The sequence below is a fragment of the Schistocerca americana genome, chromosome 2 (genome assembly GCF_021461395.2).
Source record: "Schistocerca americana isolate TAMUIC-IGC-003095 chromosome 2, iqSchAmer2.1, whole genome shotgun sequence".
NCBI classification, from domain to species: Eukaryota; Metazoa; Arthropoda; class Insecta; order Orthoptera; family Acrididae; genus Schistocerca; species Schistocerca americana.
The window spans coordinates 412,138,063-412,269,219 of NC_060120.1; the positions used below are offsets into that span (position 1 = coordinate 412,138,063).

The 131,157-nt window shown below is 41.6% G+C and overlaps 1 protein-coding gene across 2 annotated transcripts; it reads left to right on the forward strand.

Annotated features, from left to right (window-relative positions):
* The first annotated feature begins 42,905 nt into the window (after nt 1–42,905).
* Nucleotides 42,906–97,244, forward strand: LOC124595817. 2 transcript variants are annotated; one of them, XM_047134711.1, is made up of 5 exons: nt 42,906–42,999; nt 69,003–69,176; nt 76,672–76,795; nt 84,099–84,353; nt 96,905–97,244. In XM_047134711.1, the coding sequence occupies exons 2-5, from the start codon at nt 69,036–69,038 to the stop codon at nt 97,051–97,053; spliced, it is 669 nt and encodes a 222-aa protein (XP_046990667.1). In that variant the 5' UTR covers nt 42,906–42,999; nt 69,003–69,035; the 3' UTR covers nt 97,054–97,244. The 2 variants fall into 2 exon arrangements, with proteins under 2 accessions (XP_046990667.1, XP_046990666.1); XM_047134710.1 differs by lacking the exon at nt 42,906–42,999 and adding an exon at nt 55,910–56,002.
* The last annotated feature ends 33,913 nt before the right edge of the window (nt 97,245–131,157 follow it).

Genomic DNA, 131,157 nt, shown 5'->3' on the forward strand with positions numbered 1-131,157 from the left:
ACCTTATAACCCAGTATGTGATTTCAGAATCTCTGTCTGATCATGATGTAATCTAACTGAAATATTCCCGTATCACCCTTGTCTTTTCCAAGTATACTTCCTGCTGTTGTAGTTTTTGAACAGAGTAATCGCTACTACTCGTCTCTCATTTCTTGTACTAAGCTCATATTATTCTGTAACCTTTTCTTCTAATCCTTCCCCTACAAGTGCATTCCAGTCCCCAGTGACTTTTAGATTTTCACCTCTCTTTACGTATTGTATTACCTTTCAGTATCCTTATATACTTTCTCCACCTCTTCATCTCCAGCTTGCGACGTCGGCATGTGTACCTGAACTACTGTTGTCGATGTTGGTTTGCTGTCGACTCTGATAAGAACCATCCTACCACTGAACTGTTCACAGTAACACGCTCTTTCTCCTACCCTCCTGTTCGTAACGAATCCAGTTATACCATTTTCTATTGCTGTTGGTGTTATCCTTGCTCATCTGACGATAAATTCTCATCTTGTTTCAATTTCACTTCACTGACCCCTACTGTATCTAGACAGAGTCTTTGTATTTGCCGGGCAATGTTGCCGAGCGGTTCTAGGCTCTTCACTCTGGAACTGCGCGACCGCTACTGTCGCAGGTTCGAATCCAGCCTCGGGCATGGGTGTGTGTGATGCCCTTAGGTTAGTTTGGTTTAAGTAGTTCTAAGTTCTAGGGGATTGATGAAATGGCTCTGAGCACTACGGGACATAGCATCCGTCATCAGTCTCCTAGAACTTAGCACTACTTAAAACTAGCTAACCTAAGGACATCACACACATCCATGCCCGAGGCAGGATTCGAACCTGCGGCTGTTGCGGTTGCGCGGTTCCAGACTGAAGCGCCTAGAACCGCTCGGACACACCGGCCGGCGGGACTGATGACCTCAGATGTTAAGTCCCATAAAACTCAGAGCCATTTGAACCATTTGAAATTATTTCACAAGAACCAGATTATTTCCTAAAAGGAGTTAATATATACTGGCCATTAAAATTGCTACACCAAGAAGAATAATCGGGTATTCATTGGAGAAACATGTTATACTAGAACTGACATGTGATTACATTTTCACGCAAGTTAGGTGCGTAGATTCAGAGAAATCAGTACCCACAGCAACCACCTCTGGCCGTAATAATGGTCATTATACGCCTGGGCATTGAGTCAAACATATCTTGGATGGCATGTACAGGTACAGCTGCCCATGCAGCTTCAACACGATACGAGAGTTCATCAAGTGTAGTGACTGGCGTATTGTGATGAGCCAGTTGCTCGGCCACCATTGACCAGACGTTTCTGGAGAATGTGCTGGCCAGGGCAGCAGTCGAACATTTTCTGTATCCAGAAAGGCCCGTACAGGGTAAAGGCCCGTACAGGACCTGCAATATGCGGTCGTGCATTATCCTACTGAAATGTAGGGTTTCGCAGGGATCGAATGAAGCGTACAGCCACGGGTCGTAACACATCTGAAATGCAGCGTCCACTGTTCAAAGTGCCGTCAATGCGAACAAGAGGTGGCCGAGACGTGTAACCAATGGCAACCCATAGCATCACGTCGGGTGATACGCCACTATGGCGATGACGAATACACGCTTCCAATGTGCGTTCAGCACGATGTCGCTAAACACGGATGCGACCATCATGAAGCTGTAAACATAACCTGGATTCTTCCGAAAAAATGACGTTTTGCCATTCGTGCGCTCACGTTCCTCGTTGAGTACACCATCGCAGACACTCTTGTCTGTGATGCAGCGTCAAGGGTAACCGCAGCCATGGTCTCCGAGCTGATAGTCCATGCTGCTGCAAAAGTCGTCGAACTGTTCGTGCAGATGGTTGTTGTCTTGCAAACGTCCCCATCTGTTGACTCAGTCATCGAGACGTGGCTGCACGATCCGTTACAGCCATGCGGATAATATTCCTGTCATCTCGACTGCTAGTGATACGAGGCCGTTGGCATCCAGCACGGCGTTCCGTATTACCCTCCTGATCCCACTGATTCCGTATTCTGCTTACAGTCATTGGATCTCGACGAACGCGAGCAGCGATGTTGCGATACGATAAACCGCAATCGCGATAGGCTACAATCAAAGTCGGAAACGTGACGGTATGCATTTCTCCTCCTTACACGAGGCATCACAACAACGTTTCACCAGGCAGTGCCGGTCAACTGCTGTTTGTGTATGAGACATCGGTTGGAAACTTTCCTAATTTCAGCACGTTGTAGGTGTCGCCACCGGCGCCAACCTTGTGTGAATGCTCTGAAAAGCTAATCATTTGCATATCACAGCATCTTCTTCCTGTCGGTTAAATTTCGCGTCTTTAGCACGTCATCTTCATGCCGTAGCAATTTTAATGGCCAGTAGTGTATATTTATGTCAAGAAGTAAACTTTTTAGCGTATGGTCAGTTTGACTTAATCTAATGATATGGGAAAGAGAGAGATCTTTTGGACAGGAAATACGTAACAACTGTTGCTCTCAACATCTACGAGGACACTTTGGCATCACTACTTTGTAATCTGTAGGAGGGAGTCCAGATTTCACAAGAATGTAGAACCACGTATGAACAAAGTACATTCACACCCACGTAACTGAAACGCGTGCGCTCGCTGTCAATCCTATGAAAACAGAACAAAAACATTCTGGGTAGCCGGGATTGTCCCTCCTCCATAGCTTATCACTTGCATCTGCACTACGCTGTCAGGCTCGAAACAACCACCAGAAGTCAGAGTTTACAGTCGGCATGAAGTCCGCCGGACAAAATACACGTGTACAGTGGCAGCGGCACACATCATACACATATTACATCGCTTTTGTGAATGTTGAATGTAATGCCATGCCGTTCGTTAAGGCTTGCAGTGCAACTAGCCACTAGAAAGGGCGAACAGCTGTTATATATGTGAGGAGAAGACTGGCAACATAGAGCATATTCACCAGTCATTCCATGCGAACAACCGATGCGTGTCTGAGGCCCGTGCGTTACACGTCACGTTTAATACATTTTGTAGGTCGTTTCAGGAAGGGTTGAACCGAAAACCTGCAACAATTAGTCAATACACTCCTCTTTTTAAGAATTAACGAGTGCCGTTGGAACCGCTACCGTCCTATGTGAACAGCTGACGTTTCTTCAGGAACTTAATAGTCGCGAGAGTTATTCATAAATTAACCTCCGATTATCTACTAAACAAGAAATAATAGATTTTTTATACATGTACTCACATATCGAAATTGCTTCTTCACATACTCGCCACCAGGATTCAAACATTTATCGTACCATGGCACCAGCTTCTTTATCCCATTATCAATTGTAATTAGGCTGTTTATGTTTTTATGCGAAATAATGTAAGAGGTTTATCAGCACAATAATTCATTAATTTTTCTAAGGGGACGTTTCATAATGAATGGCGTCCTTTCGGACACGAGCCAGTTGTTGACAGCAGCCGGCCGGAATGGCCGAGCGGTTAAAGGAGCTACAGTCTGAAACCGCACGACCGCTACGGTCGCAGGTTCGATTCCTGCCTCGGGCATGGCTGTGTGTGATGTCCTTAGGTTAGTTAGGTTTAAGTAGCTCTAAGTTCTAGGGGACATGACCACAGCAGTTGAGTCCCATAGTGCTCAGAGCCATTTGAACCATTTGAACCAGTTGTTGACAGCATACTTGAGCTTAGCGTCGATCGTGAAGTGCTGACGGCCAGTGAGACTTCCATCTTGAGAAAGAGATAAAAGTCAAATCCAGACTACAGGGTGGCTGTTGAAAATCTTCCAGCCGGAAAGTCTGAGTTTCTCCTTCAGTTCGTCATGTAGGGTCGCGCAATGTCCTGCGCCGTTCGTTTTGGACTGTTCTTCGGAGTTTCTTAGGAGTCTCACAATAAACCTGTGTTGTCATAATTTTCTCACGCGTTATTCTTATGAAATTTGGTGTAAAAATTTATTTGCGTTTTCAAACAACTATAACAATTATTTTGCGCTTTTACAGCGTCTGGCTGAATTTTTGGGCTTATTGGAAGAACATTAGTTTCAGATTTCGACACGCTGCACCCGCATCTCGTCCTCTGTTACGATTTTGTTCGGACATTCCAGCCTCTCTTTATGGTACCGCTGCAGTAATCTCAACGACGAGCCCAGTATTTCAGTTTTGTTAACACCAGTTACGTATTTTGGTACCAACCATGCACGAAACTTATGGTAATCTTAGCTCTCTTTAACAGTGTTAAAATGGTTGGCCTTGACATGTGAGGAGCATTATAAAGTTTCGTAATCGTGAAATGATGTCACAGAGGCACATTTCGTCAACCTGCTGCACAAGTTCCCAGTCACAACAGAGGGTCTTCCTCGGCCACTTTCATCACGCACATCTGAGCGGGCAGCTATCAGTTTCTGCACCGCTCTCTTAAAACGCCATCACTTTTAACCCCAGCCCATACGACACAACCTACGATGACTCTCGGCCGTATTGACTCCTTATGGTTGCACAAAGCGAATGACAGAACCTACCTCGCAGCTGGCATGAGAGGAGGTGACAGCGTCTATTTCACTCGCTTGTTACGTATCCAACGCAACAGAGTTGACTGATGTAACTGGTCTACAAAGTATCCTTTCATAGCCACGCAAGTACTACGAAACTCCAAGAACTTGCTTATTTTAAATAACCAATCAAAGGTTAATTTATGAATGGGCCTCGTAGAAATTTAACACACCTTAAATTACAGTAAATAATCACCCTTCCACGTGTAGCTAGCCACAAAATTAAGGATGCTTACATAAGTTGGGAAACCTTAAATACTGCCAAGTTATGAAAGTTAGGTTCTGTATGGCTCGAATCTATAAATCCAATTCTGTTGAATCACCTTCTCACCGTCCCCTAAATGCCTTCAACAAATGACATTCTTTAATGGTCCAAACAAGTGGAAGTAGAGGGGGGCTGTGTCATGGTTGTCAGGTGTGATAGCCGTGGATTGTCTCCCCGACTGCTGCAAATCGTGAAGCTCCGCATAACCGCCTACTGATGACCTCAACCTCCGTGCCCAGCGACTAACTGTACTTCTGTCAACAACAAATGCTCCATAGACTTCGCACAAGCGTCTGTGAATATTCCCCAAAGTTTCTTTCTATGCAGTGAAAAATTCAATGACGGCACGTTGCTCGTAACGTGTATCACCTACAAACACCATTTTGAAACTGTCCTGCAGCTACGCTACCTGTAGCTAGTGACGGAAACTTGTCGCACACACTCAGAAGACTTAAGATAATACGAGTACATAAGTAACGATTCGTATTTGTAGCATTATTTTCTGCTGAGAAAAAGAAAGCGGTGGGCTACTTTCTGGAAACTCCTCTTAGATATCAGGTTCTAATACAGGTACCAGAATTTTTTTTTTCCTACAGTGGGAGCAGTTTGCTGCAGTGGCATAGCTTTCTGTATCATCAGACGCTGTGAGGACAAGCCAGTGAACTGTTCTTAAACCTTGATCTTCGCCTTGTTACTACATGCAGGCATTTGCCTCATTGTGCACCAACCGACGCAGGTAACAGTCGCTGAAAGGTAATGAAAAATCATATCTACTAGGAGTTTGAGTAAGTCAACACGGCTTCACAACCTCATTAGAAATCATTCACCAGGTTAATCCAACAAATGAAACAAATTATTCAAAGTCTTTGGTGTTCTTTTGGATCGGAAGGAGACCTAAACCTCAGATCTTCTCATCGTCTTAGGTCTGCAACTTCGGCCTTATGAAGCACATTATGGAGATAAAAATTTTAAAAGGCGACTCAGTTTTCATACCTTCATTGACTAATGCGTTATGGTATCATATTCTGGGGTAATTCGCCATTGAGGAAAAAAGTGTTTGTTGCACAGAAGTACGACGTCTGTTCAAAAAATTCCGAAACTTTGTCCACAAAATTTTTTTGCCCTTGCCGTTTACTTACTGTGCATGGTCTCCTTCGAGATGCTCTCCTCCACAAGTGATACACCACTGCCAACACCGTTTGCACTTCCGGAAGCAGTTTTGGCACGCCTCTTGCTGGATCGCGCGAAGCGTCGCATGCAAATTTTCTTTTGTCTCGTCCATTGTTACAAATCTTTGTCCTTTCAACGGGGTTTTCAACTTTGGGAATAAAGAGAAGTCCGTATTGGTCGTATTATTCTCTTAAGGAGTATCTCGTTCTGATTTGCACTATCCAAAAGCTTTTCACAGATTGCGAGGCGAAGGCCCCCTGGTGTTCACTCATGACCCGCGGGACGAACTTGGCGGCAATACGATGCACTCAAAGACGCTATGTCAGGATTTCATGACATGATCAAATTGAAATTCTTTCGCAATCTCTCAGACAGTCAGTCTTCAATTGGCACACACAGCCTCGTTAATGTTCGTGACATGAGCTTCGTCGGTAGACGTTGAAGGGCGTCCTGAACGAGAGTCAGCTTTAACTTCTGTTCAGCCGTTTTTAAACAATGTGGAGCATTAGTAACACCGACTACGGTTCAGCCCTCATCACCATAGACTTCCTAAACCATTTAGTGTGTCTCTGTAAAGGTTTTCTTGAGTTTCACCCAAAATTTAACGCAGACGCGTTACTCCTGTAACTCTACCACCTCTAAATTCGCAGACTGCGCGACACAACGTTCTACTCAATACAGAATTGAACAGTAACTAACATATAACAACGAAACATCCGATAGTTACACATTAAACATAGACGTGTGCAGGGATGCCTACCGTAATTCACTCCAACAAACCACCAGCGCGAAATTACGAACGATGCGAATTTTTTTGAGCAGACCTAGTATGGTGAGCACTCTGGAATCTCTTGTAGAGGGCTCTTTAGAAGGTCGGGTGTACTGACAAAAGCCTCGCAGTACATTAACTCAGTTATGAAGTTGGGAACAATAAATCACAGTTTGAAAACAACAGTAACATTAATGGTATACTTTCGTTTATTCCTCCGAGTTGTTGTTTACATGGAAACACCTGTGATACGTAACACCCGGAAGCATACCATCACTCAGTCGCTCCCAGAAGACCTGAGAGACCAGAACATGACATTCATAAATATATAGTTGAAGAAGAAATGATTTACACTATTCAGCACGCAGCCTTAATGTTACACAGAAAGGAGTGAAAGTTCTTCTTTCTTTACTGCATCCCTGTTGCGACAGGTTTCAACTGGAAGCTTTCAATCATATTCTTCTCTGAGCATCTTCCTCCATCCGTTTTTATGTTCGTCCATCCCTAACGTTGTCTATCATTCGAATTTGCTTCTTACCTCCTCCTCTCATGCCTTCCACTTTGGCCTCTATAAGTCTTTGTTGCAGACAATTCCTACCCACTGTGTGTACAAGAAACGTTTTTTCCTCTTTCTGATCCCTTCCGATAATCCCTCTCTCTCTCTCTCTCTCTCCCTCTCTCTCTCTCTCCCTCTCTCTCTATCTCTCTCTCTCTGTATTTTCTTCATTAGTTCTGCATTCTTAATTCTGTCAGTCGAATTTACCTTAATTTTCCCCATACTTACATTTCAAGACACTCTAAATTTACGAAATAGACACAATGCCGCATTGGTACCCAATGTCCCTTCATGTTCTTGGTACCAATATTGCTGATACAGCAAAATCTTTATAGTGAGAATGGCATGACCTCGTTTCAATCATGGGAGTTCCAGTAATATCTCTACCGCCTCAGTCCGGACACATCTCACGCCTTCATCATTCGAATGCGGCACTGAGACAAATGTTAATCACACTTCTTCGGCTGCCACAAAAGCAATCAACAAACTACGAAATTTTTACGGCATCTGGTGGCCTCTGCAAATGCTTTACCACAAAACATTAAAATCATTTTATGTACGGAGTAAATAGAAGTGGATAAGGAAGTATGTGATTTCATAACAGAAGATCAAATAAGAATGTAGGAAATGTAACTTCCTTTACATTATAGTATAGTAAATATAATTGACAGATAATTTCCGTAGGTTCAGTTTAAATGAATGTAGCAGATAATTATATTTCCTTTCTTTATTTGTGTGAGGGTGGGGTCTGAGGCTGGCTGTATGGGTGATGCCAAAAAGCCATCAAAAAATTAAAAATAAAACTTTCTAAGCATATTTCTTATTTCTTTTTAACTGTTCATGATTGACTGCTGTTTAACACTACACTCGGCGCTTAACATTTAGCAGATGTTTTGCTCAGCTGCATGGAAATTATTCTAGCACTTCTGCTTCACATTTAAAATGCTCTTTCTCACAGATATCCTCCAACCTATTTCTTCTGCACAGCTTCCGTGCCATGTCTTTAAACTTAACAGGTACAGTAGAGATTTTACTTGTTTCGTCTTTTACGTGACGCTTCATTTTTACTTACTCTCATTACGTATGACTTCACTGTATCTATCTTCATTTCATACTTCTTGCCCCTTCTTGCTATACTCTTCAACATTTGCTGTGCAGAGTAAGAGTGAGATATCAGCCATAGACATCTTTGACTTACCCAATGATATAAAGAATGTAATCGATGATGAAGTTAACTTCCAACACAAATTGAAATCGTATCTGCTCAACAACTCTTTCTACACCACAGAAGAGTTTTGAATGGATAATAGTATTACTGTGTGTGTGTGTGTTTGTGTGTGTTTGTGAGAGAAAGTTAAGCATGAATCACTACAAAAATTATTCAATGCGATATCGACGGCATCTTCACCGACGCGCCCGGAACACTGCATGCAGCTGAAAGATACACAGGAGACGGCACATTATTTAAATCTCCCATCAACGTCCTGCCGTGCTAACTGTATTTTCTATCCCTCGTTGGAGCTGAAGGGGGAAGGGATAGGAGGGGGCCGGAGAAGCGTCACATACGCGCCACCACAGGACGCTAAATGCACATGACTTCACTGCTTCCACTGTGACAGGTCGATGTAGACTAATTATCCAAAACATCATGACCACATGTTTAATAGCTTTTTTGTCCGTCTTCAGAACGAAATACATTACACATTCAGCGTATCAGGGAGCCTTTCAGAGTATGCTGATACAGTAGGTCCATATTTAGCAATTATATACAACTGCTCGCTCACAGAAAATTCCGTACCTAAAGACTGGAAAATTGCTCAAGTCACACCAGTACCCATAGAAGGAAATAAGAGTAATTCACAGAATTACAGGCCCATATCGCTAACGTCGATTTACAGTAGGGTTTTGGAACATATACTGTGTTCGAACATTATGAAGTATCTCGAAGAAAACGATTTATTGACACATAGTCAGCACGGATTCAGTAAACATCGTTCTTGTCAAACACAACTAGCTCTTAATACTCTTGAACTAATGAGTGCTATCGACAGGGGAAGTCAAATTGGTTCCATATTTTTAGATTTTCAGAAGGTTTTCGACACTGTTGCTCACAAGCGTCTTCTAATCAAACTGTGTGCCTATGGAACATCGCCTCAGTTGTGTGACTGGATTCATGGTTTCCTGTCAGAAAGGTGACAGTTCGTAGTAATAGACGGAAGGTCATCGAGTAAAACAGAAGTAATATCCCGCGTTCCCCAAGTAAGCGTTATAGGCCCTCTATTGTTCCTGATCTATGTTAATGACATAGGAGACAATCTGAGTAGCCTTATTAAATTGTTTGCAGATGATGCTGTCATTTACCGTCTTGTAAAGTCGTCAGATGACCAAAACGAATTGCCAAATGATATAGATAAGATATCTGTATGGCGCGAAAAGTGGCAGTTGACTCTGAATAAAGAAAAGTGTGAAGTTATTCACGTGAGTACTGAAAGAATCCGCTAAATTTCGATTACGCGATAAGTCACACAAATCTGAGGGCTGTAAATTCAACTACATACTTAGAGATTACAATTACAAAAAACCTAAATTGGAACGATCACGTAGATAATGTTGTGGGCAGAGCAAACCAAAGACAGCGATTCGTTGGCAGAACACTTAGAAGGTGCTACAGGTCAACTAAAGAGACTGCTTACACCACGCTTGTTCGCCATATTCTGGAGTACTGCTGTGCGCCTCGTTTTGTACTATCGCGAAATAGGGGAGAGAGTGCCACAGTCATGATACGTAAATTGGAGTGACAATCATCAAAACAAAGGCGTTTTTCGTCGCGACGGGATCTTCTCACGAAATTTCAGTCTCAAGTTTTCCCCTCCGATTGCGAAAACATTCTGTTGGCACCCACCTACATAGGGAGAAATGATCATCACGATAAAATATGAGAAATCAGGGCTCGCACAGAAAAATTTAAGTGCTGGTTTTTGCCGCACGCCGTTCAAGAATGGATCGGTAGACCAACAGCCTGAAGGTGGTTCATTCAACCTTCTGCCTGGCACTTTATTGCGAATAGCAGACTAATTACCTAGATTTATATGTAGATGTATGTCTACGAACAGGTCATGTATTGGCGTAAATAACGGGCCGCTGGTTTGCGCACGTGGTGATGGTGGCCGGTAGAAAAACCAGATGGGTTCCATAGGATCTGCATCAGGTGAATGTGGTAGCCGAGACATCAAAGTGAGTTCACTAGACTGGTCCTCAAAGCACTGTAGCACGGTTCGGACTCAGAGACATGGACAGATGTACTGCTGAAAGACGACATCGCCGTCGGGGAAGACTTCAAGGCACGTTTCGATCCCACGTTCACGTCGATAACGGCGTTTGTGGAGACGATCATCGACCTAGTGTAGCAAAAATGTGATTCAGACGAAGAGGCGATACGTTTCCATTGACCGACGGGCGAATCCCGATGGTCCCCTGCCCACTGTAATCGTAACTGACGATGTCGTTGGGTTAACATGTGAAAAACATAGGGGTGGGCAGCTGCGGAACTCCATATTCAACAATGTACGATAAACGGCTAAAGAAAAATCAAGACACTTTCATAGGATTTGTCGACCTGGAAAAAGCGTTCGACAATGTAAAATGGTGCAAGCTGTTCGAGATTCTGAAAAAAGTAGGGGTAAGCTATAGGGAGAGACGGTCATATACAATATGTACAACAACCAAGAGGGAATAATAAGAGTGGACGATCAAGAACGAAGTGCTTGTATTTAGAAGGGTGTAAGACAAGGCTGTAGCCTTTCGCCCCTACTCTTCAATCTGTACATCGAGGAAGCAATGATGGAAATAAAAGAAAGGTTCAGGAGCGGAATTAAAATACAAGGTGAAATGATATCAATGATACGATTCGCTGATGACATTGCTATCCTGAGTGAAAGTGAAGAAGAATTAAATGATCTGCTGAACGGAATGAACAGTCTAATGAGTACACAGTATGGTTGGAGAGTAAATCGTAGAAAGACGAAGGTAATGAGAAGTAGTAGAAATGAGAACAGCGAGAAACTTAACATCAGTATTGATGGTCACGAAGTCAATGAAGTTAAGTTATTCTGCTACCTAGGCAGTAAAATAACCAATGACGGACGGAGCAAAGAGGACATGAAAGGCAGACTCGCTATGGAAAAAAAGGCATTTCTGGCCAAGAGAAGTGTACTAATATCAAATACCGGCCTTAATTTGAGGAAGAAATTTCTGAGGATGTACGTCTGGAGTACAGCATTCTATGGTAGTGAAACATGGACTGTGGGAAAACCGGAACAGAAGAGAATCGAAGCATTTGAGATGTAGTGCTATAGACGAATGTTGAAAATTGGGCGGACTGATAAGGTAAGGAATGAGGAGGTTCTACGCAGAATCGGAGAGGAAAGGAATATGTGGAAAACACTGATAAGGAGAAGGGACAGGATGATAGGACATCTGCTAAGGCATGAGGGAATGACTTCCATGGTACTAGAGGGAGCTGTAGAGGGTAAAAACTGTAGAGGAAGACAGAGATTGGAATACGTCAAGCAATTAATTGAGGACGTAGGTTGCAAGTGCTACTCTGAGATGAAGAGGTTAGCACAGGAAAGGAAATCATGGCGGGCCGCATCAAACCAGTCAGTAGACTGATGACCAAAAAAAAAAAAAAAAAAAATGTTCCTTCAGCCGAGACGTCACAGATCATCATCTATCTTGTTTTATAGAGCAGAAAAGCCTCCACGTTCAGTGGAGAGTCGTGGACCTACGACCATTTAGTGCCTACTCTCCTTCTACCTCTTTCCGTGGACGTTTACGACAGTAACAAGTGAACATTTACATGCTTCGCCGTTTTTGAGAAACTCGTTCACAGGCCCTGCGTAACAATAATCTGCTCTTTGACAACGTCGCTTACCTCAATGGATTTCCCCAGTTGCAGCCCTTTTCTTCGCTAGGATGAGCCCTCCGTCCGTATGTGTTCCGCTTATAGACAGTTACTGCATCAGGTGCCCGCACGTTACCAGGCGGTATCCAACGTCGCAGTGCGCAGTGATCACAGTATTTTGGCTGATCAGTGTATATTTTCAAGTAGCCACTCTCAGAGCTCCACCCCAGATTAAGTTTCAGAGTCATATCAACCTCAATACGAAGACTGCAGTGAGGACACTATCGGCCTGGCACGACGTGAGTAAGCATTACTAGTTACCCATGACTTATCTGATTGTCTCTGCATACAACACTATGTGTTTCTGTCAAAAACATTACTCACCGCTGTTCATAGCTCAGAACGACAGAAGGATCTCACGAAATTTCAGAAGTATGTGTATCTCAGTTAGTAAGAGTACATGTTGTAAATAAACTTAATAATGTGGTACGTTTTTGAAGATGTCTAAGCATCTTTATTAACGACCTCAAATGAGGACATATCAGGCGCGGTTCGCACTGAGGCGACTCTACAATAAAGCGCCTAAGAATCTGGTATAGGCATGCGTATTCAAATATAGAGATATGTAGACAGGCAGAATAAAGCACTGCGGTTTGCAACGCCTATATAGGACAAAAAGTGTCTGCCGCAGTTGTTAGACCGGTAGCCGGCCGAAGTGGCCGTGCGGTTAAAGGCGCTGCAGTCTGGAACCGCAAGCCCGCTGCGGTCGCAGGTTCGAATCCTGCCTCGGGCATGGATGTTTGTGATGTCCTTAGGTTAGTTAGGTTTAACTAGTTCTAAGTTCTAGGGACTAATGACCTCAGCAGTTGAGTCCCATAGTGCTCAGAGCCATTTTTTTGTTAGATCGGTTTTTGCTGCTACAATGGCAAGTTATCAAGATTTAATTGACTTTGAGCACGGTGCTATAGTTGGCGCAGGAGCGATGGGACACAGCATATCCGAGGAAGTGATGAAGTGGGGCCGGTTGGAGTGGCCGAGCGGTTCTAGGCACGACAGCCTGGAACAGCGCTACCTCTACGGTCGCAGGTTCGAATCCTGCCTCGGGCGTGGATGAGTGTGATGTCCTTAGTTTAGTTAGGTTTAAACAGTTCTAAGTTCTAGGGGACTGATGGCCTCAGAAGTTAAGTCCCATAGTGCTCAGAGCCATTTGACCCATTTGATGAATTTGGGATTTTCCTGTACGACCATTTCACGAGTATACCCTGAACATAAGGAATCCGGTAAAACTTCAAATCTCCGACATCGCTGCTCCCGGAAGAAGGTCCTGCAAGAACGGGACCATCAACAAGTGCCAGCGTGCTAACTATTCAACGAAATATGATCGATATGGGTTTTCGGAACCAAAGGCCCTCTCGTGTATCCTTGATGACTACACGACGCAGAGCTTTCCGTCTCGCCTAAGTCCGTCAACACCGACCTTGAACTATTGCTGACTGGAAACATGTTGCCTGTTCGGACGAGTCTCGTTTCCAGTTTATCGAGCGGATAGCCGTGTACAGGTATGGAGACAACCTCATGAGTCCATGAACCCTGCATGTCAGCAGGGAATTGCTCAAGATGGTAGAGGCTCTGCAGTGGCGTGGGGCGCGTGCAGTTGGAGTGATATGGGACCCTTGATAGGTCGAGATATGACTCTGACAGATGACAAGTACGTAAGGATCCTCTCTCATCACCTGCATCCATTCATGTCCACTGTGCACTCCCACGAACTTGGGCAATTTCAGCAGGACAATGCGACACACCACGCGTCCAGAATTGCTACAGAGTGGCTTCAGGAATACTATTACGAGTTTAAACACTTCCGTTGGCTACCAAACTCCCCAGACATGAACATTATTTAACATATCTGGGAAAAACTTGCAACGTGCTGTTCTAAGAAGATCACCACACGCTCGTACTCTTAAGGATGTATGGGCAGCCATGCAGGATTCATGGAGTCAATTACCTCCAGCTCTGCTTCAGACATTAGTCGAGTACATGCCTGCATTTCTCACGGGGGCCCTACACGGCAGTAGGCAGGTGTAGCAGTTTCTTTGGCTCTTCAGTGTATGTGCGATACAATTCGTTGTAATAAATATAACACGAGATGACGCTCATTAGTGCGACGCTCGCTTTCCCACTGAAGCGATGCGATATGTGCTACGATTCGTGACGCGCCGTGCGCTACGACAAGCAACAAGACACCGAATCACTTTTGCCGCTTAGTTGCAATCGTGAACTCATCTGAAGATGATATCACTGTGGGTTATCAATACTTAAAGCACAGACAACTGAAAAGGAAAAGGATATTGGGTGAACCTGCAGTTTTTGGAGCTATTTGTATCAGTCACTCTGTCAGAGCGGGACACAAATTTTCGAACAGCTATTTCTCGTGCTGAGCGGCTGCTTATTACAATAAGGTAAGTTGGCGAAAGTGTGTGATTTACGTTAAAAATGCCACCTCTGAAAGATTAATTTAATGAGACCAGATAATGTGACTCTTTATTCAGTGAAATACATATATAAACAAAGAATGCAGTTTGTATAATTGCAATTAATATCCAGAACCTTAAATAGGGGTTCCTCCATTCCAGTTTCGAGTGGAGTAATTTTCAGAAAACGCTTAACATTTTACAGCGATCGACTAAAGCCGCAGCCGGCCGCGGTGGTCTAGCGGTTCTAGGCGCTCAGTCCGGAACCGCGGGACTGCTACGGTCGCAGGTTCGAATCCTGCCTCGGGCATAGATGTGTGTGATGTCCTTAGGTTAGTTAGGTTTAAGTAGTTCTAAGTTCTAGGGGACTGATGACCACATATGTTAAGTCCCATAGTGCTCAGAGCCATTTGAACCATTTTTTGACTAAAGCCGCAGGTTTATTATCTGAATAAGAAAATGCATCAACGAAGATAAAGAGTTAAAAACGAAGGCACAAATTCCACAGCAAATTCTTACCTTTCTCTCTCATTTCCGTTGCTATCATCGTCCACTCCAAGCTGGTCACATTTGCCCTTTATTACGATCATCCTGCAGTCTCACAGTCAAGGGCTTTTCTCAAAAAGCCAGGCGAAAAATATCACTTTCGAACAGTCACCTTGTGTGATGTTGGCAGCACAGAAAGAAATGCACTAGTCCAAACGCCTTTCCAGCCGGACAGCACACTTACCAGTGAGTGCCTTGGCTTATTTCGGCTGCGGTTCCATAAACCGCGAAGCGCGGTCGTAGCCTCAAGTGCAGCACGTCGTAGCTCGTCGCGGCAAAACGCCAAAACGTGTCACGCATTTATTCAGACTGGAAAGAGGTATGGCTTACTGACGAGCGTTAAAAACATTTTTAGACATGTTAACTACATTTCTTACCCAACGATATATGCCGTGAAATGCACGCGCATATAGGTATGTACACTACTGGCCATTAGCATTGCTACAACACGAAGATGACGTGCTAGAGACGGGAAATTTAACCGACTCGAAGAAGATGCTCTGATATGCAAATTACTACCTTTTCAGAGCATTCACACAAGGTTGGCGCCGGTGGCGACACCTACAAAGTGCTGACATGAGGAAAGTTTCCAACCGATTTCTCATACACAAACAGCAGTTGATCTGCGGTGCCTGGTGAAACGTTGTTGTGATGCCTCGTGTAAGGAGGAGAAACGCGTACCATCACGTTTCCGACTTTGATAAAGGTCGATGTAGCCTATCGCGATTGCGGTTTATCGTATCGCGATATTGCTGCTCGCGTTGGTCGAGATCCAATGACTGTTGCAGAATATGGAAATGGTGGGTCCAGGAGGGTAATACGGAACGCCGTGCTGGATCCCAACGGCCTCGTATCACTAGCAGTCGAGATGACAGGCATCTTATCCGCATAGCTGTAACGGATCGTGCAGCCACGTCTAGATCCCTGAGTCAACAGATGGGGACGTTTGCATAACAACAACCATCTGCACGAACAGTTCGACGAAGTTTTAGCAGCATGGGCTATCAGCTCGGAGACCATGGCTGCGGCTATCCTTGACAGCACCACAGACAGGAGCGGCTGTGATGGTATACTCAACGAGGAACCTGGGTGCACGAATGGCAAAACGTCATTTTTTCGGATGAATCCAGGTTCTGTTTACAGTATCACGATGGTCGTATACGTGTTTGGCGACATCGCAGTGAATGCACATTGGAAGCTTATATTCGTCATCGCCATACTGGCGTATCAACCGGCGTGATGGTATGGGGTGTCATTGGTTACACGTCTCGGTCACCTCTTGTTCGCATTGACGGCACTTTGAACAGTGGACGTTACCTTTCAGATGTGTTACGACCCGTGGCACTACCCTTCACTCGATCCCTGCGAAACCCTACATCTCAGTAGGATAATGCACGACCGCATGTTGCAGGTCCTGTACGGGCCTTTCTGGATTCAGAAAATGGTCGACTACGGCCCTGGCCAGCACATTCTCCAGAAAACGTCTGGTCAATGGCTCGTCACAATACGCCAGTCACTACTCATGATGAACTGTGGTATCGTGTTGAAGCTGCATGGGCAGCTGTACCTGTACACGCCACTCAATGCCCAGGCGTATGAAGGCCGTTATTAGGGTCAGAGGTGGTTGTTCTGGGTACTGATTTCTCAGGATCTATGCATCCAAATTCCGTGAAAATGTAATCACATGTCAGTTCTAGTATAATATATTTGTGCAATGAATACCCGTTTATCATTTTTTATTTCTTCTTGGTGTAGCAATTTTAATGGCCAGTAGTGTATATACTGCGTATTTTTCTCGGGATCGAATGCGAAAGACAGTGTAGCGGAAAAGACGCTCGAATCGCAAAAATAGTTGTTTTTTACATAAAAAATAAAATTTTCCTGAAAAACTAACAACAGAAACGGTCGTAGTTAGCTGCATCTATATAAAACAATTTTTTTTAAAGCAAATTGAGTAACTTTAAATTTCATTCTACACGTATCGTACGACAGGAGTTGCGTGAAAAGAGCAGCACACCGTTTTGCGCAGGACAGTACGGTGGAGATGCATGTCTGTGTCATACCACTATCATCTCAGTGTGAACCAGTTAAGTCTCTACCATGATGTTTCTATGCGCTCCGCCGATGCGGGTTGCTTCTGCATCATAACGCATATTATATCGCCTCGGAGTGAACTGGTACCATGTACTGTGATGCTAAAACTGAGACGTTCCATACCACACAGAAAGGTCGCAATACTTATCAACGGAACATGAGAGTAACCAACTCAGCAACCAATGTGTGCTGACCGAACTCCAGATCTGACTACATTAAAAGCTCTGTGAATGATAAAGCCATTAAGAAATAAAACCACTTCAACTGACTGCTAAATCAAGGCTGGCAAAGTGACGTGATACGAGAAATGAAACTGAAAGTTAGGCGAACGAGGAGACGGGAAGGCGGCGTCGTGTGACGTCACCCGGCGCGGCGGCAGGTGGTTGGCGACGTGGAGCCGGCCGGCCAGTCGTTAGCGCCGCCGCCTGCCCTCCTCTGCTCTGCTCTGCTCTTGTGCCCCGGAGCGGCCGACGGTAGGCAAGGCCAGCAGCCACAGCACGCCGCGAGCTGCTCGTTAACAGAATCGACCCGCTGCTGATCAGACGCCACGCCACGGCACGGCACGGCGCGCGAGACGCAGACGCAGACGGGTCGCGCCGCTAATGAAGTCGCGCCCCCTTCCCACCCCCCACCCCCCTCTCATCGCCTTTTTCGCTCACCCCCATCCTATCCCGCGCCAGACTTAATTAACTGACTGCCTCCTCTCGGCCTCTTACTTAAAATTTCGCATCACACCTTTCTTCTCCGACGATTCTCTTCCGCATTGTTCTACGTCTTTGGGGTCATCACAGACAACACTTTCGTTGTTTCCTAACAGCTACCAAGATTTTTCTCTTGCAAGCTTGTCTGAATTTAGTTTCAATATTATAGTGCAGAAAAGCAGCAGCATGTGCATAGAGATCAATTCACTGCACTTACCTGTAATTAAGAAATGTAGGAAGTGGAAAGAAAGAGACTGGGTGGTTGGGAAATCGTGACAACTAACCGCATGTATTGAAATATTCTGCGGACCGGGAATCAAACCTGGATTTACCGCTTTCAACGTGAGCGGTTGCCTTAACCGCTTCGGCCCTCTGGACACGATCCCTGACCGACTGAAATTTCAAACTTATGGCACTCTGCAAAGCAGTGTCCCTCGCCCACTAAACTCACTACTCACAAATCCTGATTCCTGCACTGAAACAAACGTTGAAGAGCTGTCTTCCTTTTCTCCAGAAATCTGTATACGAGGGTTCGAACTTAAATAGTGGCAACGATTTATTCACAACCGAAGTTATGGTGATTCTCGTGTACGACTGTGATGGTGTTATCCTAACGCATTGCGTTCCTCCACGGAAGACCGTCAATGCACAGTATTACTGTACGTTTTTGGAGCAACACCTGCGACCAGCGCGGGCGCATACAGCGCAAGCTGTGGCTGCTCTGTTCTGTCTATGGGAATAGGAAGTATTATACCATCCACCTACTCCCTGAAGTTCAGTCCTTCTGACTTTGATTTGATTCCGGAGATGAAGGAACCAATTCGTGGCATTCGCTTCAGAACTGTTCCCGAAGTTCGACAGGCGGTGGACCGTTCCATTCGCACCATCAATAGAAGACTCTGCTAATGGTATACTGCGCCTTCCACATCGCTGGAAACGGTTCTTCACTACGCTGGTGACTACTTTGAATGACAGTAACTAGTGCAAACCCGTAACTCTTTTGTATCGGTTGGGAATAAATAGTTGTCACTATTTAAGTTCCAACCCTCGTATTCCAGTGGTATCTGCTCCTTCGGGCATGACCGACTCAATTACTTTCATCTACACATATAGTCGCCAAAACCTCGATAAATTTTTTCTGAAAAATGTACCACCCCGCTTAGCTCTTCACGAAGAATAACCGTAAAATTAATTTGAAACTACGAGGACGTACCGAAAAGTAATGCCTCAGAACTTTTTATATTGTTCCCAATATCGCATATTACACGGTCGATTGTCCTGCTTTGCTGACACAAGTTGCAACCCTTTGCCACTGGGGGCCTCCGAATTGTGGCCGCGTGTAACGTAAGTATTGAACATTTTCTTTGGGCAGTTGTCAAGAGCAGAAATCTGTCACAATATTTATGACACAAAACTGTATGTGGTTCTTTTATTTTACAACCAGTTCCGGTTACAAACCGTCATCTGTTACGTGTATCATCGTAATTGGAACACAAAGCTACAAATGTAACTAAAACCACAAAAATAAATAGAATGTCAATGACAAGAGTATTAAACTGTAGTGCTTCCGAAAATCGAGTAAGAACACGTTAAATATTACGAAAATGCAAACGTAAGAATGAAGCTATTGACACATTCATTGACAAAAAGTACGTCAAAGAGTTTCAAGTTGAAAAATAACCTTACATGCTACTAGAAAACGACAAGAAGAGCTGCATATGTATAGATGATGTATTGTATAAGCTGGTCACTTGCATAGTAGCGTGAGCAAAGCACACGGAATACAAGGAGCAATCAGTGGAACGCAGAGATCAATATTAACAAGAGATTTCACCTGGAATTCAATACAAAACAGTTCCACCATAGCGATGAACAAGCCAAAATTTAGTAAAAATGGAATGTTACTGACCAGAATTTTTAAGATATATTCATAAAATATGGTACAAAACAAACTCCTTTAGTCAACCATGAGCGTTCGAATGTCACTAGCATTAAGACCTGTATCCAGGGTAGCTAAATGTAACTCACAAGTAGGAAAAAAATTGAGATGCCAGTAGGTACCTATTCGATACGAAACTGCCAAAGAGTCTTCTTAGGTAAAGCAGAGAAGAGAAATAACAGTTATTGTTGCCATCTTAGCTGAGTCCATCATCATAGATCATTTCGTCGTAAATGTTGCTGCATGAAAGGCAAACAGAAAACTAAAACCACGAATTCGAAGATTTCGTCCACTCTTGGAACACCCTCTCCTTCAGAATAACAACCCCAGACCACATACGAGCGTTGCGACATTTTCCATCGATCATCCCACATACGAAGTAGCCACATCTGATTTTCATCTGCTTCCAAAACTTCGAGGACTTTAATACTGATGAAGCGGTGCAAGCAGAGGTGAGGTTGTGGCTCCATCATCAAAGTCAAATATTCTTCAGTGACCGTGTAAACAACTCGTCTCTTGTTGAGAGATAGGTGTTCATCCCCAGGGTGACTATGTAGAGAAATAAATATGTACACATGTGGAATAAAGGTGCAGAATGGTAATAAAGTTTTTTATTTAAAAATCTTTTACAGTTTTCACATAAAAAATTCGGAGGTATTACTTTGCAGCACGCCTAGTAATGTGCATTAGTAACGGCCTTGCATGTTATGCAACATTCAGTTAATTATTTAGCCACTGTACACAACGAAAACATCATCCGACTGGTTTTAGTTGTTAAATAAGGGTCACTTAATCAAGAGAAAACTTGTAAGAAGTACTGTTCTCAAATGTAGGCCGATATCACAGCAATAATTATTTAAACTCAATAGCAACGTGGAATCTCATTGCATCGTGACTCTTGTCAGAGAAACACAGAAAACTAACACGAAACACTGAAGATAATTTTATGGATTTCGTTAGGAAGCCTGATAAAAGAACAAAGTCAGAGTTCTTCATCAGAGCAGATGGCGTTTCAAATAAACTAGAGATATAAACCAATGAACTCCGCATCCAGTATACACTAACAACGATGCAAATGGGGACTGTTCAGAGTACCGACTCTGTGATGTGGATCTGACATCTCATACTACAGAAAAAGCGACACTAACATCTTCAAACAGCACATTCACAATGGGATGACTGCCGTAAAGTAAATGATAATTGGCACAGAGTTGAATGATGAGAATGCCAAGTTCTCTGTACTCGGGCCACACTCTCTGTGGACGGGTTGCAGCATGCTTGTAGGTAACGTGAGAAATCTAAATATGCCTAGAGCATTAGAATAGAGTGGAACACTACTAAGGTGTCTCTGATATGGTGTACAAATACACATTCGAGGTTGGTACTGAGTTTGAACGGTGTTTCGCTGTTGGTAGAGAATCATACAAAGCGTCTGCAAGGGATGCAAGGGAAAGCAAACAGTTAATAATGCTGAGAAGTTGCTAAATTTCTCACATCTCATCGGAATGTAAACGCATGTTTCTTGTCGACATACATGTTGAGTAGATACTTGAGACTACTCTTGTGATGAGGTGGGGTGGGGGGGGGGGCGGGGGGGGGGGGGGGGCTAAGGCGCCGATGTGGCTATGCTTCAGTGATTAGCTATCACAAACCGCAACTTCGGAGACCGCCTAGTAGGACCTGGGTACCACCCCAGCATGCCACCCAGCTCTTGAGCAAAACTTTCTTGCTACAACTCCAAAACAAAAAACTGTGAAAATATTTTGTTGACACATACTTAGCCGTCCGAGCGGTTCTAGGCACTTCAGTCTGGAACCGCGCGACTGCTACGGTCGCAGATTCGAATCCTGCCTTGGTCATGGGTGTGTGTGATGTCCTTAGGTTAGTTAGGTTTAAGTAGTTCTAAGTTCTAGGGGACTGATGACCTCAGAAGTTAAGTCCCATAGTGCTCAGAGCCATTTGAACCATTTGACACATACATAGGGTGAAATTATCATCTTAATGTGGTAATTCTCATACTTCCTACGACCATAATTTCAGTTTCACTGAGGCATTTATGAAGCCGAGTGAGAGAAGAAGGGAACTATATTCTCTAAGAAATTTGTTCATTTCTCCTTCACATTCTTCTAAGTCTGTCGCGTCATCTCAGAAGACTTCATTGCTAAGAGACAGCAATCTCAACTGGACTTTCTTCCGGTATTATAGTGCAGTGAAACTGTCAGTATCCTTAGCACAGTCGTCAGCTGGCAATGAAAAACAAATACGGTACACGTAGTAATCACGGATTACTACATTTTTCATGTGAAAAAACGTGACAACCACGCTCGGAAAAAATGCTTGTATGGATAGTTTTACAACAGATCTCGGATGACAAAACGATTTATTAAGGACAACTCAGTAAACAGTATGTCAGCGAGCCTTTCCTTAAGAACTTCAATATCGTAAAGAAGCGAAAGCACTTTTTCAGGACATAAAAAAAATCATACGGATTGACGGGAGAACTTTCTTAATGGACAAAAAATTGTCGTTCCAGCTCCAAACAATTTCAGCAAAATAATAACAAATTACCTCAAACTGAGAATATATAAAAAACTGATAGAAAATTTATTTGGTACTAAACGGATTAAAACGGCCATCCCCCTTACACCTTACTGGAAACCTACATCGACTACAATCGGCCCTAACTGAGCTCCAGAACTGGTGTAAAAAAGATAAGATTAAAAAATTCATACAAAGCCATAGAGAGTACAATGAAGACACCGAGGTAAGTTATCGAATAATGCTGAGACCAAAATCCTAGGAATGTGTCTACGTTTCTCTCTTCCATTACCCTTCCATAGCACTTGTATTGATTACATATCTTCCCTTCACTGTATCTCCAAGTATTTAAACGATGTGATAGGCTCTAAGGAAATGTTACCACATATGAGACCAAATGTAATCCAAGCCATGGTCATTATCGTTTAATATCCTTGCATCAGGAATTCAGTATCGCTGACGCACCTACAAAGAGGTATTAAAGACTTTTGAGAACCATATGTTGCGATGCATACGTTTCCTCTGCCTAATCCTCGTGTGTGTGACATGTCTGTCATAATACACAAATAGAGAAACGGAAGAGTAAACAAGAAAACTGGCATCATCGATCTAAAAGATTTGAAATCATTTATTACACTAAATCTATTTCAGTCATTGTCTGACCGTCTTCAGTGCATACATTAATGTTCTGCAGACACATGAAAGTATATATATTATAACTTCAGCATGGCGTCAGTACAGATGAAACATAGCAGCTTACGAACAAACTTTGAATAAGAGCAAGATAACAGAAGGAAACTCTATCCAATCTCAGTGGTTCATGAAAGAGCTCTGAAAGGAATGTTACGTACAGCGCAGTCATATTGCATTGATAAAGTTCATGCAGACAACAGTGGGACGGTAATGTACAAAGAGATTAAAAGCATTTTTATAGACCCTGTGGGTATGATTGATGTGACTGATTTAAGAATTTCTCTAGCAAATAACAAGATGAATTAGTGGATACGTAGCCGGCCGCGGTGGTCTCGCGGTTCTAGGCGCGCAGTCCGGAACCGTGCGACTGCTACGGTCGCAGGTTCGAATCCTGCCTCGGGCATGGATGTGTGTGATGTCCTTAGGTTAGTTAGGTTTAAGTAGCTCTAAGTTATAGGGGACTTATGACCACAGCAGTTGAGTCCCATAGTGCTCAGAGCCATTTGAACCATTTTTTTAGTGGATACGTATTCAGTAAACATCGATATGTACAACAATGCTCCGAAAGTCACCAGTAGGCATTTTGTGGCTTGCTGAACCAAACAAAGTATACTACCAACCTTGAAAACAAATCCCTAAAGGCCTGCGTTGCCTACCTGCAGAGACAGAGCTGCCAAGGATGGCCTAGAAACTCCACAGCCCTACTATGCATGATGTCACGAGCTATGCCTCCGTAACTATGACGTCAACAATCAAGCCCCTTTTTCAACGACTTCAACATGAAGACAAAAGGCTGGAAATTAAAAAATTACAGATAATGGATGGCGTTAAATTTAAAAATTAAAGATAACGGATGGTAGAGGATAAAATTTTTTTTTAAGAATGTGCAAGACAGCGAAACTAGCCAAGTTGTGCTTTGTAACACTTTCCTATCCCCTCCCATCACTAGTCCTCCAAACAGAGCCTAGCAGTTTACACCCCGATACAATCAAACAGCCAATCATAATACAGTCGTCTTTGGCTGCGAAGAAAGGAATCCCAGCATTATGATCATGTTGGCGCCATTTTCAAAAGCATTTATTTAAAAAATTACTTGAAGTGTGAAACTTTCAGTATTTTTAAAGTACTTACGAACCATGCGAAAGCACTTTTCTGTGCCCCACTGATAAAAAATTACGTAATGGATGCAACTTGCAGTGCTACAAATCACTTAACTAGATTTTTCTAAGGTGTCGCAAGGTAGGCAGGCGGGCGTCGGTGAGACTGAAATCCGGGCATTTTGCTTATCCCGATAAGTGTTTTCTTGTTGTCTTCCAATGCATTTGACCCTATTCTCTTAGTTCAGCGTAATACACACGCCACATTGCAAAAGACTTGAGGATAGTACTGCTGAACTAAGTTAAGGCTTCAGGAGAACTTGTCGACGAGGGATACAGAAGTAAACAACGATTTTCCCATTTCATCAACATATGCCTATTATTTATAATCATTCATAACTAGATTCGGCTAAAACAGCTAACTAGCCTCGGATCTGAAATTAATAGAAAACTGCAAGTGAGGGAGAGTAGTGAAATACAAACTGTCATTGGGAAAAAGGTTACGCAAATTTCATACATCTGCGTAGTTAAATCTGTTACGTTTTCTCGACTAAATCGCTGGACTGATGTTGAACCAACTTGGTATGGAGATAACTGGAATACTGACAAGGAGCATAAGGAATATAGGCTACATTACAAAGAAAAAAAGACCCATAAGACAGGTAAATGAAGAATAGAACCTCATTTTTTACATCAGCGAACATGAACTACATTAAAAAACTATTAAACTGTTGTATAATGTATAGCTACTTCAGCAGGACAATACATGGATGCATGCTCCTGCCTCTGTCCTTCTGCATGCACTGCTCGGCAGTATGACTGCGCATGCTGCTGCGTCATGAAGTGTAGGAGGAATGGGGGCACATCACAAGGTTGGTTCCCAAACAGATAGACACCACTTTTTTATTCAGGAAAAGATGAGCTGTAGAAACTCAGGTCTGACTATACCAACTGAAAAGCTTTGTGTGGGATTGATGATAACAAACTGTAAAGTTGAATTCAGAACAGAAAGGTCAAGGAACACAAGAATCACGTTACTGAGTGTTAATACCTCGACTTTGTTCCAGATACGTGGCAAGAACAGTGGCCCCCAGAGAGTTATGCACCATTTTCTGAATTAACTGATATCTTTCTTGCTGAAGCACAAGTTCGTGCTCTAGGGGCTATCCATCATTCAAGATAGACAGCAAAATTTATTAACTGCTCGAAACCGTATATGTTCTGTGATGAATTTCAGTTATCATTAAAAGGATATAGCAAAGTTCGTTACTTTTATTTCACTTATATGAGAATGTGTATAAAACGTATCCCCTACCATAAATAGTTAAAAATTAACGTTCTTTATGCAATGTAGCATGACGCTCTCCAATCTTTCTTAGTTGTGTTTCTCAAAAGTAAAGTAGTTTTCCTCTGGAGATTTCTGTTTGAGTTCATGGAGCATTACCGTAGAGCTCGCGTGTTGATCGAACCTACCACTAACACATCTAGCAGTTTCCTTAATCTGACCTGTTAAGTACTTTCAAAGACTGCAGGCTACATTCTTTTTTGTGCGAATACGACGCAAAAAAAGAGTGCCGGATACTTTTGCGCAACCTGTAAAGTATTTTGATATATTGCACGTTACATCCACTACACAATTTTCGGTTCAGTGTGGCACAAAGAAAAATTCAGAGCTTTTAATTATTTTGAGCAATCTGTGAAGTACTTTGAAATATTGCATGTTACGCCCTTTATGTAATTTTCTGCTTGAATATGTGTTCAAAATTGTGCTTCCTCTAGTGGCATTTTATCTCTTTGAAATATGAATATACGTTACGCTGTTTGTTGTTATCTGGAATATAGTTGATAGATTATAATTATTACTTTCATTATTGTTATTACGTTCTGTGTATATCACATATTACTTGGCACAATTATTCTTCTGTTTTATCTAGTAGATTGTAACAGCAATGCCAGCCGGTGGCAAATAGTTTTCCCATAATACGCAGAACGTAACGTCAGTCAGTGTTCGGCCTATCCTGACACGGCATGTTACTCTGTCGTTCACTGGTGTGAAGTGACAGGGGTTATGTGTCCGATAATTGTGACAAGTGCACATCAGTGGATAGTAAGAGATACAATGCTATTTTGCACAGCTCACCACAGTTCCACATATGTGGGTAAGAATGATGTGGTTTCAAACTTAGCAATCAGATTGGGATTTTTGGGCGATACTTACGTAAATGTTCATCGAACGGTATATATACAAAAGGTTTGGGCTATGAATTCTGCTATGCAGAACTACGTATTTTATTGATGACAGACAGTCTTCTACCGTCCTGGCGAGACACAGTAGTGTTTGTGGTTTTTGGTGCTGGCAGTTATCAGCATTTATGTTCGCGTATCAGTATTTCGTAATGATGAGTGATAGTGGGTAAGTAAGCTATTGTACATGCAATAACGTCGGCTGCCCTCAAGTGTCTGCCTGTTTGAGCGCATAGCTCGTGATGTGCCCGCAACCCCTCCTACATCAAACGATGCGGTGGCATGCACAGTCGCACTGCCCAGAAGTGTTACGGCGTAAAATTAAGCGCCTGCAAGCCAGTCGGGAACGATAGAGAAGAGATGTCTGTGAGATGTCAGCCAATCGCACGCTGAACGATCCCTCTCCAGGACGACAACGCGACAGCAGCGGCCACTGTGTGAAGAGGAGAAAAGCGCCACGCCCGACTGCTCTCGGCCTAGCTGAATAGTGGCTTCAACATTGGGCACTTGTATAGTTACGTCATTGGATTGTTTACAGTGAAGAACATTGATTATCTCGTATGTCACCCTTTGCTTGCGACACATCTGTCTAATCGCAAAGTTAAGTATTGTCATCTTTTCCTTTTTGTAATAAAACTCATTAATACGATTTGTTTGAATTGTTTGTCTAGCGAACCGATAAGACAGTGCATGCAGAAAGACAGAGGCAGGAGCATGCATCCATGTACTGTGCACCTCATACATACATTATGCAGTATACATATGGTAATTAAAGCGAAAACATTAGCTGCCGACAGATGTTATTGATATACATCAATGGGGAGACCTGAAAACGTGTGCGCTGACCGGGACTCGAACCCGGGATCTTCTGATTACATGAGAGACGCTCTATCCGTCTGAGCCACCAAGGGCACAGAGGATAGTGCGACTGCAGGGACTTTACCCCTTGCACGCTTCCCGCGAGACCCACATTCCCAACTGTCCACAACCTACATTCGTAGTACTCCTAATAGATATTTGCCCATTCACTCATTAGTCGCACCGGACTAAGCTGACGAGTCCCTTAAGAGTTCGGGCAAAGCATGTGCATTCGCACAGAAGAAGGTCAATGGCTGGGTACCCTTTAACTATATGAAGATGGTATCTGTTCCCAAAAGAAAAGATACCATTGATAACCATGCAGCTTCTCTAGAATGAAATGATAATTAAATCGAAACCCTTACCTACCGACTGGTTGTGGACAGTTGGGAATGTGGGGCTCAGCGGGAGGCATCCCTGCAGTCACACTATCCTCTGTACCCTAGGTGGCTCAGATGGATAGAGCGTCTGCCAGGTTAGCAGGAGTTCCCGGGTTAGAATTCCGGTCGGGGCACACATTTTCAGCTCTCCTCATTCATGTATATCACCAACATCTGTCGGCAGTTAAGGGTTTCAATTTAATTATCACATCATTCTAAAGAAGCTTCACGGTCATCAATGGTATCTGTTCTTTCGGGAACAGATACCATCTTCATACAGTATACATATATTTTTCAACAAATTTAATATATTTTTTTAACATGGATCATGTTCACTGATGTAAAAATGATGTTCCACTCCCATTTCCCCCTCGTATGGATATTTTTTTCTTTGTAAGGTAGCCTACATTCCATATGTCCCTAGTCAGTGTTGCAGTTATCTCCCTACCAAGATTCATGGACACCAATCTGGCGATTTAGTCGTGAAAACATAACAGATTTAACTTCGCAATTATAACATAATACACGAGACTGAAATTTGCCTATTACTTTTCACAATGACAGTTTCTGTTTCACTACTCTCCCTCATATGCAGTTTTCTATAAAACTTCAGATCGGAAGCTGGTTAGATGTTTTAGCCGGATCTGTGCGTGAAATCTTATGGGACTTAACTGCCAAGGTCATCAGTCCCTAAGCTTACACACTACTTAACCTAATTTATCCTAAGGACAAACACACACATCCATGCCCGAGGGAGAACTGGAACCTCCGCCGGGACCAGCCGCACAGTCCATGACTGCAGCGCCTGAGACCGCTCGGCTAATCCCGCGCGGCTTTAGCCAAATCTAGTTATCAATAATTATAAATAATATTTTCGATCTTGACCAATAAATGTTTATTTATAAGAATCCATTGCAGTTGAAAAGGAGCAATGATGTCCATAACTGCAGCACCAGGAGAAAAAAATTACATTCATTACTCCTCATAGACCACTCTCCATACAGCACATGACTATAACAAAAATTTTTTACCACGTACTCAGTGATATAAAGCGTCTGACAGACGGAAAAATAAAATTTTAACAAAAACTGAAAGAGTTCCTCCCTGACCTTCGTTTCAGTGGAAGAATTTGTATTATTGTAATGTGTATACCGCGGTGGGTTCGAGTCACTAACTCGTATTTGTATACTTAAAACATAAAAAAATAAAAATATCCCTTGTACAAGAGCCGACAAAAAAGTTTCAATTCGGAGGCTGTACAATCCAGAATCGGTATGCCAATCAGACAAAATCGCCGTGAGCATTGAAACAATCATCCTACCGACGCCCCAGGTTGAAGATATCCATTTGGTAAAACACCGAGTCCTGTTGTCGGAAGCCCGTAACTGCTTGCTGCACGTCCTCGACCGACGGAAATCGTCGACGCTCCAAAGCCTTTTGTATGGGATTGAAGAAGTGGTGATCGCACGGGGAGAGATGAGGACTATAGGGCGCTGCTCGAGTATCCCTTCTTGATGTAACTTAATGAGGTTGGCCTCCCAGATCGACCGGCGTGTTGAGTTGAATCGCGACTAATACGGAATTTGGTGCACCTTTCAATAACGTTGGTTTCCGACAGACATGCTGCTCAATAGACATTTTTACTCTCCAGTGGATGTCTACCAGTGCTTATTCAGATGGTTCAAATGGCTCTGAGCATATGGGACTTAACTTCAGAGGCCATCAGTCCTCTAAAACTTAGAAATACTTAAACCTGACTAACCTAAGGACATCACGCACATCCATGCCCGAGGCAGGAGTCGAACCAGCGTCCGTAGCGGTCGCACGGTTCCAGACTGCAGCGCCTAGAATCTCTCGGCCTTGGCCACCCCGGCCGGCGGTGCTTCTTCCTCCGCAGCTAATAAAAGTATAACGGCCTGTTTATCCTGTTTGGACGCACTTGGTAATAACTGCGCCATAGTTCAGGCTTCCGCATTTACCGCATGCACGTGGCGCACGAGTGCCACACAGATCCCTTGCCTACATGTCGGTACTTTTACACGCGCATCGAGGTCGTGCTACGTTGCATATACGCTGCAGCAACGCTCTCAGAGGGAAAATTATTTACCGCCACTCATAAATGTCCAGCATGTAGCCATATTTACAAATGAATTACTCTTGCCACAAAATTACGAGTTATAAGGAAAACGATCCATGGAATAAGGGACTAATTACCTCTGTAACTCTCCTTACATTAAGAGCAACGTACAGAATTCTATCTGTAGGATGTCCTGAATCCAGTCACACATAAGGTCCGATGCGCAGTGAGCATGACCTTTTTTCGCCAAACAACACTACGGAACTTGTGAATTATAGATTGCAGCAATCAGTCGTCCTGGCTTGAATTTTATTATGCAGATCTAGATTACAGTTAGAAGCTAGCCATTCTCAAAGCACTATTATTTTCGCTCAAAGCATGTAAGTCCCATTTGATCGGGCTTCACCCACAGTTCATTGAATACTACTCAACTACGTAACTTCGTTGCATGTTTGAATTACCAGGAGATCCCAAAGGACAGTCTGGTAGCCAAGTTTGTAGACTATTTAGCCGCGATATAATCACGTTGCCCGGGGTGCACCACGTGGAGGCTAGTCTACTACGCCCCTCTTCTGTTTAACCTCTATATAGCAGATCTCCCAAACACAAAGTCAAGAAAATTTTGCTATGCGGATGACATAGCACTGGCTACCAGAGACAAGTATCTCTTCAATACAGAGGAAGTCCTTAATAATGACGTTGAAATACTATACAATTATTTCAAGAAATGGAGACTCAAGCCAAACCCTAACAAAACTGAAGTATCTACATTCCATCTTAACAACAAAATGGCAAATGAAATTATTAACATAAAACTCGGAAACACCAACCTCAAACATAATAAGTTTCCAAAGTACTTAGGTATAACATTGGATCGCACTCTGTCTTACCGAAAACATCTGGAGAACACCACCGCAAAAATTGGAACACGGAATAACATCATCCAAAAACTTAGCGGTACTACTTGGGGAGCTAACGCAAAAACCTCATCTATCGCCTTAGTGTTCTCTGTGGCTGAGTACTGCGCTCCAGTCTGGATTAACAGCTGTCACACCAAACGAATTGACAGGCAGTTAAATAACACAATGAGGTTGGTTTCTGGAACTGTTAAATCAACGCCCACGTACTGGTTACCGGTGCTATGTAATATTCTGCCCCCGGACCTGCGTAGAAAAGCGGCCCTACTGCACGAATTCAGAAAGATTGAGACAAAACCAGAACTACCAATTGAAGAAGAATTCTCACAACTGCGACACACTCGATTGAAATCAAGAAAGCCACCCACACGCACAGCTGAACAGCTTCAAAATAATAACTATGACGACATGAAACAATGAAGACTAGATTGGAACCAAAAGACAAATGACCAACTACAGACCTGGTTTGAGAGCTATAACTGCAACATCTCTGGAATGGAACTAACACGGAAAACATGGTCCGCATTAAATCGAATACGTACTGGACATGGCAGGTGTGCGGATTCACTACACAAACGGGGAAGAGCGATGTCACCAGAATGCGACTGCGGTGCCCCTAGACAGACGATCCAACACATCCATGGTGAATGCTCCTTGCGAGCATATGCAGGGAACTGGTCCGGCCCCATCGGCGCTAGAATGGATCTCAAACCTCGATATAACCTTTTAACTGACCAATATAAACATAAATTATATTTATGATTGTTATAATATTTTAATGTCTAACACTTGATGTATTAATGTTGTATGTATAGCCATACGCTAAATAAATAAATAAACTACGTAACTTCATCGAATGCCTTCAGGAAATTAGAGCACCGACCAGTAGCACTCGTGTCGTTGTTTGCAGAGCTCTAGATCTCAAAGAAGGACAGAGCGAGCTGTTTTGCAAGACCTTTGTCGAATCCTTGTGACTGACGACCCTTCTTGCAAACTCAAATGATCTGCGCTCTTTTGCAACGCCTATATTTCTTTGTTCTTCCAACTGTAAATACTGCTGCAAGGGGAGCAACTTCTTTCCTGTAATCTCTGTAGACTCTCACAGTTCCAGATAACTTACCACAGCTTGACAGTATTAGTTGAGTTTCCATTTCTTTTGCACTTTCCTCAATGTCTTCAGTTTCGGCAAGTGAGCAACCGCATTACGATCTTTGGTGGTTAAACAGTTTCAGCTGATCGAATCAGTATTTACGCCTTCTATCTGTCTCAACTTCCGTTTCTGTGGCAGTGCCGTCATTTAGCGCCCGAGTAGATGATAATGATCCGCTTACTTACTTTAGGTTAGAGCTAAACGTGAGTGAGATCGGTTGACAAAATTTTACTTTCCAATTTATTACACACTTCTGGCATTGCTTTTCTCGTACTCATTTTGGCTTCAGTTTTTGTTTGTAAACTACGCTTTGAATTTGCTTAATCCTGTGACATAGCCCTCTTCACTTTTCTAACAATTTTGTAACACGGCTCTTGAGTAATGGTATGTCTTTCCTCATCCCCACAACTTTACTCAGCACATACCCGCGTGAGATACTAAAACAATTGTAAAACCCAAATCAAAATGAACAACGTTGATAATTATCAAGCTGCATAAGGCCAGTAGTTACTGACTGGAGTAGTTAGTTTTATTTGTTTTTATTCAAAAAAATGGCTCTGAGCACTATGGGACTCAACTGCTGAGGTCATTAGTCCCCTAGAACTTAGAACTAGTTAAACCTAACTAACCTAAGGACATCACAAACATCCATGCCCGAGGCAGGATTCGAACCTGCGACCGTAGCGGTCTTGCGGTTCCAGACTGCAGCGCCTTTAACCGCACGGCCATGTTTTTACTCAGTAGAACCTTCTGTCTGCTAGTTCTAAAGACAGTAAAGAGCTTCACAGATATATGTTGGAATATTTCTTTCACACAGATAGGTCATACAAAAAATGGTGCTGCTCTCTTGCATTTGTATTCCACAAGGCAAAAATTTAGCAAGAAAAAGAGAAATTAGGCTTTATGTATGAGTTCTTTTTTAAGTATGCTATCGAAACGTGAACTCGTGAACAAATACTGGATGCATTTTTCCAGAATGCTGACCTACGAATCTGAATGTTATATCTGTTAAATGACTGACTTAAATAAATCCATAAATCGTAGTAACACAGCTTCCACTGCCTGCCGAACACTACCTCGGAAGTGACCCACTTTTTCACGCAAAACTGCTGCTGCATCGACAGTTTGCTTGCGTTTCTCTACAACACATGACCTACCAATATCTTCTCCATATAACACCTCTAATGTGGTGGTTACCAAGCCCTTCTACAGACTAACCTTAAGCATGCTGAAGCTGACCGAGTTTGCAGGAAACCTAAATTCGCCATTAATAGTACTTTCGCGCGCTATCCTTTTTGCGCCAAGCAATGCATTTTGTCTGTTTCTTCACTTTCCCTTGATGGATCCACCACATATAATGCTTCATGTGGTATGTCGGTATCCACACTACCTTCCCCGTACCTGTTGGTATTTTACCATGGTAACCAATCTTTAGTATATATGTTCGCCCCAGTCTCCTCCTGACTAAGCGGTCCAGACTCGTGCGGACCTATATCGACCAGAAATTTTTATTACTTACTTCGGACAAAGACTGACAAGCAGCGTTCCGTCTGTGCATATATCTATGCGACGTTGCGTCGTACTGGGAATGCTTTATTTGCATTTAACGGAAGCTTCTGCTGACGCTGTTTTCCCTCCCTTCGCTTCCCACAATTTTGTGCTCTGTGCCCATCTTGGCCACGCTTGCTACATTCAGGCTGCTGACATTACTTCAGTAGGTGACCTTTACGCTCAAACCTATTGTAAGTAGGCTGTTTTGGTTTATATGTTGGTAACGCCACGTAGCGCTCTGTCTGAAAATCACTGACTGCGCTGTGTGCAGTCTGTGGCAGGTTGGACTCATTGTTGAAATATTAACTAGTGTGGTGTTGGGCAGTTGGATGGGAACAGCGGTTAGCGTTGGGCAGTGGGAGGTGAGCTGCCAGCAGTGGTGGATGTGGAGAGAGAGATGCCAGAGTTTTGAGACGTTGCTATAAGCGGACGATCTGGACGTGTGTCCTCCAGAAAAAGGTAATTTGTAAAGATGGATGTCATGAATTGGCATATGTATGATGACTTTAGAACACTATTAAGGTAAATACAATGTTTGTTCTCTATCAAAATCTTTCTTTTGCTAAGTATGCCTATCCGTAGTTAGTGCCTTCAGTAGTTAGAATCTTTTATTTAGCTGGCAGTACTGGAGTTCGCTGTATTGCAGTAGTTCGTGTAACGAAGACTTTTGTGAGGTAAGTGATTCATGAAAGATTTAGGTTATTGTTAGTCAGAGTCATTCTTTTGTAGGGATTTTTGAAACTCAGATTGCGTTGTACAAAAAATATTGTGTGTCAGTTTAGTGATGATCAGAATAAGTAAAGTGAGAACTGTCTGAGTACGTTCAGTTTTACTCAGCTGTCTTTGTATCAAATAACGTAGAAGTTTACTAACACAGTCATTCACAAATTTTGTAAGGGGACGTTTCACTATGTAACACTTTCATTCTGCAGAAAGAACATAGAGGTCCTTACGTATATTTGTTGCGATTTCAATCTCCACCATTTGCCTCGCTACCCTAAGTGCTGCAGCCAAGACCCCAGTAATTATTATTCTTACGCTACGTGACATCTCGGCGGGTATACCAGACAGAAAAGCATCCAAAGCCTTATTATCGGCTTCCCACAGCAAGAGCCAATCCGCTTCTGCGTTTTGCATCAGCTGCAGTGACTGCGCATGGATCCTCAAGATCCTATCTGAAAAGGTTTCCACTGATAACGCTTCCTCTTCTCAGAAAAAAAAACCCTCGTGCTATTTGATTTCCGATAACGTTTTCGTAAACCGTCAATAAAGTGGAATGTTTTCGCCTATTATGGCGGTACAAGAGGTATGTCTACTTTGCCTGTCAATCGTACATTAGCCGCACGGAGAGTGATCTCGTCTGATCAACCATGCATTGCGATGGTAGCTTTAACATGGTCACTGATCGCAGTTACGTGCTCTGTTGATTTGCCAGAAGAAGGCGTTATTAAATTGCTGAAGCACAGCTTGTAAAATTTCTACCTGCGCACGTAGCTCCTCTTTCCTCCTGCTGTTGCTGGGAATTTAACCGTGACAGTACTTGTACCTGCTTCGTCAAAGTGGCAGCGGTCTCAACCGTAGTACTAGACCGTAAGCCACGGCCACGTTCTGTGATGTAGGCAGCTTGGGGATGAGAAGGTGCCGCCTGCCCAGAAATTCTGTGGTACAGTGCGACAACCGCCTCAGCGCTCTCAAAGACAACCTGTCGCGCATTCCGATGAGGACAGCTAACTGGGGTCCAGGGTGTTGCTTGTCTCGAAGACTGGTCTTTGTCATCCACCACTGATCGATAGAGACTGCAGCAGATGTTCACGGGTCGGCCAGGGTGCTGTGCGAGCGAGCCACGCCTGGTCGGTACGGAGATCATACGCGCTACTCGATGCTGGCAGCTCGTCGCCTTCTACCCGACCGGTATTTCCTGGTATACGGCAGCAGCAGACAACGGTTTGCGATGTGCTTCAGTTTGGCTGTGTTTCGATGTCAGCAAGCAGATAGAACATAGGCCATCATCGATCAGCTTGCCGTGGCTTCGCTGAAACTCAATATACTGCCATTCTCACTGGCTCTAGCGACGCAGAGTGGCAGTACGATTGAACGTATGTTTGGTCTCCGAAAGCCTCGGTATTTAAAGGCCAAGCCGCGCCTGTGACCTAGTGGCTCTGGCTGTGTGAGCGCATTTGCCCTTGTTTGGCCGTCCCTCCAGTGCTCCTGGCCTCTGTGCGGCAATACAGTAACAATTTGGGTCGCCGAGCTTGGGACTTTCGGTCTACGTTTCTCTTTGCGGTGGCGCTCTGACGCTGAAGTTACGAAGTGCTACGTGACACTGCTCTGTTATGCACCACTGCGACGTTTGAGTTTCTGCTTTCCTCACTCGCCTTGGGCTCTGACTTCAGTTACATAGGCGGTACGTCTTGTTGACATTCCGATCGGCACACCAGCCCAGAGCTATCATTTCTACCTGGTAAAACTTTAAAACATTTGAACATGTAGGTTAAAGATTAGAATAAAATTATTCTTCTGCACAACAACGTATCATTTAAAAGCAATTCGTCCAAGAATCGTAAAGCCAACACAAATACGAAAGACTGTATACCAGTTGAAACCAGGTTGGTCATCACCCTTCGCTGCCACTGATCCATACATAAAGTGATGCGTATATAAACTATTCTTCTCGTAGATATGGCTCTTTTAACAGCTATCTGACACCTTCGGTGGAAGGTTTCAAAGGATTTATGAAAGTAATTTCAGACAAAAATCAAATATTTATATTTATACTTCATTGCAGATCACCAGCACAATGCGAGAACACATAAATGCGGACTTATGGGAATTGAAAAGTACTGTATACAATAACTGTAATAAAAAGATGTATTTGGAAAGTTGCTGCAGATGAACGCAGAAACATATGTGGCGAAGATTAAAAACGTTTAGAAGTCTTAAGTAAACATTAGTCTAAGAATAAAAATGTGGCTCACTGCTTCAGACGGTGGTAGCAGCGAAAATCTTGTTCAAGCAGGATGGACCATTTTAGTCCATAATGGGCAATAACTCGGGACAGAGATGAGATACAGCAAAATGTTTAAGATAAAAGTTATTGCTGGCAAAGTGGATCACGCATTGCTACTAATGGTCGTGACCTTTAACATGATTTTCAAGGTGGTTCCTAGGTTAAAGTGATCTTTTCGTAATGGGGACCCTAATATTCGATCCAAGAGTGCAGTCGAGAACTGTCATGATGAAGCAAATGCGAAACAGTTATGTGATGAGGGGTGCTTGCAATCAGGCGAAATTTCTCACCAGGCCTTGTACTTGGCGGGAGACACTATTTTCTCGGCGTCTCGTTGTGTGCTCAGAACTGGAAAGAGCGAGGTGACGCAATCGATGGGCATACTACAGACACTGCCCAACACATCTGTGCAAAGCTTCATCAGATTTTCACCGCGGTTTCCGTTTCGAAACCCGATCAGCACTTATTTTCTGAATAGGCCCGGTATTAGTTTCTGTGGTCTATGACCCTAGTCGTGCACGTATCCCATTTATGGAAATTATAGGTGTCTCATTAGCCCACATCTATGTTCCTGTGGATAAAAGAAATCAATCGAGTGTCTGTACATACGCTCTCCATCTTTCGAACTGAAGCGAATCAGTATTGTTTCACCGCTCACATTACATGACTTGGCACTGCAGGGCTGCGGGCGTGGGAAAGAGCAAACAAGGCTGAGAGTGAGAATGATGGATTTAAAAGTAAGGGCAGAGGTAGATACGAAATATTCTTCAACCTTGTTGAACAACACCACGAACACATCGGTAATCACCTGCAACTAGCTGCTTCATCAGGAATATTAACCGGTAACATTACCATTTATTGAAACTGCATTGCAGCACTGTGGAACTTCTCCTTAGAAAATTAATACTGATAGTGCTGGAAAAACTCTTACGTTACTTGATACTGAAACAACTGAGTAAAACTGAACGTACTGAGACTGTTTTCTCTTTACTTATTCTGATCATTTCTAAATTGACACACAATATTTTAGCGCAACGCAATCTGATTTTCAATAATACCGACAAAAGAATGGCCCTGACTAACAATAACTTACACCTTTCATGAATCACTTACCTCACAAAACACTTTGTTACTCGAACTACTGCAATACAGTGAGCGCCAATACTGTCAGCTAAATAAAAGATTCTAGCTAATGAAGGCATTAACTACTGATAAGAATAGTTAACAAATGAAAGATTTTGATAACAAATAATGTATTTACCTCACTAGTGTTCAAAAGTATATATATATATATATATATATATATATATATATATATATATATAAACAAATTTCCTTTTTCTGACGGACACACATCCAGATCGTCCGCTCATAGTGACCTCTCAAAACTCTGGCATCACTCTCCCCACATCCACCACTGCTGGTGGCTCACCTCCAACTGCCCAGCGCTACGCGCTCTTCACATCCAACTGCCCAACAGAACACAAGCGAACATTCCAACAAAGAGTCCAGCGCTGTCAGCGATTTTCATATAGAGCATTACGTGGCGTTACCAACATAAAAACGTAAACAACCTACTTACAACTGTTGGCAGAATCACTATTGCAGCCAAATATTGTCTTGAAAAATGGCCACATGTAAACTCACGTTTAGGAATGATCCGGTTATAGTAAGCTTTTCCTACGTTACACAATGTAAGGATGATGCAACAATTTATTTTGCACAGACTGGCACGAAACAACATTTAATGACAGTAACCGTCTATTAAAGTATAAAGAGACGTCCCTATTAACTATGTTTATTCAAACCATATATCAGTTTGTCTTTATATTGTGATTACCAACTTTACCGCATGTATATAACCAGTCCTAATGTGAAATTGCCAGTTGTATCGCAACATGAACAACATTTGTGAGCTAATCGACGCCATGTATCGCACATAGTTGCAGTAATGCATCAGTCGTAACGTCCAAATCGTGGTACGTGTGGGCGCGATATTATTAATCGGTGAACTAAGACTGCGCCAAACGTTAATGAACGGTGTGTAGATATCCGAGTGATAGCCGGTCAGCTTAATGTGTTTTTCACATTTTCGTTTATTGCAGATTCAATGGGTGATAACCGCATTCCTAATCTTTCAATTAATTTTTAACATCCTTCTGCACCACCAAACATTTTGATTCTTTTTTCATCCGGTTTTCATACTGTCCATAACTGACTTTCATACAATGTTTTGATCTAAACGTACATCCTGAGACATTTATTTCTGAAATTAACGCTGATGTTTAGTACTAGTAGATACGTTTTGGAGCACTTCGTCTCTTGCAGCAGTCTTTTCAGCTTCAGCTAACTACATGAAACAAATTCACAATTGCGAATATGAACAACCGCTAGCTGCGTAATGGAATGACGACACTGAAAAGTTTTACTCAACCGGGACTCGAACCCGGATTACCCGCTTATCGCGAGCTGTCGTCATACCATTTGTGTATTCGCATGCATTTCCGAATGAACATTGCATCGTGATTCAGACTAACGTAGATACTGTAATATCGTATCTCCTAACTTCATCAGTTAACAGTTATTTTTCTTCCAAGTAGCATAATTCGGTCGTTGCTGCACCTCGTTACATTCCTCTTTCTTCGGCTCACGCTGAATGCAGATCACGTATTCATGACACTGTTTATTCCACTCGACAGGTGTTTCAATTCGTCCTTATTCATCCTGACAACAGTAACGTCACTAGTGAATCTCGTCATCGATAATCTTTCACCCTGAATTTTAATTCCACTCCTCATACTCCTTTCGCTACCATTTTATAAAGTGTAATGTCGGAACTACCGCTCTCATGACTTTACCTTCCATAAAGCCAATCTGATCGTCATGTAACAGATCCTCAGTTTTCCTTTCCATTCTTTCGTATATTATTCCGTACTAGCATGAGATTTTTCGTCAGTTGTGCAATAGTTATTGTACCTACTTACCAATACTATTTTCGTGATTGCATGGAAGATATTTTTCCTAAACTCTTATGGCATATCTCCAGTCTCATAGATTCTACATACTAGTTTGATTAAGCCTTTAAATTTTAGACTTTCCAAAGGTATACTGTGCTTCTGTCTTATTTTATCACAAGGCTTCCGAAACTCTGACTAGTTCTCACTGTATCCTCTCTGTCTTCTACAACGAATCCCATTTTTTTTGTACCACGTCATCAGACGTGTCCTTCCACTGATGAAGACTTTCACTGTACTCTTCCCACATCGGGGTGGGTTTTACACTGGAGATCTTTCCGTACTTTTAAGGCTGACGCATTTGCTTCTAATTTCAACAACTACTAGTTTGATTTTCCTGTGTGCTGAATAAACCGTTCTGAGATCATTAATTATTCGATTTTTTCGCGTTTTTGCTGGTATCAGTTTCGTTATAGCTTCGTTACTTTTTTCGTCCCTAAGTGGTATTATATTGATGTATTGATTATATTGACAACGCATACTAATATTTAAAATTACGACGCCCATGATCTGAAACTAAACTGCTTAACTGTAACTATTCAATAATAAGAACAAAGACAAATTTCTCAGTAAATTAGAGTATGTCGTGATTTCAGATGGTATCCCTGCAAAGACAGTCTAGGGAAATACAAGGCTATTATAACTGTTTCATTCGTCTACAAAGCCCTATGTATTCCAATGTGTTACATACACAAAATTTGATTGATGGATGAATAGATCCGTGACTCATTAAGTTTGCATTTTTCACGCTACAAATGGTCTATGAATGTCGCTCTCTTTTAACGAGAAACATTTAAGCGGTAACCAGGTTCGTTCCTTAGTAGCAACAGCTTGTCAATGGTCATTACAGCAACGTTAATACGTAGTCTGAGCTTTTGCAGTGTTTTCGGCGGTAGGGTACGGAAAGATGGGCCTTTATCTACCCACAAAGGAAAAGTCTTGAGGCATTAGGTCAGGCATCAAGAGAACACAGTCATATCAACTTCATCACTACGCCCAATCCAGAGAAGCGGAAGTTCGTCGTTAAGCTTACAACTAACGTCGATCCTCCAATGAGAGGGTGCACAGTCTTGTTGGAAGATGGTATTCTCGAAACCAGCAGTCAGGTGCAGAAACAACCACAACTGCAAGACAATGTAGGAGGCACTCGTCACAGTATTCTCATAAAACTTTGTCTATGACACTGCACAGAAGGTACGCATTAACCTTCGGCGAATCTCGTTCATTCGCCATAATTTCGTGAGGATGTTCGGTGCTCCACACTTGCATATTGTGGCGATCGCCCATTTTGCATAAATGGAAAGTTGCTTCGTAACTGAATATCGGGTTGGTAGCGAAATCTTCAGCCCCAAGTGCTTCCTGCATTGTTATGCAAAATGAAAGGCACCGGCCGTTCTCTGCATGCTTTACATTGTTGCACGGGCTAGAGACGATACGGTTTTAAATATAAGCGTTGTCAACAAAGCCTTCGTGACTTGCGTGGAGTGTTGCTTTTTGTTGGACAGCATACGAAACTTAACCTCAGTCTCTCCACGCTTGCATCTGGCACACTGGGTCGTCCGGGACGATTTTGTGTTTTTGTTTCAAGAGACACCAGAATCCATAAACGCCGAAATAAACGCACAATACTCTGTTTACATGGCGTTTCTTCTTCCTAATGCCTTCTGAGGGCACGCTGCACTGTTGTAACGGATAAACATTTCGCATGTTCCGACAAATGAAAGCTCTTATCTTCCTTTGACGCCACTTTGTTAAGGCCCTCCACTCGTATTGTCAACTGACAGGATCAAGCAAACTCCGTGAGTTATGCAGCAATCGTATTTTTATATGTAGTATCTTGGAAAACAAAGAACTACTAATTGAAATAATCGTATCGTATTGTTGGCCGTGATACCCCTTAAGGGATATTCAGCCAGCTGATGCAAGTTTTTTAAAAGGAATAAATCGTTTCTGGTAGGTGTGTACATTGTTGAGACTTATTTATAAGCCTGAAAATATCTGGTTACATTCCTATGTAAGTGTGTAACACTTGCAACGAACGTTTAATACTACAAATTACGAAATGCCTTTCGGTTAAGCAACAGCGTAAAGTTAATTACACACTATATGGCGACGCGCTGAACAGTAAATATTCCGAATTTTTATATGAAAGCTCTTAAATATTTTTAAATAAAACGAACTTTATTCACATTCTACATCTTTATTCCTGATGGCTGTATATTTGCAGCCTTCTCCCGCTAGACTCTAGCCGGCTGCGAACTGTAACGTGTAACATGGCGGTGTGTAATGAAGCTGCGTCGTTGCGTGGGACACGGTTGTGGCAATCGAGCTTCGAATTCGATTTCGAATTCTTAAGCATGACAATGCCAGACAACACACGAGGGCTGCGATATCTGCAACAAACTGACGCCTTGGCTTCGTTGTACTCTATCATCCTCCAGTCCCAACGGGGCCCCGTCCGATTTTCATTTGTTTCTAAAACTTAAACTCCTTCGAAAACTTTGGTTGTGGCTCCGTCAACAAAGTCAAACATTCTTCGGTGACGTTATCTAGAAACTGATCTCTTGTTGGGTTGGTTGGTTGGTTTGGGGGAGGGGACCAAATAGCGAGGTCATCGGTCCCATCGGATTTGGGAAGGATGGGGAAGGAAATCGGCCGTGTCCTTTCAAAGGAACCATCCCACAATTTGCCTGAAGCGATTTAGGGAAATCATGGGAAACCTAAATCAGGATGGCTGGACGCGGGATTGAACTGTCGACCTGTCAAATGCGAGTCCAGTGTGCTAACTACTGCACCACCTCGCTCGGAATACAGTTTTGGGAGAAATGCGTTCGTCGCCAGGGTGACTATGTTGGGAAATAAGTATGTAGACATGGAGAATAAGGTTGCATAACGAATGTTTTATTTAAAACGCTTCAACATTTTTCACACAAAAAGATCAGAGGCATTACTTTTGAGCACACGCTCGTGTATTCGCTGATGGACCGCCGTTGGTAATTTGCCCGAAGGCCTGAAATTTGGCAAAATTAAAGGCAGACAAAGTGGTGTTACACGCCATTCTACCTTTTCTTCTCGTTTTGCCTCGCAAGTTAACAACTCAGTGACAGAAGCTGTTGTGTCTGGAATGAGTTAGAGCGGGTCCATGTAGTTTTGGAGGGCAGCTACATGGAGCGAATATACTTTTATACATCAGGGGGATGCTTGTAGTTGGGACATTCCGCCGCTTTCGAAGTGTCGGAGCAGACGCGTCAGCCGTGTGGCGGCCCATGGGATGGCCGCGAGCATCGCTCTGTTGTTTGCTGGTTTCGGCGCGTTGTGGGACTTGGCGGACAACAGTGTGGTTGGTACCCCTGGGAACGCGGCGGCCGCGCTGCGGTCTGCCGCGGATGCGGTATTCCTACCGGCCGCTCCCAGCCGCTGCTGCCAACATCCACTCACTGATATACGTACACTGTACACCGGTAAAGCGGCGTACGTGCACCAACATTTTGACGATTCTATCACTACCGAAAGGTATTTACTAATCTATTCTTTCAATTGATGTGAAGGATGAGGAAGTGAATCGCATTTGCATCTTCTGAAAAGAGAAATTTCTCACTGTAAGACAACGGTTCATCAGGATTTGCCTCTTTCTCTGTTTTCCCTTTCGTCAAATCAAGGGCTTTCCGTAAAATTATTTCGATTTTTCTTCTACAGCTCTTCTTGTAATGCAACCTTGCCGTAACAATTATTTATGTTTGGTTGTCATCTTGAAAAATCAAGCTATAAGTATGAAACGTGGTTATGGGGTTTTCCTTTTCTTCATATTCAAAAACCAAAGTGAAAAAAAATCTCTGTGCGATGAATGACCATTTTATTTCTTTTTATTTATTGTGTTTCGGTTTTTATAGCCGTATAGACAGCCGTAAGCTATAAATATTAGCAACAACTCTGAGTTTTGACTGTTATGTAAGTACGAAATTTAAATCCATTTACAGTGGAAGAGGTAAGATTTTTTATGAAATTTATATGAATGCACTATCATTTACTATGTACACAAAATTAGGTTCTCTTACAATTAAGGGAGTATTATTTAAAAAATAAAATAAAATATATACTTAAAGTTAATATTTATTTTATACGAGACAAGTACTGTTTCTTTTTTGTACTGTTAGTCAGTACTTACATTTTTGTATAAAAAAATTTCCCAGACTATTGTACTTATGTTATGGGCCAATTTGAATGTAGTTTCCGATGAAGGCACTCATAGAAGTGTCGAAACCAGGTCAAAAGACTTAATTTTTGCGACCAGGGCTGTAATTGCTTTAACTTACAATACATACATTAAACATTATGCGTGCGTTTTTTCATCTCGAGTGCTGTGTAATTTGCGTCCGTCCTTCATGCCCTCGGAGTGGCCACCCACGCGTATGATCTCGTGTTGCTGGCATTTCTGCTGAAGAAAGAAAGCCACCTGCCATACTCGCAGGGTCTAAACTTTTCCGTGGCTGATTATACGGACAGTCCCAGTTCATTGACAGCTGTGTAGTTAAGTTAATACAGCCTCTCACTTGTTGTTTCCAAAGTAGTACCCACACAGTGAGTAAAAATGAGCAAAAATTAGGCAAAGTTTGGAAATTTTTCTTTTGAGACGACGATCAAACGTACAAGGGGTCTGTTTGGTTATTATGACTGAACATACTTTGAACGATTTTAGATTTTCAGTAAAAAAAAGTTTTGCTTGTAATTGTGATTTGTTTAAGGGACTGCGCGTTTGAAGTACGCAAATTGCGTGCTGCAATGTATCCCTCAGGATTTACCTGGAATCAAAAATGGATTACGTCAGTCGATATTACACTCAATTTATGGGAGCTTATACCTAATCACAATGAAATAACAATAAATTTAGCGATATGGTGCTAATTCGAACTTCGAGTTCGATTTTTGGGGATTTTTCACTCTTTATAACTTTAGAAGAGATAGTTAATATTAACAAATTACATGTGTTGTACGTGTAAGCTCCCAAGCTTCTTTTCATTAGCAGACAGACAAGTATTTAGTTTCTTCGGTGAAGAAACTTCCAAAATATCAGGTTTGTGAATCAGAATGTAGACTACTTGACTATTACGTGAAGAATCCATTTACTTAAGGTAGCAAGAAAATGAGATTTTCTATTAAGAGCACGGACGAAGAGTTGGTTAACGTTGTTTCTGTTCTTCGTGAAAATCAGCCCTCGGTTCACCTGAAGTTTCAGGCTGTGTGCTAGAAAATGTGATTTAAAATAAAGAAAACGAAAACAATGTAGTTACAAGAAATTAAACTGAGAAGTGAGAGGAATACAACCAGTTACAGCAGCCATAAGAACTTTCAAGTAAAACTACATTGAATGTCAACGCAAAAAATGAATGAAAGCTACCTAAGAGAAGCAAACTTTTGCTCATGCAAAATATCTGTTTGCATCTCAATAGAGCCATAATAATGGCATTTAACGTTTAACGAAATTGTGTGAACAAGGATTCTTTCGGTGGCCGCTGCAGTGCGAGCAACTATCTCGGTCGCATTAGATGGACCGTACTGTGCAGATTGGAGTTGCTAACGAAATTATTCGTACTTCTCATTTAACAGTAGAGATAAAACGCATTTTCTTGCAATAGGAACCTGTATCTATTAAAGACTTACTTCAGCCTTTTCATGGCAAGAACATGATCAGTGTTTCGAAACTATTATTCACTGACGGAAAAAATCACTACACGAAGAAGGAGTTGTGCGACATAAACCGAAGCTGGTGGGCGTGTTTCCGCGTCTGACAGATCAAATTTCGCGCCAGTCGTATAAGAGTGGCGCTAGTAGCGCCACTATGAGGATCCAAACCAAATTTGTTTTAAATACACGTGTTAGTTACCTTCGATACCGGACGTGGTAACGAGATGTTAATCAAGAACGCCTTTAAGGCGGCAGAGATACCACTGTCAACACGTCACTGAGATTCAGTGGGGTCGTGTTAATAGGACGACGACAAGCTGGATGTTCCTTCTGCAGTACTGTGGGAAGACTTGGCAGGAATGTAGCCATCGCACATAACTGTCGGCAGCGGTGGTGACGAGGATGTACGGACCCAAAAAGACCAGGCTTCGGATAGCCAGGTGGCTCTACCGAATGGAAAGATCACCATGTTTGGCGTCAGGCTCGTACTGATACGCAGCAGCAATTTGAGCAGCAATTTGGATCACAGCGACACATCGAACTGTTACAAATTAGTTACCTCAATAGGAGCTCCGAGCCAGACGCCCTGTAGCGTACATTCCACGAACCCCAAAGCCACCACCATTTACGGCTTCAGCGGTGCCAAGCGAGAACTCATTGGAGGGCAGGGGCGAGGTCTGTTGTGTATTCTGGAATTATGGTCTGGGGTGCGGTTTCGTATGAGACAAGGAGCAATGTTGTGATTATGCCACGCACATTGATTGTAAATATATACGTCAATCTGGTGATTCGACCAGTTGGGATGCCATTTATGAACAGCATTCCGGGGGCTGGTCCTCAGCTCGTGGTCGTGCGGTAGCGTTCTCGCTTCCCACGCCCGGGTTCGATTCCCTGCGGGGTCAGGGATATTCTCTGCCTCGTGATGACTGGGTGTTGTGTGCTGTCCTTAGGTTAGTTAGGTTTAAGTAGTTCTAAGTTCTAGGGGACTGATGGCCATAGATGTTAAGTCCCATAGTGCTCAGAGCCATTTGAACCATTTGAACCATCCAGGGGCTGTTTTCCAACAAACTAACGCCCGCCCACATACTGCTGTTGTATCCCAACATGCTAATCGATCGACAGGCCTTGGCCTGCTAGATCAACAGATATGCCTCCAGTCGCGCGTATATGGGACATCATCGGACAAGTCCAGCGTTATCCAAAAAAGCATTAACCGTTCCTATACTGACCGACCAAGTGCATCAGGAATGGAACTCCATCCCACAAACTGACATCCGAGACCTGCACAACATAATGCAAGCACGTTTGCACGCTTGTATTCAACATTATGGCGCTTATGACGGTTATTAATGTACTAGCTTTTCACATTTGCAATGGGTTATCTCGCACTTGCAGCACCACGTGATGTTACAGTGTTAATCTCGACAAATTTATTTCCGAAATTTCGTTACTCTACATTAATTATTTTTTCGCCTTGCGATTTTTCCCCATCAGTGTATTTTTCGAGTGCTGAATATCTTCCCCTAGTTATTCTCTGTGGTTATTACTGAGAGAAACTATATTCAGTGTTTCACTGAATTATAGTTATAGATTTACAATTAACTGGCATTCGCAGGTACTAAACTTGAATTGTAACTTGTATTGCGGTCACCTGGTGGTTCAGTGACGCATTTTCGGGATTTATATCCTTGTATCTCGTGTTCTTTGTTCGTATCTTATATTTTTCCTCATTTAATTTTCTCAGAGCGTTTTCAATAATTATTAATATACCACATTTTCTAGTTTGTACTTCAGTGCCATGTTGTCACACGCTGTGTGCCTGTTGACGACGTATGCTTATTAACATTTGTGACTGAAACCTCGTTGTTTTTACTATTTTTTTCAACTTAATACTTGCGTTTAATTATAGTAGTTGGTATGTTTTCGCACACACAGACGTAGCATGATTGTACTTAGTTCCCAACCTATCGTTCCCAAAGTCGCCATCTCATCTTTCTACTGTATAACATGTGAATCTTTGTATAATCCACATGGAATGCCTGGGCTAGCAGGTCAGAGCGGTTTAGGTTGTGGAAAGGGGCCAACATAAGTTGCTATCAGTTGCACTCAACACACAAACTTTATTTATCAACACACAATATTCCAACAAGGATTCAAATCACTCAAAGCTCTAATCGACCTCCTTTGATTAACTACAGCCACACTCAAAATCCAAGACAAAAGGCCTAAGCAAGAAATTGAAATACAAGATTCTTATGGAGGTTTCACCCAAAAAAGTTTCTAAATCTTCAATCTAAACAGGCTGAAGGCCTTAGCAATTTAATTTTAATGGAACTTGGCTGGAGGACGCATATTAAGCAATAAATAGAGCTTCAATCAAAAGGCAGAAGGCCTTATCTTAAAACATTTCATGCAAAATTCGGCTGCAAGCCCCATACAAAAGCTTAAAATCTTATGCCTGAAGGGCGAGACAAGAACATTAAGAGATATTAAAACTCCGCGGAAGACCACACATCAGCAAATAATTTAACGGCTTAAGCCCTAGGAAGAAGAGTTTCAATCCCAAAGGCAGAAGGCCGTATCTTAAAACATTTCATATAAAATTCGGCTGAAGGCCCCTATAAAGAATAAAAATCTCATGCCTTAAGAGCAAGACGAGAACATTAAGAGATATTAATACTTGGCTGAAGGCCACTATCAACAATATATGTTTAACGGCTTAAAACCTACAAAAAGTGTTTCAATTTAAAAGGCAGAAGGCCTTATCTTAAAACATTCCATGTAAAGTTCGGCTCAAGGGCCGATATAAGAGAATAACAGTATAATGCCTGAAGGGCAGGACAAAAAAGAACATTAATTTAAGAGATATTGATACTCGGCTGAAGGCCACACATTATCCAAATAACCCCACATAGGGAAATTACTATGTAACAGACAAGGAACGGCGCTCAGAAGTTTCCAAGGGTCGGACTGAGATTGTAACTCTAACCCCAGTTTAGGTGAGACAGGCAGCCTGTCCAACGACTTCTTAATCTGAAGGCAACCCAACCGACAGACAGCCGACTGACTAACCAACAAGATCAGTTCCATTCCACGCAATCAGCAAAACGACCACAAGATTTCAATACAACGACAGACAGAATATTGGCGCCCACAACGACCAACAACACCTCAGCTGTCGAACTACACGCCGCACTGGACAGCAACAACACGACCAGGAAAATTGTTGTTGTTGTGGTCTTCAGTCCTGAGACTGGTTTGATGCAGCTCTCCATGCTACCCTATTCTGTGCAAGCTTCTTCATCTCCCAGTACTTACTGCAACCCACATCCTTCTGAATCTACTTAGTGTATTCATCTCTTGGTCTCCCTCTACGATTTTTACCCTCCACGCTGCCCTCCAATGCGAAATTGGTGATCCCTTGATGCCTCAGAACATGTCCTACTAACCGGTCCCTTCTTTTTGTCAAGTTGTGCCACATACTCCTCCCCAATTTTATTCAATACTTCATCATTAGTTAAGTGATCTACCCATCTAACCTTCAGCATTCTTCTGTAGCACCACATTTCGAAAGCTTCTATTCTCTTCTTGTCCAAACTATTTATCGTCCACGTTTCACTTCCATACATGGCTACACTCCATACAAATACTTTCAGAAACGACTTCCTGACACTTAAATCTACACTCGATGTTAACAAATTTCTCTTCTTCAGAAACGCTTTCCTTGCCATTGCCAGTCTACATTTAAATCTTCTCTACCTTGACCATCATCAGTTATTTTGCTCCCCAAATAGCAAAACTCCTTTACTACTATAAGTGCCTCATTTCCTAATCTAATTCCCTCAGCATCAACCGACTTAATTCGACTACATTCCATTATCTTCGTTTTGCTGTTGTTGATGTTCATCTTATATCCTCCTTTCAAGACCATTGCGTTCAACTGCTCTTCCAAGTCCTTTGCTGTCTCTGATAGAATTACAATGTCATCGGCGAACCTCAAAGCTTTTATTTCTTCTCCATGGATTTTAATACCTACTCCGAATTTTTCTTTTGTTTCCTTTACTGCTTGCTCAATATACAGATTGAATAACGTAGGGGAGAGGCTACAACCCTGTCTCACTCCCTTCCCAACCACTGCTTCCATTTCATGTCCCTCGACTCTTATGACTGCCATCTGGTTTCTGCACAAATTGTAAATAGCCTTTCGCTCCCTGTATTTTACCCCTGCCACCTTCAGAATTTGAAAGGGAGTATTCCAGTCAACATTGTCAAAAGCTTTCTCTTAGTCTACAAATACTAGAAACGTAGGTTTGCCTTTCCTTAACCTAACTTCTAAAATAAGTCATAGGGTCAGTATTGCCTCACGTGTTCCAATATTTCTACGGAATTCAAACTGATCTTCCTCGAGGTCGGCTTCTACTAGTTTTTCCATTCGTCTGTGAAGAATTCGCATTAGTATTTTGCAGCTGTGAATTATTAAGCTGATAGTTCGGTAATTTTCACATCTGTCAACACCTGCTTTCTTTGGGATTGGAATTATATATTCTTCTTGAAGTCTGAGGGTATTTCGCCTGTCTCATACATCTTCCACACCAGATGGTAGAGTTTTGTCAGGAATGGCTCTCCCAAGGCCATCAGTAGTTCTAATGGAATGTTGTCTACTCCCGGGGCCCTGTTTCGACTCGGGTCTTTCAGTGCTCTGTCAAACTCTTCCCGCAGTATCGTATCTCCCATTTCATCTTCATCTACATCCTCATCCATTTCCATAATATTGTTCTCAAGTACATCGCCCTTGTATAGACCCTCTATATACTCCTTCCACCTTTCTGCTTTCCCTTCTTTGCTTAGAACCCATCGTGGTTCAACAACAAAGTTAGGAAACTACTGTGGAAGCAAAGAGAGCTTCACTCCAAGTTTAAACGCAGCCAAAACCTCTCATACAAACAGAAGCTAATTGATGTCAAACTTAGCGTAAGGAGGGCTATGCGTGAAGCGTTCAGTGAATTCGAAAGTAAAATTCTATGTACCGACTTGACAGAAAATCCTAGGAAGTTTTGGTCTTACGTTAAATCAGTAAGTGGCTCGAAACAGCATATCCAGACACTCCGGGATCATGATGGCATTGAAACAGAGGATGACACGCGTAAAGCTGAAATACTAAACACCTTTTTCCAAAGCTGTTTCACAGAGGAAGACCGCACGGCAGTTCCTTCCCTAAATCCTCGCACAAACGAAAAAATGGCTGACATCGAAATAAGTGTACAAGGAATAGAAAACCAACTGGAATCACGCAACAGAGGAAAGTCCACTGGACCTGACGGGATACCAATTCGATTCTACAGAGAGTGCGCAAAAGAACTTGCCCCCCTTTTAACAGCCGTGTACCGCAAGTCTCTAGAGGATCGGAAGGTTCCAAATGATTGGAAAAGAGCATAGGTAGTCCCAGTCTTCAAGAAGGTTCGTCGAGCAGATGCGCAAAACTATAGACCTATATCACTGACGTCGATCTGTTGTAGAATTTTAGAACATGTTTTGTGCTCGCGTATCATGTCTTTTTTGTTAACCCAGAATCTACTCTGTAGGAATCAACATGAATTCCGGAAACAGCGATCGTGTGAGACCCAACTCGCTTTATTTGTTCATGAGGCCCAGAAAATATTATATACAGGCTCCGAGATAGATGCTATTTTCCTTGACTTCCGGAAGGCATTCGATAGAGTTCCGCACTGTCCCCTGATAAACAAAGTAAGAGCCTACGGAATATCAGACCAGCTGTGTGGCTGGATTGAAGATTTTTTAGCAAACAGAACATAGCATCAATGGACAGATGTCTACAGACGTTAAGGTAACCTCTGGCGTGCCACAGGGGAGTGTTATGGGACCATTGCTTTTCACAATATATATAAATGACCTACTAGATAGTGTCGGAAGTTCCATGCGGCTTTTCGCGGATGATGCTGTAGTATACAGATGTTGCAGCATTAGAAAATTGTAGCGAAATGCAGGAAGATCTGCAGCGGATAGGCACTTGGTGCAGGAGTGGCAACTGACCCTTAACAAAGATAAATGTAATGTATTGCGAATACATAGAAAGAAGGTTCCTTTATTGTATGATTATATGATAGCGGAACAAATACTGGTAGCAGTTACTTCTGTAAAATACCTGGGAGTATGCGTGCGGAACGATTTGAAGGGGAATGATCACATAAAATTAATTGTTGGTAAGGCGGGTACCAGGTTGAGATTCATTGGGTGAGTCCTTAGAAAATGTAGTCCGTCAACAAAGGAGGTGGCTTACAAAACACTCGTTCGACCTATACTTGAGTATTGCTCATCAGTGTGGGATCCGTACCAGATCGGGTTGATGGAGGAGATAGAGAAGATCCAAAGAAGAGCGGCGCGTTTCGTCACATGGTTATTTGGTAAGCGTGATAGCGTTACGGAGATGTTTAGCAAACTCAAGTGGCAGACTCTGCAAGAGAGGCGCTCTGCATCGCGGTGTAGCTTGCTGTCCAGATTTCGAGAGGGTGCGTTTCTGGATGAGGTATCGAATATATTGCTTCCCCCTACTTATACCTCCTGAGGAGATCACGAATGTAAAATTAGAGAGATTAGAGCGCGCACGGCGGCTTTCAGACAGTCGTTCTTCCCGCGAACCATACGCGACTGGAACAGAAAAGGTAGGTAATGACAGTGGCACGTATAGTCCCCTCCGCCACACACCTTTGGGTGGCTTGCGGAGTATAAATGAAGATGTAGATGTTTCCATCTGAGCTCTTGATATTCATACAAGTGGTTCTCTTTTCTCCAAAGGTTTCTTTAACTTTCCTGAAGGCAGTATCTATCTTACCCCTAATGAGATAAGCCTCTACATCCTTACATTTGTCCTCTAGCCATCCCTGCTTAGCCATTTTGCATTTCCTGTCGATCTCATTTTTGAGATGTCTGTATTCCTTTTTGCCTGCTTCATTTACTGCATTTCTATATTTCCTCCTTTCGTCAATTAAGTTCAATATTTCTTCTGTTACCTAAGGATTTCTACTAGCCCTCGTCTTTTTACCCACATGATCCTCTGCTGCTCTCACTACTTCATCCCTCAGAGCTACCCATTCATCTTCTACTGTATTTCTTTCCCCCATTCCTGTCAATTGTTTCCTTATGCTCTCCCTGAAACTCTGTACAATCTCTGGTTCTTTCAGTTTATCCAGGTCCCATCTCCTTAAATTCCCACCTTTTTGCAGTTTCTTCAGTTTTAATCTACGAGGAAAATACACTGCCGAAAATTACGTCAACGAACAGGGCAGGTAACCGGAACGTCAACGGGCACAAGGCAGAAGATACCGGTTGTCAACTTCAATAACAGGGAATAAATTAAGTTAAACGCCACAGGAAGATGGCTGAAATCTTAGCCGGCTTGAATACACACACGTTGTTGCTTGCGGAAATGTCCCAAAAGCTGCAACCAGGATCAAACGAAGAGGTGTAAACAGTTGACGCTTGATAGTAGGTTAAGTGAGGACTCAACTTTCATGTCCAGGATCGGTAGGCGACGAATTTTGTAGCACTTGCAATCAGCATCTCACACTCCAACCGCGCGTGCACACCTGCAGCGGCCCCTCCAACCGACAGACTCGTCACACACCGCCCAGCCGGAAGCTATATCTCCCAATCCAAAGATATTACAGCAGTACTAGTATCGATACAAGCTGAGGACGGCAACATTATCGCGATAACCGCAGGAGAAATAAAACCACAGGATTGCAACCAAGGTTTAACCTGACACAAGCATGACTCGAGCCAGCCACAGCTCACCACATACTGACACATGAATGGATTTTATTTCTGAGTAGGAGGTAATATGCCGTTCGACGTGTCAACAGTTAGTGGGGCGGGTGTACAGACAGCCTCCGTTGCAGTTAGGGTGTAATTCAGAGACATTAACTTCATGTTACTCTTAAGTCATTTTTCGGGAAAGAACCCCATGCGTTTCTATAACGTCCAGTACAAGTTGGAGTAAAGACTAATTGATATGCATCTTTCAAAAGGAAACTGCGCGTTACGACCTGTAAAATTTTCAAATTTTTACTATTGTCAAATTTCGAGTTTTTAGTTATTATCAGCCAACCTATAAAATTTTTGAAACACACCTAGAATGAACATATGCGAACGCAGACACCGTAAATGGATTACACCTTTATGCCAGGCAACAGGAGGCGTGACCCGTGTTCGTCGGGCACGTGATCAGCATGTCGGTAATCCCTACAGCTGTTATTCCCAGTAGACGAAGTCTGATTCTGAATTCAAACATTTCGTCAGTAAGCCTCACGAGGCTGAGAGGATCACTTTCTAGACCTGCGAACCACAGAAAGAATCTTTTTTGGGACCACAAGGTCGAGTACTGGAACATTATGGGGAAAGGGGCACGACAACCGAACAGTACACTTTACAGTGAGGTGCTTACTGCCAGGCTAAAGCCTGCAATTCGAAGCAAACGCTGAGGATTGCTGTCAAAAGGTGTTGTGTTGTTGCCGGTCCGCTTACTGGTGCCCACACTGTTGAAACGCTCCAGAAACTCAAATCTGAAGTACTGGATCATCCTCTATATAGTTCCGATCTTTCCCCTTCTGAATGTCACTTGTTTGATCCACTCAAACAGGCATTTTACTTCGGACGAAGCAGTGAAAGAGGCAGTGCATTCCTGGCTCTCAGCTCAACCGAGAACCTTCTTTTATATGGGCATCAGGAAAATTGTACAACGATGAACTAAGTGCGTTGAAACGCAGGGAAACTATGTCGAAAAATGATTTTCTTGTAAGTTTCCTATTTGATTACAATAAAATTTTATAACTACTATGCCCTCGTACAATATACATGACACTGGTTACAAAGCCGTGGTTAAATAAACTTAACCACAGGGTGCCAGCAACTCTGTGTTACAAACAGCAAGGAATATAAAAACCATGTATAAAGCCCCATATAGATCATCAATGTCGAGTAACTACGGAAATAAACGCCAACATGTACTGTGAACACTCAGTCCCAATTTAATACACAGCACTTAAGGCTCGCTAACATGTGGACTCGTAAAGTGATTTGCATAGGACAACTCATTTGACTATAAGTACTAGCTCATGTCCTATTTCAAATTGACAACGTAACTCCTTGGTGTTTCATTATGTGCCTTAAATATTTTATTCTATCTGTCTATTTGCATGTTTATAGATTGCTTCATGGTAACAATAAAGTCATTTGACTATAAGATCTAGCTTGTGTCCTATTTCAAATTGACAAGGTAATTCCTTGGTGTTTTATTATGTACCTTAAATGTTTTATTCTGACGGTCTGTTGATATCTTTATAGATTGCTTGATGGTAACAATGAACTCTAAATTGGCCAATAGCACATAAATATGAAAATTGTGCACCTGGTAAAGGGCAATGTTTCCATTTGAAAAATACATCGAGACTGTGGATCCATGTGTTAATAATATCACGCGCGTTGTTTGAAACTGATGATTAAAGTTTTCGAGTTTTCACAACCTGGAGTTCCATTACGTAACAACCATCATCAATTACGAGGCGTATTCGGAAAGTAAGGTCCGATCGGTCACTAAATGAAAACCATAGTAAAAATCAAAAAAGTTTTATCTGCAACAGCCACTCCTTCCGTCTATCTCTCTAATAGTCGCCACTCCGACTTGGACGTTTGTCGTGGCGTTGTACAAACTTTCCTGTACCCTCGTCGCAGAAAGCAGCCGCCAGTGCTTTCCGCCAATTCTGTATGGTGGTCTGCCTTTCTTTGTTTGTGCCAAAATGTTGTCTTCTTAGCCAGCGATTCATGTGAGCGGAGATGAACAACGGAGGGAGCCAATTAAGGGAGTGTTGTGGGTGATCAAACACTTCCCTTCGTAAGCGATGCAGGAGCGTCTTCATTGCACCTGCAAAATGCGGCTGAAAATTGTCTTGAAGAAAGAAACACATTACATTTATGTTATGTGGGCTGCATAGTTTCAGGCGAAATATCTCACCAGATTCAGATACTTGGCGAGAGACACTGTTGTTTTAGGCATTTCTTCGTGATCACTTTGCGCTCAGGACTGAAAAGAGCGACACGAAGCGATCGACAGGCACACTAAAGACACTGGACAACACATCTGTGCAAAGTTCCATCAGATTTTCACAGTGGTTTCCATTTCGAGCTTATCCGGATCTCACTTCCCGAATACGCTTGGTACATCACTTTCAAACTTACTACATGTGCTTTCTGTCACAACCTAATTTGGAATTAAATGGGGCCATAGGCCATTTTGTCTGAGAATCGTGGTCATTGGTTCTGCATTTTTGTGTACTTTATTTGTAAGTTTTTAGCGTTTTGAGGTGGAGATGGGAAGAAGCCCGTTATTAGCCTGGAAAATAATATGAAATTAGATTATAGCGCCACCCAGTCTGCCAGAGCAACTGTCGGTATCTGCCTCGAATATTCGACGGGGGTCTGTCTGGTGAGCTTGCATGCTGCGTCTTAGCATAAGATGTTTCAGCATCCGCGACGATTGGGCAATGGAAGCAGATTAAAACTGCAGGAAGGATACTGAAATGTATCATCTAGGAATGCATACAGGCGTCGCAATTTCTCAGAATATGTGTGTTGGCACAAACAGCGTTCGTCCTTTGTGACACCGTTAAGCTGCACCTGCTGGTAATACAGGCGAGCTAATCCGCGACCGCAGATGGCTGGGCTAAGCTAGGTTGCAGCCAGCTGGCGGGGCCCCTGCGTGCCGCGGTGAGCCGTGCCGACAGCGGACGCCGGACAACACCGCGGGCCGCCGGCCAATCAGGTAATGTGCTCGCCGCTGCTGCTGGCTGCGCGACCGCTCTCACAATTAAACCGAAACCGCAGATACACGGCCTCCCTACGCGACGCACGCGACAGCTGTAGCCACCGACTCACCACCCGCTGCAGTTCATCATTATAAAAGCTACACGCCTCACTTGTTACGGCGGTGCTATGCTGTGCTGACAAGCTGTTTGCTTAATAATACACTGCATATCCGTACACGTTTGGTCGCTTTGTGTTGTACCAGGAACCACTTACACAGGAATATCTGTTTACTCCAAATGATTCAGCGGCTATATGAATATTCTAGTTCATCATTATTCGCCTAGGCTGTGAAGAGCAATAGTGCGGCTCAGATTTAAACATTTGTACTCTATGTTGTGACTGAAAGGGTTGGGTTGTTTGGGGAAAGAGACCAAACAGCGAGGTTATCAGTCTCATCGGATTAGAAAAGGACTGGGAAGAAAGTCGGCCGTGCCCTTTCAAAGGAACGATCCCGCAATTTGCCTGGAGCGATTTAGGGAAATCACGAAAAACCTAAATCAGGATGGCCGGACGCGGGATTGAACCGTCGTCCTCCCGAATGCGAGTCCAGTGTGTTGTGACTGAAATATTTAAGAGCTTACACATATAAGGTATTTATATTTTGTGCGAGTCCAGTGTGCTGTGACTGAAAGATTTATGAGATTACACATATAAGGAATTTATATTTTGTGTAGGTATTTAGGTACTGTGTTAGCAGAGAAGTGTGTACATGAACGTAAGCTGTAAAGCTGTGATACACGTAAACATATCGCTGTCAACGAAACAACCGGGAAAAGTAGTTTGTCGGGACGGACTTCTCTAATAGCGTTCTTTGTTTTTGTTAATGCTTCATGTTCGAGCGAAAGTCTCACACATTCATTGACAAAGAGAGTTTGAGTGGACTTCCTTTAGCAAGTGAACATGGTTGTGTGTAACTTTCAGTTATATGAAACTCACAGAAAAGTAATAGAGATAAGTAAATTGACAAATCCTGAGCTTAGTGAACTTTCACAATAACGAAAGAAATTGAGATACCGTACCTCTCCAATACAAATTATCGTATACTACCACAGGCTTTCCAGGTAACATACAATGCACTCCTCATTAAAAAATTACTCTTTAATAAAATTGCATAAGTGGCCAACAAGGCGACAGTGGGTACTAGAATTGAGTTACCAAAACTAACCTTATATAATTTTAAATCGTTGGCAGCTGTTCTCATAATATGACATTGGTACAATGTTCCAAAGAATATAACATAGAAACATACAAAAATGTCATTCATGGACCTCAAAAGAGTTACATAAATGAATAATACTTTAAATTTCTGATACTTTTCTAGTGTGAAACACTTTTTCTTCCTTTAAGAAATTTAAGGGCAGCAACGATAAAGAACATGGACTGGACAAAATGGATAATAACATACACCAACAGGATTTAACTTTGAAGAAATCAGTACATTCTAACAGTTCATGGACCTTAAAGGGGGAACAAAATTCAGATGGCTCTGAGCACTATGGGACTTAACAGCTGTGGTCACCAGTCCCCTAGAACTTGGAACTACTTAAACCTAACTAACCTAAGGACAACACACACGTCCATGCCTGAGGCAGGATTCGAACCTGCGACCGTAGCGGTCGCGCGGTTCCAGACTGAAGCGCCTAGAACCACGCGGCCACCACGGCATGCAAAAGGGAAACTGTTAAAATACAAATATCCTGGGGCCATTTGTTGTAATTGTTAATTCTGTCGTCGCTTCACACTCTCCCAACTCTAGTTTCCAATTGGTTCCGGAAACATCTGCCCACACCTCGTCAACAGCTCATCTCTCTCACCGAGCTTTGTGCGTAAAGGACACCTCTCACAAAGTCTTCTTTCCGGTGGAACCCTTCCCTACTTTGTTCTTCACAACTCTGCCAGTATAATCGTCGGGGTTACGAAGCTATTGCGGCCGTTTTACATTCATCAAATGTAGCTCCGTTAGCTATTCTGCATTCTACAATAGAGTTTACGAAAAGAAAAGATAAGAATTTTTTTTCCCTTCATGAGTACCTAATGATTCACGGGCTGCCGGCTGTGTGGCCGAGCGGGCGCTTCACTCGCTTCAGTCAGTAACCGCGCTGCTGCTACAGTCACAGGTTAGAATACAGCCTCAGGCATGGATGTGTGTGATGCCTTTAGGTTAGTTACCTTTAAGGAGTTCTAAGTCTAGGGGACTGATGATTTCAGATGTTAAGTCGCATAGTGCTCAGAGCCATTTGAACCATTTGAACCATTTGAATCAAGGACGAAGAATAAATTTAAGTCTATTCCGTATATTGATAAGGATAACAAAACACAGAACGATAATCGGAAACGACAGAGTAGACATCCACTGCCGAATACAGTTTTCGAGCTTCACTAACACTGTCAAAAATATCTAGAGGGTATCCCCCTATTTTGATTTATTGCCGTTGAATCGATATCACAGTGCAGACAACATCTTAACATTCTGAACCATAAAATCAATTTTCATCAATAACTTGAGACCAACGAAGTTCCGTGTTTGCGCCGTCTACACCAATACACTACAGAATCGAAACCGAAAATATCTTAGTTAATTCGAGATTTCTACCCCCACTATAAAGACGAAGAACCAGACAGGGCTCAAGTAACATTCGTAGTACGTCTCTATGGCGGTTTTTACATATATATTGACTTCCATTGATTTGGGTTTACCTGCTTTTACCCAGAAACTATTGATAGTGATATTAAACGCTGCGAACAATACGTTGATAACAGACATATTTCCTTGTGATCGATTTTTCCAGAGAAGTTGCTTGGCCATTCAACTGTGTTTGCTGGTGATGTACGTTTCAAATATCCCACTCAGCTATCTGTAGTGCGTTGTGCTTATTTAGTATGTATTTAGTATGTTATCGATTTCGGAGTTACACAACTGCAGCCTCAGGCGTCCATATGGTTGTCCAGATCAATGTACCATGGCGCAAATTCAACAACTTTATTAACGTACATAGGAGATTCAATGTGAAAGCCATGTATAAAAGACCACAAAAGACGACAGTAGCAAAGTTATACTGACGTCGAGACATACATATGAGATGCCATAGCCGTTTTTGTTCTACGCTCATTCGTTTGGTTTGTATATGACATTTTACGCAGAAGCACTTCTTTCAGTGCTTTCCTACTGTTAGGCATGTGTCTTTAATATTAACAAAGCAAAAGATTCGTAAGTATAGAACAGATCCGGCGTTGTAGTGTCTGTTAATTAGGGACTAACCGCTGGTTGCTGCACCATTCAGTGTGTTTCATTCCCGGACGAAAGTTGAGGAGCGCTGGGATGGAGGGGGAGGCACGTAGATTGTCAGTGTAGTGAAATTTGGGGAAAGCTAGTGGAGAAACAGACAGTGATGCGAAACTCACATAATAAGTGAAGGATAGTTTGTTTAGACGCCGACTTTATTTGGGGATGTCCACTATTTAACTCCATGAAGGCAGCACCCAGCACATGTCAGGTTGGCATTAACAGTACTACTTGACTGCATATGCATATGATAATAATTTCAGCTCAAGTGTGTAACCTAGATATAAATAAAGCCATCTAGTCGTGTACTCAGGGTGTCTCAAACACTGAAACGTCCCCTTAGAACAATTATACATGACTGTGCTTAAACTGACACATAATATTTTTAGCGCAACGCAATCTGACTTTCAAAAATCCCTACAAAAGAATGGCCCTGACTAAATTAACCTATACGTTTCACAAATCACTTACCTCACAAAAATCTTCGTTACTCGAACTACTGCAATACAGCGAGCGCTACTACTGCCAGCTAAATAAAAGATTCAAACTACTGAAGGCACTAACTACTGATTGGCATAGTTAGCAAATGAAAGATTTTGATAGAGAACAAACAATGTATTTACCTTAATAGTGATCAAAAGTCATAATGTATATAGCAGTTCATGACATCCAGTCTTACAAATTTCAATACTCCGCCATCTCTCTCCCCACATCCATCACTGCTGGCGGCTCACCTCCAACTGCGCAACGCTACATGCTGCTAACATCCAGCTGCCCAACACTACAATGGCAGACAACAACGCAAACTAGCCACAGACTGCATACAGAACAGCCAGTGATTTTCATACAGAGCGCTACGTGGCGTTACCAATATAAGAACCTAAAGAGCCTACTTACATAGCCACCATGCTCCGCACAAAAAATTTTACAAGTTGTTTTGGGCACTGGCCAATACATATTTGTTAAAATTTTTTCACAATTACAATAACAAAGAATTCAAATGCACACACTTATTGATACAATGTTGGTCAAAAGCTAAAATTTTCTCACAGTCCATAAAGACAGTCCTGATCGTTCATCACAGTAAAATTGCAGTGTTTTTCTCAAAGTCTGAGCAATAAAAGAAAATGCACACGGAAGTAGTGGATTTCCATGCAGTCTTGAAGAAGTAGTGTTGTCCTTCCAACGGAAAGACAGTGCTGACTCTTGACATGCAGACAGGTAATGAGCCACAACAGAGCAAACCCAAAGCAAAGTCAGTCGAAGTTTTGAAGAACATTGGTAGGTAGGTCATCACAGAGCAGACCCACTGTAGTCCTGGTAGAGATTACGGTATTGGTGGGCCACCAGAGGTGCAGACCCACTGCAGTCCTTGTAGAAATAATGGTATTGGTGGGTCATCAAAGGTGCACACCCACTGAGTCCTTGTAGAGACGGCCAGCAGCCATCTGTTGCGACTGTGCAGGTGCACAATCATCATCGAAGAGTCTTGCGGAGAATATAGCAAGTCCATAAACCACCACTTGTCCACTCACAAAAAATTTTTTTTGAATGTCCTTAGAACCAGCAGTGCTGTTATCCAGTCCTTTGCTGAATTATCAACACACGTGCATGCACTAACAGTCCCAACTTCTCACATACTGTGCATATATTATGACCAACAGAAACGTGTGCAGTGAAATGATACTTAATTTGAAGAACTGGTGTCTATACAATTATAAATTTATAGTATAGGAATACAATTATAAAGGTACAAAATACATCATTAAAGAACATAACAGTACAGATAACATTTGTAGTAACACAGGGTTTACAAAAGAATAGAAATAAACATATACATCAGTGTTACAGGAATTATGACATAAGTAAATACATAAAAAATCAGAATAACTTTTGAATCATCACCTTCACACATGAGCAATAAAACAAAACAGAATAAATAATGTCTAAGCATCTTTACGAGGTAAATAACATATTATCAGAAAAATTCTACAACAGAAATCTTATTAGCTAAACATATACAGACAGGAAAACACAAATTCACATAGTGTAGTAACACAAAAATACAGGACAGGGTTTTTTTTTTTAGTGTAATATTTGGTACTGCAGTCCAACCCAAAACTTCATTCCATAGATCGTCCCTCTTATTTCGACATTTGCTCCAGCCAAAAAAAAAAAAAAAAATTCTATCCAAGCATGCTTTCTGCATTCTGTTCACATTCTCTTTCAAAAATAGTTTTTCTCCACTGTACACTACTTTTTTGGCCAAACCATTTTCTTATAGCTTCTCAATGCATTTCTTCCAATTCATCATAGTTAGTTTCTTATATAGTCTACCCCTGCTAGCAATGCAGCAGCACAAAACAATTAATACAAACAGCAATGAAAAAAAATGGAAATTGTCAAAGCAAGCAGCAAAAAAATATAAATTACCAAAGCAATTGCAATATTACAACTAATAGAAGGCAATGTGCTGCAAACAAGAAAAATAAATCAGTAGTAAAACTGGCTTAACAGAGTAATACAAAGTGAAATTCAGTATCACTATGCCTGGCAAACAGCAGCAGCAAATGCAATAACTTATACCTAAATATGACAAAGCTCAAGCAGAAAAAATAGTACAGTAAAAATGGTCATGTGTAATACCTATGTCACATCTTAACACTAGAGTGATGCATCACAAAAACTTACTCTGCAAGAAAGTTACCAAGTCATTAAAAAAATTATTTATGCAATTCCTGTGAAGGGAAATGTCTATTGGTGCTCTCTTTTCTAAGAAAGCATATCATAAACGTATTCTTTACTGGGTCTGTAGACAGAAAATAGTGATATTAGTACATCTATTAAATTTTATAATAACCAATGCTGCAGTGCAGCTAGAAACTAGATATTAAAGAAAATGAGCAAATATGTACAAAGGAATGCATGAAACATCATTCATTAGCCATATGGCATTTCATCATCATCATCATCATCATCATCATTTAAGACTGATTATGCCTTTCAGCGTTCAGTCTGGAGCATAGCCCCCCCCCCCCCTTATACAGTTCCTCCATGATCCACTATTCAGTGCTAACATTAGTGCCTCTTCTGATGTTAAACCTATTACTTCAAAATCATTCTTAACCGAATCCAGGTACCTTCTCCTCGGTCTGCCCCGACTCCTCCTACCCTCTACTGCTGAATCCATGAGTCTCTTGGGTAACCTTGCTTCTCCCATGCATGTAACATGACCCCATCATCTAAGCCTGTTCGCCCTGACTGCTACATCTATAGAGTTCAATCCCAGTTTTTCTTTGATTTCCTCATTGTGGACACCCTCCTGCCATTGTCCCCATCTACTAGTACCTGCAATCATCCTAGCTACTTTCATATCCATAACCTCAACCTTGTTGATAAGGTAACCTGAATCCACCCAGCTTTCGCTCCCATACAACAAAGTTGCTCGAAAGATTGAATGATGCACAGATAACTTTGTCTTGGTACTGACTTCCTTCTTGCAGAAGAGAGTAGATCGTAGCTGAGCGCTCACTGCATTAGCTTTGCTACACCTCGCTTCCAGTTCTTTCACTATGTTGCCATCCTGTGAGAATATGCATCCTAAGTACTTGAAACCGTCCACCTGTTCTAACTTTGTTCCTCCTATTTGGCACTCAATCCGTTTATATCTCTTTCCCACTGACATTACTTTCGTTTTGGAGATGCTAATCTTCATACCGTAGTCCTTACATTTCTGATCTAGCTCTGAAATATTACTTTGCAAACTTTCAATCGAATCTGCCATCACAATTAAGTCATCTGCATATGCAAGACTCCTTATTTTGTGTTCACATATCTTAATCTCACCCAGCCAGTCTATTGTTTTCAACATACGATCCATAAATAATATGAACAACAGTGGAGACAGGTTGCAGCCTTGTCTTACCCCTGAAACTACTATGAACCATGAACTCAATTTACCGTCAACTCTAACTGCTGCCTGACTATCCATGTAAAGACCTTTAATTGCTTGCAAAAGTTTGCCTCCTATTCCATAATCTCTTAGAACAGACAATAACTTCCTCCTAGGAACCCGGTCATGTGCCTTTTCTAGATCTATAAAGCATAGATACAATTCCCTGTTCCACTCATAACACTTCTCCATTATTTGCTGTAAGCTAAAGATCTGGTTCTGACAACCTCTAAGAGGCCTAAAACCACACTGATTTTCATCCAATTGGTTCTCAACTAATACTCGCACTTTCCTTTCAACAATACCTGAGAAGATTTTACCCACAACGCTGATTAAAGAGATACCTCTGTAGTTGCTACAAACTTTTCTGTTTCCATGTTTAAAGATTGGTGTGATTACTGCTTTTGTCCAGTCTGATGGAACCTGTCCCGACTCCCAGGCCATTTCAATTATCCTGTGTAGCCATGTAAGACCTGACATTCCACTGTATTTGATGAGTTCCGACTTAATTTCATCCACCCCAGCCGCTTTATTGCACTGCAATCTATTGACATAGGTAGTAAAAAATATCTCTCAACTAGAATGACAGTAGTCATAATCAGGTGTATAGACATAAAAATATTTCTCGTCATTTCATTAGGCATTTCAGTAAATATCATAAATTAAGAGCTCCACAGTGTTATCAGATGTTTTCAAGTTTCAGCGTATCGTATTTGCGATGCTTTCTACAAAGGAATGTCAATAGCGAGGATAATGTCCCCCTTTTTTTTTACCTGTGCCTCTGAAAAGGCACACACTAATGGCTTTTTCTCCAGGCGTCTGACACAGCTGGCTGCTCAAGACGCATTACGTCAAGGTCACTTGGCTTTCTTACCGAAATATTTACGACACCAGTTTGCAATACAGTGATAGTCTCATATAAAAAATTTCACAGGTCTAGAATTTGCGTTACAAATCTGTAGAAACAGAATCCTGTAAATATAACAGTCCCCAATGTACCACCACTTACAAGTTTCTCATTCAGAAATAATTGAACGTTGCCTTTTTGTGAGAAGTTCCTGTTACGCTTCGTCTACCAGCAGCTATCGTGAACGTGTGTGAAACCTTATGGGACTTAACTGCTAAGGTCATCAATCCCTAAGCTTCCACACTACTTAACCCAAATTATCCCAAGGACAAACACACACACCCATGCCCGAGGGAGAACTCGAACCTCCGCCGGGACCAGCCGCACAGTCCATGACTGCAGCGCCTGGTCGGTCGCGGTGGTCTAGCGGTTCTAGGCGCTCAGTCCGGAACTGCGAGACTGCTACGGTCGCAGGTTCGAATCCTGCCTCGGGCATGGATGTGTGTGATGTCCTTAGGTTAGTTAGGTGTAAGTTCTAGGGGACTGATGACCACAGATGTTAAGTCCCATAGTGCTCAGAGCCATTTGAACCATTTTTTTGCAGCGCCTGAGACTGCTCGGCTAGTCCCACGTGGCCAGCGGCTATCGGAATTCGACAGTGGCAGAAATGTGGCCAACCGCGATTGCGTTTTATCGTTCAGTGATATTGCTAATTGATACAATGAGGCCATACAAATATGGAATCCGTGAGTTCAAGAGAGGCTCTCAGAGAGTAGGCGCGACTAGCCCCAGAGAGACAAAACACTGTTCGATCGGTCATGTAGGGTAGTACAGTCACGTCAACCACCTTTAGACTTTATTTGCAAAGAACACTCAAACGGGATACCCGACCGTGTTTGGAGAATCATATACTATTAACACAGCTCAACACAGCGACCACTGGCGCTGTTTTTCTTGACGAAGCAGACAGAAGCGCTCGACAGTGGTGCGCCAAGTGACACCTCAGTCAGCAGGAATGCCACCACACATTGCCAGACTGCATTCTTCATACGTGTACCCAGCACCAGGCGTAATGGTGCAGGGTACACAATACAACACCCGTAATTTGAACAGCAGGCGTTACATTCCTGATATCTCAAAGCCACTGGCTGTGTCCTATCTTAGAGGCGCCTGTTTCCTAACTTCAACGAGATAACGCGAGACCACAAGTTACCGTGCTGCTCTGACCTACCTCGACACAGAGGACGGAAAATGTCTAGCCATGGGTTGCGGAGATACTGGCACAGTACCAAGCGCCAGTCATTACGATCGATGAACTCTGTCATAGAGTGAAGCAGCGAGGAATGACGTACTTGTATCTCCCAGTGTATTCCCATTTAGGTCTAATCAGGCTATTGCTAGTTTGCTCCCAGAGAATAACTATTAAGAAAATACTTAAAATTGTTATTCCTTAGGTAAATATGACGTATAAAAGGTACTGCAGATGTGAAACCGTGGTCAGATGTCAGAGAGGGCCTCATGACCATAATCAGATCAGGTTAAATAGATAAATAAAACAAAAACGAATACTGAAATGAAATTTAACGATTTTACAATATTGCTCATAACAAATAAATAAATGTATTTAAAAAATTACATGCAACTACCTGCCACCCAGAATTCCAAAAATCTAAATACTAGCAAATCGAGAGACTTTCTCAGTTCTAAAAATTTGGTGAAATCAATTAGGGAATTGCCATAGAAGAGAGGATTACGAAATTCAAACTGCTGAAGGCATCAGTCTTTAAACTTGCACTAACTTCGCCCTTTAACGGCTCTGGACGTGTTAACGTGCGCACCTTTGTACCTGTCCCTGTGTGCTCTAAACGTGTCTAACCGCGCCACCAGTCCTTCTACCTGGTACTCCGAACGTGTCTAGTATTACGGGTCATTCTAAAATATTTCTGTTTTCTGATGCCACTAGCTTGTTAGGAAAGCTTGTTAGTAAAGGAAACATTGGCACTGGTTCAAACAGTGCAGTTCATGACATAATTTCATGACTTGCAGAAAATAAAGTAACACTAAATCACAGTAAGACAGATATTTCAACAAAACCCGACGTTCTAATATCACAAAATGGGCATATTGTTAGTAAAACTGAACAGTTCAGATCTATAGATGTTCAGATAGATAGTAAACTGGCGTGGAAAGCCCACGTTCACGATCTTGTTCACGGACTTAATGCTGCCATTTTTACTGTTCGAACGGTATCTGAAGTAAGTGATCGTTCGACACGAAAATTAGTCTTCTCTGCTTATTTTCATTCGCTTATGTCGTATGATATTATATTTTGCAGTAACTATTTCCATTCTGAAAGAATGTTTTTGGTTTATAAATGGGCAGTTCGGGCAATAGGTGATGTAAGTTTGTGAACCTATTGTCGACCCCAGTTCACTAGTTGGGTATTATTCAATTGGCCTCTCAGTATGTATATCTTTTAATGTCGTTTTTGTTAACAATATCAGCTTATTCTCAAGAATTAGCAGCTTCCACTCAGTTAATACTCGGCAGAAGTCCAATCTGCATTTGGATTGCACTTCCTTAACCTTGTGCAGAAAGCTGTGTAGTGTTCTGCAGCATCGATTTTCAATAAGCTACCACAATAATTCAAAACTCTTAGCAGTAATCCAAGCACTTTCAGATCGAAACTGAAGAGTTTCCTCATTGGTCACTACTATTCTGTTGGGGAGTTCTTTGAAAAATTAATCTGATTGTTATGTTATATTGTTGTTTGCGTTTACTTAAACTTATGGCTTGACTAATTTGGGTTCATAAGCATTTTATTTTAAGTGTTAGTACTTTTATGTCGTAATTTCATGCACTGACACGTTCCATGACCTTTGAGATTTGCTCCTCAATTTGCTCCTACGGAAACAGACGTGTAAATAAAAAAATAAAATAAAGTATTTCCCAACGGGAGTGGGGATTATATTTGCAGTTATTGCATACAATTCATCACTAGACCCCTTACCCAAACCACTGATATTCTCTATACCAAAGGTCCTGTAGATATTTTCAGGACAACATTTTCCTTGCAAGTGTGCCAAATGCATTTGTTCGTATGGTTCTGCGAAATCCAAATTTTGTCCACATAAATTATAGGGCTATTGTCCTCCGTATGCAATAAGTGCATAGTCATCAAAAATGTAGCTGTACGGGCGGGAATATACGTTCATTACATAAGAAATTTGCGTCAGTCGTCAAATTATCTGGACTTAAGCTCATTGTAACTTAAATGGGAAAAAGGAACCTTTCCGAGACCTCAAACTCAGTTTTGTATTGTATTGCAGCCCGTAGTGGCCATTGTCTATTGTAGTATTTTAGCATAGTCCTACAGACCACTTCTTTGTTAAAATATTCAGTATGAATAAATCTTTTTACATTCTATTCATGGCGAATTGAACACAACATTCACACCTACAGCCTATGAAGAAGCTACGATGCTGCTAACACATTACACTGCTCTTTCTGTGACTACCAACCTTTCTGCTGTCAATTAATGTGCTTCGAAAAATTAACGTTCCACCTAGCTCACTCGTCACGAGCAAGTTGGTTGAAAAACTTTAAGCCGTTAGATGTTACATGGTTAATAACAAAAGGTGGGTCGGTATCGATTGTTGAAGTAGAAATAGTTATTTCTGTTGCAAATCAATTTCAGTCTCTGCCTGACCGACATCAGTGCTAATATTAAAGACCTGAGGACTCACAAATACAAGCAGTGAAACTGCAATATCTACACTTATCCACGAAGAGTACTTGTCAGACTGAAGGTACAAATGCAACTGCCACAGGGCATTAATACTGGCACTGACGATGGTTACGCAGTGATTGAAACGGATTTGCTGCAGAAATAAAAATTTCTACTTCAACGACCTATGTTGACTCTTCTTTTGTTGTTAGTACTGTTGTAGTGGTCGTGGTGCACGCAAATCCTGATGGAGTCTCCATTACATAGTTAATACCTAATGTCTATTCGGTATAGATTTACACCAAGAACATTTGGGATAGCAGACATGTGGGATAGCAGGTATTCTACGCACAGAACATACAATATAACTCATAACTGAATGTAAAGCAGAACAAATTCAAATAGGAGAGGTAAACAAACACGCGGAAGCAGCAAATTATGACGACAAGCTAGCCTGCACCTGACACGGAAACACTGCAGGGCGAGGAGTGGACTTGGGTGACACGTAAGGGACGATATCGAGCAGTCTACTTTCGTGACAGCGACTTATAGTCGTTTCCTTACAATTGCTCGAAATTACACGGTGGAAACGGCGTGTGTGTACAGTCATGGGAAAAGGCATCTTCTAAGCAGAGGGTAGGAGCAAGTGGGGTACGAGAACCCACGTACTTCTCCTGGTTAACACTCAAATCATCCATATTACTTGCATTTTCTTTTCTTTTCAGTTTTTGCGCCACCTCTATGTCTGCTCCCTTGACGGGAGCCCATCTCGCCATGCGTTTTGTACGGCTCTGGCTGTACTTGTAAAACATGATTATTCTCTATCCACTACCATGATGCAATTTTAAGGAATCACAGTATATTTTGAGAAGGTTCATAACTGGAGTACGAAAAGGAGCTTAGATTTCTTTGCCCAACAAAGAAATTCATTATCTACGAAAATACACATGATGTACTGTATTCTATTTCAAGAGATACATAAGGCACGAGTAAAATTCATGTTGTTTACCATCAATAGTAGAAATGATGTTAATGTTTTTATTCCTAACGTTATCGGTGAACGTAGCCTACACTAGTTTCTCAAGAATCTGCAAATGTTTTGGAGGGTAATGGTACAGACACTGAATGCTGTTTTTACATGTTATAGGAATTAAGCAACGATATCTGTGACCAACAAGTGATGATTAGAATGTTCTCTACGGGGATCTGTTGCGGTGTCTTCGTATTCTGGGCGCTTGCTGTTACTACACATGCAGCTCATTATCCTATGTACCTCGCATTCACTGCTAAGCGCAACGCGTCCGGGTACTGGATTGTGAAGGTATGTAATTCACTGTTTTTTTATATCTACTGTGAATGTGTATAAATACATATCTTTCTTCAGCTAATTAACTGCCGGTCGCGCTGGCCGAGCGGTTCTAGGCACTTCAGTCTGGAACCGCGCGACTGCTACGGCCGCTGTTTCGAATCCTGCCTCGGGCGTGGATGTGTGTGATGTCCTTAGATTAGTTAGGTTTAAGTAGTTATAAGTCTACGGGACTACTGACCTCAGATATTAAGTTCCATAGTGCTCAGAGCCATTTGAAGACAAGAATTAATTTGTGTGGGTCGCTGACAGGTGTTTGTAAAGCAAATGATTCAAACTGTCGTATTGTTAAAAGAAAAGAAATAAAATTGAGGACCTAGCCACTAATTTAGAATTTCCGAAACAGAAATTTATTTTCCCGGACAGCATCGACAAACAGATTCAATTCGACGATAATAATTCACTTCTAGCTAGTCGCATCTGATGAGCATACGGTACTGATCGAATGGCGACTAAAACACAAATTACAGTCAGTTGTGAACACAGCCTGCCAGAAGTTTGTTTGCTAGGGAATGAGCAACGGCAAGTGTGCTGCTAGCAAAGTTTCCCCCCACGCGTTATCACCGTGCCACTTGGCAGCGACAGACTCGAGTGAGGGAACGAATATTGCAAATATTCGTTAACCGATGGGATTATTTCCTGTCTTACTGACTCTTTCGGCTGTTTAAGGGTACCCAGTTGACCTAAAGAGTATTAGCTACTGGAATCGTGCAACACCGACTGCGACAACTTTGGTCACCGAAGTCTGAGCTGATACTAGTGACAGCAAACGAGTGACTCCGGAATGCATCCAGCCCAGTTTTTTGCCGTTATTGCTACCAATACTGTCCTTTCCTTAGCTTATTTCATACAACTTTTTTTTCGCTTTGGCAGTAACCAACTTTTAATACGTGCATACAAGGTGAGCACGAACTCCACCGACAAAATTTCATACACGGCTTTTTATACATGTATACTAGGTGAAAATAAACCCCACCGACAGATTTTCGGAGGTGGTTCATTGATACTTCCTGAGTGATTTGGTGTAAGGGACCTGCGGTCTCCGGTTGCTGTAGAGAGTAATTTTGTATTTACGATTTATTCTGTTTGCTACCCAAATTACTTTTGTTCCCCAGAAAATATTTTCATACCAATGAACAGCTTGCAATATGGAATCATTAAAATGTCTAACTCAGAGTACAGATACAAAAGAACTGTAATGTCATTGCCACTGGTGTCGTGTCAGTTCAGAATATCGGTGGCGCCGTTGGGCCGCTCTTCCGTTGCATTCATTGTACCAACAAACGAGGCGTGTAAAGGCTGACTCTTGGTCAGTAAACCTGTCCACACTACATGCCACTGATCACGTGCAACTGACACAATCGAAAACACAAATCCGAGGCAGAACTGATCAGTGCTGAATGCAAGCTCCAGGACAAAAAGTGGGCGTTAATACTGCCAGACAACAAGTATCGTGACAGAATGGAACAAATTTTAGGGTTGCAGAGTGTTCCACCAGGAATGGCGGTCTAGCCCACGGCTTTCCGGGCGGGAAGGAGCGCGTGGTCCCCGGCACGAACCCACCCGGCGGACTTGTGTCGAGGTCCGGTGAGCCGGCCAGACTGTGGATGGTTTTTAGGCGGTTTTCCATCTGCCACGGTGAGTGCGGGCTGGTTCCTCTTATTCGGCCATAGTTACACTATGTCGGCGATTGCTGCACAAACAAGTTCTCCACGTACGCGTACACCACCATTACTCTACCACGCAAACGTAGGGGTTACACTCGTCTGGTGTGAGACGTTCCCTGGGGGTGTGCACCGGGGGCCGAACTACACAATAACCCTGAAAGAGTGGTTCGATGTGGAGCGGCGGAGGGGTGAAGTGGACTACGGCAGTCTTCGTGGGGTTGTGGACCACTGCTGCTGCAGCGGGGACGGAGCCTCTCCGTCGTTTCTGGGCCCCCGGTTAACATACAATACAATACAATACAATGGTCAATATGGTAGGAACGATTATTCAAAACAAAAACGTCTGGTAAACATGGGATCCAAAGCTCATGACTTAAGAGATCTGAACACTTCAGCTAAGATACTATGACACAAATCACTTTTACTGAAACCTCTTTGCTTTCCAGATTTTGGAAGGAGGTAGTACAGACAAAAACAAGAAAATATTGCTCAGTAAACGGGGACTCTACGACATATACCTTAAGCGCTTCAGTACCAGAGATCTGTTGCACAGCAGCGAAAATGATCAAATGCTCATTGCTCTTAAGGTATGCATTGTAGAGTCCATGTTTATTGCACATTTTTGTTTTGTTTTCAACCATACTACCACATTTCAAAGTATGAAAAGCAAACATACTGCAGTGGAAGAGATTTGTTTCACAGTATCATCTATTAAAGGGAGTGCCTACACTACGCTAGTCCGTCCTCTTTTGGAGTGCTGTTGCTCGGTCAGGGATCCTTACCAGATAGAATTAACGGAGTAAATCGAGAAAGTTCAACGAAGAGCAGCACGTTTTGTATTATCGCGAAATAGTGGAGACTGTGTCACCAACATGATACAGGATTTGGGATGGACACCATTAAGACAAAGGCGTTTATCGTTGCGGCGGAATCTTCTCACGAAATTTCAATCACCAACTTGCTCCTCTAAATGCAAAAATACTTCTTTGACGCCAACGTACATGCGGAGAAACCATCATCATAATAAACTAAGGGAAATCAGAGCTCGCACGGAAAGATAGAGGTGTTCGTTGTTTCCACGTGCTGTTCGAGAGTGGAATAATAGAGAATTACGGTGAGGGTCGTTCGATGAACCCTTTGCCAGGCAATTACATGTGATATGCAGAGTATCCATGTGGATGTAGATCGCCGTTAAGGCATGAATTTTACAGCTCAAATTTACTGGAAATTTTGGTTTAGAATGATTATTCCTCTCATATCCCTGAATATTCAATATTCTTTCGTTTACAAAAGTCCGTTTTGATCGCATACACTGTACAATTCATAATTATTGGTTTCGGCCGTTGCCACCTACAGAACTGTTACAAATAGATAAGTGGTGTAACCAACTAGGTTCAATTAGCTGAACCAAAATCTACAACTGGTCTAGCGATTCGTAAGAAAAATGAAACTATTAACATGCCAGAATGAGATTTTCAATCTGCAGCGGAGTGTGCGCTGATATGAAACTTCCTGGCAGATTAAAACTGTGCGCCGGACCGAGATTCGAACTCGGGACCTTTGCCTTTCGCGGGCAAGTGCTCTACCAGGTAGGATACGAGATACTGGCAGAAGTAAAGCTGTGAGGACGGCGCGTGAGTCGTGCTTGGGTAGCTCAGTTGGTAGAGTACTTGCCCGCGAATGGCAAAGGTTCCGAGTTCGAGTCTCGGTCGGGCACACAGTTTTAATCTGCCAGAAAGTTTCGAACTATTAACATGATAAACAACCACACTTACCACCCATACGTAGCATAAGAATATTCTGATGCAGGTATCAACATCAAAATCTATCGATCTAGGTTCACAGAAGATGCTGGTGATGGCCTGGATACGTCCAGTAATTAAACAAATACATGAGGCCAGTAGAGGGTGCTAATATCAGTGTACGTAAGTAACCAGTATCGTTAATTCTGTACCTGAGATCCTGTATGCGTGGGCACTTATTAAAATTTCTTCATAGAGGAAAATGAGCGTCTGACAATGAAACATCAAAATATATAAAATATGTGTCCTCGGAGTCCTTAGGGCCGGCATTTCTAACTAAAATCTTTCCGGTTTTCACGCTGCGTCAATTCGAATAAAATTTTCGGAAGCTCCAGAATTTTATTCGAATAAACGCTGCTTGGAAACCGAGAAGATTTTATTCAGACATAAAATATGTGGAAACAAAAATCATGCTTAAAATCCACATAAAACGTGTAAAAACTAATAATAGAAAGCTACTAGCCTGGTAAAATAAAAATATATAATTACGTAAAAGTCAGAACAAAATATTTTATTGTTTCTGCAACACAAAACATTTAAACGTAAACGAAAATGTAAGACAGTTAACAAGACAGTGACTGTTGATTAAAATTTCGATAGCTGATGACACATTCGGAGCGGAATCTCTGTGGCACCTCTTCGTGCCTTCTCGGTAAGAAGTTTTCGTTTTGCAGTGAAGGAGCTTGCGAACAAGGCAGGTGGTGGCTGGCGCACACGACCACACACCAGTTTGCTGCGTCATTCGACGCTTCTAAAACTGAATATATCAAAACTGAATATATATAAAAACTGAATGTATCAAAACAATCAGTCATGTTACATTCATTCAGTTCATTCAACAGCAATCCCAGTAGCCATTTTCTTTAAAATTTCAATTTCTCGTTTTGATGCCTTACTTCATCCAAATATGTATCGAATACGGTTTTATTTAGGCTATATGCATATGATGTAGAACGAGTCTTGAAATTTCTTCCCGTCTGATCAATATAAAACATTTCGCGTGTTGGCATTTGATCCTGTAGACGTTAGATTCTAAATATTAGTTAGTGTTATTGCGAACTTTGTGGTGTTGCTCAGAAACAACAGTACCTTTCGTTTTAAACACAATTTTTACTCTCGCTTTTTCTGAAGGATTGTGCAGCATTGTATGACAAAGCAGTAAAAAACTTCTTTTCTCTGGACCTTCTGACTCCTGTCATGTATTTTCGACTTAAGTTTCTCATAAGGGTTAATTACATTACTGTGAAAAATACTTGACTGGAAAGAGACAGCAAATACAAAGGGTAAGAAGTCGTATGTTGCTAGGTCATACAATGGTGCAGTAGCCGAGAGAATAGCACAAGCCTCCAGAAAAACGAGAGAAAAATTGGAATTCAGGCGAAAGGCATCGTTTTTTCTAAGCTACACCACAAAGTTGGCAACAAAAGCGACAAATATTTAGAATCTGGTATCTAGAAGATTAACTGCCAAGACTGCGAAAAGATATAGATTGGTGCGACGGGAAGAACTTTCAAGACTCGTTTCAGAGAGCTTGTATACAACCAAACTAAGAGCGTATTCTGTACACATTTGGATAAAGAAAAGTATATGTCAGGAAATATAGAATATAATATGGCAGTGTTGCATAAGGCATCACAAGGACAGTTATTGAATGTACTGGAGAAATGGAAATTTACGTATACAGAAAACAGAAACTGGGATTACTGCTACCAGGTGCGAAAAGGCTGGACCTTTTTCATCAGCTACGCCATAGGAAAACAAAAACTTCTTAACGAGAAGCCACGAGGCGGTGCCACTGTATTTCCGCTAAGATTGTGTCATCGACTATCGAGATTTTAATTAACAGTCAGTGTCTTGTTAAGTGTCTTACATTCACGGTTATGTTTAATTGTTTTATCACGCAGAAAGGTTTCGATTTATGAATGTCATGTCAGTTGCAAACTTTCTATTCTGATTTTGACACGATTATATGTTATCTACTTTTCCAGGTTAGTAGACTTCTATTATTAGTTTTGACATGTGTTATGTAGATTTTAAGTATGGGTTTTATTTCCACATATTTCATGGCAGTTGATGTTTTATTGTCAGATGCTCACTTTGCCATATGAAGTTATTTTAATTCATGACTACGCATACTGGATTTTAGCTACTGAATTTACGGTACTGGTTACCAGTGTACTCTATTAATAGAGCCCTCTATTGTCCTCAGTTATTTGTATAAATACGGGGCATATCCATGCCATCACCAGCGCGTATCGTGTACCCAGATCTATAGATTTTGACGATTATACCTACATCACAGTACTTTTATCCTGTATATGGCTGGCAAGCGTGGTTGTTAATCATGTTAACATTTTTATTCTTCTTATGTATCACTAAGCCTGTGCCAACTGGATCTAGTTGGTTACACCACCGTGTTTCCGTTTGTAACTATCTGATGATGGGGATGGCCAAAATCGATAATTGTGAATTGTACAATTTATGTGATCAAGACGAACCTTTACAAATAAAGTGGCATAACGTAATCGCAGACTCATGTACGGACTTCATGTCTTCATTTGCTAAAGTGACCATTATTCTCAGGTCACTTTGCATAAAAAATTTCAAAATACTTAAAATTAGACTTTATCCGGCTCCATAGCCGACGGGTCAGCGCATCTGACTCCCATGCGGAGAACACGACCTTAGCTCCTGGTACTGGCAGTACTTTTCCTCTGTGAGAGAACTGCAACAGTTTCGTAATGTCAACTGAGAAGCTGCTTGACTGAGAAGTAGCGGCTCCAAGGTTGACGACCGCTGGCACAGCTGTATCCTGAACCCATCATCTTCCATATTGCATCCTCATGGCAGGACAGGACGGACAATTGGTGTCGCTTCTCAAACTAGTAGGGGTCTGAATACATAAGAATAAACGTCTAAGTTAAACTCATTCCTTACATTCGCATGACGCCACGCGGCAGCGGAGGGCACGTTGCTTGCCGCAACAGCTTGGTTTTTAGGACCTGATCTCCTAGATCTATTTCATTACATTTTTCATCATTTATGCGTTTGTACATACGATATATATGTATTTACAACACTTTTGCAGACAAAACAGTGCTTCTACATCTATCCGCATCGATTGATTACAGCAAAAAAAATAAAAAAAATCGTATCCCTGTTTGTCGCTAAGACTGCTTCCACAATGTTTAACACAGCGTGGTTTGAGAGAGTCTGTTAAGCGAGAGATCTTTTCTCAGACTAAATAATCCTTATTATGACGTAGCCTATCTCTTAGTGGACGAGGGATCGAACGTTTATTTATATCACTTGTAATGGGCCAATGCAATGTGCCTACGAGTTCTGTAGCACTGGAAAAGCGTCCTTCAACTTTGTTATAATCGATCTGTGTGAGTTCTACATGTAAACGGTCGGTGAAATGGATTTGACCACGCGCCAGTATTATTAATACTTTACAGTAAACGTATTGGAAGAAATTAGTGTGCTGCTTTTACGGGAGTAGAACGATCCTGCCGTTAGAAGGGTGATGCAATAACCTGGTGTCAGAGTGATGGCGCCAATATTTTCAAAGCCTGTTGATGCAACGCAGTGGACATGCGTTAATTGATCTGGACGCATGAAGAACGAGTGAAGAGGTTAATTCCGTTTGACACATAGCATGGCTTTGCCCACTATCTGTCGCTCGGGAGAGGGAGGGGTGGTGGGGGGCAGGAGTGTGATCTGTCAATATGATAAAATTTTGGGCTCTCTTTTACATCAAAATCATTGTTCTAAGCCCATAAATTTAATGTTCCTAAGTTGTGCCGCTCATAACCTCAGTTATCATTTTTCTCTCGAAACATACATGTTCTCCCCGACGCTTTTCGGTACACCACATACAATGGGTTTTTATTTTGTGTAGCTATCCAAAAGCCATAACGCCTCTTATTATCAATACGAACTTTTTCCTCAGCGGCTGCTGCTGACCTTTGTGTGTTTCAGATGGACATGGATCACTCGTACGGCGTGGGCTGGCAAGTAAACGAGGCGTTCGAAGTTGCCGTGGACGTCGCAGTCAGGACCTGCAGGAATGGCGAACTATTCGATATCACAATCCACTTCAAAGGTACGCTACCTTAAAACAAGTAATGACTGTATCACAGTTCTGAAACTGTGAACTGACATACTGAGAAAAGGGAGGTTTTGTTCTCAATCAGAAAAATACCATGATTTTGATATACAACGGAAATTTTATAAAGTTCTTTTTGGGTAACGAAACGAAATAACAAGCAATCAAAAGATAATAATTGCACCAAGTGCTCTACATAGATTATTCATCCATATTTTTCTCAGAATTTCGAACAGCTTACACCATTTTGCATTGTCGAACGACTTTTCCTAGTCGAGAAATCCAACGGGCGTTTCTTGATTTTTCTTCAGTTTTGCTTCTAATATCAAACGCAACGTCAGAACTGCCTCTTTGGCGCATTTCACTTTCTTAAAGCCAAACTGATCGTCATCTAAAGTCAATTTTCTTTTCCATTCTTCTGCGTGCAACTTGAATGCATGAGCTTTTAAACTGATTAAGCGATACTTCTAGCACTTGTAGCCTCTTGCTATATTCGGAATTGTGTGGATGATGTTTTTCCGAAAGTTTGATGGTGTCACCAGTCTCATACATTCCACACATTAAAGTGAATAGTCGTTTAGGTGACACTTCCCTGATGACTCCTGTTTCTTTTGTCACGTCATCAGACACGTTTTCCTTGTCGGAGTGGCCTTCAGTGCAATCTTGCCATCTATCTTACCTCTCTCCTGCATTAAACAGTGTGATTCTCATTGCACTCTTAATGTTACCATCCTTGTTTTTAATTTCACCGAAGGCTGTTTTGAATTTCCTATATGCTGAGTCAGTCCTTCCGACAGTCATTTCTTTTTGATTTCTTCGCATTTTTCGTGCAGCCATTTTGCCTTGGCTTCTTGTATTTCATGTTTATTTCGTTCACAAGTTACTTGTAGTTATGCATTCCTCAACATTTTTGTAGTTCATTCTTTCGTCGATCAACTGAAGAATATCTTCTGTCACCCATTGGTTCTTCGCAGTTACCTTCCTTGCACCTCTAGTTTCCTTTCCAACTTCTGCGACTGCCATTTTCAGAGATGGCCATTCTTCTCCAGCTCAACTGCCTACTGAACTATTCATTATCTCTTCATTTTTCAGTATTTCCGTATCCTACTTCCCTTCACACTAGTTCTTCCTAACTAGTCTGTTCATCACTACTAAATTGTGATCTAAGTCTATATCTATCCTTACAATCCAGTATCTGATTTCTGAATTTCTGCCTCACCCCGTATCCTCTGGCCTCCTCTTGTAACCACTGAACAGAGTATTCACTATTCCTAACCGAGTCCATATTCTCCCGTAACCCTTTCTTCTACTCCTAGTCTTAAAACCGCATCTCAGTCCCCCACGACTATTAGATTTTCATTTCCCTTTACGTACTGAATTATCCGTTCAGTATCCTCAACTTTCGTTGGTCATTCAGTCTTTCTCTCATGGTCACCTAACCCTGGTAATCCCCTTCCGGAGATCCGAATGGGGGAATACTCTGGAATCTGTTGCCAGTGGAGAGATTGTCATTACACTTTTTTCAGTTACAGGCAACATGTACTGTACATACAAATCGTCTCTTTAACGCACTATTTTCCATTGCCTTCAGCATTCTCATGCCGTTGACCATTTCTGGTTCTTCCACCTTCTAGGAGCTATTCCCCACCACCTCAATGACATGTGAGTGCCCTGAATATCTGTCCGCTCTTTCGCCCTCTTTGACATGGCCGCTGGCAGAACGAGGATGACAATTTATGCCGGAAGTCATCAGCGGCCATTACTGGTGATTTCTATTTAAAATTTAAGCACTGTTGAAGTTAACCCGGCAGCGAGAATGTTTCGATTACCACACAAAGACGCAAGTCCTAAACCGCCAGTGCACATTTCTGAAATGTACATAGTGTTAAAATATGTATTCCACACTTTTAATGGTGGTAGTTTCGACCGAAACAAGGCAAAAATGGTGAGTAAACTTGTACTCTAAAATGCACACACTAAGAACAATAAATACATGTTCATCTTCACTATTGCCATAAGTGAGTAGGACGTTACATGATACCAACCAGGTTAACTGGTGCAAGGTATCGCCTGCCAGAGGAGGCACCTTTACAACGATGCCTGGAAATGTCGTTCATGCATGATGGAGCACCAGCTCATTTTTTCTTTTTTTTTCGAAATAGTCGTGGACACATCACCTATATATTTAATAGACAATGGATAAGTCGAGGAGATCCAGTACAGTGCTCATTTCGTCCCTCCGACCTTAATTCCTCGGTTTCTTGGCTGTGGGGACATTTGAAATCTTTGGTGCGAGCAAGGTACCAATTACACAGGAACGGGTCATCAGCGCTTGCTAACGCATCCGTGATCAGTCTGGTGTTTTCAGAGAGTGCGCGATTCCCTAATATGTCGGTCGAAAGCATTGACACCATATTGAGCACCTCTAAACAAATAGATGTGTTTTCATTACGTGGCAAGGAGGAACAAGTGGTCATAGCTGATAAGGTACACGTTTTAGGATCCATGTACATTGAAAATATTTTCTTGCTTTGGTCCATACTATATGTCACCCACTCCTTCTTCATTTACGAAATTGTCACTTTGCAGCTGTTAATCTTCTAGCACTGAGACTGACACATCAGTACAAGTTTAATACTATAGGAAAGGTTGATATTAGGTAAAGTTTATAAAAGAATTATAGCTTCCGTAAAATTTTTTACGCATGTATATAGTAGCACAATATTCGACTCTTATATCTTCCTTGTCTGTGGATGAAATAGAGATCCTGGGATTTATATTTCACAGTAAAGAAAAGAAGTTTTTCAAAATGACGGTGTACGATTGTTTATTTCACACTTTTGTTTCATGTTAGAACAACAAAATTTCACAGCGAAAACTCTTTTCCTACTTGTCTATAAGTACGGCTCTCTCATGATGACCACAAATTACAGAGCACGATATCAAGACAAGGAACGATGTTCCTTCACACATACATGTTGCCAGCTACTGAATTGTGCAAAGAACCCGTGCATGGCACACAAGTTATATGCTAGATGTTGACTCAATCACAACTGTAAAGCGACTGAATTGGCGGTAAATTTATTTCAGTATATTATAAAATGATCTTCTACAAAAGGTTATGGTTCAAATTAATATTTGTGTTGCTTTCCTGCTGTTCAGTAGCGAGTAATTTAAACAAAGCTACAGCTCTTAAAGTTTAAAAAAAGTAATGACAAAATTAGTGACATAAATTGTTTTAAACAATAATGAAATACAACATTTGAAATTTTTAATTATGCCACTTGTATAAGGAAGTGTGTATTTAGCTTTGCTAATCATTTCAATGTATTTACGAAAAGTTATGTATGATTTTGAAAAAGACAATAATTTTCTATTTATTGAATAAGTAATTTCCGTAAACAAGAAGGTAAATAATATTTTGGCAAATATCTCGTGTATGTGGCATTTTTGGTAACTCATGTAAAGAGGACCCTACAGGATAACTAACTTCCTTAGGTCAAGCTTAACTCACGGAAATATGTATAATATTATTACGTTATTGATAAATTTAGAGAGATAGAAAACGAATTGCGTAGTTTTCAGGCGAAAATCAGACTAAGCATTACAGAAATGCAGGTTTTTACCGCAAATTTCTATTATCTCAGAAGGTTGTCATACCTTTTTTTTTTTTTTTTTAAGTCTTCAGTCTTCTGACTGGTTTGATGCAGCCCGCCACGTTTTCCTCTCCTGTGCCAACCTCTTCATCGGAGAGTAACACTTTCAACATACGTCCTCAATTATTTGTTCGATGTATTCCAGGCTCTGCTTTCCTCTACAGTTTTTTGCCTTCTACAGGTTCCTCTAGTAGCATGGAAGTGATTCCTTCATTTCTTAATAGATGTCCTAATCATCCGGCCCTTCTCCTCGTCAGTATTTTCCACATACTACTTTTCTCTTCGATTCTGCGCAGAACCTCCTCATTCCTTACCTTATCAGTCCACTTAAGTTTCAACATTCGTGTGTAGCACCACATCGCAGATGCATCGATTCTCTTCTGTTCCGGTTTTCCCACAATCCATATTTCACTACCATACAATGCTGTGCTCCAGACGTACATTCTCAGAAATATCTTTCTCAAATTAAGCCAATGTTTGACACTTCCGTCATTGGTTATTTTGCTGCCTAGGTATCAGAATTCCTTAACTTCATCTACTTCGTGACCATCAGTCCTGGTAAGTTGCTCACTGTTCTCGTTTCTGTTACTCCTCATTACTTTCGTTGTTCTTCGCTTTATTCTAAGTCCATATTCTGTATTCATTAAATTGTTCATTCCATTCAACATACCACGTAATTCTTCTACACTTTCACCGAGAATAGCAATGTTATCAGTGAATCATCATTGATATCCTTTCGCCTTCAATTTTAACTCCATTCTTGAAACTTTCTTTTATTTCGATCGTTGCTTCATCGATGTAAAGATTGAACAGTAAGGGCAAAAGACTACATCCCTTTCTTATATCCATTTTAATCCGAGCTCTTCGATCTTGGTGATCCACTCTTATTATTCCGTCTTGGCTCTTGCACATATTGTATATTACCCGTCTCTTCACACAACTTGCACCTATTTTTCTTAGAATTTCAAATATCTTTCAACGTTTTACATTGTCTAACGCTTTTTCCAGGTCAACAAAACCTATGAACGTGTCTTGAGTTTTCTTTGGTCTTGCTTCTATTATCAACTGCAACATCATAATTGCCTCTCTGGTGTCTCTACCTTTCCTAAAGCCAAATTCATCATCTAACATATCTTCAATTTTCTGTTCCATTCTTCTATATATTATTCTTGTCAGCAACTTGGATGCGTGAGCTGATAAGGTGATTGTGCGATAATTCTCGCACTTGTCAACTATTGCAGTCTTCGGAATTGTGTGGATGATACTTTTCCGAAAGTCAGATGGTGTGTTGCCAGACTCATATATTCTACACACCAACGTGAATAGTCGATTTGTTTCAACTTCCGCCATTGGTTTTAGAAATTCTGATGCAATGTTGTCTATCCCTTCTGCCTTATTTGATCTTAAGTCCTCCAAAGCTCTTTTAAATTCGGATTCTAATACTGGATCGCCTATCTCTTCTAAATCGACTCCTATTTGCTCTTCTATCACATCAGACAAACCTTCCCCCTCACGGAGGCCTTCATTGCACTCTTTCCTTCTATCCACTCGCTCCGCTCTATTTAACAGTGGAATTCCCTTTGCGCTATTACTGTTACCACCCTTTCTTTTAATTTCATCGAAGGTTGTTTTGACGTTCCTGTATGGTGAGACTGTCCTCCCGATAACAACTCCTTTTTCGACTTCTTCACATTTTTCATGCAGCCATTTAGTCTTAGCTTGTTTGCACTTTCTATTTATGTCATTCCTCAGGAACTTATACCTCTACGTTCCTGAATTTCCGTGAACATATTTGAGCTGCCTTCTTTGATCGATCGCCTGAAGTATTTCTTGAGTTTCCCATGGCTGCCTAGCAGTTACCATCTTTGTACCTACGTTCTTATTTGCAACTTCTATGATTGCCTTTTTGGGGATGTCCAGACCCCTGCAACTGTACTTCCTGCTGAGCTATTCCTTACCGTTCTTTCTATAACCTTAGAGAACTTCAAGTGTATCTCAGCATTCCTTAGTGCTTCCGCATCCTACTTGTTTGCCGCATTGATTCCAGCTGACTAACCACTTCATCACTACTAAAAAGTGATCTGCTACTATATCCGCTCCTGGGTACGCCTTACAATCCAATATCTGATTTTGTATCTTTCTCCTACCACGATGTAATCCAACTGAAATCTTCCCATACACGGTTTTTTACAAGTATTGTGATTCATGAACAGAGTATTCGCAGTTACTAGCTGAAATTTATTACAGACCACATTTATTTTTCTCCTATCTCAACCCCTTTCCCAAGCCCATATTCTCCTGTAACCTTTTCTTCTGCTACTTACCCTACATCTGTATTCCAGTCCACCATGACTACAAGACTGTAAACTGCCTTTACTTACTGTATTACCTTTTGAATATCCTCGTATACGCTCCTCTTTACCTCTTCGCCTTCAGCTTGCGACTTCGACATGTGTACCTGAACTGTCGTTGTCGGTGTTGCTTTGCTATCGATTCTGATAAGAACAACCCTGTGATTGAACTGGTCATAGTAACATACTCTCAGCCGTACTTTCTTATTCATGACGAATTCTACTCCCATTATACAATTTTCTGCCGCTTTTTATATCACCCTATACTCAGATGACCAGAAATCCTTGTCTTCTTTCCATTTCCCTTCACTGCTCCTTATTATATCTAGATTGAGCCTTTGCATTTTCTAGCTCCCCTACCACGTTGACTCTTCTGACATACCAAGCCCCGACTCGCAGGACGTTATTCTTTCGTTGATTATTAAATCTTTTTCTGATGATTACTTTCCCCTTCCGGAGATCCGAATGGGGGACTATTCCGGAGCCTTTTACGAATTGAGAGATCATCATGACACTTTTCAATTACAGGTCACATGTGCTGTGGACACACGTTATGTGTCTCTAAGGCAGTGGCTTCTATTGCCTTCCACATCCTCAGGCCGTTGATCTTTGCTGATTCTTCCGCCCTTAGGACAGGAGAGTGCTCTGAACCTCTGCCTGCTTCACCGCCCTCTTGATATGGCCTCTGGCAGAATGAGGTTTATAATAGCTTGGTTTATAATAACTACAACCTATCGTCATAAGAAGTACCTTCCTTAACACCATGTATTTACACGGAATTTATATCCCCCACCCCGGCCATGTACAACGGTTTGTTTTATTATAAAAATTCGTGTCTGCTGTTATTATTATATTCTGTGCATAACTTCCGCATCTCAACTTTTTTAACATTGAGAAATTGAGAAGCATAATTAAAACGTCTCAGTTTTGTCTTGAAGGTTCTGTTTTGGTGCTTTACTGCAATGGTTCGCTTCCGTCCTCACTGTAGGTCTGTACCAAAACCAGTGACGAGCAGACCAAGTTAGTTTCCGTAGCTATCGTTATAACCAGTGTTTTCGTTCAGGCTCACCAGTGTAATTTCAAAATGGGTTTAGCCCTGCGCATTTTGAGACGAATGATAAGTCTGTGGATTCTGACGCTCCTAAGATGCCCGTGAGCAAAGGTAGGTCAGAATTTCATTGGCATACCTCATCAACTCCGGTCACAAAGTAGCGGCAGACACAGCAGCTTGGATGTCTCATCGTCGTGCTTGCCGCGTTGTTTTCCAAGTTGAGATGTAATTTTTTTCCGTAGGTCCGGGAGACCCGGCGCCGCGTGACGAGTACCCCATGTTCAGAATACCGGCCAGACACGACTCCGCTTTAGGGGGCAGCGGCAACGAGACGGCGTCGTGGCAGGACGCGGCGCGCCTCTGCCGACAGCGGCGCTCCCACCTGGCGGTCGTCAACACCATGGAGGACCTCGCCGCGCTCACCGGCTCTCTCGACCACCGGTCGAGGGCCTACATCGGAATTCGAAACCACAAGGGAGCCCTCATCGATCAATACGGTAACCTTCCAGCACTTTCAGTTCTATGCTCCGCACAGCTCTTACTGTAACGACTACCTTACCGCCCGTTGCTACACGCGCGTGGACTGTAATGACCTGCAGAGATTTTGTTCTTTATGGTCGATTTTTTACATACTTTTCCTTTACTTTACGTCTATGGCCAAAAACATTTTGTTAACAGATTACGGGTTTCGGTCTTTAATGACCATCATCAGATCTGTTTCATAAAAACAAAGTCCTAATATACTGCAGCCATAGTGGTATCGTCAAATGTTAAATGCGGAATCAGCACCAGCATCGTCAAATACATATAAATAACATCACGTGACTGACAACATGACTCGTGCATGTGATGTTATTTATATGTATTTGACGATGCTGGTGCTGATTCCGCATTTAAGATTTGACGATACCACTATGGCTGCAGTACATTAGGACTTTGTTTTTATGATACAGATCTGATGATGGTCATTAAAGACCGAAACCGGTAATCTATTAACAAAAAGTTTGTGGCCATAGACGTAAATTAAAGGAAACTTATTAGATATACGGGTCACTGTTTTTTCGCGACGATGTCGCAGCTTGTGATTTTTTATATTGTTCACAAATTGCTACAACGTCTGAGCTTTTCAAGCTAATTAAGGTCATGTAAGCATGGTCTTTTCTGAATGAACTTCTATTTCCATAGCAATTTTCATCCTCTGACAAAAATTTCGTTATATCAAACCAAGATGTGAAATACCAGTTTTCTTAAATTTAGCTTTAAATTTTTTAATGTAATTAAATATTTTCTTAAAAATTTTCATCCCCTATTGTACTCCCTTAAAGGCTGAATTTCCAGAAACACTGAAACTCATTCTTTTTTTTTCTGATTTCTAACCGGGAAGTCAAATATCAATTATGAAAGATGTAGCGCTAAAAATCCTTTAGTAGTTCTTTAGTAAGTATTTGTTTTAAAAACTACTTTCATTCACTATTTTACCCCTTAGTAGTTGAATTTCCAAAAACGCTGAAACATGGATTTGTTTATTTCTGACCGGGAAAGCAAATACAAATTTTCATAGGTCTAGCTCCAAAATTAACTGCGACATTTTTCAAAAAACGTTTGATCCCCTATTTCACCCTCTTAGGGTTCGAATTATGAAAAAAACTTTTTAAACGACGCTTACAGTATAAGATCCATCCCTTCTCCAAATTTCAAGTTCCTGTCCTTAAGTGTCTGCCTGGGCAATGACGAGTCAGTCAGTCAGGAAGGGCATCGCCTTTTACATCGATACTGAGAAAAATAAGACATCAAGTAATGTACAGGGGATGGACAAAAATAAGGAAACACCGCGATAAATGCATGCTTGAACATTCGTAGATGCATATGATAGCCAAGCCTGCACGATACGGTTTTGATTTGACCCAGAACTGCACCACTTGTTCAGTGTTCTCATTACGTTGCAATTAGTGTCAGTCGCGCTCAGAACAACGTTCTGTGTATCACAAAAGCGAATTCGAGTGTGGAAAAATTATTCATGCTATTATAGTAAGTCCATCCGTAATAGTTTCACCAGAGGTGTTTCACGCCTCAAAGGGCACCCTGTCGAAGTTTTATACCACATACAGAAAAAGCGGAAAAAGTACCGTCCATTAAGTCACTAGGGGGTCGGAAGTGTTTACTGAGTGATTGTGACAGGCGCTTATTGGAGAGGATTATGACGAAAAATAAGTGGAGGACAGCTGTAGGTCACTGCAGAACTGAATGTCCCACTCGCTAACGCTGTCAACAACAAAACAACCCGAAGGATGCAAGCAGAGCTGGAATTCCAAAATAACTCATTAGTGATGAAAATATTAAAATGGTGCCGAGGCCATAAAATCTGGACTATGGAGCAATTGAATAAAGCCATTTCGTCAAATAAATCTTGTTGCACACTGATTCCATATTCTGACCGAATTTACGTCCAAACGAGTGACACATGTCGGGGATTCGGTGATGATTTGGGCAGCCGTATTGTGGTATTCCATGTTCTACGCGATTACTCTGCAAGGTAGCCGTAATGTCGAGGATTATGCGATCACTTAAGCACATGAGATCCGTCCCATGGGACACTGCTTAGTCCCCAGTGGTGATGCTGCGTTCCAAGACGACAAGTTTCCAGTTCACACAGTTCGAATTGTCCAGGTTCTGGTTTTGTGAACACGAGGATGAAATGTCACATTGTGGTCTCGCCTGAAATTCCGTCTATTTTGCAGAAGGAATGGTGTAATATTCCTTGAAAACCATAAAGGGCCTTTATTTATCCATTGAGAGAAAAATGGAAGTAGTTTTGATGTCAACAGGTTTCCTGTGCCGTATTAGGCATGGTAATATGTAGTTTCAACACTTTTTTTCATCCTCCTGTACGTGTAATGGTAAAATCTTGTGAGTTCTCAGGCCGCGTCAGTATTCTGTTCCAACTATTTCAATACTCAACATTTCGAACTCTGCTATTTCCTTCACGTTTCGACTGGATGGCTGACCACTGCCGAAAGAAAGTCAACTGAACACATTCAGCCCTTTACTTATTTGTTTCGTTTTACTTGAGTTTGTTTGTATATTTATCTTTTTGACTTATTTACAAAATTTGATACTATACTATAGCACATAAATAAATTAAAAATAACGTTACTGTAGCCCTGCGTCACTATAAATGCTAATAAAATCAGTGATAAATCAACTCATTTCATTAATATCGACTTTCGACTGTAGCACTATCAAGACTAACATAGAACAGCTAGAACATTATTTTTAACTTATTTCTGTTCCATAATAATATCAAATTTTGTAAGTGCTTACAAAATACTTCTGAATTGCAAAAGGAGTGCCTGACTGCCTCCACACTGCTTTGGCTAACGAACTGACGTGTGGCTGTGACAAAGTAGAGTGCTATTTAAAAAGTAAGATTCGATCTGTCGCGAAATGAAAAATGTTTTATTTGAACAGTTAGATACAACTTCCAGCTAATACATACAGTCGCTGCTACGGCTGAAACATTTGTCGTAGTATTGTACCAACTTTCCAAAGATCTCGTCACAGAATGTTGCTGCTTTCTACCAATACTCTGATCTGTAGAGCGTGCTGTCTGTGCCAAAATGTTGTCTTCATAACCATCGGTCCATGTGAATGGAGACGAAACTCTGAGGAAGCCAAGACCAGGCTGTATGCTGGGTTATTAAACACTTCTAATCGAAAACGCTGCAGCAGCGTGTTCATTGCCACTGCAGTGTCCGGCGGCCGAGAATTGTCATGAAGAAGGAAATGCATGGCAGATACACTGTGTGGGTTGCGTAAAATCGGGCGAAATCACTCAAAGGCACTCACACTCGGCGGCAGACACTATTTTATAGGCATCCTTACGTGTTAACAGTGGGCTCCGATGTGAAAAGAGCGGCGTGACGCGAACGACGGGCGTGCTAGGCACACCGTACTACTCATCTATGCAAAGCTTCATCGGATTTTCAGAGTGGTTTCCATTTCGCGATTGATCGAACCTTACTTTCCGAACAGCCCTCGTACATATCGACGAAACTTGAGGGACCAGAAGACAACGCGTTAAAGAGCACGAACTCCACAAAATGTCAAATCAGCGGTAAGAGAGCACAGAGAGGGGTATGGCCAGGTTGTGCATTTGGAGAACATACGAGTGCCAGGCAGGGAAAGTAATATTTACAGAAGGGAAGTCTGAGACAGTTGAACTATCGAAGAATGAGTATCATTTCAATAGAGATGACGGCTACAGGCTTCTGTCTTCGTTGTTACTTACTATCACGGAAATAAGTAGCCAGACACGGCGAGAGAGGAACATAAGCGATTACTGAGGCTGCACAACAACAATAATATTTCAGATTCATTCTCTGTGTCTTCCGTCAGCACTTCCCGATTGACGACGGCACATCGAAAGCAGTCTTAAGATTTTACTCAGCAACTCATCCGCAAAAGCGTGGGGAAAGCCGCCTTTTACGAGGGAAAGCGAAACTGTCTTTGGACAGCAGCCATCTAGGAAGACCAGTAAAATCCTGAAGAATATCCCAGCAGAGGGATCGGAATGTCGAGTGTTGAAGTAGTTGGAGAAGAAATGACTTGCCTAACGTTTTACCATCAGTGACAAAGGCCACGGAAGCCTGTAAGCTTATTTATTTTCGCGCTACTATTTAATCTAGCAAGCATGGTACTAAGGCCATTCCCTGGTGCATACCCGTCAAAATTGTGTACCCGAGAGAGTACCAGTTGATAGGGTAACGTCAGACTTACATGGGTAAGCGACTTGGCTACTGTGACTCTTGAGAGTGTAACGACAATTCCACGAGGGTAACCTCGTAATTCTATTCATGCTTTGTAACTTCCAGTACATCTTACGAGTTGTTAAATATGTTGCGGACTGAGGGAACTCACATTATTGTACAATAAGGTGAGGCAAGGGTCAGTTGGTTTCCTAACACACACAGTCACACTATCTCCACTCCACATTTACCAAGCTCAGACAAGCATTTAGAAGGTTTCTGTTTGACAACCTGTAACTACTATTCTCATCAACAAATGTTTATAGTCACTAATTTTCCCTCAGAACTCGTAATTACGCCTTTGTACTTAACTGGAGCAGCATGTTGTCAGTTCCCGCATATCACACATATATCAGTATTGGTCACCTTTCACTACCTGCGCAAGGCAAAGAAAAGCACAAAGAAATGGCTCTGAGCACTATGGGACTTAACTACTGAGGTCATCAGTCCCCTAGAACTTAGAACTACTTAAACCTAACTAACCTAAGGACATCACACACATCCATGCCCGAGGCAGGATTCGAACCTGCGACCGTAGCGGTCACGCGGTTCCAAACTGACGCGCTTAGAACCGCACGGCCACACCGGCCGGCAAAGAAAAGCACATTTTAGCGTAAATGTGCCTGCGCATCTTGCAATGCATTGATTATAAATTTTAGCCTTGACGTGTGCTATGCTGTGGATAAGTGTGTGGGGAGGCAAATAGCCGAGGAATCGATATTCAGGGTGTTTCATTTGGGGTTGTTGATTTCATCTGCGATCCTGGAGACTATATGATCGCGGCATCGATGCCCGGTTTGACATTTAAATTTTCCATTCTGCCTTTGCGCTAGTCTTTACCTTTTATTGCTGTGAATGTATGTCAGGAACGATACGTAGTTCCAGTTTCACATAAAACTAAAGGTCTCCTTTCCCCAGTAGGATTATTGGAATATCTTAAAGACGTCGAAGTGGCGTCCAGTCGAAAGAACTTGCTAATAGGTGACTGAAAATCCCTCTTTATGGACTCCCAGCCAATCGTGCCACACGAGTTTACTTTAGGGTGTTTTAGGTAAGGGTGTTTTCCTCTGATCCGTGGTAAGTGGATGCTCTGTTTGTAGACATGTTCGGTTAGATTGGGGAAGGAATCGTTGTACTGCCGCATACAAAGCTGGTCGGAATGCACAAACAAACTAGATTCGGTGTGACACGGATATTGACTCACAATAAAGCGTATTTACCCAGCGAATACGGCAACATTTGGCGGTGGTCGGTGAATCTCGACTCGATGCCAATGAAGTAGCCACTGAGTATACCGTGAGTCATCCTTGTGCAATAGCTCCAGGAACCATTACGTTCTCAAGTGCGGAACAACTACTTTGGGGATAATTAGTTTCAGAAGCCGTAGCGGTAATAGACGTAGAGCAGTGTGAAGCGTGGTTATGAAAGTGTTCGTTTTAGTCGAAATTGACCAAGATGTTAATGTCAGCTCAAGAGAAGTTTCTACAGTCATCTGTAATTCGAGTGTTGAATAGTACATCGTCACAAGGTTCCCCGTTACCACCCTGGCATTGATGCAGGAGCTGAGTGGGAACGATTTCAATATGGGATTTATTTTCTGCGAATGGGCCACGAATAGTTTCATTCTGAACTTTTTTTGTTCTCTGATCAATCCACGTTCACAAAATATGGTGAAGTGGACCGTAATAATACATATTACTGGTCCACAAATTATCAGAAGTGGATATGTCATGTAAATCGTCAAAAGAGGTTGCCCTCTTAATGTGAGGTGTTGAATCCTTGGAGATGAAACCATCGATCCACACTACCTCTCATACATTCTGACACGTGTGATAAATCGACCTCCCACCATCTACTGTTTAGGTGCTCTATTTGAAAGTTACGTCCAGACGTTAGAGGCTGTATGTGGATTATGTGGATGCAACACAATTGTCACCCAGACCACTTTTTGGGTGGTGCAGGGCTAGAACAGGACTACGGATATCCTGGAGGATGACTAGGACAGCATGATCCTCAGGAGTGGCACGCACGCTCATCCGATTTCACACCTGTCGATTCTTTTTTGTGGGGTATTCTAAAAATCGTGTTTATGACACAGAATCCATAACCCAAAATAGCTGCTAACAGCGCATAGAGGAAGCTTATTGCAGCGTGACACCAGCATCTTTGCACATCGTCCACAGGTCGTTTAGAAGTATCACTGAAGTGTGCATTCAGCAATAGGCGCACTTGTTTAAACACACCACTTAAATTAAAATCTATTTGGAAACAGCCAGATTTGTTTAGCATGTTTGCCCCCAAAACTCTGAACGTTTCTAGCTCCCCAGATAAAAGTGACAGAAATTTAAGTTCATTTTTCACATCTGGTTTAAATACATCAGATATTTGGTAGAAAAAATAATGTTCTACTTAAAAAAATATTACGTGTCGCTACAACTCTCTGGAAAGTAGCAAAGTGAACAACTTTCATAACAGCGTAGAACATGAGACCTTTCTCATGTTAACCTATCGAGATAAATATTCCTTTCATTTACTATTTTGTCGGTTACAGAGAAACGCATGTGGAATACCCTGTATGAACAGGAATCAATGCGTCGAGTGTGAACGACAGAAGCACTGCGATCAAAGTTTTACCATTTGCATGCCGTAATAAAGTGTAGTGATTTTTAAGACGCCTTTATTCAAGGATAGCATTATAGTAAATTGGAAATTTTTTGGTATAGCCGAGAAAACTGTGTAATTAAAGTTGAAAATGTGAACACTGAGTTTATCCCGCTGCATAAAATGTTCACAAAACTTGCGAGAGTGTAGCCGGGTGAAATCTCTCGGCTTTAACAAAGTGGAAAATGCTTCTGATGAATGTTTATATGTCGCTCCACGATTCACAGTACAAGTTATAACACTGCAGCTTCCTTTGTTGAAATCTACCTGCATAGGAAGAGTTCATCATTGTAATGAAACAATAGAAATCAGTGGTCGCACTCCAAAATTCAAGAGTTCTTTTTTCTGTATTGTTTTAGAGAGTGGAACGGAAGAGAAACAGTGGGTTAGTGTTTCGATGAACATGTAGAATACGGTGAAGATGTGATCTAGTATTCGTTGGGAGGAAATGAAGTATTCATTCATCTACAGCATTGAACATTAGATGCTGACGATTGACTGAGACAACAGCAGAGCGTTTTAAGTAACCATCAAACTTCACTCTGTAAATACTTGCCGGTGCCTACCAATCTAGTTGTCTATCAAGTGTTAAATAAAATGGGTTAATTTAGAAACGAGATGAATTTATTAGAACATATGAGGTTCAAGTATGGAAATACAAATTCATTTCCTAATCACTTGAAAAACCTAACGTCGATTTACGAGACTGCCTGACTCTTCGAGTATTACATTAAGGCCAAGTTCTCATTCAAATGAGCAAATTTTTTTGAGACAATGAAGAGATCTACAAAGGATCTAATCGGGGATTATGATTGATCGTAATATGATTTTATATTTGCAATAAAAAAGAACAACATAGTGCCCGTAATTATGGTCTGATCAAGGACCTGGGAGTCTGAAGTACGCATACTGCGTGCAGTGTAGCCCCTCAGCAGTTATCTGAAGTAAAAAAAGGGATAACATCAGTCAATGAAATAACCTTTAATTTGAAGGTTTGCTGGTAACTCGATTTCTTTGGTTTGTGTTCGCTCTTTACAGCTCTACAAAAAGTTGTAAACGTTAACAAATTTCATACATTATAGGTATAAGCTCTCAAGAAAAACTTCTTTTTTAGGAGTCAAAGGTATAAGTTAATAGACTGAACAGCTTTTATTTCATGCTGCACGCAGGCACATCGTTTCTCGACAAAAACCTGTTTAAAATGTAGGGTAAACTTTTATGTATATTATTAGTTCTGTCTGCATAAAAACTACGTGTCGCTGAACACAAATCTGAAGGTACATTTTCAAATCTTAAAATGGCTAATCGAATGTGGCGGACTAAAATTACGTTTTGATAAAATTTTTACCAAAAAAAGTGTTTAGTTTACTTAGGTTTAGCCTGCAATACCAGGACCGTATATAGAATTCTTCCTGAAGCGAAATTCCCTCGTTGTTCTTAGCGAGAAAAGCCGATCTGCTTAGCTGGATTTGCTGCATTCGGCAGCCTGCACAAGTTGTTAAAAAACGTTTTCGACCCAGCATTCTAAGCATATATAGCCTTCAAAAATGCAATAAAAATTCTAAATTTTCGTCAGTTTTGAATTAGAACCTGGCCTTAAATGATTCACGTTGGTATTATTGAAAAGTTTTGTCTCTTCAAAGACTACTTTCTAATACGACATACACGTATAGATTCACATAGCAGTGGAATTTAATTGTACCATTCGCGTCTTGAAATTTTCTAGTTTTAACTATAGAAAGTTCAAGATGAAAATATCGGTACCACCTCATTGCTTAGCATACAGGCATCACAAAAAAGTGCAATGTGATCACAAGGTTTTTTTTTCACTCTCTCACGTGTGAGCGAGGCTGAATGACGTGAGACGGAATACCCCTTTCACTTCGTGAACGCTTCTAAATATCGAAATGTGGTTTTCGGTAAGCGATAGTAATGTAAGAGGCATGTAAAACGTATTTTGTTAGGTCATCAAGTGTCTGAACTCTTGTATCGATTAAGACATTGAAGCTAGCATAATTTTTTATAAAAATTATATATTTTCTTTAGTGTTATCCGAAATTGCTTGAAAAGACGAGTACAGTGATATAATCTTGTTAATGTTAGGCTGTAACTCTACGCAAGAGAATCAAAGGAAAGTCAGCCGGAATCGCCTATTGCGTTGTAAACACGCTCATGCCAGGGCTACGTAGTTGTATCAAGCCTTTCGACTATTTATTGTGTGCACTGCAGAACTAGCAGAAAATATGTCGTCTATCGGCAGGTCATTTCAGTTTCTATATTCCTTGTCGGACAATACTACGTTTTACCAATGTGTCCTCTGTACCGTCGAACCGACTTTTACGAACCACGGTTATGTAAATTTACGTAACATGTGCTACTGCGCTACTGAAAATCCACGCTGGCTTCGACAGGTACTACAACAACAACGACCAGCAACGACTGTGAATCGTAATCCTTTGGTGCGGCATCGTAAGAAATTCCATTGTGGGACCTTACTCCATCCCTTGGATGTTAACTGGAAATACGGGCACTGCGTTGTCCATGATGAGCGGTAATGCCTGAGACTTGGTATTCTCGGCACACTTTCGACACTGTAGATCTCGGAATATTGAATTCCCAAACGATTTCCGAAACGGAACACCCCAGGCGTCCGTATTCAGAGTCTGTTAATTGCTGTCGTGCGGCCGTAGACACGTCAGTCATCTTTTACATGAACCAACTAAGAACAAATGACTGCTCTGACACTGCACTGCAGTTTTATACTTTGTGTATGTGATACTACGGCCATCTGCATATGTGCACACCATTATTCCATGACTTTTGTCATTTCAGCGTATAAAAAAAGTGTTTCATATAGTACACATGCACGTCATCGACGGATATCTAAATGATCAGAGTTACAATTCTCCATTGGAGGTAGAACGATTACCAGAGTGCATTAGTGTTGTTCGTGTTCAGTGTTGTTATCAGACCTGCTAGGATATAAAAGAGGTGTGATTAGCGCCAAATCACTGATCAAGAGGATGCATTCTCGTGTGAGACGGCGTTATCAGTAGGTGAAAGTGTGAACCTCGAGTGGATGCTTGAATCAAGCTGTATCCAGATTTGTGGCGTATTCAGAGGTGATAGTGACCTGGATGAGAATGTGGGGACAGGCGTACTGGCCGTCAAGGTTGCAGCAGATCACATATGACCACTACATGGGAGGTTCGACGAACTGTGCACCAACCGCTTTGTGGCTTCTTCACATCTGTGTCAGTCAACTGAGAACAAATGTGTTATCCTGCACCATCAGCTGGTGACAACAGCAGCCAGACTGCGGAACTGGTGCCCCAAACGCAGGCTATCGTTAACACGAAAACACAGACAGCTGTGTTTAGAGTGGGCTGTGGCTGAAAGTACTGACTGCCGTTAAATTACATCACATCGTGTTCATCGATTAATTTGAGTTCAGCATTTTTCCGAATGACCACTGTCAGCGAGTATATTAGCGACCTGGGGGGATCCTATTCTTCCGGCGTTTTGGAGGGGCATAGTGGGATTACTCGTGTCATGGCGGTGAGAAGAGCCATCTCGTAAGTCTTAAAGTCACGACTGGTAGTGATTAAGGAAACTCGGTCGGCAATACAATATGTAACTGATATTCTATGACTTCATGTGTTACATGTTATCTGACAGAAACGTAGGCCATTTTTAAACAGGACTACAAATGTCATGTGTCTCTGTGAACTGCGAGCGAAAAGTTGACATACTCCCAAAATAGTCCCCAATAGCATATGTTTTACATATATCATAATGTCTGCCCCAATGCCAATATCTAAGATGCCAAGGATCACTGGCAGCAGTTGGTCATCGTTCCTATAGAGAGTATGCTACGATCCCATGACACCTTTCCTAAACCAATCATCACATGCAAGCAGGCCAGAAGGGGGCAATGACACATTTATAGAGGTCTGGTCCCAGACTCCTAAGGTCGTCAGGAGAGAGTAGGGAGGGATGCGATGGTGAGGTCCTAATTACGTTCAAGAGAACCAAGAAAACATCATTGACAACATCTATTAGGCAGAAATACAGGATTGTCTTTCGAAGCGCCCTGTCTCAGCCAGGAGGGCGGAGTGGTACCTCGTCAGCAGCAGAGCTCTGGCGTCGGTTGGCGGCTGTGACTTCACGGGCAACCGCTGACCCGTGGAATCCGGCGATCTCCAGACCTGCTTATCGATCTCCAATGTGCTCTCGATAACGTCAGTTCGTGTGCATTCTTCTACACAGAATGGGCAAACCGTCGACTGTCATGTTCTGTGAAGGGGTGTGGATGTCCAACACATTATCGTCAACTCTTGGTTTCATCATCCTTCAGCCACTTTCCTTTGATGCATGGTACAGCAGAACAAGAAAGGTCAAACTGCATCGCAATTTCCGGGATGCTCGTTCCAAGGCCTCGGGCCATAAGAATCAGTATTTTGTAAAAGTTTCTTCCGTCAGTGCATTTCTCCATCTGCGGCTAGTGCCGCAACTTTGCACCAAGATTTTGGTGGCCTGTGCTTTTAAATAGAATGAGGCATTGTGTAGTACAGAAAGAGAAATCGCACAACAAACTACAGTTCACCATTACAATAAGCTATAAATTTATTCGAACATGACCTTCACGAAGTAAAAGTCACTCACGGATTAGGCCATAGGCCTCTTTCGACCAGAAGACTGCAGTATACAAGGCACTATGAGGAGCGATCTATGATAGTGGGACATGTGATCAGCATATAGCCAATCCCTCACGTCGTTATTACCAGTAGATGAATCCTGACGATGTTGCTGCTTCATTATTCAAGTACTTTATTATTTGACTTCACGAGGCTGATTGGACCTCGTTCCAGACTTCCCTCCCACAGAAAAGTCCGAGAAGGAACCAGGAACCAAAGGTGTGTTATCCAGCATCGACGTCAGATGACCCTAACATTTATATTTATTGTTATTATTATTTTTCATCTTACGTGAGCGGTCGCATTAACCACCGCCATTGTCTAGATTTAAAAATTATACATAAATGCTACGCTAATGACAAAGTGGAAAATGTACTGCACAATTTGGACAGGAGAAATGTCACTGTAGTTTTTACTTATGCGACACTACAATTTTTTTGATTTTATTTACTTATTTATATAAGTCAGTGTCCTGACGTTGTGTTTAGGATACTGAACATAATAAATTGCAATACAAAATGAAAACCGTGTGACAGCCCTGTATTTTCTTTGCAAATAATATAAAACAGAATAAAACCAAACTCAGGGTGCCCTTCCGGTAATAACCATTCGTCTATGGAGGCAGTCTCATGACATACAATACAGTTTGAATGGCATTATTGTTAATCATGGTCAGAGGGTTATGGGCATCGCATATAAGTAAATAAACCACCGATTAGATAAAATGTCTTCCATAACAGAAAATTGCTTGTATGTGACCTACCTTTCCTCAAAGTTTTTCGCAGAGCTTCTGAAACATTACGTAGTAGTCAAAAGTGTGGATGTGGAAATTAAATCGATATCAGCTGCCATCAAATGTGATTGTGTTATTTCCTCTGTCTGCAGGCTCTCCAGTGGATGTCGACAGCACTTTGATGGTACAGCCACCCTCGCCGGATTTCGACGTCTGCTACGTGGCTGATCGTAGCTTCATGATGTACCCGGAGCCCTGCGAGTCAAAGGTCAGCTACGTCTGCGAAAGGCGCTTCGCTTGAGAGCTGTTGAGTACGTCGCTCATCTGGATACACTTATACACATGTGTCGACTCAGTGACGGGGCTTTCGAGATAACCATTACCCAATAGTTTGCTTAAATTGGTGTGTATTTTTAAATTTAGTGAATAAAATAATAATTTCAGGATGGATGGAACATAAATCAGTAAATAAATAGATATGCAGTTATGAAATGATTCTTTCTCCTTACATTATTTGAATAGATTCCTTCTTCGAGTATGTATCCTGTGCAGTGCTTCTTCTTTCATAATGATCTCAGATGAAGTGTATGTCCAACAAAACGCCAATCCAGGGGGTCGGCATGCTTGGCTGATTCGCAAAAACTATCCATAAATTAATAATTATTTTGGATAATGATTTGTAACCACAGTGATAGGACGTATTGTGTATTACCTTTGAAGACCCCTGCGGCAGTTGACTCCGTCTGGATTCCGTAAGTCAAATAGCTCGTTCTCAAATCATTATGTCCTGTTTAAAGCAGTGGCTAACTCTACTGAACGTTTTCTTCAGTATCACTCAGCATTAAAATTGGAGAAAACACAGGATGACAATGGATTATTCAAATAAGTTTGGTACAAATAATCTTCAAATGGTTCAAATGGCTCTGAGCACAGCTGAGGTCATCAGTCCCCTAGAACTTAGAACTACTTAAACGTAACTAACCTAAGGATATCAGACATATCTATGCGCGAGGCAGGATTCGAACCTGCGACCGTAGCTGTCACGCGGTTCCAGACTGAAGCGCCTAGAACCGCTCGGCCACACCGGCCTGCAATAATCTTCAACACTGACGTTATTAGTGAATATTAATAGCTCAAAACTATCCAGAAACTCAACATACATGGGTCTCATACCCATTTGAAGGCCAGCTTGTCTGTGATGGGTCAATTAATTTTGTGGCTTACAGTATTCGAGCCATTTCAAGCATACTTGACATGTGCATAGTAATTGTTCCCTAATACATAGGATATATATAACAGAAATGTTAGTTATTTTATTTGTAAGTACATGTAAGGAAACAATAACAATAAATTGAAGTACCTGCGATCAAGCGATCGCAAAGACACAAGCAGCTTGGCTAAGATGGAGCTCATAGAAGTCCGAAAAAAATAAGGAGAAGTTCATAGAACAGCGCCGGCTAACTGCCAAAACCATCAGGCAGGTTAAACGTCAGTACACTCAGAACCAATTGACTAAATTAGAAGAAGATTTCAAGAAGAATAACACTAGAAACTTTTACCAAACTTTCGAGCGAAACCTTAGAAGCTATGCCCCACCCAGCTTATTCTTCAGAGGACCAGATGGAAACATAGACTATAATGCCAAAGACAACTGCCGCATATTGCACAAATATTTTGAGAATCTCCTCAACTGTGAATCCCCTAAAACGTCCTTTATCTACAAAGACAACCAAACTCTCTCTCTCCAACAGAATTTAAAAACATCATTTAGTCCCTAAAGAATAACAAAGCAGCAGGAGAAGACGCTATAGTTGCAGAGATGTTGAAGCAGGCTGGAGACAAAGCAATCAGCAAGTTGACCGAGATCCTACGGAACATTTGGGATACTGTGAAGTTACCCGACGGCTGGACATCTGCTCTCATCCACCCCTTACACAAGAAGGGTGATTTGACCGACGTCAACAATTATAGAGGGATCTCATTGATACCAGTCATCTATTAGATATTATTTAAGGCATTATTGAATAGAGCCGCCCCTATATTGGATCCTAAAATAGGAGATTATCAGGGTGGTTTAGAAAAGGACGTTCCTTTGCTGAACAGATCCTTAACTTGAAGTCAGTATTAAGTCAAATTAAACTAGTGAATAAGCAGTACGTAGTTACTTTTGTTGACTTTAAGAAAGCATACGATTCAATCGACAGACATGCTCTTTTGAGAATTTTGCAGGAAATGGACCTGGACCAGAAAACCCACAGCCTTATCCAAAAGACCCTGAGTAAAGTTCGGGGGAACACTTTCAGAAAGCTTTGAGATAAAGACAGGGTGATGGACTTTTAGCTCTTCTCTTCAATTGTGCACTCGACAAGGAGAATGGTGAAAAGAAATGGAAGTACAAACTGTACCGATCGGTATTTACCTGGGACACAAACGGAAGGGACTAGTAGTAGACTGTTTAGCTTTCGCAGATGATCTGGCACTTACAGCAAGCTCAGTGTAAGTAGCAGTAAGGCAGGTCAATATGCTCAAACTCCAGGCTGCCGAGGTAGGACTTCAATTGACTAGACAATACGAAATACCTCACCAGCATCAGTGATACTCTCAGTGAACTACAGCTGCAACAAGGTCAAATTGAAAAGGTTGACAGATTCAAGTATCTAGGAGAACGGTTGGAATCTAGTCTATCAGAAGGAGTAGCACTAACAATTCGGATTAATAACTTACAGTTAGCATATAAATTAACCAAGAACTTCTATAATAAGAAATGCCTATGTCGCAATTCCAAACTGAAGCCCTATATGCCTCAGAATGCTTGAATCTGAACAGGAAATGCTTGACAGATAAACTAGAGATTCAGGAGAGGAAGATCCTGAGAAAAGTTCTGGGACCGGTCAAAACAGATGGTGAGTACAGAAGACAATCAAACCATGAGCTATACAGTCATACTGAGAAAATCATAGATATAGCCAGGAAGAGACGTCTCGCTTTCTATGGACTTCTCAACTACTGGAAGAGCATGAAGACCGTGACGCCATGGCTGATAGAAGTCAAGAAAGACATCCAGGAACTGAGCATAAGTGAAAGTGACATTAGAAACTGATAACTTCTCATAAGGATACTAAAAGAAAAGAGGTTTCATGACAGATCACCCCGTGAAAAGACTGGCTCCCTTTGGACAAAGGAGAAAAAGAGAAACGTAGCCAGAGAATGCGCGATTACTGGGCAGACATCAAGTCCCTCTCCAGGCTGAAAAGTTGAATATCGTGGTCCTTAGCTGGCCCATTCGAAAGAAGAAAAAGTAGAAATTAAACGCATTTTGCACACTAAAACCTTCTATATCCCATCGAAAGATTGTGTAGCGTCACCTACCTTAGGGAAATTCTCACATACTATGCTGGTAACAATCACCATCTCCACCATATAATGTGACACAACCAAATGACCTCACAAACTCTGTCACTGGAGCAAGTGTCTAAGGTGGATGCGGTAGGCGGGGAGGGGGGTTGCTGGGGACACCTCCCATAGTGGCATGTGTCCCGAGTGGCGCCCATGTCCTTTTTATTTCTGCATTGTTATGCAGTTTTAAATTTTTTCTGTACCTATTCTATTTTTTTTAGCAGTTTAGACTAATTCACTCCCTACTCCATAGAGTCTTCTTTTTCTAACCCTGCTTTAGAAGTACTATTATGACTCCTCTTTTAGTAGGTAGCTTCCTGGGATTTAGTTCATTTTAACCACCTAACTTACAATACTGTCACGCAAAGTTTCATCCACGACAACAAGATCACAAAGCATAGAGCTGTCAGTTCTCCTTGTAACATTTCACGTTCTATTACTTGAATTACCAGTGAAGGGAAGAACAGAAAACCGAGATGTTTACTCCCTTTAAACCCATAAACATCAAGTGTACATTGTATCACCCAGACAACGCGTAACCCTTCCAATTTCACCAAAACTCTACATGCACTAAACAGTTGAAGAAGACCAAAACATAATATAGGAGTCAGCGAACCTCCCACATGTTGTGTTACATACATCAAATATTGATTCCACTAAATTTTGTTTCTCGTTGTCTGATAAGTCGTTACGTTCAAAGTCACAGTGGAGACGACCGATCCACGTACGTCTGCGGATTGTCTCCTACAAGGTGTCAGAAAAATCAATTGAATGCAGCAACAATGCCCATTATATAGTTACATTTGCCATATAAGACGACTGATGACACGGTTTAATTTGATTGTTGATGATAGTGATATAAGAAAGAGGAGTATGAGAATTGTCTTCAGTAAGTATGATGTCCATGTTTAAAAATGACAGAGTGTACCATTATCCCATTTCATGAGGCACTAAGAACGTTCGTAGGGGGGTTCTCTCCATATTGGGAATAAAACTCACACCTGCTTTGTTATCCGTCATGGCGGACTTCCGCCACGCTTTTCGAACAACATGATGTTATTAAATTCTCACTAATTAGAGATATTGTAGCAGGCAGCGAGTAAATGTAACTCATAGAGGCTGCAATTTTCACTGTGTGTTCCACTCTCCAAAGCCTGTTTTGTAGATGACACTAATTTATTGTGAATAACTATTTTATTTGTAATCAAATGTCATGATAATCAACGGTTTCAAGGGAAAAATGAAAGTGTAATACTCGTTATCAACTGCCATGATAATAATCGCCAATCCTAAGACAAAACCAAAGTATAATATCCCTGTGCCACTTTACACAACCGACGTGATGGTTAGCATGCTGTTTCAATATCAGAACGAAGTGCAGCAGAGATACCATTTAGTTACACGAACATACAAATTTTTCACACATTATTTACAATGTCTGGCAGTTTAAAAAATGTTCTATGAATTTTTTAACTAGAAAACATTTTAATTAATAGACACGTAACACGAAACTTCCTAATGAAGATATTCTGCTGACTAGCTAGGGAGCTTCAGTTTTAGGGGATCCCTCACAACAATTTCGAGACAGTTCACTTCCAGAAATCAGAAGAGGAACAAATACGGCCTGTGCTCATCTTTGAGCACTACTAAACTGACAGAAGAGCAGCACACCAATCGAAATGGTTGCCAGATTACGATCTTTACCAAATGTGTACGAGATGTATGCAAGCCTAATATTAATACACGTATTACGACGAGAACGTGCGGAAGTTATTTCAAAATAGTAAAAATTTATCCACAGACATAATTTAAAACAGAAACGCTCAGTTATAAAATTATATCTCTTCTCTTTTCCTTCTTTCACTGTCAGTTGCTACCCATGATTATGATTGCTATAATTACAATTAAGTACGAGAGGGGCATCAAAAAATCATCATGAATAAACAAACAGAACCGTTAGGAGGTGAACATAAGCCATAAATCGCGAAATTACATTTCTCAATTCCCTTAAAACAGACAGTTATTAAATTAAGTTCTAGAGAGTGCCATTTCAGGTGATCGATGAAGGAAGGAAGTACAGAAATGTTCAGAGAAAGTCAGGAGAAATACAATTCGCTGAGGAATGAAATAAATAGAAAGTGCAGGAAAGCTAAAATGAAATGGCTGCAAGAAAAATGCGAAGAAATCGAAAAATAAATGTTTGTCGGAAGGACTGATTCAGCATACAGGAAAGTCAAAACAACCTTCGGTGACATTAAAAGCAAGAATGGTAAAATTAAAGAGTGCAACGGGAATTCCAGTGTCACGCGTAGAGGAGAGAGTGGACAAGTGGAAAGAGTACATTGAAGGTGGAAGTATAATCTAATGTAATAGAAGAAGAAACAACAGTCGATTTAGAAGAAAGAGAGGCTCCGGTATTAGAATCAGAATTTAAGAGAGCTTTGGAGGACTTAAGACCAAATAAGGCAAAAGGGATAGATAACATTTCATCAGAATTTCTAAAATCATTGGGGGAAGTAGCAAAAAAACTTTTCACTTTGGTATGTGGAATATATGAGTGTGGCGACATACCATTTGACTTTCGGATAAATATCATCCACACAATTCCGAAGATAGCAAGTGCTGACATGTGCGAGAATTATCGCACAATCAGCTTAACAGCGCTTACCTCCACTTTGCTGACAAGAATAATATTCAGAAAAAGAAAAAGAAAATTTAGGATGTGTTACATAACGATCAGCTTCGTTTTAGGACAGATAAAGGCACCAGAGAGACCATTCTGACGTTGTGAGTGATAACTGAAGCAAGACTAAAAGAAGATCAAGACACGATAATAGGATTTGTAGCCCCGGAAAAAAGCGTTCGATAGTACAAAATGGCGCAAAATGTTCGAAATTTCGAGAAAAATATGAGTAAGCTATAGGGAGAGATGGGTAATACACCGGTGCAATACTTGTATGTACAAGAGCCAATAAGGAATAATAAGACTGGACGACCAAGAACTAACATCTCGGTTTAAAAACTGTGTAAGACACCCATGTAGCCTTTCGCCCTTACTGTTCAATCTGTACACCCAAGAAAACAAAAACTCCGCCCAAAAAGGCCGTGAAGGCTCAACGGTACCAATCGGCCACCGTGTCATCCTCAGCCCATAGATGTCACTGGATGCGGAGAAGGAGGAGCACGTGGTCAGCACATCACTTTCCCGGCCGTTTTTGTCAATTTAGGAGACTGGAGCCGCTACTTCTCAATCTAGTAGCTCCTCAGTCTACCTCACAAGGGCGGAGTGTACCTCGCTTGCCAACAGCGCTCGGCAGACCGGATTGTCACCCATCCGAGTGCTATCCCAGACCGACAGCGCTTAACTTCGGTGATCTGACGGGGACCACTGCGGCAAGGCCGTTGGCCATGTGCATCGAAGAAGCAACGGTGGAAATAAAAGAAAGGTCCATGAGTGGAATTAAAATTCAAGGTGAAAGGCTATCAATGATATAATTGGCTAATAACATTGCTATCCTGAGTGAAAGTGAAGATCATTACATGATCTGCTGAATGAAATGAATGGTCTAATGAGTACTGAATGTGGACTGAGGGTGAATCGATGAAAGACGGAAGTAATGGGAAGTAGTATAAATGAGAACAGGGAGTAACCTGACATCAAGACCGATGGTCACGAAGTACACGAACTTAAGGAACTCTGCTTCCTAGGCAGCAAAATAACCAGTGACGGATGGAGCAAGGAGGATATCAAAAGCTGACTAGCGCTGGAAAAAATTGCATTCATGGCCAAGAGAAGTTTACTGGAATCAAACATAGGCCATAAATTGAGGAAGAAATTGATGAGAATGTACGTTTGTAGCACAGCATTGTTTGGTAGCGAAATATGGACTACCGGGAAATCGGAACAGAAGAGAATCGAGGAATTTGAGATGTGGTGCTACAGACGAATCTTGAAAATTGTGTGGACTGATAAGGCAAGGAATGAGGAGGTTTTACGCGGGATCGGAGAGGAAAGGAATATGTGGAAAACACTGACAAACAGAAGGCACAGTATGATAGGACATCTGTCAAGACGTCAGGGAATTACTTCCATGGTACTAAATGATAATTCACAGTTGAAAAGTGTAACAAATAGGTTGCGCTACAGATTTGTGCTAGAGTGCAACTTACGTCAAATGTAATAATTTACTAATAAATAGACATATTTTTTTTAAATTTTGTTACAAGTTTGTTATGTGAATTATTGTTTATTCTAGGGAAATTGAAAGCAAATCAATGTATCATTAGTTCGCCGGGTGCAAGTCTTTCGATTTGACACCACTTCGGCGACTTGCGCGTCGATAGGGATGAGATGATGATGATTGGGACAACACAACACCCAGTCCGTGAACGGAGAAAGTCTCCGACCCAGCCGGGAATCAAACCCGTGCCCTTAGTATTGACATTCTGTCGCGCTGACCACTCAGCTACCGGGGACGAACATTAGTTTTGATGAAAGAATGAAAAAACCATCTGATCATGAAATGCGAGAAGTTTGAAACAACGAAAGTTGATAGGCATGTTTCTACATCTGTAAGATTAAGTCAGTTAAAATTTCCCGCCATTTGAATAAGAGTGGTGCTAGTAACACCACTATGAGAATGAACATCAGGTTTCCTTCAAATACACCGCTGTAACGGTCGTGGACGTTAGCTACCTTTGAGATTGGACGTAGTGAGCTGATGTCAGTCAAGAATGCCTTAGAAGACGCCATTACGGGCACCTCAGTTTGAACGGGGTCCTATACTAGGGCCACGAAACCTGGATCGTCCTTCATTGATATAACAGCAGTATTTGGCAGGGATGTAGGAACTGTAAATGATTTCTGGCGGTGGTGGTCAAGAGAATGTATTGTCGAAGGAGACCGGACTCCGGACGGCCATATGCCAGTACCGAGAGCGAAGACCACCGTGACCGGCTCTGTCGCATCGCACTGCGTCTGCAGGAGCAATCTGAGCAGTACTTGGCACCACACTGACACAAAGGACTGTTACAAATCGGTTACTTCAAGGACTGCTCCCTGACAGACGCTCTGTAGCGTGGATTTGCGACTTCAGTGGTGTCAAGCGAGAATTCATTGGAGGGCAGGGTGGACGTCTGTTGTGTTTTCTGATGAAAATTGGTAGTGCCTCACTACCAGTGTTGGCCATGTGTTGGTTAGGAGGCCTGGTTGTTTGTAACCAACTTCTCGCGGTTATCCAACGCACCCTGACTGCAAATTTTACGTCAGTCTGGTGATTCGACCTGTTGTGCAAACATTCGCGAAAAACATTTTGTAGTGTGTTTTCCGACAGCATAACGCTCCCCACATATAGCTGTTGTAGCCCAACAGGCACCATAGGCTTCCGACACGTTGCCTCGGCCTACTCGATCACAAGATCCGTCTCCAATCGAGCATCTACGTGGTATCATCGGATGACAACACTACCGTCATCCACAAACAGCATTAACCGTCCCTGTATTGACAGACCAAGTGAAACAGGCGTGGAAGTCCATCCGACAAACTGACTTCTGGCACCTGTAGAAGAGAATGGATGCACTTTTATATTCTTGCAGTAAGTATTCAAATTCAAATGGCTCTGAGCACTAAGGGACTTAATGTCTGAGGTCATCAGTCCCCTAGAACTTAGAACTACTTAAACGTAACTAACCCAAGGACGTCACACACAGCCATGCCCGAGGCAGGATTCGAACCTGCGAGCGTAGCGGTCACGCGGTTCCAAACTGAAGCGCCTAGAGCCGCTCGGCCACACCGGCCGGCGCAGTAAGTATTCTGTCAGTTATTAATGTACCAGTATCTCACATCTGCAATGGCTTAGTTTGCCATAACGTTATCCTGTGATCATGAAATGTTAATCACCTTAAAAATATATTCCACAAATTGAAGTACTGTACGTATTTTTATTTTATTTATTTATTTATTGTTGTAGCAGTTTTCTCCGCTCATTAACTTCAAAGTACGTTGGTTAAGTCAAGGAGCACGCCTGTAATAATTTTCCGACTTAAAACTTGCTATTGCTTAATTTGAGAAGGGAAAGGAGTGCAGAAACTGAATTTAGAACATCTGGAATGGAGTGCAGATGTATTTTAAGTAGACTTGACTGCACACGGCTAATGGCAAGACATTGCAAGGTGAAAAACAACTTCTTTCTGGTTTGACAGGGGGTGTATTTAAAGAGAAAATCAAGTTACAGAAGGGTACATCCTAAAAAACTCAGTCCAGTTGACTGCCACTAAAGGTAATGCGAAAACTGACGAACTGATTGTAGCTTTGAATACATTACAAGGATAGTTTCTTGAACGTTTTTGCGAAACTATCAGTCTTACATCCGTTTTTGAAACCGTTTGTCGTTTCAATTGAAAGCGTCCTTGTGTACGTGAAGATGTAACTAACTTGCCTGCGAGGTAATTCCCGTTTTAATGACAAACCCTCGTACATTAAAACTGTCAAGGATAGCTAAATTGCTTTACTCAGGTAGTTCTCCCACGTCTCCATAATGAGGTTGCGAAGGATCTAAAACATTTCGATCAATACATTTTTTCGACTTATGAAACTAAATAATTCACGATTATGTGGCAACTGGAATGCGAAAATTTGTGAAATTATCTATCTCTGGCCGTATGCCAGGTAAAAATAGTGTTTTCACAGCTTCAAATATAATTAATAATATTGAAAATTTGTTTTGTTTGTGATCTATATTGTTGAGAATCGTGAAATATAAAACCAATTCGTATTCAGTGCGACTGCACTGCCATTTAAAGGCGGCTGGTTGCCAGTTTCCAGCCCTCCGCCGTCCCAGCGCTCAGACAGCGTGGCGTGACTTTGGGGGCCATGGTGCCGCGAGGTCGACCTCTATGACGCTCTTTTCGCTCAATTTCAAATTTCATCGTAATTGGTTCACGCGGAAACGTGAGAGACGTAGTTAGTTTCGCATTTATATGTGGGCGTGCTGAAAAATAATGCTTCTAAATTTTTAATGTGAAAACTCTTAAAGCTTTTTAAATAAAATGTTAATAACATTTTTGATCTTTAGTCTTCACGTTTTGGATACCTGCAGCCCTCTGCCCCTACAATGCTTAGATTTGTAGCATGTATCACGGCGGTGCGTAACGTAAGTCTACCGGTGTGTGAGAAACAGCGTTCTGTAAATTCTCCTTTAGTATGACAATGCCAGACCGCAAAAGAGCGCTGCGGCATCTACAACTTTGGTACCGATAAAGCTGTGACCACAGATGTGAGATTGTGGATCCGTCAACAGTCAAAGGTTCTACAGCGGTGGTATCAATAAACTCGTGTCTCTTTCGTAGAAATGTGTTCCTCGCCAGGGTGACTATTTTGAGAAATAATGTTTTAGACATGAAAAATACACATGCAAAATCTTAATAATGTTTGTCTTTATTTAAAAAGCTTTAAGAGTTTTCACAAAAAAATTCGAACCCATAAATTTTCAGCATGCTTTCGTATATTATTAGTAATGTTAGTAATTAGGACATAATATGAAGTTCGAAACAATTGATGGTAACGTGCCACTATGGCTCTAAGTATGGAAATCCAGTTTTTGCTGTTCTAAGGAGCCTATGGCTAGACATTCATATATGTTCAAGAAGTGTGAAATAACTTATAGCTCTATTGTATGTATGTCATTCATTTTCTGTACTGATTCGCTACCTTTTGTTTTCAGTTCGGGGCACTATGAAACTATATGCCATAATTTGAGTACAAAACAGAAGTTTTCATGGAGTCTTATTTACGTTATCAGCAGTAAAAGGTGAGAAACCAAATTAAGGATCTATGTTCTAGAAATCATACTCGGTGAGGAAGAAGATGTCGATTCTAGCTGGAGAAAGACGGCAGCCATACGTGAACTGACTTCAGAAGCCTCCATATCGGTCATTTTCTGTTTTACGAATTGGCAGTAGAGACTGCTTTCCGAAGTGGACTAAGACAGACGTACCGACATTAATATCCCTCCACTAACCGTAAACTAGACGGTAATGGACGTGAAATCTGCTGCAACACACACACACATATATATGCAATAAGAAGCCAGGTAGATTGCTGTTTAACATCGACATCAGTATCATTGGGTTTGGAGCCCTGGTTTAGCTGGACAGGAACTGGGGAATGAAGAAAGTCGTTTTCCATTTAAAGTACGCATCGACGTATTTTCGGGTTTTCACTTAGGGAAACCATGCAATATGTAAATCGTTTTTAATCCTTCTTTATCCCGAATTGGATAGCCATAGTACCATCTCCCTCTGCCTAAGATAACCCATTATTCAGATTATACCTCTCACTTACTCACAGCACAATGAGCCACTCTGTCTGATCAGGAGCTGATTGATAAATGGAGTGCCCTGTATGTCTTCAATGCGTTACATTATCAAAGTAATTTAGAATGCCATGTGTCAACATTTAGCTACCATGTCTCCATTCCACTAACACTGCAGTTTCATTAAAGCAGACAGACACTGGGCACTGAAGATAAACGGATTCACAAACATTCTCACAGAATCCACACCCATACTGACATTAGTTATTTGAGACAATTAATTTTTTATCAGATCATGCAGTAAATTTTGCATATAACTCCGTATGTATTGCCAAGGAATTTTGGTTTGCAGCTCCTTACTTTATAATAATTACAAACACATCAAATAATCAGTTTTTATTGTAAATAGTCTTATTTACGTATACAAGTTATTTTATTACTGGTAAATTTTCTAGTGCTTGAAAATCACTTCGATACCGACTATTTATCATCATACGAAAGAGCGAGCGCCTATATGCTGGCAGCCACTTACGTTTCTTCGATAACAGAGTGATCTATAAGATCAGAATCAAATCACTTTATTTTATTCTACGAGGTACTTTTAGTAAGTAATGCAAAACTTCTTTTTTCTTAGCCAGTTTCTGTTGAAAAAACATGAAATTTTATTGGGACATCGTGGAATATTCCTGCTTCAGCTCCTATGGTTTCATGAAGTTCCGGTAGATGGCGGTGCTATATTTAGTGTTCTAAATGGCATATGTAACAGAAGTTCTTTCCAAACAGAGAGATGTCGTTGAGATTCTCTTGGCAGAAAACCAGAGCACTGCAGATATTCATTGGCGCTTGCAGAATGTCTTCGAAGACCTGGCAGAAGCATGGACAGTCATTGGGCGGGGCGTCTTGTCATCATCGCAACAAGGTCGTGCAAACATTTCGTACCTTCCACGTTCCGGCCGGCCTCACACAGCTGCGACTCCAGCAATGTTGGAACATGCGAACACTCTCATTCGAGGTGATCAACGCCGCAAAAATGCAAGCGAACTTTGCCATGACAACGTAAGGCCTCACACAATTCTGAGCATCTGAGAGAAGCTCACAAAACTTCATTGGGCTGTTCTTTCTCATCCATCCTACGGCTAGGATCTAACACATTCCGACGTCCATCTGTTTAGCCCACTGAAGGATGCACTCCACGGAAGCAATAGGTGGATGATGGGAAGGTGAATGAAGCAGCAAGATGATGAGGCAGACTAGACCACTAGAGTGGTACCATGCTGATACACAAGCCCCTCAATAAGGTGTCGTAAGGCCGACGCGTTAAACGGAGATTATGTTGAAAAATAAAGCTTTTTAGCCAGAAGAGTGGGGAATTATATAGTGTGTTGGAATCCTGCAAAAAACCAACCTCCTTTTAGAAAAACAAATATGCTGCATTACTCACTGAACGCCCGTCGTATCATAGTATACATTATGTGATAAAAAGTATCCGGACACCTGGCTTGAAACGACTTACAAGTTCATGGAGCCCTCCATCGGTAACCTTGGGATTCAGTATGGTTTTGGCCCACCCTTAGCCCTTGTGACAGCTTCCTCTCGGGTGCTGGAAGTTTTCTTGGGGAACGGAAGCCCATTCTTTACGGAGTGCTGCACTGAGAAGAGGCCTGGTACGAAGTCGGCATTCCAAAACATCCCAAAAGTGTTCTATAGGATTCAGGTCAGGACTTTGTGCAGGCCACTCCATTAAGGGATGTTATTGTCGTGTAACCACTAGACCATAGTTCGTGCATTATGGACAAGTGCTCGATCGTGTTGCAAGATACGATTGCCATCCCCGAATTTCTCTTCAACATTGGGAAGCAAGAAGGTGCTCAAAACATTAATGTAGGGCTGTGCTGTGACAGTGCCACGTAAAACAACAGGGGTGCAAGCTCCCTCCATGAGAAACACGACCACACCATAACACCACCGCCTCTGAATTTTACTGTTGGCACTACAAACGCTGGCAGATGACGTTCACCGGGCAGTCGGCATATTCACACACTGCCACCGGATCGCCACATTGTGTACCGCGATTCGTCACTCCACACAACGTTTTCTCACTGTTCAATCGTCCAATGTTTACGCTCATTACACCAAGTGAGGCGTCGTTTGGCATTTACTGGCGTGATGTGTGACTTATGAGCAGCCGCTTGACCATGAAATCCAAGTTTTCTCGTCTCCCACCTAACTGTCAGAGTACCTGCAGTGGATCCTGATGTAGTTTGGAATTCCTGTGTGATGGTCTGGATAGATGTGTGCCTATTAGCCATTTCGACCCTCGCCAACTATCGGCGGCCTCTATCAGTCAACAGACGAGGTCTGCCTGTACGTTTTTCTGCTGTACGTGTTCCTTTACGTTTCCACTTCACTATCACATCGGAAACGGTGGATCTAGGGATGTTTAGGAGTGTGAAATCTTGCGCACAGACGTATGACACAACTGACACCCAGTCACCTGACCACGTTCGAAATGCATGAATTCCGCGGAGGGCCCCATTCTGCTCTATCCTTCTTTGATATAACAGCAGTATTTGGCAGGGATGTAGGAACTGTAAATGATTTCTGCCAGTGGTGGTCAAGAAATGACTACTGAGGTCGCTGATATGGAGTATCAGGTAGTAGGTGACAGCACAATTCACTTTTGCATAAAAAAGGGATGTTTTTGAGGGTGTCCGGATACCTTTGATCACACAGCCTGTTTCTCCAAAAAGTAACAAGTATCAGGGCAGGTGAGGTCCTAATAATAATGGTGACAGTCACTTATGGTTTCCTTAAGATCTACGTCTTTTTCAGTACGTCACAGAGATGTTCGATAGTGCCATGAATAGGAAAACTTATCGCCAAATATCACTGAACGACTTTCGATGTTTGCTTGTAGAGTCATTGCAAATGAAAATTGAACAGTTCCTTTCGTATTTCTGATAGTTTCGCCGGCCGTTGTGGCCGAGCGGTTCTAGGCGCTTCAGTCTGAAACCGCACGACCGCTACGGTCGCAGGTTCGAATCCTGCCTCGGGAATGGATGTGTGTGATGTCCTTAGGTTAGTTATGCTTAAGTAGTTCTAAGTTCTAGGGGACTGATGACCTCAGATGTTAAGTACCATAGTGCTCAGAGCCATTTGAACCATTTGATAGTTTCCCGGCTGGAATTAAGATTTTGCTGGTCGCGTGGTATTGTTAGTACCAGATAGAACGTTTCCCGGTAAGAGCTGCGGTGATACGGGTATTACTCCCTAGAATATTACTGATTACGCATCATGAAAATAGCTGGAAATGAGAAATCCAATATCTGCCAAGTTGTAATCATTGCAATGAAATCTTGACCTTACTGAGGTCTGCACTTGCAACTAAGAAATATTTATAACATTAATGTCGGCTGCTGTAGTGAACTTAATTAACCATCCATCGGAACCGTGGTATGTCTTTTATGGTTGCACCTTGTCAGTCGTAATTTATCTACTTGTATCCGTAGGCCGCTTTCATGACATAGTTAGTGTTAGCTAGCCGACACCAATAACAGAATGAGAAATGCTCGTATCGTAGCATAAAAAAGGTGAATATCTCCTCGGAAGAGTAATGATGTAACAGAAGCTAGCTTTCCGATTTATCTAGTAGCTTCAAAGCACCATTTGACGTATTAGCGCTTTTTTACTTGTTAGTACTCGTAGCATTGTCATGTATACAATGCATCCTGTCAAGCACGGTAACATAGCACATGGTGTCATATCGCATAACATGGCACATCCCCTCATGTCATCCAACACGCCATTTGTCATGTCGTGCAATATGACACAACGTGTCATTAAAGTTTAGAATGGCAGCATCCTGACTTGAGGTACTCCCTATTATGGAATATAGAATCAACTCCCCCACTCCACCCCCCAGACCCCCCCCCCCCCCCCGCGTCTCTCATACTTCTTATTGTGGATGTATCCCACTCTCTACAAGCTCATAAATATGTGACTGTTTGTTCTTACACCGCTCACCACACATGTAACAGGAGGAGGATTTGGGGCAAAAATCTTTCCCCCACGCTCACTCCCGGAGAAAAGAACCCGCCACACCGCCCCCCTCCAGATATCAAAAATTTGTGTTAGCGTCCCCCTCAGGAAAAAATCCACCCACGAAACTTTAGCGCACAGAAATAACTTTTTTAGCTATTGCATGTTTGTCGCCTTTCTTGTGCTACGACAGAAACGTTTTTCGTTATGATTCCTGATTTTAAATCTACCATAAGTTTGACATTAGGCCGCCACAGCCTGGCAACCACTTTAAAGTTTTTTTTTTCTTTTTAAATTATCGTTATTATTAAAATTATTATTATTTGGATGACTACAGATCAGTATATGTTTTTTTCTGTCTTTCAAACATGTTGCTTATATCGTAGCAAACGATAAACCTTTTACAAAACAACAGGAAGACCATTTGTCTACATTCTAACAAAATTTTAACCGATTCGCACAAATTTGAAGTACAGAATCGACGTGCGTGAAAAAATCGCAAAAGCATGCTTTTGTGCTTAAACTCCGAATGAAACTAGAGTTTTGAAAGAAAGTTTTCCATTTTATCGCAAAAAAGATTTTTTTATTTGTCTCATTCAATTCCACAAATTCAGTTGAGGTAAGAAGGAATTTTACTTGTGCACGCGACTTAGCACATCGTATTTACACAATGGATATATTAGAGTATTAAAAAATCGTTTTGACTTTATCGATTTTTCTACGTTCGTGCTAACTTTGAACCGAATCGTACAAGTTTGAAGTACAAAAGTGGCGTACTTCAAAAGCGCCCAGAAAAACGCGCGTAAAATCAGGCGTATATAAAAAAAAATTAAAAATTTGCTTTTGGCACGTAAGATCCGAATGAAGCAAGATTTTTGAAATCTAGTTTTTAATTTTATCGTAATAGTAATGCATTATTTATTTGTTTGACTCACCGTTACCGTGCATTCAATTCACGGAAGAACTAATCTTTCGTGCTACATTTAGTTAGACTTTAAGCCATCTTATCTCAACAACGGGTAAAGATTATTCGATGACAGACAGGTCACTATGACTTTACGCATTTATCTACCTCCGTGCAAAGTTTGAGTCAATTTGTACAAATTTAAAGAATAGAAACGGTGCGCTTCAGAAACCTCCCATAAAAAAGTGTTTTGCAGGTAAAAAGTGAAATATAGCTCTAATTTCAGGCCTATGGCTGCCAGTACATTAGGACTTTGTTTTTATGAAACAGATCTGATGATGGTCATTAAAGACCAAAACCGAAACCGGTATTCTGTTAACAAAAAGTTTGTGACCATAGACGTAAATTAAAGGAAACTTATTACATGTACGGTTCACAGCTTTTTCGCGACGATATCGCAGCTTGTGATATTAAATCTTTTGTAGAAGGAATTAATCGATTTGCACAATTTGCCTGGGCGTCAGCTCCGGTTCGTCGTACAAACATTGCTTTATATACTGTAACATAGCTACAGTAAGACGAATTGTCGAGTGGCTATACAAATGGCCGCTGGTTCGGGGTAAACAAGAAACATAGCATCCCACACTCGTAGCTCAAATGGGAACCGAGTACCAATAACCTCCTACACGTGTCCTTTTCAGACATATTTGATGCAGCACTTCCGCGCTGTAGCCATAAATCTGTAAAACCTTTGTGTCTGTCTGTCTCTTTGATAACGCCAATCTCTTAAACTACCAGACGAATTTTCAAGAGGCTTTCACTGGTAAACTAAGCGTAGCTTGGGACAGCATATAGGCTTTATTTCGTCGAATTTGTTTTATCTGACAAAGTTATGGAGCAATATGGGTGTACAACTGTCCAGGCGAACGTTTAAACTCTTTTAGTGCACCTGGTCTTTTATCATACAAAATTGATTTGAGAAATAGTGTCCTCATTATTCTGTTGTGAAATCTGTATGATCGAACGAGGCTCTAAGTTATTTCTCCTCCACGTAACATCACAGAAGCGAAAATTTTGACAGGAAGTGGTGCAGGCGAGCGAGTTTTAGAGTTATACCCCGAATCACTTTTATTCCTGTCAGTTTACCATGTCGTTTTAATTGTGTACAGTTACCGGTGAAGGAGACTTATGTCATGACTGTAAAGAAAGCACAAGAGCTGACGCTGCTTGTTGGGAGTTGGTTTTTCACGGCTAGATCAACATGACTCTCTCCCATGTTAGTGAAGCAAAAAAGATCTTTGTTCATGCTGCCAGTTGTACTAGATCAAACGTTGTATATAATGAGGCTTTAAAAGTCAAAAATTCCAGGCGAACACAGCTACAAATAAATAACCGGCCGCGCTGGGTTTCTCAGATAGTTAAAAAATAAACCGATGTCTGGTTGCCCTGCAATCCTAATTCAATTTCGTCCACGTATAAAGTTTCTTGATACAAAGCAGTCAGTTCGCTTTCGTAGATGAGCTGTTATTGCGTCTGCCATGTAGAGGCCGAAGTTTCAGCTCATCGTAGTTCCAGGCATTTTCCCTCAGTAAGATAATTGGCATAGTGTGCACTCAGTATGGTGATGCCACCTGAGGACTTACTTGAACGATAAGCAGTGGCTCCAAACCAATAACGTCTGAGACAGTGGTATCCTGAGTCCACGCCTGCCCATGCCACGTGTTAACGAATCCGTATGCTAGAGGACAGCTCAGCGGTCGGTTGGCAACACGTGGTCATGTGGGCCTCATCGCAGAGCTTAGCTTGTAATATTAAAGTCATGTTATTATCACAAACGATGCGGCCTTTCATCTATAAAGCGTTTTGCCGCGGTTCGTGTAGCATTTTTGCTTTTCGATTTGACAGATTCTGCAATAAATGGCTTTAGAAATATATTTTGCGCCGCCTCTCCCCACCCCCACCCCCCACCCCCACCCCCTCAGCATGAAGCATGACGATTAAGGGGCTTAACATACCACAGTCCGATCCGGAGACTGTCAGTTTTTTCTTTCTCTTGATTACGACATACTCCTGAGTAGCCTCGTCCTGCGATTCGAATGGGAGATTATTTTATCTCCGGAACGTTTTACCAAAGAGGATGCCATCATCATTTAACTGCACAGCAGAGCAGCACGCCCTCGGTAAAAATTACGGCTGTAGTTTCCCCTTGCTTTCAGTCGTTCGCAGTACCAGCACAGCAAGACTGTTTTAGTGCGGTGACTTGATGGCTTGCGCGCCTCAGTGATACAGATAGCAGAAATGTAGGTTCAACCACATCGGGGAGGTGTATGCCGAGACGATAGACAAACGTCCGGTTGTTGAAGAACTAGCCTTTTCAGTAGTTGCAGGGGCGCAGGGACAACCGTAAAGGTGTACTGTTTGAAAGGCAGAGTCAGGTACTGGAATTCGGTCTGAGTCACACTCTGCAAATGGCCCGCAGCGTCCCTGCGTGAGGGGTTGAACAGTTAGCACCTAGCGGCAGTAGCGCAGTCAGTTCTGGGCAAGGCGACATACGCAGCGGGAAGCAGAGGAGCGGACAAAGATCTTTACGCTCGCTGTCCCTATCGTCCGCTCTCACCTCCTATACGTAAGTGCCTGCATCTTTTATACTTGTATGTAACGGTCATTATTACGTCAGTTGAATTATTTTTCTTCACTACTGTAATAGACAACCGAATTGGCTCTGAGCACTATGGGACTCCTGAGGTCATCAGTCCCCTAGAACTTAGAACTACTTAAGCATTGTGGTGTCACCGCCAGACACCACACTTGCTAGGTGGTAGCCTTTAAATCGGCCGCGGTCCATTGGTATACGCCGGACCCGCGTGTCGCCACTGTCAGTGATAGCAGACCGAGCGCCACCACACGGCAGGTCTAGAGAGACGTACTAGCACTCGCCCCAGTTGTACAGCCGACTTTGCAAGGAACGGTTCACTGACAACTACGCTCTCATTTGCCGAGACGATAGTTAGCATAGCCTTCAGCTACGTCATTTGCTACGACCTAGCAAGGCGCCGTATTCAATTGATATTGAGATTCTATTAATGTATCATCAAGAGCGAAGCTCTACAAATGTAGATTAAAGTTAAGTATTCCAGAAGCTACGTACATTTCTTTATAGCATTCATTACGTATCCTGTTTCAGACCTCACGCCAGCTTGCGTGAGTTTAAGCGCGTGCCTTTCGGCTTCCTCTCATTGTGTCCAGGTTGTCTTGTCTAGACACAACAAGCATAACTAACCTAAGGACATCACACACATCCATGCCCGAGGCAGGATTCGAACCTGCGACCGTAGCGGTCTCGCGGGTCCAGACTGTACCGCCTAGAACCGCACGCCCACTCCGGCCGGCTCAACCGAACTGAATTTGGACTATCATCCTTTGAATTTTCATAGGGACTGGGACCATCTCTTCGTTATACACTGCAGACAGTTCTCCAGAGGCAGGTTTTTTTTATCACTATGAGTGTTACCCGACGCCGGGTATAGTGACATCGAAGGGCGCAGTAACAGTCGCAAATAGTTTATTAAAAATGTTGACCTAATATCGCTTCAACACTTCAAGCTGTTCACGTGATTAAATATATAATTCATATTGGTTCAAAATAACCTTACGTAAATAAGAAATGATTATATCTGCAGTTGTGCAGTTGGTGGTTATTGCCAAATTAATAGATTCTTTTTCAGAGTGAAATTAAACATCGAAAGACGTTCGCTTGCAATAGGATGAAAAGATTACTAGTAGTACCTGTAGAAAGACAGCTAATGAATGTGTGGAGTTCTAGAGTTAAGTATGAAGATAAAACAAGAAGGTTTGCACCTTCGTTAGTTATTTCTTTTTTTTAGTAAGTTTAGACTTGGTGAATATACAGTGATCTGTCCGTATTGATATTGGCAGGAATGTATAGAAGATAGATTAACCGGCAAGACAGAATGTAGAATTATACACGGGTTATTCTGTTGTCACTTTTCGATCTCTCGATTTCCTTTTTTTCTTTTTTTTTAGCTTAAGGTTGTGAAAAATAAGAGTGGAAGAGTTAAAATCAACATAAATTAAAGCTTTGTTCGTTTTCAGTTAAGAGACTGTAGAACAAATTACAACAACTGCAGGCAGAGTATTACAAAAAGGAACACATTTCAGGTGGCGAATCAGCACATAGGACCCCTTGCAGACAGAAAACGTAGCAGAAACTGAACATGGGTTGTGACAATATCGGATGATTCAGAACTAACAGAAGTGAAAAATTATTTATTCTGAAAGTATTGGTAGTACGACGACACAGTTTCCTAGGAACGATACAAAAGCAAGAGCAATTTATTTTAGAAATGAAATAACCTGTACTGTAACGGTTGTAGAGACGTGGGGCGCTATAGTACTCTTAATTATTGTATACACAGATCACGTAGTTGCCGTTATCCATATCGTGTGTGACAGCGACCATCGGTTACGTTCTAGTAAAAGGGATTTAAGCTTCGGTTATGGTGTATAGTGATGCAAAAGTTTGCCTCTCAACATTTTTCACGCAAGTTATATGCTATGTTCAGGTGATGTATGCTATTTTTGCCGAATAAAGTTCTTTTAATGAAAGTCTAATCAACTGCAATCAATTAGTCCGCAATCATATCAAATAACACACCTCTCTCGAACACTTTTTTAAGTTTTTATGTATCGATTAATCAGCAAATCTGCAGAAAAATGGTTTCTTATATTGGAAACTTCTTCCTTATTCACAGTATCTCTTCTTATAAATTTGGTGGAATGATGAGCTAAACTGACTCTTGTTGCGGAAAGTGACATAACAATTGCACTGGAAAAGTAAACGAGTTTACAGTCTGTCGGAAACAACAACAATTATACTGGAACTTCGGATCATTATTGTATTTTCTGGATAGAAGTACTGTAAAAGTCCCATGTTTTAATGAACTCTGAATTTTCGAAACTGATTTATGGCAAGTGGCATACAAAATTATCAGAAGAAAGAGATGCAGTTTATGCCACTAATAACTAACTATATAGTAATGTAGGATATCGTGTACATCGCTTCAGCAACCTATAAGGAGCATAACCAAACACAGAAGTTAGCATACACGTTGAATCAAATTTCAGATACCCCTGATGTGTTTCTATAGAAATGTCTGTCAGGCTTCTCCGATTCAACTCTTATTCCATTTAGTAAGTGACACTAAACAATCAAATCACATGTATATCTAGATATTCAGTCAATGTACGAAACATAGTGATGAACCTGTGCCTCTCACTGTGTACTCTAAATACAGCTCCAGATACGCTCCTGTAGAGAACTTTAAAACAACGGCGCTCTGCAAAACTAATGGTGTTAATTGTCCTGTATGATACAAGATACAGGCTGCAATATTACCATGACCAGTCAACGATTCACAATAAAATGGGAACTCTGAATCAGTCTTACGCGAAAGGAGTCATCAGATGATTCATATCCAGATAACTCATACTCTTACTGTGTTCTAAATTTTTCGCGACTTTTAAGTGGTTCAGTGTGCCATATACATTTACAATGCATACTTGTTTCTTTGCCTGAATACAAACTGACGTTTTCTTTTTTTAAGTTATGAGGTGAATGCGAATGGTGAAAATTTATTTCTGACGCTATCGCTTGTTTGTGTTTCCAGTCATTTAGTGTCAATAATTTAATGAAACAGGACTGGATCTTTTCACCTATTTTCGCACAATATGTCACATTTGTTTACGTCCAGGGTCAACCTCCAATTCCTGCACCAGTCATCGATCCCCTACAGGTCTTTCTTTTTTTTCTCTGCAGTCTTCTGTCGTTGAATCTTCCCTACAGAAAACAGTACTGTCCGCAACAGATTCACGGAGCTGTCAATGTGATATCCCAGATCATTTATGTACATCGTTTGTCCAGAAAATCTGAATTAGTAATTAAAGTAAATAGGCCTATACTATCTTTATACGTAAATCCTACCATTTTATAAACTTTTGTAATAGCGTCACATATAATTACAAACTATGTAGGAAAACTAATCCAACGGCAATAGAGAGTTTCTTAAACCTCGTTAAGGAACAAGAGTGGTAGGATGTTTATAGCGCCGATAACGTAGATGACAATTATAATGCTTTCCTTAACACATTTTTTATGCTCTTTGAGAGTTGATTTCCATTAGAACGTTCTAAACGTGGTACTAGCAGTAAACGGCAGCCTGGGTGGCTTACTAATGGGATTAGGATATCATGTAGAACAAAGCGGGAATTATATCAACATGTTAGAAGTAGTCATAATAAAACTACAGTACCCTATTACAAAGAATATTGTAAGCTACTTAAAAAATGTTATTTGGAAGGCAAAGAGTATGTGGTACACAAACAGAATAGCTAATTCACAGGACAGAATTAAAACCTTATGGTCAGTTGTGAACGAAGTGTCTGGTCAGCAGCACAATATATATTTCTGTTACTGATAAGTCAGATATAGTCAGAAATATGTACAGTGTTTAGCAATCATTATCACAGCATTACTGGTGAATTAAATAAAAATTTAGTTTCTTCAGGGAATCATACAACTCTCTTGGCAAATCGAAATCGATGTCTGAAATGCTCCACTGTGATACTGACAAGAGGGAGATTGAGTCAGTAATTAAATCACTGAAGACTAAGGACTCTCATGGATATGGTGGAGTGCCTAGCAGAACATTATAGTACTGCACTGCACATTTTAGCCCTGTACTTAGCCGTATTTGTAATTTTTCCATTAAGAATGGTAAGTTTCCTGAACGGTTAAAATAGCAGTAAAGCCGTTTTATAAAAAGCGAGAAAATGTAGAGAATTTTAGACCTATTTCTATGCCATCAATGTTTGCTAAAGTTATTGAAAAAGCTGTGTATACAAGGACAAGTGATCATTTTAAAACACATAACTTGCTATCAAATATACAGTTTGGATATAGAAGTCGTTTAACAATTGAAAATGCTATATTCTCTTTTCTCTGTGCGGTACTGGATGGGTTAAACAAAAAGTTTCGAAAGATAGGCATAGTTTTCGATTTAACTATGGCTTTGATTGTGTTGATCACAAAATATTGCTCCAGAAGATGGACCACTACGGAATACGAGGAGTAGCTCACAACTGGTTCATCTCTTTCTTTTGCAACAGATAGAATAAGGCCGTTATTCACAGTGTTGAGAATGTCTGTGATGTGGGCTCTGAGTGTGGTATGATCAAATGAGGTGCCCAAGGGATCAGTGTTGGAGCCACTCCTGTTCCATATTTATATAAATGATACGCCCTCCAGTATTATGGGTAATTATAAAATATTTTTGTTTGCTGATGACACTAGCTTGGTAGTAAAGGATGTTGTGTGCAGCATTGGCTAGGTTTCAAATAGTGCAGTTCATGACATAAGTTCATAGCTTGTAGAAAATAAACTAACGCTAAATCACAGTAAGACCCAGTTTTTCCATTTTGTAACACACAATTCAACAAAACCCGACGTTTTAATTTCACAGAATGGGTATATGATTATTGAAACTGAACAGTTAAAATTTCTAACTGTCCAGATAGTAAATGTGTGCAGTATACTGCTCCAACCATTTTCGATTAGCTACCACAAGATTTCAAAATCTTAGCAATAGTGCACGTGCTTTCAAATCGGTCACTCCTATTCTGCTGAGTTCCTTGAAAAATTATGCCGATTCTTCTTTTATATTGTTCATTGCATTTATTTAAACTTATGGCTTGGCTTTTTTTGGGTTCATAAACATTTTAATTTTATCTCTTATTACTTTTATGTTGTAATTTCATTTACTGGCAAGTTCCATAACCTTCGAGATTTGCTCCTCAATTTGGACCCATGGAACTAGACGTGTAAATAAATAAAAATAAAACAATTAAAACGTTTTTGTACGCTTTACTCACAGAACGTCACCGCCTGTGTTGTAAATCATGTGGTAACATGTTCTTCGAGTTCGTCATCGATTTATTCTGAAGGCAGGTTTTCAGGTGCAAAAAGAATAGATGTCGCTGTAGGTGAGGTAAGGGTTGTATTGAATGTCGTCATGTTGGCTCCAGCCAAAGTCATGTAAAAATTATCATATTGTGTTGACAGTGGGTGGTCGGGTATTGACCTGTATCAACGCTGTACCCTATGTAGGTTTGTCGGCAATGCTTATTCTGTATTGTGCGACGCAGTTCCATAAGCCTATCAAATGTTTGAGTTGACTGTTTCACAGCACGGTTGAAATTGCACCAGAAGAATGAGATGTATGTGCTAAAATATTGCGCACATGGCTCTTTGAGGTGCCAAGAGATGCTTGTCGATAGTCTAAAGGTGACGCAGTGTGTCTTCACTCCACTGATTGTCTTTTCGAGTGAGGCGTTTCATTATCATGTCAAATTTCACCCCCAGATCAGTATCTTGTACCTTTGTTGTAATATGTCAAAAAATCCAGTGCACTGCCAGGCGCTGTTTTTTCGTTGCTCTACAACCCTTTCTTCCACACAATAGGCACACATTTGTTGACAATTCAGCAGATGTCAACACGAAAATCTCAGAAATTTCTTAGAAATATCGAATACTATAAATTTAAGGTTTATCTCTACGAGTTGTTTGACTGCATGAACCTATTCTCATTAAAGAACCATGAACACCAACTTTGTTCACAATTGCGCGCTTGATCACGGACCTCATTAAATTGCTGGACACATCTCCTTAAGACAGAATCACTCACTGAACTTTCTCCGTACATCTTGCAAAATTGTCGATTAATGCAGACTAGATTAGTGTTCTTCACATTCAGTAAACGAATTACAGGTCAAATGTCACAACCAGTGACATTTTCAGTCATCTTCGCCATTCTAAACAAGCGCTATACAGAATAAACAGGACACAGAGAATTCAAAATGTTAGCAACTCCTTCTCTTTGACTAAAAGAGACAAACTGCAATTTTGGCGCATCTGTGGAAACAAATACGTATGAAACTTACATTAAGGACGTGCCTAGTATATTGTAAACAGAAAGGAACCAATAACGCTCTCCTTGGGTGCCACTGAAATTACTGAAACAACTTCGTATTGAGTCCTATTAAGGGCGAGATTTTGAGTTCTGTTTGCTAGCAGGTACTGAATCCAATCACAAACAGTATTCAGTTGTTTCTTTTATTATATTCACTACCAGCCCCTAGGAAACATGCCATAATAGTTTTGCTGAAATCACGAATCTGTATCAAATATTTGTGATAGTTCCCTTGAAACCCATGGTTTCCCATTAACATCTTCCACTTGGGAATTTTTCTTTTGGCCTCTACGTACCAATAACATCTTTTCTTGTTTGACAAATACTTTCCTTAAATAAAACGTATACCTGAATTTCTTCTTTGCTCTACAGCTCCCAACTTACTTTCGTCATTGGTTTCCCTGCTCTTTTCACATAAATCCATTACATTCTATCTGATGTCCTTAATTCCTTTTCCATGTACTCTTATCTATCTTCAGAACCTATACTCTTCAATGTATTGTCCTCGAATAAAATATGTGGCATGCACTTAGGTTCCTGAGGCCCATATTATTATTTTTCCACAGTTTGTACAGCAAGGTGTTTGTGCAGAAGTAGGTAGTCTTTCTTCGCAGCTTGAGGACACTGACAGAGTTTTAGGGCACTCAAGCAACTCCATTTCTCTCACACTTTTTCTCTCGATCTGGAATAATGACGCTCCAGACATTTTCAGGTGCTAGTCCCTACCTATGGTAAACTAGACTGTCAAGACCTCATGACTGTCAACGGTACGTGAACAGTGTTGAATCCTAACTGAACAGAACTCGCAGGTCGCATCTGGGTGCTTCAGAAACACGACCAGCGACCTGCATCCTGATCACGTGACTGCTCAGCCCTCCAGTCACCAGTGAAAATCGTCATTTAACAGCTGCTCAGTATTTCTGTCCCAAGTAACGCGTTTCGTGGAGATTGTATTGAACTTAGTTAACGCCTCGCTTCTTCGATGCAGGTGGAAGTGCAACTAATTCATAGCTCCTCCACGTAAACTGATCCAGTAGCATTGTTACTTGATGGATTCTAAGAACTGCATGGAGTGGAAGTCTATCCTGAGTGGCTCCATTAATCTTCATCAAGAGTAATTAAGGAATTATTACCCCCTTCCCCAACCACCAACCCCCACTCCTGACCACAATTCCCTAAGCTTTTAGTGGAATAAGCGAAAACCTCACTTTGTTTAGCATCATTTAACTTCTGTGTTCTTGATTTCACTTTTGAGCGTGCTGTCATATAAATGACAATTGTGATATGCTCTCCATTTAAAATCGTAGTTAATATAGAGTGAAATTAATTGTGGGTATTGTAAAATGCAATGATTTGCCTTGGACTTAATACAAAAAATGAGAAACTTTCGGTTCAGTATTCGTGTTCAAATACTGGTTCGTAACTAATAAAACCACTATCAAACGGATTGGGTCAGGTTCATTAATACATATTTTTACTGTCTTTGTTAGCTGTAGTCTAATGGTGAGACGACTGCTGAAGCAGAAGACAGATTCTGAGCCTGAAAATCAGATGGGAAGATTATATGGAGGTCACATATTCATGATCAGTTTCGAAAGTAAGATGTCGGCCCCTACACGATTTGAATATTGTCCTCATTGAATCACTGATGCTACAATTGACATGGTTTACTTCAAATACTTTTACACACGATGGTCGCTTGTGTTCACTACTGTTTTGACGAGCCATCTGGGCCGCAGATGGCTTTAGTTCCCTAACCTGATATAATTTCTTACCCGAACGCTGGCGATTCTTATAGTGACGGCGTAACACAACTGCTCGTTCGGAGGGGGGGGACAAGAAATACTTGTTTAATAGTAACTGTAACTTCTATTCAGCGTGCAATAGGTGAAGCACTAGTTGCTAAAATGTTCAATGAAATATGTTGCACTTAGCGACATACATTTTCGATGTGTTCCCCATAAAGTTAATCGTCGTCAGTGTCAAACACGACTACTTCAAACACGTGTAAAAGACCTCTAACCGGGAAATTTATTGTGTTCCTTGCCAGAATATTTAGTTATTTTACGGTAAAAAAAGGGTTATTGTTTTCCGTCCCATTCAGCTAGACGTGGGATTTTCGTGGTTTTCCCAGATACTTCATAAGTAGTACTGTAATGGTTCTTTGTACGAATCCCTGACTATCACCTTTCACCTTAGCTTCCAATTATTTAGATTTATAAAATAACTAATTATTTGGACGCTCATTAGTATTACTGTAGTGATTGTTGTTGTGAAACGTCCCCTTTTTGAAGAATTATACAAGACTATGCTTTAACTGACACACAATATTTTTTTAGCGCAACCCAATCTGACTTTCAGAAATCCCTACAAAAGAATGGCCCTGACTAACATTAACCTATGCGTTTCACAAATCGCTTACCTGACAAAAATCTTGGTTACTCGAACTACTGCAAAACAGCGAGCGCCACTACTGCCAGCTAAATAAAAGATTCAAACTACGGAAGGCACTAACTACTAATAGGCATAGTTAGCAAATGAAAGATTTTAATAAAGAACAAACAATGTATTTACCTTAATAGTCATCATATATATAGCAGTTCATGACAAATTTCAAAACTCCGCCATCTCTCTCCCCACATCCACCACTGCTGGCGGCTCACCTCCAACTGCGCAACCCTACGGGCTGTTCACATCCAGCTGCCGCTGCCCAACACTACAATGGCAGACAACAGTGCAAACTAGACACAGACTGCACACAGCACAGCCGGTGATTTTTATGCAGAGGTGGCGTTACCAATAAAAAAACCTAAACAGCCTACTTACAGTTGTTCTGTTGTTATTCTTGTTTCTTTACCTGTTCTGAAGTTCATAGTTAAACGACTTAGCCCTTTAATATCGAATATTTTATCACTCGTTCTTGTTACATGTAAGTACAATCCAGTAAAGATAAAATGGACGATTAAAGGCTATTGTTTGTACCCAAGAACGCTGAAGGTCTCTGTTCTATCCTAGGAGTCTGACATACCATAACCAATGCGTCAAAATGTTGATGAGCTAAGTAAAATTATCCAGAAAATTCTAGTAACAGTGGGTGGCGTACCCGAATTTAAAGAGTGTGACAGGCAGTAGTTCAGAAAAATGTCACGTTTCTCTATGGTACCATGACAGAAAGCAAATAGTACAGAAGCTCCAATAGACAGGAATGTAACTATATTAAAGTGAAACTGTAATCGTTCATTTGTGTCACGTTTAGAGCTGTGAAGCCTTAGCTTGCGCTTTCTGGCTGCTAAAGAGTGTAAATGTTATAAAGAGTTGCAGAGGCGGATAGCTGGAGATGTGGACGTGGTCGCTGCTACTGTTGACGGTGGCTGTCTGGGGTGCGGCTGGTGAGGTGCTGCTACACTGCGACTGCGCGCTGCGTGGCACCAACAACCAGCACGTCAGCATACAGTGCCTCTCACAGGTATGCCACAGCACGCCCTCCCTCTCACGGGTGCACTACATCACACCACAGCAAAACACACAGCGCCTCTCACAGGTGAATCACGAAACAGCACAGCACACGGTGCCTCTCACAGATACACTGCATAGTGCCTCACTGGCACATCACATAATAGCACGAAGTTCCTCTCCTAAGTACCCACATCACACCATAGCCCACGATGCCTCTCACAGGTGCACCACGGCATACAGTGCCCTTCACAGGTACAACGTATCACACCATAGCAAAAATCACAGTACCATGTCACAGGGAAAATCACGAAACAGCACAGTACACAATTCCTCTCACAAATACACCACAGCACAGTGTCTCTGACAGGTAGACAGAATCATGGCACAGACAATCACACAGCGCCTCTCACAGGTGAATAACAGCACAGCACACAGTGCCTGTCACACAAAATGAACTGATCGTGTGGCGCTGTTGGCCGCCAGGCCCAATCTGGGAAAGTTCGGCCGCCGAGTGCAGGTCTTATTTCAGTCGACGCCACATTGCCCGACTTGCTTTCTAGTGATGAGGATGAAATGATGATAAGGACAACACAACACCCAGTTCACGAGCGGTGAAAACCTGCAGCTCGGCCGGGAATCGGCCCTGGGGCGTTGCATGGTAGGCAAGCACGTTACCACTCGGCTAAGGTGGCGGACATATAGCACACAGCTAGGATGTGTATAGTGCCTGAGAAAACAAAAACAGGGGGTGAAAAGACACAGCCGGAGTAAAATTAGAGTGCAGCACATAAATCACATTCAACACACAATTTCTTAGGATTACACTGGTAAGACATAGAAGAGGAATTATTACTTGAAGTATTATGCAAAAACTGTCCTGCCTGTAATGTAGACCTATTCCTAGGAGAATTGTGAATTGTGGTTTATTAGTCTCATAACGTACATAATCTAGATCATTTCATTCAGGTTCAGGAGACAAGTAAAAATTTTGGTAAAGTTTTACCATATACATACAACACCTGATTTTAACAAATGATAACATAACTATAATACAATATAAAAATACACATACAATAAAAACTAACAATTAATTACAACAACTGATTTTAACAAATGGTATCATAATAATAATACAATTTTGTTACACATACAATAAAAGACTAACAATTAATTACCCCTTGCTCAAATTATCATGTCATCCTCTATGAATTCTTCCACTGAATAATAGCATTTCCCCAACAGAATCTGCTGTAGCCTTATTTTTAGACTCTCTGGCTTCATATCAAATACATTTTTGCCCATTAGCTTGTTATATATTGTCATCCCCATATATTGTGGAGTTCGTGTATATAATTTCAAATGGTGTGTGGATAACATAAAATTATTTTTATTTCTTGGGTTGTATGTGTGGTTAAAATGATTTTCCTCAAATAATTTTTGTATGCTGTGTACAAAGATTATGATTTCATAAATGTATATGGAGGGAACTGTTAGTATTTGCAGGTTCCGAAATAATGGGCGACAAGATTCTGTTAGTTGTGCACTACACATGTATCTTATAATTTTCGTTTGCAGTTTCAGTATTCGAGATACACTACTTGAATTTCCCCAGAAAATGATACCATACCTAATGACAGATTCAAAATAACTATGATATGCTATTTTTCGTGTACTCATGTCAGTAGAGTTTGCCAGTATTTGCATTGCAAATGCAAAGCTGCACGAAGCCTTTCATGCAAATAAAATACGCTGTCATTCATTATACATCCAAAGGATACACCCGTAACTGGAGACATATTACTCTCACTTAGTTGAATGGTCAGTCAGTAGGCTTTCTATATAAGGGGTCAGTTGTTCGATTTCGTGTTAAGTTGCAACCGTTTTTTTTTTCCTCATTTTTTGTGTGCAAATCTTGAGGGTCAATTGAGGTGCAACTGGCGGTAATATTTGCTGTAAGGTGATCCATATGGGATGACTCTGACATCTGCGGAAAGTTATGATAAAATAAAGTAATAATAAATTAATACTAGGACAGCTGAGCATAGGAACAGTCACAATGAACAGTACTAATATATTATGTAGAACAGTCTTGACAGGATAAAAACCTTCTTTTCAGAAATGGCGTGAGGTTTATATCCAATGTCGATCATCGTCAGTACCATACTCCACTGACAACGTGTGGAGACGATAGCATGCAGCATGAACTGTTGATACCGCTTGCTTATGTAACTGCACCGGAGTATGGTCCGAAAATGATCAACATCAGGTCGAAACCAATCACCGCTCATGAATAAAAGTGTTTTCATGCAGTGCAGACAGTTTTGCATAATATTTTACTAACGCCATGACAGTACACCAGAAGGGTGTAGACTGTCAAATTGCGGTAGCGTGAGTACTGACATTACTTATGATTACGCGAGTATTACTGAATTCTAGTAAGATATGATTACAAATAAAGATTCGCCTATTTCGCTGACCGGTGTGGCCGAGCGGTTCTAGGCGCGTCAGTCTGGAAGCGCGCGACCGCCTCGGGCAAGGATGTGTCTGATGTCCTTAGGTTAGTTAGGTTTCAGTAGTTCTAAGTTCTAGGGGACTGATGACCTCGGATGTTGAGTCCCATAGTGCTCAGAGCCATTTGAACCATTTGATTTGCCTATTTCGATATGCTTTAATATGTAATTGCTCACCAACTACATTTTCTTTGGTTCAAAGGGCTCTGAGCACTATGGGACTAAACATCTGAGGTCATGAGTCCCCTAGAACTTAGAACTACTTAAACCTAACAAACCTATGGACATCACACACATCCATGCCCGAGTCAGGATTCGAACCTGCGACCGTAGCGGTCGGGCGTCTCGAGACTGAAGAGCCTAGAACCGCTCGGCCACACTGGCGGCCCACATTTTCTTTCTGGATTCTTTCTCATACGCAGATGATATGTTAAAGACTAGATTAAAAATTGTACACAGCTAGGATGTGTATAGTATTAATTTGCCAGTTTCGTGTTCATGTATGTGTAGTATCAGTCACAAAACGCACTAAACGCAAGGAGAATACAGCCTCAGTCGCTGATTATTAATGGTACTTCATATATGACTCAATAACAGGACTACCCCAAACGAACACTGTACACAATCTTCCAGAATAACGCTAATCATCCTAAAAACTAACAGAATAATCGTTTCCATTTTGAATACCGCGCCTAGGTAATTACGATGCCATTTGTCAATGCTATGCTTTCTTCTGAACGTGCAAGTCCATTGAGGTATGCAGTAGATAACAAGTCACCATCTCTACTCACTTTAAATTAAATTACAACCACGTCATTCCCCCCTTTTTTTCCAAGGATGAATGTTTATCCTGTGCGAGAATGTAAATAACCAGGCAAAAAAATGTTCAAATGTGTGTGAAATCTTATGGGACTTAACAGCTAAGGTCATCAGTCCCTAAGCTTACACACTACTTAACCTAAATTATCCTAAGGTCAAACACACACCCATTCCCGAGGGAGGACTCGAACCTCCGCCGGGACCAGCCGCACACTCCATGACTGCAGCGCCTAAGTCCGCTCGGCAAATTCCGCGCGGCCGTCATTCCCTCTCTTTTTTTAAGGTTCTTTCCATTATCAAGTACAAAGAGACTTTTCTGTAGGCACGTTTACCTTTTAAGGAATGAAGCTCATCTTCATCCATTATCTCTCCACTTATTCTTTCTGACGTTATATATAGCGTTTAGACTTCAGATGCATCATGTGCATCTTGTACTTTTCATATTAATCCACTTGCGCTCTCTTCAGTAACGAGATACTGAAACCTTCCTTTCACTGGTTTTTTGCTCTAGTCGAGTCACTTTATAATTCCTCTGTCTGCCACAAGTTCCGCTGCCACTTGGGTGTATCATCGACTCCTGCTGGTTTGTCTGAACACATATCACTCAGCACTCTACCAAATTGTGTTCATGTCAGTGTTTCACTTACATTATCATATCCTGTATTTCTTTCGCATCACCCTCATTCTTGTCTTTCGTTACAGTTCCGAATGTACTAATGTACTCAGACCATTTACATGTCCTAATTCGCACAGTTAACAGAGCTCTCTTATCCTTACCTCGTGGATTGATACCTTTAGTTTATACTTGTTCGAGGTTATGTTTAACGTTCCTGTATGGCCCATCGAGTTTTGCTGTTGTCATCTCTATACGATCCTTGCTTGTTAGGGCCTTGGCTCGATGCTCAGCAGGATAATCTGGTCACTAACCTCGTAACGTTCTCCTCATGGCAAGCCCAACATCTGTAATACCATTCGCTGATACTGGTACTGCCCAGTTACCAGCTTACCGGAAATCTCTCGCTCTCTTGTTTGCATTTCACTTAATTAATTTAACCACAGCCTGCCCACCTCTTTTTTTTTCCTGTTTGCACACAACAATCAGATTTATAACACTCCACACTCTGATCATAGAACGTTAGTGATATCTTTTCTTGAAGAAGTAATGTACATTAAAATAACAGAAAAGCCTCTTCTCAGGTGGATAAACTTTTGTGTCTTTAATTCCCTAGTGTAAATTGCTTTCTGCTTCTTACCATACATTACTGATGACTCATTTGCCTTCAGAGGCAGGTTGTGTAGCACTGCATTTGTCGATTACGACAACGATACAGAGTAAGTATACATCGAGTGAACGAATCACCATCGATAGAGTTACGACTTCTTACTCCCTGACAGTTAACATCATCACTTCCTACCATTACCAATCATTTGAAAATATTGTTTAATCTCGGTAAGTATATTTAATAAGGGATGTAAAAAGGAAGTAGGTTGCAGTTTCTCCCTGAACATGAGAAACCTATCTCACTGAAAGGCTATGCACGAGTGTGTGGGCGCCTACAAAAGAAAGGAAAAATTAATTCGTGAGCTGCAACAATGAGCTGCAAGTTGCAGTTGAGCAAAACTTTCATTCTTGAAATCCGGAATTCACATCCCTAACGGAGAAGCTACATATGTATTATTTATGTGAATAATAAGAAATTCTCGTCAGGAATTATTTACTGTATGACTGGCATTAAGTTTCGAAGAAAATATGGAACTTGTCTTTAACTTAGTTCCCTTTCATGACTTATATTTTAGCTCACAGACCACACAAAGTAAGTTTCTATTACGAATACCAAAGAATTCGACATTATCTGGATATATTTTTGCATTCACTTTATCACGGAATTTTGCATATCTGTTTAAACACGAGTCACGCTACATGAA

Excerpts from the sequence above, each read along its gene's own strand:
- LOC124595817 (XM_047134711.1), top strand. The coding sequence starts at position 69,036 with ATGATTAGAATGTTCTCTACGGGGATCTGTTGCGGTGTCTTCGTATTC. Across the intron at positions 69,177-76,671 it reads CCGGGTACTGGATTGTGAAG|ATGGACATGGATCACTCGTA; the intron begins GTATGTAATTCA and ends TGTGTGTTTCAG. Across the intron at positions 76,796-84,098 it reads TATCACAATCCACTTCAAAG|GTCCGGGAGACCCGGCGCCG; the intron begins GTACGCTACCTT and ends TTTTTTCCGTAG.